This window comes from Podarcis erhardii (assembly GCF_964252035.2).
Source record: "Podarcis erhardii genome assembly, chromosome: 9".
Taxonomy (NCBI): Eukaryota; Metazoa; Chordata; class Lepidosauria; order Squamata; family Lacertidae; genus Podarcis; species Podarcis erhardii.
In genome coordinates, this window is record NC_138512.1 from 13,088,232 (window position 1) to 13,230,292 (window position 142,061).

At 43.3% G+C, this 142,061-nt stretch overlaps 2 protein-coding genes and 2 long non-coding RNA genes across 5 annotated transcripts; 3 read left to right on the forward strand and 1 right to left on the reverse strand.

Annotated features, from left to right (window-relative positions):
* Positions 1 to 2,624: 2,624 nt before the first annotated feature.
* LOC309350538 lies at positions 2,625 to 5,037 on the forward strand. The gene is made up of 2 exons (XR_014160455.1): positions 2,625 to 4,509; positions 4,553 to 5,037. It is a non-coding gene; the product is annotated as an uncharacterized lncRNA (long non-coding RNA).
* Positions 5,038 to 16,938: 11,901 nt separating this feature from the next.
* Positions 16,939 to 69,858, reverse strand: SEL1L3 (SEL1L family member 3). 2 transcript variants are annotated; one of them, XM_081876208.1, is made up of 24 exons: positions 69,657 to 69,858; positions 65,108 to 65,675; positions 62,047 to 62,173; positions 57,233 to 57,354; positions 54,877 to 54,992; positions 53,588 to 53,643; positions 52,820 to 52,952; positions 50,739 to 50,862; positions 49,206 to 49,352; positions 47,881 to 48,092; positions 45,170 to 45,349; positions 43,058 to 43,177; positions 41,250 to 41,390; positions 38,540 to 38,602; positions 34,578 to 34,754; positions 34,198 to 34,325; positions 32,116 to 32,199; positions 28,144 to 28,234; positions 27,957 to 28,041; positions 26,863 to 26,972; positions 25,532 to 25,659; positions 22,870 to 22,972; positions 22,716 to 22,788; positions 16,939 to 17,749 (listed from the first exon to the last, which is right to left on the reverse strand). In XM_081876208.1, exons 1-24 carry the CDS (start codon positions 69,729 to 69,731, stop codon positions 17,583 to 17,585), a joined length of 3,330 nt encoding a protein of 1,109 aa, XP_081732334.1. In that variant the 5' UTR covers positions 69,732 to 69,858; the 3' UTR covers positions 16,939 to 17,582. The 2 variants fall into 2 exon arrangements, with proteins under 2 accessions (XP_081732334.1, XP_081732335.1); XM_081876209.1 differs by lacking the exon at positions 49,206 to 49,352.
* Positions 69,859 to 75,762: 5,904 nt separating this feature from the next.
* On the forward strand, positions 75,763 to 82,151 carry SMIM20 (small integral membrane protein 20). The gene is made up of 3 exons (XM_081876509.1): positions 75,763 to 75,939; positions 80,522 to 80,578; positions 81,574 to 82,151. Exons 1-3 carry the CDS (start codon positions 75,831 to 75,833, stop codon positions 81,609 to 81,611), a joined length of 204 nt encoding a protein of 67 aa, XP_081732635.1. The 5' UTR covers positions 75,763 to 75,830; the 3' UTR covers positions 81,612 to 82,151.
* Positions 76,539 to 78,152, forward strand: LOC309350025. Its single transcript, XR_014160265.1, has 2 exons — positions 76,539 to 77,258; positions 77,996 to 78,152. It is a non-coding gene; the product is annotated as an uncharacterized lncRNA (long non-coding RNA).
* Positions 82,152 to 142,061: the final 59,910 nt, after the last annotated feature.

Sequence of the window (142,061 nt, forward strand, 5' to 3'; positions counted from 1 at the left end):
GCAAGATTAAGTAAAACTGAAGGATTCTTCTCCATTTGTTCTCATGGGAAATATTTTACCTTTTCCTGCTGAGATCATTAGGGACTTAGAAGTGCCCACCTGCAGCCAGACCTTTAAAAAGGTTCAAAAGAAAATCACTCCCGCTTATTAACACATCAGAGATGAAAAAAAAAATGATGTTGAAATATGCTAGCTAAAACTCTTAAGTCAGAACCAGCCAGATTTATACACCTTTAAACTCCACTGTTTCTGCCGGAACGCCTCCCACTGAAATCAGTGCTATTTAAAAGTGCTTAAATTTGTCTACATGTTTTTCTTCACTATAATTTACAATGAAAGTGAGAAATCAAACATGCCTCTCAGTTCTATGCACATTTACTTAGACAGTAACTCCTACCACGTTCAGGAAAGCTTAATCATAAGCAAATTTTCACTGAAGAACAGTATTACATATTTTTTTTTTTTTAAGACGGTATTGTCCTGTGCACAGACTTTCTGACACCCTCACTAGCATTTTTGCTTGCAGTTGTTCTTAAAGAAGTGGGTTTCTATCTTATAGTTCCACTGATATTTGAGGTTGTATATGGCTTTTATATAACTTAAAGCAGTCACCTGTTTTATATAAGAAAAATATTCAGATTTTATACAATGGATTGCACCTGGCACAAAGGACAGAGTCCATCCAACACGAAGCACTTTCAGTCTCATTGTAATTTTAGGCTGCTTTCATATTACCACTTACCTGGAAGTCAGCTTCACTGAGCTCAGTGGAGCTTACTTCTGAGTAGAAATATGCAGAATTGCACTGTTAAGCGTATGCCTTACCCTCCTACTGAATTTGATAGGGCATAATCCCATTGTACCTATATTCTTTTTATGTAATGTTGTTAATTGCTTGTTTTTTCATGGTAAATGTTGTCTTTATGCTTAATCATTACTGGTTTATTTAACGTATCTGTCAGAGAATGTTGACAAACTTATTTTTAAGTGAAACTGTGTTACTCTGCAACAACTCTGGGATAGAGGCAAGAAGCTTATCTGGTTTCTGGAGAACTCAGTCACAGACCATATTATTTGAACCTCACCTACCTCCTTCTCTCTAGCATCATCTACCTTTTGAAGGGGTGTTCATAAAAGCTTATAAAAGACATGTTCTCTAGTCCAATATTGAGTTTTTAGGAGGGGAAATCTGATGCTCTGAGGCTAGGGTACACAGATTTGGATGAGGGTCTCAACTTAAAAACACTGAGAGGAGGCTGGGAGAGTTACACTCACGAAAAGGAGAAGAACATTACTAGTATTGCGTTTTTCTTTATGTTCCAACACAGAGCTCCTTTCTTTGAGAGTTAAATGGGAGTCCTGATCAGTCAATTTCATTCTGGGCTGTTTGTCGAACTTAAGGCCAGTTTGTACAACTGGCAGAATAAAGTGGTGAAGCTTTTCCTGAACTGTAACATTTCATTTTGGATGGATGGTACACCTGGTTCATCGTGAAAGAAAACCCTCTTTGCACACTGAAAAACAGAATAAGGGAAAGAAAGGTACTGTAGAGACCAGCAGAATGTCTCCTATCAAGATCTCTGTAGAAACCCAGTTATTTTGAAATGACATAGATAGAGCGGGGCGATATAGTGATAAATTGTCCAATATGGTGTTCAGATCACGATACTGGTTTCAAACAATTTGAGATCCATTCCAGAGCCAGACATCATGATATATCAGCATATTGCAGTATTTAGCTGCTGATATATCATAATGTTGAAAACCAGATATTGGCCAGCCCTCGACAGACAGTGGTGTAGATGGGTCTAAGGCTAGGAGCAAAAAGAACATGCAGAGGTCAGATCCCTGGAAACCAGTTTTCTTCCCACTTTGTTCACTTCCAGTATTGGTGAGGGGAAGCCATGGAGGAAGGAGGGAAGCTGCCAGAAGCTAAAACTTTGGATGTACCATTTTCTCCTAAATCTACACGATTTCTACAGGGCCAGGTTTAAGCAAACAGATCTGCTACCGCTACAACTTTTTGGGTCCTAAACTGGTACTTTTGTCTATTGCAAACCTTCAACCCTCCAGCCCAGTGGAATCTACACATGTATAAAAAAATGCTGTGAAAATATTTAAAAAACAACAACCACAAACACGTTTTGACAAACACATTGAATTTTGCATAGCTCACTTTCGCCATCTAGTGTCACATTTGAATATTGCACTTTACAACACATCTAAAATGTTTTATTTGAAGCTGCGTAGCTGAGTCCCGGGACGCGGGTGGCGCTGTGGGTAAAACCTCAGCACCTAGGACTTGCCGATCGCATGGTCGGCGGTTCGAATCCCCGCGGTGGGGTGAGCTCCCGTCGTTTGGTCCGAGCACCTGCCAACCTAGCAGTTCGAAAGCACCTCCGGGTGCAAGTAGATAAATAGGGACTGCTTACCAGTGGGAAGGTAAACGGCGTTCCATGTGCTGCGCTGGCTCGCCAGATGCAGCTTGTCACGCTGGCCACGTGACCCGGAAGTGTCTGCGGACAGCGCTGGCTCCCGGCCTATAGAGTGAGATGAGCGCACAACCCTAGAGTCTGGCAAGACTGGCCCTTACGGGCAGGGGTACCTTTACCTTTACCTAGCTGAGTCCCTGCTCTCTGAAGTGATACAATTCTGGAAAGGCTTTTGCACTCGGTTCTACTGTTTTGCACATGAGTTGCATGCTTTAGAGAGAAAAAAACTTCCTCTTCCCTAGGCAGTAATAGGAAAGGCCTGTTGAGTGTTTTGCTGCTGACTCTCACCCCAACCCAGCAAAAGGTGTTCCATGTGGAAGTAGGTTGAAGTGTAGGTGGGTTCCCACGAGGCAAGACAAAGTGATAACAGCAAGAACCTTTATTGAACTAACAGAACTGGACAACAGGGGCAAAACCAACTGCTTATATACATTTCTGAAGGCCTGGGCCACTCCCACTCCCAACGTGATTGGCTGCCTAAACTTCCAAGCTCAAAGTTTAAGGGCCAATGGCAGAGGCCCAAATCCTGAAATGTTCTTCGATTGGATATCATGTATCGAATCTGAACACAGGGGCTCAGAATCCTTAGTCCAGACTCAAGCTCAGGCAAGCCCAGACCACTGAATACATAACATAGGTTTCCATATGTATCGTACGAGCTGGATTGGGACCTGTGTGTGTTACAAATAGATGCAGCTTTTGAGTCCATTTGAAAGGTTACATTTCTGCGGAAAAGCTTCTCAGGAAAGGGAGAGTAAGGAGGCTGAAACCAGCTTTCCCCATTCCCCCATTCCGGCCCAAACCAAAATATTTTAGCTTCGTGGGTGCACAGTCTAGATCTTCTGATCTTGGTGCATTTTGAGCCACCCACCCCACATGAAATTAGAAACAGCAGCTGTATTTTATCCCCTCTGTGACATCTCATGAACCCCACACTGCCATCATCAACACATTGGAGGGGGACGTGTGAAGAGGGGTCCCTTTTTCTCCTAGATTTAGAACACTGGCCATGCAAGAAATTTAATTATCTTGAGTGCTATGTACATTAAGCTGCCCCTGTCTTGCAGTGTGAGTGAAGTAGCCTCTCCTTTGTGTGGAAATCTCAGAGTCCTCTTATGGAAACGTCAACTCCTGTCATACCTTTTAGCTTTTTAGACTCTTATTTATAATTGTTTTTAGTGTATAGTTGTTGTTGTTTTTTCATAAGTTGTGTAAGAAGCACCTCAACTTGAGATGTGACTTTTATATTGAACATTCCAATTTGGCGCACTGTGGTAAGAAATGCTTTTAAAGAAGAGAAATGGCTTTCAAAATGGTATTTTTTTGTGTTTGCACACTTGGTTCACATGCACATGTCATGATAAGCCACGGTTTTCTTCCTGCTTTGCTCCTCTGCAGCCGTAAGCAGGAGACGCAAAGCAGAAAGATGTAATAAGGGATGGGGAGAAATTTGATCTAGTTTTTATAGGCAAACCATTCTCCGAAACAATACCTGAACTGAAACACAGCCAACCTTGCAATTTGGGCTACAGTTCTCCAGCCAAGAAATGTGTTACAAAAATGCATATACTAGGTTAAACTGTGTATTGCCCTGGTATATATTTGTGGAAATAGCTTATAAAACGCATTATATTGGATAAAAGTGCATACTAAGATGCGTATATTGGAAATTTTCAGTAAAATGGAGAATGTTCACAAGGACTTGCTTTTTAAAAATTCACCAGCTGATGAGGAAATGTGGAGAGCTGAACTGAGGAGGAAAATTTAGAAACTGAAGGAAAAAGCAAAACGACAGATTCACCCGCCCCTAAACACAATTATGTTTGCTTTCCCGCTACATCTCAACCCAGGATTGTGATTTGTTGCTCTGTCACAAATGAGAAGATCCAATAACAAACCAGAATTAAGGCTGGCTTCTCAAGGAGAAACAAAACATGATTCTGGATTCTGTTGCAACAGAAAGCCAAGCTTAATTGCCACTTCCTGGTTTGTTTGCTGTGGCGCAATGGGTCCATGTGTCTGGCTGTTAATCACAAAGTTGGTGGTTCAAGATCACCCAGGGATGGCTGTGGGCAGGATTCCTGCATTGCAGGTGGTTGGACTAGATGACCCTTGGGGTCCCTTCCAACTCTTCAATTTTATGATTCAATTATCCTCCTGCTTGCGCAAGGGGAGTAATGAAACATGCACTATAAACCACATTGTCATAAACTCTGGCTTGGCTTATGATGTGTCTGAATGTGGCCAAAAGTGTGGGTGGCAATGCTATTTTAAGTTGTACCGAGATTTGCTGATAAAGCAAAATTAAAACCCTGAAAAGATGAAACTATATCTGCAATGTATTAAAATATTTAACTATTTTTATGGACTGTTCCCTTTTTTTTGCTGTGAATGAAACTTCTCTTTTTGTATTAAGATTTCTTCATAAATTAGGAGGATAGCATGTATGACCAGCAATGGGGAAGATGTGATTTTGTAGTCTGATTTTGTTCTTTAAAGAAAGTACAGGCCATTCAATGAGAAATTAAAGATTTTTAAAACAGTTCCATAATCTACATTTTTATGCTGTCAACAAAAAGCTTTGGCTCATATTGTTTCTCTCTCTCTCTCTCTCTCTCTCTCTCTCTCTCTCTCTGTGTGTGTGTGTGTGTGTGTGTGTGTGTTGGCTGTTGGCTGTTAGTGCTGTTCCTGAATGGAGGAAGCAGGGAATACCTATTTTTTGTACAAACATGCAAACAGAGCATAGCGGAGTTAGCTAGGCTCTCACAGCACCACAAATTAGGGATGTGAGAATGTATCGATTTCCATTCTGACCCGTGTATGTCAAATACAGAGCTGTTTCTGTTCTACTGCAGTTCGGCTTCCAACAAAAACTACATTCTTCATCTCTCTGTCCTCAGAAAATTCTGTGGCAGAATTTTGCATGATTAATTATGTACTTGATTATATTATTACACACAATTCATTCCAATACAAAGAAAACACAGTGCAAATGAATGGGGGTGGTCATCAGTTAAAATATAGTTTGCATATTTTGAGATTCTGACAAGGTCTAGAATTCCCAGACACTTTTTTATATAATTTGGCATTCCTTTATGGCGCATACAGTGGAACTATCATTTTCAAGACTTGCCAAATCTAGAACTATACTTGATGATCAAATAACGTTGATAGTCTTTGCGTGGACAGGCGGAGTCCCCCAAACCCTGGGTAGCCCCCGTGTGGAATAACAACTCAAGACAATGTGCTATGGGATTAAAATTGGCCACAACTTTATTATGTTTCAGATGCGCGTAGACCTTGGCTCAGGCATTGGGCATTTATCCCTCCCAGTCCCCCGCTGGGGATCTGGGGAACACCAGGGTTATCCAATGTGTGGGGGGATGGGTTGGCTCTGGAGAACATATGTTCAAGCAGAGAGAGCCCACCCCTGCTACGCCGCCGCCACAGGGGAGAGCAATGACGACCTCTAGCATACGGCCAACGCCTCCCCTCAAACAACCCCTTTAATGGGGAACCCTGGTATCGCTGCCATGAAGAGAAGGGGGGGCGTGGGTCACCCCTGCACACCCCCCCACCATTTAGGGAAGATAGACTAAAGGATTCCGCCCAAGGCCTGATACCGCCAAAGTTGTGACGTTTTGCTACGGAAAAGGCAAACCTGCCAATGCAGGAGAATTCCTTTCCGGCCCTTCAACAGCAACCTTGACATAGCAGCGCCCACGTACCTGCAGAGAAAAGGTTAACCTGCAAAAGTCGTCTTAACTGAGGGTGGGTAGGGTGGGAGAAGCTCTGGAGCCTACTCATGATTCCCAGGTAAGATCCCCTATTGTGTGGGCAGGTAGTCGCTCCCCCTACCTGGCCTGATCACCTTGGCAACGCCTCCCCAGGCGGGATTGGGCAACTGGCTGAGGTAGGCGGAGACCTCCAGGTATCCCACCTGGGGGAGGCGAAGCCAAGCCTGTGCTAATGGTGCCGCATAGGGTCCAGGGAGCTGCGCGCAACCACACAAAGGGCGCCCCCATTTAATGTGGGGAGCGGTCATTACTTGGACTTTGTTATTTAAACTCATGTTGCAACAACGTATTCTGTGTGCCCATTTTAGAGTTTTGTTTTGCATCTTTTAATTTTCATCTGTTAGAATTGTTCTCTCTGTTTTATGTACATTATGAAATTAAATAATAATAATAATAATAGTAATAGTAATAAACGTTACAAAAAAAATCAAAATAATGCAGCCAATCACCCATAAAACAACAACCATTGGCACTGACAGAATCATATGAAAACTAAAACCCCAAATGCAAGCAAAATGTATTCACCATCAGACTAAGGAGAAACTAAAATTAGAGAAATTAAAAGAATATTGAGATGTTTGCACAAATGTGACAGTTCAATGAAAAATTCTAAGCCAACAGCTGTCTCAACACAAGGGACTATGATTTCCTTTTAAATAAACTGACACATATATCAGGAAAGGAAAGTTGAAACTTCTTTGGCAGAGGCCATTCTTGCAATTAAACGGTTGTAAAAGAACCTGAATTGCACGATAAATTATCTGGAACCTGAAGTGCCCTATAAATTATCTTATTTGCCAACAGCAAGTAAACAAAAGAAGAAGAAGAAGAAGAAGAGTTTGGATTTGATATCCCGCCTTTCACTCCCTTTAAGGAGTCTCAAAGCGGCTAACATTCTCCTTTCCCTTCCTCCCCCACAACAAACACTCTGTGAGGTGAGTGGGGCTGAGAGACTTCAGAGAAGTGCGACTGGCCCAAGGTCACCCAGCAGCTGCATGTGGAGGAGCGGGGAAGCGAACCCGGTTCCCCAGATTAGGAGACTACCGCTCTTAACCACCACACCACACTGGCTGAAGTACTATGAATGCCACTGGGCACTTTACTTGTGAGAGTCGGGCTTCCCTCATTTCGCGTCAAGAACAGGAAGAAACAATTCCATCCTCACCGGATTAGCTTTGCTCTGGGGGAACAGCAAGGTAGCTCAAGCAGCAGAGAGGACAAGAGGCAAGCTCTGGTGTATATACTTAACACATTTTACATTGTGCCAATAATAATAATAATAATAATAATAATAATAATAATAATAATAATAATTTATACCCTGTCCATCTGGCTGGGTTCCCCAGCCACTCTGGGCGGCTTCCAACAAAACACTAAAATACAGTAACCTATTAAACATTAAAGGCTTCCCTAAACAGGACTGCCTTCAGATGTCTTCTAAAAGTTTGGTAGTTATTTTTCTCTTTGACATTTGGTGGGAGGGCGTTCCACAGGGTGGGTGCCACTACCGAGAAGACCCTCTGCCTGATTACCTGTAACTTGGGGCTTCTCACAGTGAGGGAACCTCAGCGCTGGACCTCAGTGTCCAGGCAGAACGATGGAGGTGGAGACGCTCCTTCAGATATACTGGACTGAGGCCACTTAGGGCTTTAAAGGTCAACACCAACACTTTGAATTGTGCTCGGAAACGTACTGGGAGCCAGTGTAGGTCTTTCAAGACTGGTGTTATATGGTCTCGGTGGCTACTCCCAGTCACCAGTCTAGCTGCCGCATCCTGGATTAGTTGTTGTTTCCAGGTCACCTTCAATGGTAGCCCCACGTAGAGCGCATTGCAGTAGGCCAAGCGAGAGATAACCAGAGTATGCATCACTCTGACGAGACAGTCTGCGGGCAGGCAGGGTCTCAGCCTGCGTACCAGATGGAGCTGGTAAACAGCTGCCCTGGACACAGAATTGACCTGTGCCTCTATGGACAGCTGTGAGTCCAGAATGACTCCCAGGCTGCGCACCTGGTCCTTCAGGGGCACAGTTACCCCATTCTGGACCAGGAGTCCTCCACACCCGCCCGCCTCCTGTCCTCCAAAAACAGCACTTCTGTCTTGTCAGGATTCAACCTCAGTCTGTTAGCCGCCATCCATCCTCCAACCGCCTCCAGATACTCACACAGTGGGTACAGATTTTTACCCAGGGCTTACTCCCAAAGCCTTTCTTACAAATGATGAGGATGAGGTTTAGGGTCAGAGTTGTCCTTCTGCTAGATGGGCTACCTTCCCAGTTTGACAAGCCCCATCTGCCCCTCACTTCCCTCTGCAGCATGTGGAGAAACCACCTTCTTGACCATTGTATTCACTATTGGTCTCATCCACTCAATCCACCAGAGCCTGTCTTTGCATGCAGGGAAAGCCCTTCACTCACTGAGGGTTTGAGACCCGCCAGCTACCCTCACCTGGTTTAGTCAGCCAATCAAAGCCATTTTGACAGGGGTGTGGCGGCGGCTGCATGCTGACAGCTTCTTGGAGCCACAGGTGAGAGCCTAGTGCAGGGTGGGGACCAAAGGTGGACAGAAGGAGCACGACATGTCCCCCACCATACACCCAAGCAGGAAAAACAATGTGGCAGATCAAAGAAGGTATGAAAAGAAGCTGGAAAAGCGTGTTCTCATTAAAAGAGAGCACGTGTTGCGGTGGGGGCCAGATAAGACACCCCGCTGTTTGGCATGTTTGGGATGGTTGGCCCTGGAAGGGATTGGTATCCTGAGTTTCTGGGGTAATTTTAATGTTGCCAATTTGGGGGTTGGAACAGAAGTTTTTTAAGCAGTGCACACAGCAATCTGCTTTCTCTTTCGCTGTGGGCACTGGATCACCCGTCCACCCTCCCTTAATTTGGGTCTTGTGCATTGACCTCGCTATGCCTGTCATGGGGTCGCCTGCTTCTGGGGAGGGGCCTGGTAGGAATTTTGTCCATTTGGCTGATTGGCTGGTGCCATTTGGTTTTTGCCTACTGCGTAGCAAATCGTCACAACTTGTAAGGTTGCCGATAAGCATTGGTTAAAATTGGTTGGAGGAGGGGTAAGGATTGGCTGTGCCTGCCCCTCCAATGCTGCTGCTGCATGGGAATTCCGTTAAAGGAATTCAGGGGCTTGCCATGCTTTCGTCCAAATCTCTGGAATCGGGTTTGGGCCCCGTAAGCCCCTGGGAGAATGCGGGGAGAAGCTGAGGGCCTGTGTCACAGCTCCAGTTTCTCCTCAGTATTGTTTCCCCTCACTGACTTTCGCTGGAATCCGGAAGTCAGTTCTGTCCCCAGGCGGGGGGACAGATAGTCCTAACCAATGCCTAAGCAACCACTCACATCCATGTATGTTAATAAAGTTGTGGCCAAAATTATGCCAAAAACCTTAAACAAAAATTCTGTGTGATGTGTGAGTTATTGGGGTAGGGGTGTCTTGGGGACCTCAACACTCAACTGGCAGAGCATTCAACATGGTGTAGGCAAGGCAGAGGAGAATCTTCTGGACCACCTGACTGCAATGTTCCAGGCATCACACTTTAGCCTGGGTATGTTTAGCATGCAGAAGACAGAGAAGACATGAATAAGGTTTCCAAATATGCAGAATTGTTCTCTCTTGCTTCAGAGGGCAGGACTGGAATCAGTGGGTGGACAGTGTGCTTTCACAATCATAGCTTCAATGCTGGAAAGCAAATATTTACTGGAAATAGAACTTTTTCTACATTTATAACACCCGAGAAGCATATTTACACATTTACTCAGACATTTGTTCCATTGTGTCAGTGATCGCAGTTAGGCAATTTTAGTTACCGTATTTTTCGCTCTATAGGACACACCCGACCATAGGATGCACCTTGTTTTAGAGGGGGAGAACAAGAAAAAAAATTCTCCCCCTCTCTGCTCAGCACCCCTTCAGCGAAGCGGCAGGAGAAACGGAGCCCCTTCCATTTCTCCTCCCGCTTGGCTTAAGGGGCGCTGTGCAGCTCTCCCTCTCTGCTGAAGCCAGGAGAGTCTTGCTCTCCCGGCTTCAGCAAAAGGAACCCGAAGCCTCTGGAGCACAGCGGGACGTCCCGCTGCGCTCTTGAGGCTTCAGGCGGCTATCCCTGAAGCCTGGAGAGTGAGAGGGGTCGGTGTGCACCAACCCCTCTTGCTCTCCAGGCTTCAGTGAAAGCAACACAAAGCCTCCAGAGCGCGGAGGGAGCGCTCCCTCTGCACTTTAGAGGCTTCACATTGCTATCACTGAAGCCATGGAGCCTGCATTCACTCCATAGGACGCACACATATTTCCCCTTCATTTTTGGAGGGGAAAAAGTACGTCCTATAGAGCGAAAAATATGGTACGTCATTTAATGCTCTTGCTCCCCCTCCGCTTTTACGATGGTAAACTGCACTACTTCACTTACTTCCAAATGTGCTAAACCAGCCCTGGAGACCCTCCTTCTCATTCTGCTGAGTGTGACCCTGGATTTCTGCCCTCGAGCTCTGCCCTTAGTAGCACCAGTAAATTGCGTTCAACAGGATTCCCCTGCAGCATGACCCACAGTATTCAGTGGGGATTGCTTTTTACGGACTGAAAGTACATGCACCCATTGAACTTCCCCTCACTGTGGGGATTATTCTTGAACTTCTGACTTGGACTTCAACACAGACCACTGTTTGCCCAACATCCTTGATGCTTCTAGCTTAGCAAATAGAGCTGGGAGCAATAGTGTTGCCAGAATACACACCCTGTCTTAATCTTCCTTCCCAGAATGTCTCAAGTGAACTGAAAACTAAGCTTTGGGTCGGATGATGTATTTTTACATAACTGGATGCTGTTGACTTTAGGAGAAGCAATTGAAGAATACTTCGGTCTGCACTTTAAAATGACCGTATGCAAAGTCAAATAGAACACGTAGGACACCAAGTGCTAATCTACTAGGATTTATGTTCACCACACTGCTACGAAGACCAGAAATTCGTTGGAAATGGGGTTCCCCTTAAAAAAAAAATATTACCCACAATGGGTCTGTAAAAGGAAGAACATCAATAAGATACTTGAGAAAATGAGATTGAGCCTAATCAACATGAAATCACCTCTGGGTGGCTCATTCTCAGCTTGAAATAGTACTGAATTCATGTAACAATGTGGGTAAGTGTTATTCCAGGTAATTCCTTTATTAGCGAGTTTTTGTTGAATTTACATTTTTGACACACCTTATTGGAAGCTTGATCCTTTTGACGGGAGAGGGGCTGGGCAAGGCCACCCATGAGAACACGTGAGCATCGGGTGGCAGATCCAGCCTTCTCTGCATGTGACTGGGTTCAGAGAAGACAGTACTGGCAGCATACATGTGGATTAGGGGCAGGCAGAGGTTACAAACTCCCCTCCAGCCAAGACCAAGCCTAACCTCACAAAGTTGTGACGATTGCTAGGAGGTAGGCAAAAACAAAATGGCGGGTGCCCATTTGAAGAAGAAGAGTTTGGATTTGATATCCTGCTTTATCATTACCCTAAGGCGTCTCAAAGCGGCTAACGTTCTCCTTTCCCTTCCTTCCCCACAACAAACACTCTGTGAGGTGAGTGGGGCTGAGAGACTTCAGAGGAGTGTGACTAGCCTAAGGTCAACCAGCAGCTGCATGTGGAGGAGCAGTGAATCGAACCCAGTTCACCAGATTACGAGTCCACCGTTCTTAACCACTACACCACACTGGCAAAAAAATCCTGCCTTGCCTCAAATATGACAGCTGATGTCATCCATAGCAAGGTTGTAGTATGAACTGCAGCAAAATTAAAGGGAGGGACAGTGGGGAATCTGGCGGGGAAAAGGGGCAGAGGAGGGACTGCCAAGCCAGGCTGCAATTTATCTCCCAAGGAGTGGGCCCAGGTGGCGCTGGTTGACCAGCCAGGCCCACCTCCACCCACCCCCCGGGAAAGCCTGCCTGCTCAGGCCAATTGCTGGTAGGCAACCAAACCCCGACACCCTCGCCGGATCACTGCAGGGCCCATGGCGCAGCCGCAACACTACCCATCAGCTATGGTGATAATGTGGCTGACCATTTATGTATTACAGTCATACCTAGGAAGTCGAATGGAATCCGTTTGAGAAGTTCATTCGACATCCAAAACGTTTGTAAACCAAATCACGGCTTCTGATTGGCTGCAGGAAACTCCTGCAGCCAATCAGAAGCCGTGGAAGCCCTGTCGGATGTTCAGGTTCCAAAAGAACATTTGCAAACCGGAACAATCTCTTCCGGGTTTGCGGCGTTCGGGAGCCAAAACGTCTGAGTTCCAGGGCATTCGACAACCAAAGTACGACTGTACTCAGTTTCTCATCAATGGACCCCAAACCGCAGGAGCTTAAGGTATCTACTCTATGATTAGCAGGGTTGTAAACAAGTATTTTGCAATATTACCACCTCTCTTCCAATGTCACTTTCAGTACGTATTTATAGCAATCTATATCTAATAATCAAGTACAATCCACAAAGCAGAACAAGCACGACTGCTGGCACCTCATGGGACAAGAATCATAGCTGTCCAGTCATAGGAGTCTGAATGTTGGAAAGCAAAGATTTCCTGGAAATGAGACATTTTCTGCATTTACAACACCTGGGAAATATGGCTGCGTGCTGTGATCCTAAACATGTTTACTCAGACATTTGTTCCATTGTGTCAGTGATGAAGTTAGGTCATTTTGGACTCTGGACTCTGTCCTTAATGCTCTTGCTTCTCTGAAGGATGTATCACTTCAAAATGTGGAAAGCGAGCCCTGATGTGCTAGGCGTCCCTCCTGCTCATTCTGCAGTTTCTGCCATAAACTCCAGCCGTCATTGGCACGACTGCATTGTGTTCAAGAGGAATTTATCCTGTAAGTCTGCTTAAGGACTGCTCCTAAGTGTGACCTGCTGTATTCAGTGCCTCTTGCCATGTACCCATTGAACTCACGGTGGGGATTATTCTTGAATTTCTGGCTCAAATTTCAACACAGACCACTGTTTACCCAACAATCTTGGTGCTTCTAGCTTAGCAAACAGAGCTAGGGCAATACTGTGGCCAGAACATACAGCAATGTCATATAATCTTCCTTCCCAGAAGGTCTCGTTGAACTGAAAACTAAGCTTGTTCTTTCACATAAAAGTGATTAAATTTCTCTTATCTTCCCCCCTCCCTCCACTTGAAGGTACATATTGATCCCTACCCTGACCCCAGCATAAATTTAAAGGAACATCCTACTCATCTTGCTGTGACCAGGTACGTTGGCCGTTATCTTCCCAAGCTCAGACGAAAACGCAACACTGTGATAGTATTGCTAAATTAAGGCCTGTATGCAAAACGCCAATTAGATGTCAGTTTAATGACTCTGTAGAAAGGAAGCCCTCTTCTTCCTGCCCCTTATCAAATGGGGGATTCGTTTCAAAAACACATTATGGCTGACTTAGAACTTAAATCTAGACCTTAATCTCTTCCGAAATTAGCATTTGGGGGTGGTCACAGGTACGCTACTGAAATTGCATACCCAGAATTTTTTGAGCAGCTAACACAACTGCTTTGACAGAACAGATTAGGTATAACAAGGCAACCCTAATAAATAGTCTTTAAAGAAACATTTCCCTCTGGTTGGAAACAAATTATGCCTGCTCTAGGGTAGTGTACATTTCTGCTGGTTTTGAGGGCACACCAGTGATCTGGGAAGGCATTCAGACATATGAACCCAAACTTTTCTGTGGTTGTCCCTGATACATCCCCAAACTAACCCCTTATTGGTCCCACAGTTATCAAGGGTGCAAAGATTTCTGAGGTGGTGGCAGAAAGGGGCTACCTGACATCTTCAAGGTTGGAGATCTATTTCTCAGAGGAGGAGGTTCAATGTCTCCTATGGCCCCGGGGCACCTTCCAAGAAATATAAGAAGGTGGGAAACTGGTTTAAGTTCCCTTTCTTGAGTGAGCATAGAAAGGTGTTCTTGGGAAAGGTGGAGGTAGAGATCTCAAAAAGACACTTCTCAACAACCTCTGTAGACTTCAGTCCTTGGGATTCCTAGGTAAAGTTGGTCAATTGGTATAAACTATATAAATATATTGTTGTTTAGTCATGTCCGACTCTTTGTGACCCCATGGACCAGAGCAAGCCAGGCACTCCTGTCTTTCACTGCTTCCTGCAGTTTGGTCAAACTCATGTTAGTAGCTTCAAGAACACTGTCCAACCATCTCGTCCTCTGTCGTCCCCTTCTCCTTGTGCCCTCCATCTTTCCCAATATCAGGATCTTTTCCAGGGAGTCTTCTCTTCTCATGAGGTGGCCAAAGTATTGGAGCCTCAGCTTCACTATCTGTCCTTCCAGTGAGCACTCAGGGCTGATTTCCTTCAGAATGAATAGGTTTGATCTTCTTGCAGTCCATGGGACTCTCAAGAGTCTCCTCCAGCACCATAATTCAAAAGCATCAATTCTTTGGCGATCAGCCTTCTTTATGGTCCAGCTCTCACTTCCATACATCACTACTGGGAAAACCATAGCTCTGACTATACGGACCTATGTCGGGAAGGTGATGTCTCTGCTTTTTAAGATGCTGTCTAGGTTTGTCATCACTTTCCTCCCAAGAAACAGGCGTCTTTTAAATTCATGACTTCTGTCACCATCTGCAGTGATCATGGAGCCCAAGAAAGTAAATATAGTTTATACCAATTGACCTGCTTTACCTAGAAATCCATAGTAGATGGATAATAGATATGGAGGTATATCTATTAAAATTTTAAGAATATATAATCATTTCGACGTGGTAAAAGTTTGAGAGAACCAGTATGGAGTTCAAATTGTGAGAATTTCATTTGCTGCCATTAGATTCATTCAGAAATAAGTTGAGCTATTTCCCCCAAAACAGATAAAAGCATCTTATTTCCAAGTCGATTCAATTTGAAATTAAACCCGCTCCATTGAGCCCCGGTCCTCTCCCCATCCTTCTCACTTATTGAACAGGTGCGTCAGGAGTGGCAAGCTATGGCAAGTGGAGCAAGGAAGACTGGTATCTCTCTCCTGCCCTTTCTGGCAGAATTGAGCAGGCCATTGGGGGGGCACACCTCAGTAGCCCGTAAAATGTTGGGGGAAATGCCCAAAGAAGTTGGTGAAGGAAAGGTGGTAACGGAAATATCAGTGCATGCCTGAACCAAACTGTGAGAAGAAATAAATAATGTACCGTGTTTTTCGCTCTATAAGACGCACCAGACCACAAGATGCACCTAGTTTTTGGAGGAGGAAAACAAGAAAAAAAATATTCTGAATCTAAGAAGCCAGAACAACAAGAGGGATCGCTGCAGTGAAAGCAGCGATCCCTCTTGCTGTTCTGGCTTCTGGGATAGCTGTACAGCCTGCATTCTCTCCATAAGACGCACACACATTTCCCCTTACTTTCTGGGAAGGAAAAAGTGAGTCTTATAGAGCAAAAAATACGGTACTTAATTTGTGCATTGCAGAACACCTTTTATTTACAGGGCACTTAAGTTAAAGGTTCGAAATGTTTATCTTAATATCATCTTTTTTATTACTTTAGTCCAATCAATAAACTGCTGGCACGGCATTTTTCATCTCTAATATCTCCAATTTGATATCACCATTGTCGTCACAATGGCGTCAAAACATCTGCTAGCATTTATTATGGCAATTTCTACGACCAATCTCGTTTCCGTTTCACATGTCAGTTTGCCCTTAAAAGACTCAGCAGCCTCACACTTGCATTTTGTATATTTTCAGTGGAAACAATATTTGATAATAATATGCAAGATGCCACGTGGGAGAATAACAGGCGCAATAAAATGGAAGCTTAGTTGGCTGTTTTGATGGTCAGGCCCTAGAGGTTACCATGGTTCACTTGTGGTCATTATCAACTGTTTACTAGTTCATACGTTGCAGGCAAAGGCAACAAGGACAATAATAATAGAATTGCACCTTGCCGACAAAGGTCCGTATAGTCAGAGCTATGGTTTTCCCAGTAGTGATGTATGGAAGTGAGAGCTGGACCATAAAGAAGGCTGATCGCCAAAGAATTGATGCTTTTGAATTATGGTGCTGGAGGAGACTCTTGAGAGTCCCGTGGACTACAAGAAGATCAAACCTATCCATTCTGAAGGAAATCAGCCCTGAGTGCTCACTGGAAGGACAGATTGTGAAGCTGAGGCTCCAATACTTTGGCCACCTCATGAGAAGAGAAGAGTCCCTGGAAAAGACCCTGATGTTGGGAAAGATTGAGGACACAAGGAGAAGGGGACGACAGAGGACGAGATGGTTGGACAGGGTTCTCGAAGCTACCAGCATGAGTTTGACCAAACTGCAGGAAGCAGTGGAAGACAGGAGTGCCTGGCTTGCTCAGGTCCATGGGGTCACGAAGAGTCGGACACGACTAAACGACTAAACAACAAGGAACCCTGAGGAGTCCAACCTTCTGCAGTGCAGGAATATGCAGCCATCCCAAAGGGAGATTGAACCTGCAACCTTGACATTCACAGCACTATGCTCTAATCAAGATTCGTAAACCACTTCACAGCCAGAAGCCACTTAAGCTGTATACAGCAATATTGCGTATTAATGAAACTAATGTGTAGATTTAATTTGTGCGTTAGAAAAGTTTCAACGTGTTGCCCATAAATTATCTTCATAATTGTTAAAACAACGATTTCTGTTCTCATCCTGAAGCAAAGTTCTTAACCTGAGGTAATATTTCTGGGTTAGTGGATTCTGTAACCTGAAGCGTATGTAACCTGAAGTGTATGTAACCTGAGGTACCACTGTATATATTTAAGGTGAACAGAATATTCCTATATACTGTCTTTGAAATGACATTTTGGAGCCTTAGCCCACCAAGGCAAAAATGATTTTGGAGCACACTACGACTGATTAAGACACGTCCTTCTTCCCCAAACCAGGTCTATCAATTCTCCGAACTGAAAATAAAACCCTGATTAATTTTAAAGGAACAGAAAAATCCCTTTCCCAATAATACAATAGGACCGATTATGTTCTAGTTCACACTATTTCTGAATTGGAAAATAAATTACCTCAAGTTCTACAGGGCACTAGATCTGAAGGTCATTCCTCCTTGAATCAAACTGTCCCCTTCCTAACCAAATTTTGGGTGAAACCTTCAAGGCTGCTTCAAGCTCAAGCAAGGAAGTGCTACAACAACAGCATAGCCTACTCCCACGGTGAGAGCACCCGCCAAGTCACAAAAGGGGGGGGGGCATTTTCCAAATTGGCATAGAAAGGGGAGGTTTCTGTCTCCTGAAGACATCAGAATGTCTCTTCTTGAGAAAATGCATGCCTCAGCTGCTGGAGCGGGGATGCTGAGAATTCAAGACATGCTCCTCTGAATTATTTGACGCAGTAGGTTCTCTGTGCTCTGCTGGTCTTGTCTCACTAGTAATTTCCTCCGTGGAAGAGATTTCAGCTGGAGCCTCTTCAGGCAGTCGTGATATCCGGCGATGAACAACTGTTGGGACACACAATATAACACAGCAGATAAAAGTAGTGTTATAGATTACCACACCCACTATCACTCAGGTGATGCAACTATTGGGTTGCGGTGCTCATCTCAGGCTGAGGGAGCTGGCATTTGTCTACAGACAGCTTTCTGGGTTATGTGACCAGCAGGACGAAACCTCTTCTGGAGCAACGGGACACCGTGATGGAAACCAGAGCGCACACAAACACCATTTACCTTCCCGCCACAACGGTACCTGTTTATCTACTTGCACTGGTGTGCTTTTGAAGTGCTAGGTTGGCAGGAGCTGGGACAGAGCAACAGGAGCTCACCCCGTTGCGGGGATTCGAACCACCAACCTTCTGATCGGCAAGCCCAAGGGGCTCGGTGGTTTTGATCACCTCTCCAGTAAGGAGGGCTACCTACACAGCTCCAGATCCTGAAGACACCCTTTTATGAATATGGAACCTGATTCAGCAGGGAGATTTGCACACAGGACCCACATTCCACATGCAGATGGCCTGGAAAAGCCCTAGCATAGCATCCTTTTCTTAAACAGCACCTTGCATAGCAGAACTGTCAAATGTACTTTGCCCTTTTTAACTTCTGGATTCCTATTCAAACATTTCATATGGTGACTCTTCTTTTGATTTAAATTTGATGGTCAATTCGGTTCCCCATATGATTTATCATGCTTACAAGCACTTCTAAACCACTTAATCTTTCAGAAGTCTCTAACCAGTGTTCAAAAATGTCTGTGTGGCATCATCATCATCATTTATTCAATTTCATACCCACCCTTCCCCAAAACATTCAAAGGCAGTTCACAGCCAGTGGAAATGACAATATTAATAGCAGTTCAAAACAAATACCAAATTCTCCAAATTCCCTTCCTTCACTAACATACTTTGTGTTATGTACTGAAGTTCTCACCCTGGGCCAGCAGGGGGATACTGTAGATAGTTATGCAAATAAGGGATCAAAAGTGACGTTCAGTGATTGGATAGTTTTAGAAAATTGTTACAGTTACGTTGTACTGGAGCTCTATATAAGCAGGCTGACTGAGCCCTTCAGTTCAGTTCTGTTCTGGCCTCTGAATAAACAAGAGCTGTTTGAAGAATCGCTGTGTCGTCTGATATATTCACCCACAACTTAACACTTTGCCTCCTTTGCCCATTAGAGTAATGAAAGCTTATACAAATGGCAAAATCTAGCAAATGCTAAGCACAATCCACTGAAAGCTATGGAATGGGAGTTAAGTTGTTACTCCTGTTAAAATAAATGACTAAAGTGCACTTAACATGTAGGATTGTGGTTTAAGCGGTCTGCAAAAATGAGGTATACACTTTCATTGTATCCCAGATTTATTACTGTGGTCAAAACACCTATCGGAACATGGTTACATATTTCAGATCACTCACTTGGTGCCTAAGCATTTTAACTCCAATCTTATTAATTCTTGCTTAGAGCTTTGCACACTCCCTTCTCACCTCTTTCGGGGACTGATGCTTCTTCACCTCTTATTGCAAAATAATTTTCCTTTCTGGACTAATCTGGGATTTGCCATCCCCATCCCTATTGTAAAGGTAAAGGGACCCCTGACCGTTAGGTCCAGTCACGGACGACTCTGGGGTTGCGGTGCTCCTCTTGCTTTACTGGCCAAGGGAGCCAGCGTACATCCCTATTAATAAAGGTAAAGGATCCTTGACCATTAGGTCCAGTCGTGACCGACTCTGGAGCAACGGGAGCTCACCCTGTCGCGGGGATTCGAACCGCCGACCTTCTGATCAGCAAGTCCTAGGCTCTGTGGTTTAACCCACAGCACCACCCGCGTCCCGATACATCCCTATTATAGAAGTCATTAAACTCTGCACAGCAAGGTAAACGTTAAATTGCAGGTGAGGTTCCAAGTTCTTATGCTGAGCATGCGTGTGGACTCGATGTCAATTTATGCTCTCTGCATGACATTTCAATACCATCCTTGAGTAAACCGCATTGATCTGAATCGTAGATAACCTTAAGATTACACTATAAAATAATCAACTCAATCACAATTCCATCAGGTGAGAAACATGAATGTTGTAAAGAAAATTGTCTCTTCCTGCTATCTTGTCTTGTTAATATTCTACCAACAATCCTTTAAAAAAAAATCTAGATGAATGCTTTAGTTGAATACTGACTAGAAACAGGTTTAAACCAGCTTTATTTGGCTTTCTCACGCTCGGAGAGTAACTGAACCACAAGTAAAAAATAAAAAAATAGTAAAGGTTAAATACCGGTTGCAAAAGGGACGTGGGTGGCGCTGTGGGTTAAACCACAGAGCCTAGGACTTGCCGATCAGAAGGTTGGCAGTTCGAATCCCCATGACGGGGTGAGCTCCTGTTGCTCGGTCCCTGCCCCTGCCAACATAGCAGTTTGAAAGCACGTCAAAGTGCAAGTAGATAAATAGGTACCGCTCTGGCGGGAAGGTAAACGGCATTTCCGTGCGCTGCTCTGGTTCGCCAGAAGCGGCTTAGTCATGCTGGCCACATGACCTGGAAGCTGTACGCCGGCTCCCTCGGCCAATAAAGCCAGATGAGCACTGCAACCCCAGAGTCAGCCATGACTGGACCTAATGATCAGGGGTCCCTTTACTGGTTGCAAATAAGACTGCACAAAATCTTTACACCCACCCATACTGGCAACACCAGCCTCCCTTTCCAGGATTTGGGTGAGGGAACAGGAAGTGCTGTATAACGTAACTCCCCCCAAAAGCTAGCTGTGTCATGCTTGTATCAGTGAAAGCAGAAGAAATAATTGTCCTTCTCTCTCACCCCATCCCAATAGATGAAAGAGGGTTGATTTCTTTTATTCTTATAATAATTTTCTTTTATTCTTATATAAGAATAAGAATAAAAGAAAATTATTATAAATTAGTTTGGAGGTGGTATTTAACGACAGTCAGATTAATTCAAATAAACAAGGAATATTTGGTGTGATGGTGGAGGGGATGCCAGGAAACCGGGAATTATGTTCACATGTGGTGGAAGTGTAAAGATGCACAATTTTTCCGGCAAAGGGTGTTTAAGGAGATAACAGAAATCACTGGGTTAAAGCTGACCAAAAGTCCAGAGGTAGCATTATTATCAATTTACGATGGGGTGAAGGGTTCACAGACTATGAAGGACTTGCTCACAAATTTATTGACAGCTGCAAAAATTATGATAGCTAGGAAGTAGAAGGGGCAAGCAGAATACAGAATGGAAGAATGGTATAAAGAGGTGTAGGATATAGCTATTAAGGATAAATTAACATGTGCCTTTAAGGTAATTACGGGGAATATGCAGGAGAAATGATTTTGAGGAGATACGCAGGGCGTTTGTGGAATTTGTACTGTTAAAATGGAAAGGGGTCAAACCATCGCGAGAGGTGTTGACATTTTGGGAGATTGGATAGTTATAATGGAATGGTCTCATTGGTGGGGTGCACATCTTTATTCTTATTTATGTATGATTGTTACTTTGTCAAAGAAGAAGAAGAAGAAGAAGAAAAGAAAACAGAAAGTGGGTTGATTCCCTCACAATGCGGAAACGTAACAGAACTACCCACTCTCAAAGGCCGTTGCTCACTAATCAGCCATGTGGGCAAGTCTTTCAATCAGGAGACACTTTTAGGTCCATAACTCTTGCAGAGACACCACTGGGCAGTCTCTTTTGAAGGGAGAAGTGGTTCTTCACTTTTGAGGAGTAAGGCCAGTTCTTATTCTTACACAGTATATAATTATGGGAAACAAAATGAAACAACAAACCCGGTGCCTCAGCTTAGGAAACACAGATGTAGAACCTCAGCATTGCTCATATTCCTTTAATTACTCCACAAGAAGTTCCACAATGACTTGTCTGGAATTTATATAAGCAATATATTGAAAAAGGGAGGTCTCTAGTTACTGGAAGGGTCACGCGTGGTGCTGTGGGTTAAATCACAGAGCCTAGGACTTGCCAATCAGAAGGTCGTGGTTCGAATCCCCACGACGGTGTGAACTCCCGTTGCTTGGTCCCTGCTCCTGCCAACCTAGCAGTTCGAAAGCACGTCAAAGTGCAAGGAGATAAATAGGTACCGCTCCGACGGGAAGGTAAACGGTGTTTCCATGTGCTGCTCTGGTTTGCCAGAAGCGGCTTATTCCTGCTGGCCACATGACCCAGAAGCTGTACGCCGGCTCCCTCGGCCAGTAAAGAGAGATGAGCACTGCAACCCCAGAGTCGGCCACGACTGGACCTAGTGGTCAGGGGTCCCTTTACCTTTACCTAGTTACTGGCGGTATCGGGCTAGGCTATACAGTCATACCTTGGGTTGAAGTAGCTTCGGGATGAGTATTTTCAGGTTGCGTGCTGCAGCGACCCAGAAGTAATGAAGCGCGTTACTTCCGGGTTTCGCCGCTCATGCATGCACAGATGGTCAAAATGATGTCGCGTGCATGTGCGGAAGTGGCGAATCATTACCTGTGCACATGCAGACACGGGGTTGTGTTCGCTTCTGGATGCGAACGGGGCTCTGGAATGGATTCCGTTCGTATCCAGAGGTACCACTGTACGTGGTCCCTTTTTAAAGAGTTGCTGGTTCACAAAGCGTGAACCAAATGAAATAAATAAATAAATCAAAATGTGGATCAAAATGAAAGAAAAATAAAATATGAATAAAATCAGAACTGTGCAAGGCTACATTTTCATTCCATGTTTTTATTATTTATGCTGGCATCCGATCTCAATTCTTTCCCTTCTGTAGTGAAAAAGTAAACTAGGCTTTTCGACCTGTTTGCCCTCAGTAGTCTTTAAAAATCTAGTTTGATTCCTTTTTCTATCGAGGAAAACAAATGGGACAGAGCAACAGCTTATGTAATCAAACACATGGAATATTCTATTTAAAAAAGCCTTGTACACTTGTGATTTTGTTATTATTCTTTTGTTCTTCAGTTCTATGGCTGCTGCTAGATACTTACCCAACAGAGCCCAGAAACACTGTATGACAAATACAGCCAATGCAGAGACAAACAAGGAGCCCAGGAAGTAAATCTGCAAGGAATTCAGAAGCTTGTATTAGTCAGAGCACAAAATGCCAGGCATTTACTCATAGAACGGTGGAGTTGTACGCACCAGACTAGAATGCAAAGTCGTCTTCCAGAAAACACGCAGGTGGAAATAAAGCAAAGCTAAAGTGCATGGACTGATTGATTCTTGGTTGCTATAGCTCCAACACCTACGGACAATAAGAAAGACATCAATGTCAAATAAAAAATATGCCTAGGACCCTCGTACCTACGGGACCGCCTCTCCTGGTATGTCCCACAGAGGAACTTACGGTCTTCAAACAAAAACATCCTGAAGGTCCCAGGCCTCAGAGAGGTTAGGCTGGCCTCAACTAGAGCCAGGGCTTTTTCGGCTGCGGCTCCGATCTGGTGGAACGCTCTGTCACAAGAGACTAGGGCCCTGCGGGACTTGACATCTTTCTGCAAGACAGAGCTGTTCCACCAGGCCTTTGGCCAGGCCACAGCCTGACTCCCTCCTTTGGCAATCTTCACAGAACTCTAGCCCAATGGTTGCCATCAATTTGATTTGAATTAATTTTATAATGAAATGATTTTAGAATGTTGTATTATTTTATTGTTGTTAGCCGCCCTGATCCTGGCTTCGGCTGGGGAGGGCGGGATATAAATAAAATTTATTATTATTATTATTATTATTATTATTATTATTATTATTATTATTGCTCTCAGCAGCCTGTCGCAAGAGCAGACAAGGACTATGCAGATGAAGGAGTAAAGCCAGGCAGATAGAAGGCTTGAGTCTTAACTGGGGCCATCAGTGATAGGGCAGACTTTCCTTCCACATCAAAGAGTCCCATCATATGGTCTTCCACCACCACCTTATGACATGTTCTCATTTATTAGTTGAGTTACTGTGATTAAAATTATGACCAGCTGTTCAGGTAGCTTGAGGAAATGGCTGCAGCTCTAATGAGAGTTGAGGAACAGTCAAAAGGCAGCTGGTTTCTCAACAGAGCTGAGAGTTCTCAACCATCTAGAACTTAAAGATTGCAATCCTAAAGCTACTTCCGTTGATGTCAAATTCAGCTTCTTGGCACGAAATTTTGAGCAAGCATGCTTCCTAGGCTTGTGGGGAAGTTTTGGATCTTGTGTTGTTTTGGAGAGAGGTCTTCTCAGTCAGTGGTGGCTTCAAAGCCTCCTTCAGGCATTCTCACCTGGGTAATTGCAGTCATGAGGTGGAAGAGAGTGGGACCGTGTCCACGGGCCCCAGACCTGTCATCCATATGTTAGAAGGGAAACTCTGAAGAGCGAAGCCTTTTTCTGTGCATGTAGGTTCTCCTCGTGATTTAGAACATGGCGAAATCCATACTCTGAGTCAAAGACCAGCAGGAGGAAGGAGATATGCACAGAGAAGGTTGTTCCTCTTCAGGCCTTCTCAATGTGGAGGACTCCCTGGTCCTGAATGGGGTAGCTGTGCCCCTGAAGGATCAGGTGCTCAGCCTGGGAGTCATTTTGGACTCACAGCTGTCCATGGAGGCGTAGGTCAATTCTGTGTCCAGGGCAGCTGCCTACCAGCTCCATCTGGTATGAAGGCTGAGACCGCACCTGCCCGCAGACTGTCTTGCCAGAGAGGTGCATGCTCTGGTTACCTCCTGCTTGGTCTACTGCAATGCACTCTACGTGACCCAGAAACTACAACTAATCCAGAATGCGGCAGCTAGACTGGTGACTGGGAGTGGCCGCCGAGACCATATAACAACGGTCCTGAAAGGCTTACATTGACTTCCAGTATGTTTCTGAGCACAATTCAAAGTGCTGGTGCTGACCTTTAAAGCCCTAAATGGCCTCGGCCCAGTATACCTGAAGGAGCGTCTCTACCCTCATTGTTGTGCCCGGACACTGAGGTCCAGCTCTGAGGGCCTTCTGGCAGTTCCCTCACTGCGAGAAGTGAGGTTACAGGGAACCAAGCAGAGGACCTTCTCGGTAGTGGCACCCGCCCTGTGGAATGCCCTCTCAGCAGATGTCTAAGAAATAAACAACTATCTGACTTTTAGAAGACATCTGAAGGCAACCCTGTTTAGGGAAGTTTTTAATGTGTGAAGTTTTGTCGTGTTTTTTATATTCTGTTGGGAACGCCCCAGATTGGCGGGGTTTAAATAATAATAATATTTTGTTGTTGTTGTTGTTATGTGTAGATGTCAAGGAGGAAGGGCCAGCAGACACAGGAGAACACTTGAAGAGGCCTAGCATTCTTTTGGAAGAGTACTGCGGCCCAACAAGCCATCCTGTTTTGCTGTTCTTGGTGGCTTGTGATAACTTTTCCATTCCCCAAGACCAGGGATTCTCAACCTTTCTACCTTCAGGAAAATATTTTCCCCAGGATTTGCTTGCCAGAGGAACTTCAGGTGTTGCAAAGGAGTCCAGGGAACACAATCAGTTCACAATGAGCGCGGGCCCATTCTGAGGGTGCTCAAAGCTTCTCCTGCAACTTGCACGCTGCATGGAGAAAATAGTGGCAGACAGAGAGTTGTCTTTCAGGAAAGGATTTGCCGTTACCATTCTTCTCTTTGAGGAACTCTTGGTATGCTTCTGACAGACCCCAGGGTCCCCTGGAATACATTTCGAAGACCACCATCTTAGGCATTTTAACGTTGTTGCCGATTTTATGGCACCTTGCTATTATTTCTGTTGCTTCACATTTTACACTGTGCTAAATAAAAACCTGCTCTTAACATTTTAAGGACGGCAATGATGGACAAGAACAGTCTCACCTTTCATAAAGCTCCTGGAGCACGTTTGCATTACTGGAGTTGACGGTCCTGTCAATTCCTAAATGATCTAAAATGTGATGAGGGATGGAATAACCTTCTTCCAGGAGAACAGCCAAATTAAAGAACCCCTGCAAGGTGCAAAACGAAGGCATTTCCAGTCAAACAAATAGCACTTCACAGCTCTGTGGCGAAAGGTGTTGGGCGTTTTTGCTTTTAAAGGGGACAAGGAGCCAGAGAAGCTGCTGAAGAATTCACCAAGACAGATAATGCAGCCCTGGAGCAAGAAGCTCCCTTGTCAATTCATAAATTACAACCTGCAAGAAAGCTCAACAGCTTTAGCCTCCCCCACCCCCCAAATTGGGGGCACTGGGTGTTTTTTTTGCACCCCGGCGCTGCATAGTGTGTTCTCCCTCATGGAGAGCACAGGTTGTGGGCGGGGCTGACGAGCCACCTTACTGTTGCTAGGCAAATGGTTTGGCCATCCTTTAAGCAGGGGCGGGCTGTTACTGGGGAAATCTAGATGTTGCCATTTGTTGATTGACAGCCCTATTTGTTAAATACAAGGCTCGCAGTGACGAACTTCCTCTTTTTTGCTGCGTGCTTCGGATCACCCGCCCTCCCTTCCCTAATTTTAGGCTGTTTGCTTGACCTTGCTATGCTGTCATAGGGTCATCTGCTTTGGGGCAGGGGCCCGGTAGGAATTTTGTCCATTTGGCTGATTAGTGTGTGCCACTTGGTTTTTGCCTACTGCGTAGCAAATCGTCACAGCTTGTAAGGTTGCGGTTAGGCATTGGTCTTGGAATTGGTTGGTGGAGGGGTATGGATTTGGCTGTGCCTGCCCCTCCAAAATGCTGCTGCTGCTTCAAGGGTTTTCCGTTAAAGGAACCCAGGGGCTCCCCATGCTTTTGTCCGAAACCCCCTGGCAAGGGGCTAGGGCCACGCGAGCCCCTGGGAGCATTCTGGGGAGAGGTGAGGCATGGTTCCCAGTCCCGTCTCTCTCCCCAGGTGACTTACACTTGCTGACTTCGCGGGGGGTGCGAATGTCAGAGCTGTCCCCATGCGGGGTCAGTTAGTGCTACCAATGCCTGAGCAACCACTCACATTGCTGTAATTTGAATAAAGTTGTGGCCAAAATTATGCCAAAAACCTTAAACAAAAATTAAGTGTCAATTGTGTTTTCTTTGGGGGGGGGGTGTCTTGGGGACCTCGACGCGCAAATGCTAAAGACGGCCCTGAACGTGACAGGGGTTTGTGGGACACTGCAGATCTCAGAAAAGGCCTCAGGTTTTCTGATGATCAGCCCTTTCATTCCCCAACCAGCAAGAACCTACCTGTGCGTCTCCATACAAGGCAGCTTGTGCATACATCTGCACTGAGATATCCAAGTTTCTGGACTGATTCCGATATCCATAGTAGTAGAAATCTCCCACCTTCAGATAAGCTGTGGAAAGAAGCAGCTGCATTAAAGACTGCGCAAGCAATTCTCTCCTTCACAGCTCAGGCTACGACAAATTCCAGTGGTCCTGATCAATGATCTTTTGCAATGATCTTTGATTGATTGCAAACAAGCCAGAAGGTGGTCATTTTGCGCCCAGAGATGGAAAGAAGATAAAGTCCCTACCAGAACAGAATGGCAAATTAAGTTGGTGGATTATGCCAAATTGGCAAAAATGACCCAAGGAATCAGAAATCAGGAAGGCCAGGATTTTAATAAGGAATGGAGCAGATTTGTAATTTATCTTAAAAACCCATTGCAAACAGTTAAAATCATTAGTATGATGGGAATAACGCAGTTTAATTGTGAACTTTGGACACAGGGGAGATGTAAAATATCTGGATTATCATAAAAGATGCAGGAGGAAAAGATTAACAATACAACCCACAAAGGGGATGAGAGAAGTCCAGGAATATTGTTTTTATGTTGTATATTGGGTAAAAGGTAAAGGGACCCCTGACCATTAGGTCCAGTTGTGGCCAACTCTGGGGTTGCGGTGCTCATCTCACTTTATTGGCCTAGGGAGCCGGCGTACAGCTTCCGGGTCATGTGGCCAGCATGACTAAGCTGCTCCTGGTGAACCAGAGCAGCGCACAGAAACGCCGTTTACCTTCCCGCCAGAGTGGTACCTATTTATCTACTTGCACTTTGATGTGCTTTTGAACTGCTAGGTTGGCAGGAGCAGGGACCGAGCAACGGGAGCTCACCCCATCGCGGGGTTTCGAACCACCAACCTTCTGATTGGCAAGTCCTAGGCACTGTGGTTTAACCCACAACACTACCCGCGTCCCTTGTATATTGGATATATGAGTGTAAAACTTTGATCTGAAAACCAAATAAACCAATTATTTTAAAAAAGAAAAAGGAGGTCATTTTGCAACACTCAAAAGCACACGAATGACTTTATCTGTAACAGGTTGTTATACGTACCAAATGAGGGAGCATTTTTCTGAGAAACTGAGAAATTATAATATCTCCAAATGCAGTCAACATTCATGTATCTTTCTGTCATATTCTAGAACACAGGATGTGGGAGAGAAAGAATGACTCAGTATGCTTCCAGGAAAATATTTAAGGATTTAAAACAACAAGAGGGTGTGGAATCACATATACTTACTGGCCTCTCTTCGCAGAGATGTGCCAGGTTTGTCTGTGACACTTCGATTCCAGTCTCTGCAGACAGAAGGTAATAAAGCAGGGCTTCATGCCTAAAACCAAGGGGTGTGAGAAAAAGAAATGCAAGGTGAATACAAGGAAACTTCAGAAATAGTTTGGCACAGTGGTTTTCAAACAGAAGCAGAACACCGATAACTGGGAAACACTGGTCTGCGAGTCCTCCCATTGGAGAACAGCCTTTGCCTGTTCAGACCTTTAAACATCCGCCTTAAATAAATTCAGACGAGACTCAAATTTTTGGTTTGGTTTTTGGCAGAATTTAGGCCACAATTGATTACAGCAAGCGACTGGTTGCATAGGCTCTGGTTCGACTAGCTCCCTGCACCGTTGCAGGTAGCACTGACCCAGGGCACCAGCATAGGTCAGACTAGGGTGAACACCCGGATAAGCAGAAAGCCGGGAACAGGCTATGTCCAACACCCAGATGTCCCCCTGGACTCAGGCATGGGCACAACCCCCTCACAGGGTTGACCAAACCATGGGGTCCCTGGATTCCTTTAACGGAATACCCTTCACATAGGGATGACGAGAGCCTTCTCCCATCCCTATCACCTGAACCAGAGCCTATCCACAACCTTACAAGTTGTGACGATTTGCTACACGACAGGCAATCAGCCAAGTGGGGGAAATTCCTGCCTTGCCCCTGTTCCAATGACAGACGACACACGATGCATAGCAAGGTGAAGCGCACAGCCCCAAATATAGGGAGAGGTTGGTGGGTGTTCCCATGCACGCACCGAAAGAGGAAGCTCTGTGTCACGTGCATAGGTATATATAAGTCCCTTGATCCATTTAGCTTGCGTCCCATTGGCCTGATTGAACCCAGCATCAAGGGACCTACCAATCGGGTGTTGTGGCTATCCAAATGTACCCACCCACAACACAGGGTTTGGTTGCCAGATCTCACCGCAATACGTGCCCTCATTAAGGGAGGACCCAATTTACCAAAGGTGCTATGGGCTTTGAAGACGCTCGAACTCAGGACGAAATGGAGAAAAGTGCTAAGAGGAAGGCACGTTTGGCAAACCCTCACCATGATCAACTCCTGCCTGGAAACCTATGTCCCCACTGTGGAAGGATGTGTGGATCCAGAATTGGCTTCCACAGTCACTTACGGACTCACTGTTAAGACCGTGTTTATGTAAGACAATCTTACTTGGCTATCAGTGATTGCCAAAGAACAGTGGCGTAGCGTGGGTTGTCAGCACCCGGGGCAAGGCAAGTAATTTGCGCCCCTAACCCGTGGATTTGCGCCCCCTAACCCTAACCCTAACCCCCAGATGTTGCGCCCGGTGCAGCCGGCCCCCCCTGCACCCCCCACGCTACGCCACTGCCGAAGAAGAAGAAGAAGAAGAAGAGGAGGAGGAGGAGGAGGAGGAGGAGGAGGAATAGAGACAGATTGTTCAGCAGTGCTGATATTCCTCCTGGAATATGCCACAGCAAAAGAGTCTTTAGTATGTTTTAGGGCACATTTACACAGGGTAACAATAAGGCCCGAGAAGCTCAAGGCAGCCACATTCACTCTTCATTTCCACATCACAACATCCCTGTGAGGTAGGTTAGGCAGAGAGACAGTGACGTGACAGGTTAGAGTACACACCCTAAAACATTCCACAGAATCATCTGCGGAACAAAGGCCTTGCTTGGAAGAGAAGGAAGGGTTCTGAGAAGACAACGGGTTTAAATTAAAGACACAATTAGAGATGACATCGGCATAGTTCAATTCAGCTCATGCAGAAGTAATACAAGGTGAGGAGCTTTTGAAGTGCAACCGTGTTGGGCAGGTGGCAGCAGTTGAACATCTGACCTACCCATGCAAAAAACAAAAAACCAAAAAACCTTCTAAGAAAATCTCTCCTCCCCTCTGAGTGGTGCAGCAGTAAAATGGATAGCAAATTTGCAAAGCTAAGCAGGGTTCAGTATGGTTTCAAACTGGATGGGGAACGCATATTGAGATTCCTGCATTGCTCCTAGATGATACTTAGGGTCTCCTCCAGTTCTCCAGTTCTCTGATTCTATCCTGATATTTCTTTCCATTGAGAAAATTGCAGATTGTGTTCAAAAACAACACCGTACAAACAAACAAGACAACAAAGAAATGAACTGTGCATGAATAAAAGAATCAGAAAGCTCAATTCACTTTTACAGGGATCATAATAAAATAGACTCCAATAAGGGATGTTTTGGATGTAAGATTCACAGGTTGATAAAGTAGCCTCACCACAGAGAGGCATGTGAAGTGCAGTGTGCTAGTTTTATTTACAAAGACTGGCTGAAAAAGCTGAAAGCAGGGAAGAGTTCTACCTTAGTCCGCTTCATGTAAATTTGAGGATTATCCAATTCAGATACTGTACATGAGTCCACTCCTATTATGTCTAGTTAGGCCCTAAGAGTTTCGGGAAAATTTAACATGATGCGAAATGCATCACTTGTAGCTGAATTAATCTTAAGAAAGCAAACTGTAAATAGCTGCTTGTGCTCCCACCCTGACCCCAGCCCATGGTCATGGTTAGGACTATGTCATGAAAACTCTTCCTGCCTGCAGAGATGCTATTAGATCTTGAAAAGAAGATTCCATTGGTGCTTCCCTTCAATCTGAAATAGGTTGTGGCTTTTACACAGAGCTGGGGAAGAAAGGTTGACACTCCGAATCAACAGCTACATCTACTGGTCAAAACTTAAAAGTGAAGGATAAGGATTAGCAGCTGGTTTAAACTTTGGCAATCTGCCTCCTAGCTTTCACATGGATCCTCTGCATGTAGGTTTTCACCAAACTGTACCCAGAAAATGCTCTGGGAGTTCTGCATGTGGATTGAGATACACTAAATTCAGACTATCATTAAAGGACAGAAAGTCATCTGTGATGGTGTTTATTATTATTATATTTGTGATGTAAGGGTGGTGCTGTGGTCTAAACCACTGGGCCTCTTGGGCTTGCTGATCAGTAGGTTGGCAGTTTGAATCCCCACAACGGGGTGAGTTCCCATTGCTCTGTCCCAGCTCCTGCCAACCTAGCAGTTCGAAAGCACGCCAGTGCAAGTAGATAAATAGGTACCGCTGGGGCGGGAAGGTAAACAGAGTTTCCGTGCACTCTGGTTTCCATCATGGTGTTCTGTTGCACCAGAAATGGTTTAGTCGTGCTGGCCACATGACCCAGAAAGCTGTCTGGGGACAAACGCTGGCCTGAAAGCAAGATAAGTGCCGCAACCCCATAATCGCCTTTAACTGGACTTAACCTTCTAGGGGTCCTTTACCTTTATTTGTGCTATAATGGAGAGTTCATTAGGTTTTTCTGCTTTGAGCACTGAATTGTTTTAGGTCATGCTGAGGGCAAAACTAGAGGGAATGGTGGAGATCTGATTTCTTTAAATTTTAGCAAATAGCACTGCCCCCCCCCCCCAAGGGTAGTTGCTCCTGGATTCTAATCAGGGCTGCAGTACAGCCCACCACCACCACCAAACACTGTTTTCCAAATAAAGGTCACTCACGCAGAGTGGCTATTTGCCACATTACAAGAAACTTACATATGTCCTCCCCACCCATGGCTGCTATTTGCCAAAACTTAAGAGACTGAAGATCTAATAATAGGTTACAAATGTCTCATCTAGTTTGTACCTGAGTTTTTCATATCCAGCTAATGATTTGGCCTTTGCACTGAAACGTCTGTTGGGAGCACAGTGTTAGGAAACGGATAAATCAGTCAATTGTTCTAATTTAGCTACTATTAGGTGGCCATTTCACAGCATAGAAGTATAGAATTCCCATTCTGAATTGCATTTATCTTTTGTAGTCATTGTGTTATTTCACTTTCTCAGTTCTCTTGCTAATAATAATAATAATAATAATAATAATAATAATAATAATAATACATGTATATATATAAATACATACAGAAAAGGAGCACCAGACCTACCAAGACAATTCCAGATAAGCGTTGAGAGCTTTTTGAATGACGTGGCCTAAATAGCCATTCTTTTCTGCCACATATTTTGCCCAGCTGAAAATAAGAACAGAAACATTATCATTCGAAGTCTGCAGCCAACTTTGTGGCAGGCAAATGCCTGCACACACCTCAACCCAAATCAGTGAACTCTAGGAGAATCTCCTGCTTCCCAACATGCTGTTTCTCCCGTTGTTCTAGCCCCTTGCTTTCTTGCCCGTCTCAGCAATGGCGGACACCTGGCAGCAGCCCTCACATTGCGAAGAAGTATGAGACTGACCCTCAACTCCATTATGTACCTCCAGGTTAGGATGAGATGGGGACCTTCTTCTTGGGGGAGAAGAGAAAGGAAGGAGGGCGTTTGCTTCACTGCCAATGTAAGACTCAGGACTCCCTCCCGCCACGAAATGTGCAATTTAAGCTTCAGAAATGCAAATCCCCTCAGCCCAAAAAGTGACACAATGAACAGGGTATGAAAAAGAAAGAAGAAAACAAGTATAGGTTTGGAAGGTCAAGGTCACTGAAATCGGGTTCTCCTCCCAGTGACCGACTCTGGAGTTGCGGCGCTCATCTCACTTTATTGGCCAAGGGAGCCAGCATACAGCTTCCGGGTCATGTGGCCAGCATGACTAAGCCGCTTCTGGCGAACCAGAGCAGCGCACGGAAACACCGTTTACTGTCCTGCCAGAGTGGTACCTATTTATCTACTTGCACTTTGACATGCTTTCAAACTGCTAGGTTGGCAGGAGCAGGGACCGAGCAATGGGAGCTCACCCCGTCGCGGGGATTCGAACAGCCGACCTTCTGATCGGCAAGTCCTAGGCTCTGTGATTTAACCCACAGCGCCACCCGCGTCCCAAGGTTTGTGGTTAGGCATTGGTTAATGTGTGTGGAGGGGACGAGGCGTGGCTGTGACTTGTCCCTCCGATGGTTGCTGCGTAGGTATTCCGTTAAAGGAATCCAGGGGTTCGCCATGCATTTGTCTGACCCCTGAAAGGGGGATAGGGCCATGCAAGAGCCCCTGGGAGCACTCTGGGTGTGATCTTAGGGATCTGCACCCATCCCAATCGATCTCCCAGGGTGCTTACCTCGACTGACCTCTGCAACTGGCAGTTGTCAGTTCTGCTCCTGTCCTGGATAGTCTGAGACAGGATCAGATAGTCTGAACCAATGACTAAGCAAACCAATCACAGCCTGTTACAGATAGGTAGCCGTGTTGGTCTGCCATAGTCAAAACAAAATAAAAAAATTCCTTCCAGTAGCACCTTAAAGACCAACTAAGTTAGTTCTAGGTATGAGCTTTCGTGTGCATGCACACTTCTTCAGATACACGAAGGTGTATCTGAAGGTGTATCTGAAGGTGTATCTGAAGAAGTGTGCATGCACACGAAAGCTCATACCTAGAACTAACTAACTTAGTTGGTCTTTAAGGTGCTACTGGAAGGAATTTTTTTATTTTGTTTCAATCACAGCCTGTAATCAATAAAGTTATGGCCAAAGTTACAGATAGGTAGCCGTGTTGGTCTGCCATAGTTAAAACAAAACAAATTCCTTCCAGTAGCACCTTAAAGACCAACTAAGTCAGTTCTTGGTATGAGCTTTCGTGTGCATGCACACTTCTTCAGATACACACTGAAGTACTTCAGATACACACTGAAGTATTGACTGATTTATCCGTTTCCTAACACTGTGCTCCCAACAGACGTTTCAGTGCAAAGGCCAAATCATAAGCTGGATATGAAAAACTCAGGGACAAACTGTATCTGAAGTGTGTATCTGAAGAAGTGTGCATGCACACGAAAGCTCATACCAAGAACTGACTTAGTTGGTCTTTAAGGTGCTACTGGAAGGAATTTGTTTTGTTTTAGTTATGGCCAAAATTATGCCAAACCTCAAACTAAAATTTGAGTCATGTGTGAATTTATTTCTAGGCAGTTTTGGTGATCTTAGCACACAACCATGTTTTTTTGCAGTCACAATGATTCCTGGTTTAAGAAATTTGATTTTTAATTTTTTTTTGTTATTGTTGTCAATGCATTTCTTAGCACTACTTACATTACTGCCTTTTCAGGATCCCTGGGGAAGTTCGCTAAGTTTCCTGTAATATAATATTGTGAACACCGTAATGTGCCTTCCATGTGACCACTTTCTGCCGCTTTCAAGAAATAGTCAGCAGCAACAGTCTGTAAAGTGGGGGGAAAGCAGTAAAAAAATAAAACTTTTGCTTGTTTCATCTTTCTATAATGTCAATAATGTGAGCATAAGGAAAAATGCAAGTTTTTAAAAAAATTGAAATTATTAGCTACCATTTCTGTACTGATTGCCATTTGAAATGGCTACCTCTCTATTAAATTTTTGAGAATCCAAAGAGAAAAATGTTGTTTAATCATCTGCAATATCACCAGAAGGTAAATAAACAAACAATTTACACTCACTTTATTTCTCCCAGTTATTCCTGGATAAGCTCCATCTAAATATAAGACGCCAAGGTTGAAGGATGCATCAGGATTGCCCATAGCTTCAGCTTTTAACCAGTATCGGGCTGCTTTTGCATAGTCTCTTTTGAAGTTATGATAATACCAACCCAGGCCATTCAGTGCTTGAGGCAGTCCCTGCAGGTAGAAAGAGAGCAAAAGGGGAACTCTTAAGAACTTTCAGGCTGTGTTTCAATCCCTGATTTATTTTGTTCGAGGACCCAACACCTTATGGAAAGATATGGGGCTAAGTCCAGGCTGCTCTCAGATAAAATCCCCAGGTACAACTCCCACATTTTGTTGGAAGCTGCCCACAGTGGTTGGGGAAACCCAGCCAGAGGGGAAGGGTATAAATAACAAATTATTATTATTATTATTATTATTATTATTATTATTATTATTATTATTATTATTCCCAGCCAATTGTCAAGCAATCAAATCAAACCTGCAGAACGATGACGTGACACAATCAGAGTGTATCGTTTTAAGGGGCGAAACGTAATTTTTGCAAATTTATTCAGTGACGGGCCTTAAAAAAATACGTTTTGGGGGTGTGAGGAATTTGAATCTGCTATCATTTTTGTGACTGGGCAACATTTAGCTTGGCAAGTCTATGTTTGATGAAAAGGTGCATAAACTGCTTTTGGAAAAACCAAAGAATTTAAATTTTTTTCCTTCTGAAAATGTCAGGTAATGCATCGTCAATATTAATACGTAACGTAACCGCAAGAACTTAGCAATCACTGTTAATGATTTGTGTGCCATTCTGCGCACAATTACTTAACAAGCAAAACTAAATTAACCAAAATATCTTGGGAATTCCCAAGTCATATTATAACCTTTTAGCACCCCTCACGCCCTGCTTCTGTTACAGGTGAGTCACATGAATACTCCCTCATATCAAAACATCCCCCCCCCAACACACACAAAAATTCTAGCTTTCTGTATGTAGGGATACTCTGCTTATTTAACTTATATGCAGAATTCATCATGCGAAAGGCTGGGCTGGATGAATCCCTAGCCGGAATTAAGATTGCCGGAAGAAATATCAACAACCTCAGATATGTGGATGACACAACCTTGATGGCAGAAAGTGAGGAGGAATTAAAGAAACTTTTAATGAGGGTGAAAGAAGAGAGCGCAAAATCTGGTTTGAAGCTCAACATCAAAAAAATTAAGATCATGGCCACTGGTCCCATCACCTCCTGGCAAATAGAAGGGAAAGAAATGGAGGCAGTGAGAGATTTTACTTTCTTGGGCTCCATGATCACTGCAGATGGAGACAGCAGTCACGAAATTAAAAGACGCCTGCTTCTTGGGAGAAAAGCAGTGACAAACCTAGACAGCATCTTAAAAAGCAGAGCCATCACTTTGTCAACAAAGGTCCGTATAGGTAAAGCTATGGTTTTCCCAGTAGTGATGTATGGAAGTGAGAGCTGGACCATCAAGAAGGCTGATCGCCGAAGAATTGATGCTTTTGAATTATGGTGCTGGAGGAGACTCTTGAGAGTTCCATGGACTGCAAGAAGATCAAATTCATCCATTCTTAAGGAAATCAGCCCTGAGTGCTCACTGGAAGGACAGATCCTGAAGCTGAGACTCCAATACTTTGGCCACCTCATGAGAAGAGAAGACTCCCTGGAAAAGACTCTGATATTGGGAAAGATGGAGGGCACAAGGAGAAGGGGACAGAGGACGAGATGGTTGGATAGTGTTCTCGAAGCTACCAGCATGACTGACCAAACTGCGGGAGGCAGTGCAAGTCAGGAGTGCCTGGAGTGCTCTGGTCCATGAGGTCATGAAGAGTTGGACACAACTAAACGACTTAACAACAACAACAGCATGGCATGGCATGAGGAGATTTCACCCCTCCCATTGCAAGAATCTGCTGATTTTCCAGAGAGGAGGAGGCGGATTGTGCTTGCTACTTATTCTGCACCAGCCTCACTTCAAAGGGGGAGACTGAGTGTTATCTCTGTGTAGATAAGGTCGCTGAAGAAAGCAGCTGTAACACTCAGTGCAGTTCAGCATCTCCATTTGTATATAGTTTGTATAGTACAGTAGCTGTTAGTGAATAAAAGAAGATATTCTTCAGCACTGTCGTCCGAGTGATTTATGCTCTGCTATACTCTGCTGTGCACGACTGTCTTCTGGAAGTGAGTTTGGTGCTCACAGCTCTGAGTTGTGAGTCCACAGCACTTAGACCTGTTCCTGAAGAAGAAGGTCTCTGGCAGTGCTACCCCAGATCACCTGGCCCAGTTGGGGCTGAAGTGGTTGAGCCCAGTCGGTGGCACTGGCTCAAAGGCAAAGCTAGCATGGCAAAAAAGGATGCAAGAGCAACTTTTTCTCTCATGTGGCTGTTACTAGCATGGAGGGAGATGCCTGATTAACATATTTTAGGAATCAGGATGATAATAAAGATATGCTTATGGTCAGTCTTGTCTATCTATAAAAGCAGAAAGTTAAACAGCTTTTAAAAAACAAACAAACATAATATAGACATGGACGCATGGGAACGATTGTGGAATATTGATGTATAATTTACAGCATGCTGTAAGAGAGAATTATATGAAAATGATATATTGATGGTATCCAACACCGAGTAAATTGGCAAAAAATTATAAATCTAAATCAAATAACTTGGAAATGTAAAGAGAAAGAAGGTTATTTTTATCATATGTGGTGGTCTTGCAGTAAGGTTAAAGCTTACTGGGAAATGATATATAATGAAATGAAAAGGATGTTTAAAATAACGTTTGTAAAAAACCGAGAAGCTTTTCTTTTGGGAATTATAGGGATAGAACTACCTAAACTGTATAGAAACTTATTTATGTATGCAACTACAGCGGTAAGAATGTTACTGGTACTTGCCCCCAAATGGAAAGAAACAGAAGTCCCAGCAAAGGAAGAACAGATGCAAAAGCTTATGGAATACACAGAAATGGCAAAACTTATCGGCAGAATAAGAAATCAAGATAACAAACTTTTTATAAAAGAATGGAAATGGACTATTGAATTTTTACAGAGAAATTGTAAACAGAGAAGAACATTTGAAGGATCATTGTAATAACCTGCAATTTCATAAGAGTATATATTTAAAGTAGATGAATAAATGAGCAAATTGAGTTAATTTGGATATGCAGAAGATATTAAAAAATAAATTTAAGGAACCGCAGAAAGAGGGGGAAAGAGGTCAAGTTTTGAAATGTCAGAATGACTGTAAGATCAGTGAAATGTATAAACCTGAAATATATAAATTAAAAAATAAACAAATAACAAATAAATAAATAAAATAAAAAACAAACAAACCACAGGATTTGAGGGGACCTAAATGAAACTTAAGGTACATTAGACATTCAAGGATTGCATCTGTACCTGACAGTTTCTGGAGAAGTCGCTGCCTTCAGCTGTGTACACACTTAAGCACATTCAAAGCATATTCGAAGGACATTATTTCTCTCAAAGAAGTCTAGGTACTGTAGTTTGTGTTAAGTTGTGGATGAACATATCAGACGACACAAGGATTCTTCAAACAGCTCTTGTTTATTCACAGGCCAGAACAAAGTAAAAACCTGAGTAAAAACTATCTGAGTAAAAACTATGTACAGTATCCCCCTGCTGACCCAGGGTGAGAACTTCAGTACATAACAGTTTGCCCCTCACAGGGTTACTATTTTCAGCAGCGCTCAACAAGATACAGTACCTAGAATTCCCTGAGAGGAAAAAATGTGCTTTGGATGTGCTTTAACGGTATACAAAGCCTTAGACTCCTGCAGCAAAAACAACAATCTCGTGGGACCTTAAAAATCAGCAGATATATTGCGGCATGTCGCTGAGCTGCAGCAAGGGGACGCTCCATCAGGCAAGAGACAGTGCTGGACAGCGCAAATTCCCCTACAGAAACTGTTTTTTGTAGAAGTTACCTTGGATGCAGCTTTCTTCATCAGATGTAAAGCAAGTGTTCTGTTCTTTTTCACACCTTGGCCCTAAAGCAATGACAAAAATCAGGATTATACAAAGCCTTTCCTATTCCTGCTCGCTGTCACATTAGCTTAAAGGGACAAAAATGCAGGTGTAACTTTCAAATGTGCAGGATTCTCCCATGATTAATTAGTATCCTAGCAAAAAAAAAAGGACTTTCCTCCTCCTCAAAGCACCCATATATCTTTTATGCTCGTGAAACGTCAAAAACCTCGTATCCAATTGACAAATGCAATCTCCTCATCCCACATTGATATTAAGGTGTAAAAGTTAAAGGTTAAAGGTAAAGGACCCTGGATATTAATGTGTTGTTGTTGTTGTTTGGTTGTTTAGTCATGTCCGACTCTTCATGACCCCATGGACCAGAGCACGCCAGGCACTCCTGTCTTCCACTGCCTCCCGCAGTTTGGTCAGACTCATGCTGGTAGCTTCGAGAACACTGTCCAACCATCTCGTCTTCTGTCGTCCCCCTCTCCTTGTGCCCTCCATCTTTCCCAACATCAGGGTCTTTTCCAGGGAGTCTTCTCTTCTCATGAGGTGGCCCAAGTATTGGAGCCTCAGCTTCACGTTCTGTCCTTCCAGTGAGCACTCAGGGCTGATTTCCTTAAGAATGGAGAGGTTTGATCTTCTTGCAGTCCATGGGACTCTCAAGAGTCTACTCCAGCACCATAATTCAAAAGCATCAATATCAGCCTTCTTTATGGTCCAACTCTCACTTCCATACATCACTACTGGGAAAACCATAGCTTTACCTATACGGACCTTTGTTGGCAAGGTGATGTCTCTGCTTTTTAAGATGCTGTCTAGGTTTGTCATTGCTTTTCTCCCAAGAAGCAGGTGTCTTTTAATTTCGTGACTGCTGTCTCCATCTGCAGTGATCATGGAGCCCAAGAAAGTAAAACCTCTCACTGCCTCCATTTCTTCTCCTTCTATTTGCCAGGAGGTGATGGGCCCAGTGGCCATGATCTTCGTACCAATGGGTAATTCCACACAGAGGCACGTTCTGTTAAATGGAAGTCTTGCCCAAAAAGGGAAAGGAAAAATGCACCCAATGCAAGATGCAAAAAAAAAAAAAAGGGGGGGGGTTAAAGCCAGTAATAAAAGGATTGTTTAAATAAATCAGGAAACTGGCTAAGGAAAAAGTCAGGACATTTGATGGCAAAGCAGTGAAAGGCTTGCTAACGGAGACTGCAGAGAAGTTGCAGAATGAGGAGGGAAGACTGGTTCCTGAAATGACCATTTCCAGCATTGCTCTTTTCGCTTCCTCCTCCAGCTCTGTGCAAAAGGTAAAAGGTAAAGGACCCCTGGACGGTTGCGTCCAGTCAAAGGCAACTACAGTGGTACCTCAGGTTAAGTACTTAATTCGTTCCAGAGGTCCGTTCTTAACCTGAAACTGTTCTTAACCTGAAGCACCACTTTAGCTAGTGGGGCCTCCTGCTGCTGCCATGCTGCCGGAGCACGATTTCTGTTCTTATCCTGAAGCAAAGTTCTTAACTTGAAGCACTATTTCTGGGTTAGCGGAGTCTGTAACCTGAAGCGTATGTAACCTGAAGTGTATGTAACCTGAAGCGTCTGTAACCCGAGGTACCACTGTATGGGTTTGCGGCACTCATCTCACTTTCAGGCTGAGGGAGCCGCCGTTTGTCCACAGACAGCTTTCTGGGTCATGTGGCCAGCATGACTAAACTGCTTCTGGTGCAATGGGAAACTGACGGGTGCCAGAGCGCACAGAAATGCCATTTACCTTTCCGCCGCAGTGGTACCTATTTATCTACTTGCACGGGTGTGCTGTCAAACTGCTAGGTTGGCAGGAGCTGGGACAAAGCAACGGGAGCTCACCCTGTTGCGAGGATTCGAACCGCCAACCTTCTGATCAGCAAGCCCAAGAGGCTCAGTGGTTAGACCACAGCGCCACCAGCATCCCAGCTCTATGCACTTTTCAAGGGGATGGGGGCAGACAGCACCACCTTGTGGTAGGAGTGCGAGGGTACTGGGGGAAGGCTACCTGCCCAAATGTGGTATTTATGGGCAGAAAAAATAAATCAAGGGGCTCGGCTGGATTGCTGGGTTGGTGGTTGTTATTTACTGAGTTGAATAGGATTCAGAATGCAGCAGTCTGATTGTTCCTAGAACAATAGGATTCGGAATGCAGCAGTCTGATTGGTCCTAGAACAATAGGATTCAGAATGCAGCAGTCTGATTGGTCCTAGGACAATAGGATTCGGAATGCAGCAGTCTGATTGGTCCTAGAACAATAGGATTCAGAATGCAGCAGTCTGATTGGTCCTAGGACAACAGGACCCAGAATGCAGCAGTCTGATTGGTCCACAGGAGCCACCCAATAGCTCCAGGTGGAAGTGAATCTGCAACCTGATTGGCCTACAGGAGAATCCCGGAATTAGCCAATGACGTGGGGCCCATTGTGTAAATCATGTATATAAAGCAGACATTCTGGGGGAACTTCCATTCCTCCTCACCACTATGAGCTGAATAAAGAGCATGAAATCCACTCTCGACTCCGAGTATATTTCAGTGGTGGAAATCACTCATTTTACACTGGAATGTTTATTTTGATTATGTAAGGTTTGCAAAGAATGCTTCTCTGAAATGCTGTCACGTTCTATAACAAAAGCAGCAGTTTCTCTATTTTACCTTGAATAACACGATGGAATAATCATAGAGAGATACAAGGTCTCCTGTCTCCAAGGCACCCTTTGCATACCACTCGACAGCTGCTTTGGTGTTTTTCCCCACTCCTTGCTGGCCCCAAAAAAGCATCTGTCCCAAACGTTGCTGAAACAAACGGAAAGATGTTCGTAAATCTCAGGTATGTACTGTCAAGATCCATTTCAGACTTTCACGAATCTATGCGAGTTTTTGTAAGTCCAAGGGAGGTGCTTAAAGTAATCTAAAAATTCCCTAGCAGAGAAGAGTGGCAGATCAAGTTGATGGACTATGCTGAAATGGCAAAAATGACTGGGAAAATCAGAAATCAGGAAGATCAAATCTTTAATAAGGAATGGGGGAAATTTATAACTTATCTTGGAGACCATTGTATACAGTTAAAATCGTTAGTGGGACTGCAATAACACTCGTGATGTAACGAGAACTATAGATGTAATGGAAACATCATAATTTGGACTACTATAAAAGATGCAGCAGAAAACATTTTAAAACAGGACCCACGGAGGGGAGGAGCGAAGTCCAGGGATTCATAGGAATCTTGTATTTATGGAAGGTGTTGTGGTATGGGTGTAAATTTTAATATGTAAAACCAAATAAACAGATACATAAAATATAAAATAAAATACCGTATTTTTGCTCCATAAGACGCACTTTTTTCCTCCTAAAAGGTAAGGGGAAATGTCTGTGCGTCTTATGGAGCGAATGCCTGTGGATGGCGGGGGGATCCTGCTGCAGTCGCGAGCAGAGCATCTATGGTTCCCCTTCCTTCCCTCCTCCGTGGCTCACTTTGAAGCAGAAAAAGCGGGAGAGGAGCTGTTTACATGGCTGTAAGCAGCTCCTGTCCGGTTGGCTCCGTTAAAGCACATGGATCCTCAGGATTTTTGCATTGGGTCACCCCAAGTTCACCATCAGATCACATAGCATGTTCATGGCTACAGCCTGCACCAAAAAATCACGCACCCATTGTTGCCTGGGGCCGCAATGGCGCAAAAACATGGTTACAAAGGACGGATCCACATGGATTCTCAGGATTTTTGGATTGGGCTACCCCAAACTCACCATCAAATCACATGTCTGTGGCCACAGCATGAGCCACAAAAATCATACATCCACTGTTTTGTTCAGAATATTTTTTTTCTTGTTTTCATCCTCTAAAAACTAGGTGCGTCTTATGGTCAGGTGTGTCTTATGGAGTGAAAAATATGGTAATCTAAAAAATACAGCTAAGCAGTCAAATGAAGAGAGGAGGAGGAGGAGGAGGAGGAGGAGAAGAAGAAGAAGAAGAGGAGGAGGAGTTTGGATTTGATATCCCGCTTTATCACTACCCGAAGGAGTCTCAAAGCGGCTAACAATCTCCTTTCCCTTCCTCCCCCACAACAAACACTCTGTGAGGTGAGTGGGGCTGAGAGACTTCAAAGAAGTGTGACTAGCCCAAGGTCACCCAGCAGCTGCATGTGGAAGAGCGGGGAAGCGAACCCGGTTCACCAGATTACGAGTTTACCGCTCTTAACCACTACACCACACTGGCTCTGTGGTGGGCTGTTTCGACAGGCTAATCACATTATCTTGCGGTGGTGGGAACTGTGTATATCTGAATCCCCTTCAGTGTGGTTTGGAATACAACGTGGGACCATGCATCCCTGCTAGCTGTTGTGGGTTGAGCACCCGGCTTTGCATGCCACAACCTTGATTTTTAACCAAGTGAGAAGAAGTTTCCCTTCAGTTCAGTTTCTAGAGAAAGGAAGATTGTTCAGGTCTACTAGCAAACACTCCACCTGCGCAGCTGCGTTTCCTCTTGTCGCTTCGTGCTTCAACCACATGAAGATGTCGCCATTTTCTTTCGTTTGAGCTTTCAACAACTCTTCGTCCCGGAGCCTGATGGTTTCTACAAAGGCCTAGGAAAGAAAGAAAACATTAAACAGACAAATGGCGAGAGGGGAAGAGGAGATCTCATTCATAACACTGAAAATGTTAGGTGCTGTCTAAGCGCTCTGCTCCATTCTTGCACTCGGACCTCTTGACAGTTTGCCTTTGAGTCAGTCAGTGCTAAGGAAGGCCAAAGAAAATGGACTACGATTGGCTTTGCCATCTTGATTCAAAATGTTCCCCAACACCCATGTATCCATGTAGACTGCCCTCATCCCCACTAAGGATTCTTCTTGTCAAGTAGGGCAATGATATATTGAGAGGTGGCCAAAGCTATGTCAAAAAAGCAGTGTCATGTCAAAGTGACATTTTGGTTTTTTTAATGATTTTTTATTGGAAATTTTATTTACAACATAACACAACCCCCACCCCCCAACACAGAAATCCACCCCCATCAGACACAAACATAACAAACAACAAGCATAATATACAACAATACAAACAACCAAATAAAAGAGTTCCTTTATCCTGTTTCTGGCATCCTTATTTACTTCTTATAAGCTGTATCCTTTATGAATAATTATTAAGATTTTTCTAATTATAACTTAAATATCCACAAAGCCTCCTGCAGACATTAATCGAAACAAGTCTAGGTATGAATTTTACGGCACTGTTTTGTGAAGTATTCTCTGCATTTCCCCCATGCTTTTTGAAATTCTTGTTTAGTATGATCTCTAACTGCCTCTGTTAATCTAGCCAGTTCAATATACTCTAACAATTTGTCTTGCCATTCCTTTTTTGTTGGCACAATTTCTTTTTTCCAGCAAGGATCCTAATTGCTAAAAACTGGAAAAAAGAAATTGTGCCAACAAAAATGGAATGGCAAGACAAACAAACTGTCAAAGTGACATTTTGGTCTGCCATCTTGATTCAAAATGGCACCCAGTGTCCGAATGGCCACAAAATATCCCACTCCACCTCAGGAACCCTCATGCTAAGTGTGGTGACAAAATATTGAGAGGCAGCTGAACCTATGCAAAAAAATTTTTGGGAAAGTCGCACCAAAGTCACTTTTTGATCTGCCATATTGAATCAAAATGGCATCCACCAAAGAGCAATGTGTTACATGCAGAGAGCACCAAAGTTATTCCCTGACGTCTCCCACCAGAGTGGGGTTTGGAGCTAGTAAGATGGCTGCCCCTCACAAGAGGGTTTTTTTGTCTGCCTCTCCACAAGACTGATTAAAAAATCACAGGCAACAAAGATGAGCACAACTTTTTCCTGAAACTGATTGCAACCAGAGTTAATAACAGTACTGGGCTCAGTGGGGAGATGTTTTGAATTGAGCTCAGGCAGCCCTGTATGTTCAAGCTGAACTTAGTATCAACATCGTCACTTTCTTTTGAGAATTATAGGGAAAGAACTACCTAAACTGTATAGAATTTTATTTATGTATGCTACTACAGCAGCAAGAATACTACTCGCCCCAAAATGGAAAAAAGCAGAAGTCACAGCAAAGGAAGAATGGATACAAAAACTTATGGAATATGCAGAAATGGTAAAACTTACTGGAAGAATAAGAAATCAAGATAACAAACTTTTTATAAAAGAATGGAAATGGCTTGTTGACTATTTACAGATAAATTGCAAACAGATAAAAACATTGGCAGGGTTATTGTAATAACCTGCACTTTCATGAGTGTTTATATTTAAAGTAGATGAATTTGGATATGCAGAAGATATTAAGAAATAAATTTAAGGAACCACAGAAAGAGGGGGAGTAAGTCAAACTTTGAAATGTTAAAATGATTGTAAAATTAATGAAATGTATAAATTGATTGTAAAATTAATGAAATGTATAAATTTGAAAAGTATAAATAAAAAGGCATTGTCACTTCAGATTTCGGTCAGGAGAGTCATTCACTACAGTGATTTGTCAGAAAATTTCCCAGTAATGTACTTGGAAACATTCCATTTTCAGAAAGACGGGGGTCAAATCTCAACTGCACGTTTCTTTGTACCTGGTCTCCTTCGGAAGCATGTTGATCATGTGGCGTCTTTAGGGCGACATCACTATAATAAGCGTATGACAATTCCAGATCTCGTGGGTAACCATTAATGGCTTGGTAATGCTTATATCCAAGGTTCATCAAGGCCAGCCTATCACCACCCTGAGCTGCAACCAAACTGTACAGTAGCCCCTGGTAAAAATTAAAAGATAGGAGCCTAAATTTAATCGTGGCCAATAGAAAAACCCCAGAGAAAGGAGAATATCTACATTGCGAACCATAGATTAAGTTCAGTACAGTGGTACCTCTGGTTGCGAACGGAATCTGTTCCGGAGGCCCGTTCGCAACATGAAAAGAACGCAACCCGCAGTGGCGCATCTGCGCACGTGCGGGTTGCGATTCACCGCTTCTGCACATGATGTCATTTTGCGCTTCTGCGCATGCTCGAGCAGCGAAACCCAGAAGTAACCCTTTCCGGTACTTCCGGGTCGCCACAGGACGTAACATGAAAGAACGTAACATGAAGCGGATGTAACATGAGGTATGACTATAAATAATAGCAAGCGTAGAACGACAACTGTAAGCTCTGAGGGGTTTTTGCAATCCTGGCCATAGCTGTCAACTTTCAGATTTGAAAATAAGGGATCAGCAGCCTCGAAAATAAGGGATCAGCAGCCTCACCTGTCCCGGGGACAGTCTATGGGATATCTAACAATCCGGGATAGCAGCGGGAAAAGGCGCTGGAATAAGGGAATTTCCCTCAAAAAAAGGGAAGGTTGACAGCTATGATCCTGGCCCTGTCATGACTTTGTGCCTCAGATGAAGATGAGGAAGAATAGGTGGGTTGTGAACACCCCCTTCCATTATCAGTATTTTTCAAAACGTTGGACTACAACTCCCATCATTCCTGACCACTGGTCCTACTAGCTAGGGATAAGGGGAGTTGTAGTCCAACAACAGCTGGGGGACCCAAGTTTGAGAAACGTTGCATTAGCGAGAGGGCCGGCTGCCACCCTTGTGGCTGATGACTGCCACGACTGCCACTGTGCCTCCCTCCTTGCCACCCACCCGCTGCCCAACAACGAAGCAGCAGTGACGCAGGCACACCATGCCTTATCCTGAGGAAGGGGTCCTTCTGGGCAAGATGACCCTGCCTTCCTGTGCTGCGAGAGCAGCACATTCTCATTTGAAGTTAGCGTAAAACTTTCCAGCTGACTTCAAAAAGCAACACGCTGCCGTTTGCGCAGGCGGCAGTGGCACAGGCCCTCTCTGGATGATCTCACCTGCGATGCTTTGTTCTGAGGAAGGCTAGGTGTCTCCTCAGAATGAGGCACAGAGTGGCCATGTTGTCACATGGGTGACACTGTGGTCTAAACTACTGAGCCTCTTGGGCTTGCTGATCAGAAGGTCAGCGGTTCAAATCCATGTGCCTGGGTAAGCTCTGTCCCAGCTCCTGCCAACTTAGTAGTTTGAAAGCACACCAGTGCAAGTAGATAAATAGGTACCACTGTGGTGGGAAGGTAAACAGCGTTTCCATGTGCTCTGGTTTCTATCATAGTGTTCTGTTGTACCAGAAGCGGTTTAGTCATGCTGGCCACATGATCCAGAAAGCTGTCTGTGGACAAACGCCGGCTCCCTCAGCCTGACAGTGAGAAGAGCACTGCAACCCCATAGTCACCTTTGACTGGACTCAACTGTCCAGGGGTCCTTTACCTTTTACCTTACCATGCTGCTGAAGCAGGAAAGGAGGAGGAAGTGAGGTGGCAGTGGCAGCGAGGAGCAAGCGGAGATGTGGTCTCAGGTGGCACATTGTCTTGTGCCAGCTCTGCTTACAGTTATGTAAAGTAATAAGGCCAGTAAGGGGCAAATGAAGCAATGGTTTTTCAAGAGAGCTGAAAGGGATATAGCAGAACCTTTGCTTCCCAATGTATAAATAAACGTTCCTTTGTCTCTCTGTCTTCTTTTGACACACACATACACACACAGAGAGAGAGAGAGAGAGAGAGAGAGAGAAAGAAAGGTGTACAGTGGTGCCTCGCAAGACGAAATTAATCCATTCCCTGAGGCTCTTCGTATAGCGGTTTTTTCGTCTTGCGAAGTAAGCCCATTGACAGCTTAGCGGATTAGCGCTATTAGCGGTTTAGCGGCTTTTAGTGGATCAGCTGATAAGCGGCTTAGCGGCTTAGGAAAGGGGGGGGAGGGGAAAAAACCCGCAGGAACACGCAAGACATTTTCGTCTTGCGAAGCAAGCCCATAGGGAAATTCGTTTTGTGAAGCGCCTCCAAAACGGAAGACCCTTTCGTCTAGCGGGTTTTCCGTCTTGCGAGGCGTTCGTCTTGCGGGGCACCACTGTATCAGAACAAGATTGTGAGAACAGTCAGTGTGTTTGTAAGAGAGAGCCGAGAGGGATAGGCTGTTCTCAGTCCTGCCCTATGCTGATTTTGAGTCAAAGAACAGAGACCAAGGTGACTCTTAGTCCTACTCTCTGGAGGAAAAGGGGACCCAGAACACACTGAGAGGTTGTGGTCTTGCGGAGAACATCACAAATAGAAAAAGATGCCAAGCGTTTCAATCAGAGGTGAAAGGTGGAACTGTGGAAACACCACCTTTGACTCTGAAAACCCCCTGTCTCCAGCCTAAAAGTGGGACTTGGGAGATGGGATAGCAACTATTGCTAATTCTCAAGCTGTTCATAGGCAAAAGTGAGCCATCCAAATTCTTACCTGAGCTGGGTCTGCAGGCCTGCCCAGTCCTATTTCAAAGATAACGCCAAGAGCATAGGAGGCTCTGTGATCACCACAGCAGCTGGAATCCATCAGGGACAAGATAGAAGAGTTTATATAATGTAGGCCATCAGCTCTGGAAAGATTTTGAGCCGCCGTCTCAAATAAGCTGCGTCCAATTTCTAAAATGGTGTCCTTTTGGCCTTCAGGTGCTAAAATCATAAGATATAAATGTTCAATTAAACTACTGGCTGTGAAAACAAGCAGGTTCCAATTAGGTAGCTTTAATTTCCCCACACACTTACTATTAAGTAGATTCAGTGCCTAATCCAAAGTTACTATAAGGGGGTGAGGGGATTGCAAGACACACCAATAACGTAACATGTACCTGGATGTACCTGCAATCGCTTTCACAAATTAACAGAGGTTATACATATAGCATCCCAGTCATGTGGCAGTTATCCTTCACTTTCCAGTGTAGTTTCTTAGTGCAAAAGGATGGCCATTTTTCCAGGGGAAGGGGAGTGAATTTGTTGTCCAAAACAAATTTTGTTCTTGCTATTTATTGCAGGGCATTCACTTTCTTCGTGGTGACGGAAACGAAACTGCACTCTCATTCCACAAAGGGCACATACTGTTGTTGTTTAGTCGTTTAGTCGTGAGTGACTCTTCGTGACCCCCTGGACCAGAGCACGCCAGGCACTTCTGTCTTCCACTGCCTCCTGCAGTTTGGTCAGACTCATGTTTGTAGCTTCGAGAGCACTGTCCAACCATCTTGTCCTCTGTTGTCCCCTTCTCCTTGTGCCCACAATCTTTCCCAACATCAGGGTCTTTTCCAGGGAGTCTTCTCTTCTCATGAGATGGCCAAAGTATTGGAGCCTCAGCTTCAGGATCTGTCCTTCCAGTGAGCACTCAGGGCTGATTTCCTTCAGAATGGATACGTTGGATCATCTTGCAGTCCATGGGACACTCAAGAGTCTCCTCCAGCACCATAATTCAAAAGGCACATGCTAGTATCTGCCTTAATGTATCAGAAATCCCCACAAAGTGTGGAAGGAGCCAAAGATCTCTTTGGGTCTGGCATCTGATGTGATTTTCTCCCTGTGCCACTAATATACAACCCTGGGGGCTGGATGCCACAATGGAGAGCGTAAGACCAGAACCTTATTTCTCACACAATTGTTTGTTAAAATGTGGTCCAGGGAGAACCAGCAGTCTCTAAGATCACAGCGAAAATGAAAGAGGAAAAAGCTGAAAAGCCGCTTGTTTCTTGAAAAAGTTAAGTGCTAGTTAAAGGAAAGGAAAGAAGTAAATTCTCCAATTACCTCCTGATAACTGTAGACTTGTCTCTTGCAACCGTTTAAACATGCTGTAGTATTTGTCCAATAGTTCTTGTCTCCAGCTGAAGGCTGCATCCTTGGGGTGTCTTCCATATTTATTGATCATTTCCAGATAGTAGTTTTCATAAAGGCCTGGAGAAAATGAAAGCGAGTCATCTGAAGGCAACCCTGTTTAGGGAAGCTTTTAATGTTTGATGTATTACAGTATTTTAAAAATTTTTTGGAAGCCACCCAGAGTAGCTGGGGAAGCCCAGCCAGATGGATGGGGTATAAATAATAAATCATTATCATTATCATTATCATTATCATTATCATTATCATTATCATTATCATTATCATTATCATTATCATTATCATTATCATTATCATCATCATCCTAGCTGTATCTGTGAAACTTCTCACATACAGGTGTCCACCTTCCCACTTCAGAATTGCTTAATGGCGTCACAAAATCACTTGATTTTGGTTTTAGATTGTGTCCCCCTGGGTCGATTTTAAAGTGCCTGAACCTAAGACTGCTGATACAACTACACCAAAGACACACAGCATGATCCTAAACTGTCAGTTTGCATTTCTTAGTGCAGAAAGGATTAATCTGATGTGTAGAGATCTTTCCTATTCTAATTAGTTAAAGAGGGTTCTGGAAGTTTTTCTGTGTGAAAGAAACAAGCAAAAGGTTCATTGTGTTTGGGTTATACCTTCAGAGAAGCTGAGTACAGCTGGAATAAACTGACTTATCTCTTTTAGTCAAGGGCATGCTGACTATAATAAGAGGCCAGAAGGAGCCTGGGTTTCACTTTTCTCTTTCTATCTCTTTTCCTTCTGGTGTGGTGTTGTGTACATACTATATTAAGGTTTAGACTTATTATGAGTTATTGTAAGTTTAAGTCAAGTCTGCTGCAACTGGATTTCTTATGGACAGTGCCAATCCTGAATGTATTGGATTTGTGACCATGATGCTCATTTGCCTTAAGTAGCAGTAAAGCTCTGCTGGATGAAATACAATTGCCTCTGGTCTATTTTGGGGGGATCCTGTAACGTTTAAATTTTTACTCTACTAACTATACATTGGAATCTGCTCTGGATCAATATTGAGTAGAATTCCATGACATAAACATCTCCCATTGTTAAGCCCTACTGAATTAAATAGAATTTACTACCTACTCAGTGTATTTAGGATTGCAGCCCTAAACTGGTTTACAGATTCTTCCTTCTTTTCGTGAGGGAATCCAAGACCTCTAACAGTGAGCTCTCAGTACCATTAGCAAAATAGGATTCTCGAGATTCAGAAACAATGACAGCAAAAGTTGCACAGAACAGATATAGATTTGAGGCATAAAGATGCTTAATGAGTAAACAAATATCTATTTCAATCAACATGGAGCAGAGAACGAATACCTTTAGTTCCACATATTCAGCCTCAATTGCGTTATCCTCACAGCTTCTTTTAAATTAAACAAACAAACAAATGATAGGAGATCCTGTAACCCTACATGATATTCTGTTCTCTCTACTTGCATTTTTGCTCTTTGTGTTTCAGCACAAATCCATGCCTGGGCGATGTGCTCTGGACAGCGAAACATTTTTGATAGTAAAGGTCAATTCTTTCCAAAATGTCTTCTTTGTAGAAAGGGTTAGAAATCTGTGGGTGAGGGGAAGAGTAGTAATCGTATGCGTTTCCTATAAGACTGTTGCATATATTTTAAGAAACTGCTAAAATGCAGGAACACCATTTTTCATTCCTACTGCAGAACACAGGCAAGTGACCACGGATGTTTGCAGATCGGCGTAATACAGACAAACTGCCTATTTTGAACACTTTATTATAGATCACGAGATTCTCCTTATCCACCTGAAAGGGGTATAAAGTATACTTGATAGACATTTTTAATATAAATGCTAATGGGATGTTATTGACACATATTCATGCAAGCTTCGATAAAACTTCCTGATAAAGTTCTCAAATAATAATAATAATAATAATAATAATAATAATAATAATAATAATTATTATTTATACCCTGCCCTCCCCAGCCAAGGCCGGGCTCATAGAGGAATAAACTATTCCATCCAAGTGGCTAAACTGGTCATCAGACTGTCTGTGTGGATTCTGTCATTTAGTTACATATTTTTCTTATTTCACTTGTGGGGTACCTCAGGGTTCTGTCCTCTCCCCCATGCTTTTCAACATCTACATGCAGCCGCTGGGAGAGATCATCAGGGGGTTTGGGCTGGGTTTCCATCAATATGCGGATGATACCCAGCTCTACCTCTCTTTCAAATCAGAACCAGTGAAGGCAGTGAAAGTCCTGTGTGAGTGTCTGGAGGCGGTTGGAGGATGGATGGCGGCTAACAGATTGAGGTTGAATCCTGACAGGACAAAAGTACTGTTTTTGGAGGACAGGAGGTGGGCAGGTGTGGAGGACTCCCTGGTCCTGAATGGAGTAATTGTGCCCCTGAAGGACCAGGTGTGCAGCCTGGGAATCATTTTGGACTTGCAGCTGTCCATGGAGGCACAGGTCAATTGTGTGTCCAGGGCAGCTGTTTACCAGCTTCATCTGGTACGTAGGCTGAGACCCTATTTGACTGCAGACTGTCTCGCCAGAGTGGTGCATGCTCTAGTTATCTCTTGCTTAGACTACTACAATGCGCTCTATGTGGGGCTACTTTTGAAGGTGACCCGGAAACTACAACTAATCCAGAATGCGGCTGCTAGACTGGTGACTGGGGGTGGCCGCCGAGATCACATAACACCGGTCTTGAAAGATCTACATTGGCTCCCACTACATTTCTGGGCACAGTTCAAAGTGTTGGTGCTGACCTTTAAAGCCCTAAACGGCCTCGGTCCAGTATACCTGAAGGAGCGTCTCCACCCCCATTGTTCCGCCTGGACACTGAGGTCCAGCTCTGAGGCCTTCTGGCGGTTCCCTCACTATGAGAAGCCAAGTTACAGGAAACCAGGCAGAGGGCCTTCTCGGTAGTGGCGCCCGCCCTGTGGAACGCCCTCCCACCAGATGTCAAAGAGAAAAACAACTACCAGACTTTTAGAAGACATCTGAAGGCAGCCCTGTGTAGGGAAGCTTTTAATGGCTGACGGACTATTTTATTTTAATATTTTGTTGGAAGCTGCCCAGAGTGGCTGGGGAAACCCAGCCAGATGGGCAGGGTATAAATAATAAATTGTTGTTGTTGTTGTTGTTGTTGTTGTTGTTGTACTTTTGGTTGCCATATGGTTTAGGCACTAGGTGGCATTGGATTTAATTGGATTTAGATAAGTCAGGTTTTTCCTGTTCTGTGCTTGTTGGAGTGGCGAAGCTTTAGCAAAATTCCCTTCCATTGCAAGGTGTCAAGTCAAGTTTTAAACCTACAGATTTCTAACAGGACAAGGAAAAGGGCACAGCTCTTTGCAGCAGTGGCCTTTGCCTTTAATAGTCCTGCATCGTGGCCACAAAACAACTCTAGGAGGAAGGAACAGCGAATATGAGTTCATAACTGATAGCCCACCCAAGTTACAGTACTGCATTGGAAATGAATGTCAGCGGCAGGCACAGGTAACTCTAGATCCATATTGACATATTTGTTACCTTCTGTTCACTCACCTTTCTGGTCTCTAGGCCATTAAGACGATAGTATTTCACTGGACCAAAGTATCCTTCAATACTTGATGAATAGCCGCTGCCTCCAATAGCCAAGTAACCAGAAGTGTCATCGAAATAGAAATCCTCCCTAAAACTAGAAAAGTCAATGTTTTGAAACATTCTGAAGCAAATAAAACCTCTGATTTCCTGGGCAGGCAGAGGACTCTGTCGTGGAATAGTCTGGAATATATTTTAAACAAGATGGTTTGGAGGCTTACAGTGACACAAGCAGAGTGTTCTCTCTAAAGACCCCTGCATTGTGATGAGAAATCCAGTTTGACATCATTCAACAGAAGCTTTTTTAAAAAAGAAATCTGGAAAGGTGCCCTAATAATAATAATAATAATAATAATAATAATAATAATAATAATAATAATAATAATAATAATTTATTTATACCTCGCCCACCTGGCTGGGTTTCCCCAGCCACTCTGGGCAGCTTTCAACAGAGCATTAAAAACAGAATAAAACTTCAAACATTAAAAACTTCCCTAAACAGGGCTGCCTTCAGATGTCTTCTAAGAGTCAGATAGTTGTTCATTTCCTTGACATCTGATGGGAGGGCGTTCCACAGGGCGGGAAGAATTGATTAACAATAGGACTCACAAAGGAGAGGAGGAGGTTTTGTCTTTATGTTGTATGTTCGATATGTGATTGTAAAATTTTTAAAAAAGAAAGAAAGAAAAGAATACACACTACTTGTTAGAATGGAGGGCAAGTTAGTCTTACATAAAAGTTTGATGCTGATGAATTTTCAGATTCTTTCCAACACTGGTAATTTCTATCTAAAACAAAAATAAATTAAATTTTAGTTTTGAAAACATACATGTGAACCAATGGAAAATAGGTTTATTTCATCACAGCTTGCAAAATGCAACGAAGTCTTGCCAGGGTGGTCAGCTGAACCACAAGAGTTCACTATCTTTATATATGGATGAGGGGCGCGGGTGGCGCTGTGGGTTATACCACAGAGCCTAGGACTTGCCGATCAGAAGGTTGGTGGTTCGAATCCCCGTGACGGGGCGAGCTCCCGTTGCTTGGTCCCAGCTCCTGCCAACCTAGCAGTTCGAAAGCACGTCAAAGTGCAAGTAGATAAATAGGTACCGCTCCAGTGGGAAGGTAAACGGAGTTTCCATGCGCTGCTCTGGTTCGCCAGAAGCGGCTTAGTCATGCTGGCCACATGACCCGGAAGCTGTACGCCGGCTCCCTTGGCCAATAAAGCAAGATGAGCACAACAACTCCAGAGTCGGTCACGAATGGACCTAATGGTCAGGGGTCCCTTTACCTTTTATATATGGATGAACCCACATCTTAACAAACCTAAGGGCTGAAAACATCAGCATAAAGCTGAAGGCAGACCTAATATAAGTTCGGGGTAAGAGCCAAGTCAGTCTTCAGTCACCAAACCAGCTCAGCACAGCAGAAATTTTCCCCACTTGGCTGATTGGCTGGTGCCATTTGGATTTTGCCTGCCGCGTAGCAAATCGTCACAACTTGTATGGCTCTGGTTCAGGTGATAGGGATGGGAGAGCAGTCTCGCCATCCCAATGTGAAGGGTATTCCATTAAAGGAATCCAGGGACTTGATGGTTTGGTCAAGCCATGAGAGAGGGTTGTACCTGTGCCTGAGTCCAGGAGGGCATCTGGGTGGTGAACATAGTCTGTTCCCAGCTTTCCACCTATCCAGGTGTTCACACTAGGCTGACCTATGCTGGTGCCCTGGGTCAGCGCTGCCTGCAAGGGTGCAGGGAGCTAGTCGAACCAAAGCCTGTGCAACCACTCACTCTCTGTAATCCATAAAGTTGTGGCCTAAAGTCTGCCAAAAACCAAAACTAAAATTTGAGTCATGTGTGAATTTATTTAGGGATAAGGTCTCTGGGTCTGAACACGCAAATATGTTGATTGTCCTTACAATTCTGACAAGGCTATTTGAGCATTTCCATTCACAGCTGCTTGCAACCCCTAAACACATTCTCCTCACGCTCAGCTACGCGAGGGCAGCCAAGGCGACATAGATACCTGCCCGCCGGTAATGGAGAGATCAAGTCGAAGCCACTGTTTCAGAGGAAGGCTGAAGGTCGTCTTCACCGCCACATCTCCCCCTTTGAGAAGATGCATCTGGATATGAACGTCACCTGAAAAACAAATCCCAGGGCAAGAACCTTGTCAGTTATGTGAAGGCCACAAATATATTGACTTGATCGATCACGTTTACACCTGCTTTGCTTCCACAATGTCAAAGTCACCGAGTGTTTCCAGAATATTCATTGGGTCTAAAACTGCCTAGGGTCAGTTCACACAAGGTGGTCCCTACATAACTGCCTCAGGAAAGAACAGGGGTTCATACAAAAGATAATTTCAGTGACATGGTACTTTTGCATCGGTTGTACACACGCAACTGGCTGCCATTTTTGAGCGGCTACGGTTGTGTGCTTTGGGGTGGCCGCACAGAGGCCGCTTACAAGAGTGAGCTTCTTCTTTCTATAGCTTTTATTAATTTTTTTTCTAATTTACATTTCAAGATATTCATTTAGACAACCTTATATCAATGACTTCTGTTCTTCCCTTTCCATGGTTCATTTTGCAAACCATACATCCCTGCGTATTTTACATGAACTAAACCATTCGGTAATCCATTATTACACCATCAAATCTTATTTATGCTGTTAAAGTTATCTTAATGCTACCAGCATTTTTAAATGTACACAATTTCCACCCAACTAATCAGTAAACATTTTTCAGTCTTGTGTGCTTTGGGGTGCCCGCACAAAGGCTACCAACAAGAGTGAGTTTCTTCACACAAAGGATGCCTTGGCATGAGCTCAGTGGCAACAACACACACTTCTGTGAAGACTGCGTGGAGAGCACCTCACAGGCAAAATGTCCCAAAGACACTGATTAAGCACCTGATAAAAGTTGCCTAGCTGAGTGTTTCTGCATATCTATATTGCAGTCCTGTATCAGTTTTATACCTCTTTAATGTCATGATTCCCCACCCAGCAAAGAATTTTAGCTTGGTAAAAATTCTATTAAAGATCCGTTGCCATCCTTCACAAAATTAGGCTTCCCAGAGAATAGGGTCCTAGCTTAAGTCTAGAGCAGTGGTTCCCAACATATATATTTTTTGCCATGCTCCACCTAAGCAATCCTGGTGCATGCTCCCCCCCCCCCCCGGTGACATATAATTCCTATTATTCAAAAAGTGAACTCCAATTCATGTGGAGGAAGCCTAGGTAAAGGTAAATGGACCACTGACCATTAGGTCCATTCACGCACGACTCTGGGGTTGTGGCACTCATCTCGCTTTATTGGTCGAGGGAGCCAGCGTACAGCTTCCGGGTCATGTGGCCAGCATGACTGAGTTGCTTCTGGCGAACCAGAGCAGTGCACAGAAACACTGTTTACCTTCCCGCCAGAGCGGTACCTATTTATCTACTTGCACTTTGACGTGCTTTCGAACTGCTAGGGGGGCAGGAGCAGGGACCGAGCAACGGGAGCTCACCCCGTTGCTGGGATTCAAACCGCCGACCTTCTGATCGGCAAGCCCTAGGTTTAACCCACAGCGCCACCCGCATGCCCGGAGGAAGCCTAAAAGGCCATTAACTGTTAATAACTCATTCTCAAATTGCCCCCCTTAAAAGTCAAACAGCCCCCCCTGTGGGGCGTGTGCCCTACGTTGGGAACCATGGGTCTAGAGGCTAGTTGTAGCAAAAGTAGGACACAGGCTCTCCTTTGACAGTGCAGGCTTCCTCTTTGTGTGTTTTGACTAAAGCAGTACAGTGGTACCTCGGGTAAAGTACTTAATTCGTTCGTTAACCTGAAACTGTTCTTAACGTGAAGCACCACTTTAGCTAATGTGGCCTCCCGCTGCCACCGCGTAGCCGGAGCACGATTTCTGTTCTCATCCTGAAGCAAAGTTCTTAACCCGAGGTACTATTTCTGGGTTAGTGGAGTTTGTAACCTGAAGCGTATGTAACCCAGGCTACCACTGGACTTGAATATTCACCCAGCCATTGCCAGTTCAATCTCCCTAGTCTGTATAACGCAAGAGCCTTGTGTTTTCCACTCTCTACATTAGTGTGAGCGCTCGGAGGGGCAGGGGGACCATAGAATCAAATGCCTCTTTTGCACATACTTTCCCCCCGTCCCCATACAATCCTATGGCCCTCTTTGCTCCCTTTTCCATCCATTTGACCACCCTTCTTTGAAGGCTAGGGAGGATTTTGAATAATAATGTGAATTAAATTTACTTGAGAGAAGGCATTACAAATTAAACTTGGTTGTTGCTTTAGGTTTCCTTGAACAAGAGAAAGTGACATATTATTATTATTATTATTATTATTATTTCTGTCTGGAGGCCCCCCCTCCAACTTACCTTCATTCGTTAGAAACACAGCAGGAGTACTGTACATTTCCTCAGAATCAATGAAATACAGTATTCCACACAGTGGTTTTTTGCAGTAACGGAGTAAATAAAGCCACACCGAAAAAGTAAAGCTGTACAAACAAAAAAGTCTGATGAGAAACAGAATATTGGCAACAAAGACAACTTTAACATTATTCAGTTCATTGGTCTTCGGTGTGGAAATAGCATGATTTTATGCTGGCAAGTAAGGGGGGTGGAAGATGAGCCAATTTAGACAATCCCTACTAAAGTAGTATATGTTGCTGTTTAGTCGTTTAGTCGTGTCCGACTCTTTGTGACCCCATGGACCAGAGCACACCAGGCACCCCTGTCTTCCACTGCCTCCCGCAGCTTAGTCAGACTCATGTTTGTCACTTCAAGAACACTGTCCAACTATCTTGTCCTCTGTCGTCCCCTTCTCCTTGTGCCCTCCATCTTTCCCAACGTCAGGGTCTTTTCCAGGGAGTCTTCTCTTCTCATGAGGTGGCCAAAGTATTGGAGCCTCAGCTTCACGTTCTGTCCTTCCAGTGAGCACTCAGGGCTGATTTCCTTCAGAATGGAGAGGTTTGATCTTCTTGCAGTCCATGGGACTCTCAAGAGTCTCCTCCAGCATCATAATTCAAAAGCATCAATTCTTCGGCGATCAGCCTTCTTTATGGTCCAGCTCTCACTTCCATACATCACTACTGGGAAAACCATAGCTTGAACTATACGGACCTTTGTTGGCAAGGTGATGTCTCTGCTTTTTAAGATGCTGTCTAGGTTTATCATTGCTTTTCTCCCAAGAAGCAGACGTCTTTTAAAAGTAGTATATACACATACAGTGGTGCCCCGCAAGACGAACACCTCGCAAGACGGAAAACCCGCTAGACGAAAGGGTTTTCCATTTTGGAGGTGCTTCGCAAAACGACTTTCCCTATGAGCTTGCTTCGCAAGAGGAAAATGTCTTACGAGTTCCTGCGGGTTTTTTCCCCTTTCCCCCCCTTTTTCTAAACTGCTAAGCCGCTTATCAGCTGATCCGCTAAGCTGATAAGCCGCTAAAAGCCGCTAAATCGCTAATAGCGCTAATCCGCTAAGCTGTCAATGGGCTTGCTTTGCAAGATGAAAAAACCGCTATACGAAGAGACTCACGGAACGGATTAATTTCGTCTTGCGAGGCACCACTGTACATATATATATTCAGGCAATCCCATGATTGGGTAAGAGAGGCAGGGAAGTTCTTTGCGCTTATCATTTGAGCAGAGAAGGGTTCAGTTGAGGGAGCCAGGTCTGCACACAAGGGGAAACAGAGCTCAGAGAAGCTGTACATTTCCCAGAGAAGGCTCTCGGTACAAATATAAGGCAGGGAGCAGGAGTTTGTGTGCACTAAATGTTATGTACCGAAGTTCTCACCCTGGGCTAGCAGGGGGATACTGTAGATAGTTATGCAAATGAAGATCGAAAGTGACGTTCAGTGATTGGATAGTTTTAGAAAATTGTTACAGTAACGTGGTACTGGAGCTCTATATAAGCAGGCTGACTGAGCCCTTCAGTTCAGTTCTGTTCTGGCCTCTGAATAAACAAGAGCTGTTTGAAGAATCGCTGTGTCGTCTGATATGTTCACCCACAACTTAACACTAAATCTGTACACTTAGCAGGAAAGCCACAGAAATGATGGCAACCAAAGACAGGTTCAGAGTTTCTGCCCACCGCTCAATACCTGCCATCTTCATAAAGCGTAGAAGTATATAACTGAGAACAGACAAACTTCAGACTAATACCATATTGGCCCGAATATAAGCCGCACCCACAAATAAGCCACACCTTTAAAATTCAAAGGGGGGGGGAGAAAAAACGACAATACCCAAATATAAGCCACTCGCTTAAAAAATCCGCAGTCACTCACACCCGTTCCATTTTACTGTATGTCTGTTTCAGCAGCGATACCGTCAAAGTCAATTTTTGTAAGGTCGCAAATTGAAGCCGCGCTTTAACTTTTCACGGTCAGAATTTGGAAAAAAAGAGTGTGGCTTATATCCGGGCCAATACGGTATTTTAAAGCAGATTTCAACTGCAATTATTTCCCACTTATTCATGTACACTGGTACCTTGGGTTAAGAACTTAATTCGTTCCGGATGTCCGTTCTTAACCTGAAACTGTTCTTAACCTGAAGCACCACTTTAGCTGATGGGGCCTCCCGCTGCTGCTGTGCCGCTGGAGCACAATTTCTGTTCTCATCCTGAAGCAAAGTCCTTAACCCGAGGTACTATTTCTGGGTTAGTGGAGTCTGTAACCTGAAGTGTATGTAACCTGAGGTACCACAGTATACATACTCACATGCATATATACATAGACACACTTTGGTTTTGTTCATTTTCAATTTATAACAGCATTAAAGTAAAAACAAAAACAGTTTAACAAACAGGCTATGGGTTATGCCAAAATACAAAATCTTGACTCATGAAGATTAGAACACTCTTACGGAACCTTTGCTCAATTATGTTTGGGTGGGTCTAAATTTTCCCCGGGAATTTTTAAGGACTTAAAAAAAAATATTATTCCTGCCCCTTAATACCAAACGCCAAACGACTGTTTCTCTCTCCTTTTGTCAGGAGGTGATTGGGGATGGAGGAAATCTCAAACTGGGCAGATTTATCACTGTGGTCCAATGAGGAAGAAGTGTGTTTCAACATCCTTTGCTGCTTAGCGATGCCTTCCTGAGAGGCAATTCCTTTTCAGAGTCCAGCATCGTCATCGGTCCATGAGACTGAGCAAGTTCTGCAAATGTGTCGCAGGGCAAATAAAGGTGCAGCTTGTAGAGAATGCAGGAAGGAAAGAATGTACACAAAAAGCTACAGGCACATTAGTGTAAATATCCGGTACCTTTCAGAATACAGAATTTGATAGCTATGGTAGTTGGTTGTGTTTTTTTAAGTGCTTGCTTAATGTGTTGGACTACCCTCAAAATTTCATACCTGCATCAATAGCAACTGCCAGGGGTGCATTTAACACTGACGATTGGCTATCACTGGCTGTCTTTGCATCCTTTTTGTGAGTTTCCCAGAGATATCTGGCAGACCACTCTTGGAAACAGAATGCTGGGCTGGATGAATCTTTGGTCTGGTCGTCCAGCAAGGCCATTTATTCTTATGAATTACATTTTCGGGCCAATATTTAGCCTCACACTTTCACATGCAGGTGAAAGATTTTGGGTACAATATACAGCTTTCATCATGGGAGAAGTTATGGAAAGAGGGTTTGAAATGTACAGCATGTTGCACATTAGAAGAAGATTATATGAAAATGATGTACCGTTGGTACTTAACTCCCAGTAAGTTAGCAAAAATGTATATCTGTTGGAAATGTAAGGAAAAAGAAGGCACCTTTTATCATATGTGGTGGACATGTAAGGTAACAAAAACATTCTGGGAAATGATACAAAAAAGCCAGAGGCTTTTCTTTTAGGAATTTTAAGTGCTGAAATCTGAAGGGAACAGAAAAGATTGTTTATGTATGTGACCAGGGCTGCGCGGATGATATTAGCCCAGAGATGGAAAGAAGACAAAGTCCCTATGAGAGAAGAATGGCAAATCAAATTTATGGGCTATGCCGAAATGGCAAAAATGACCGGAAGAATCAGAAATCAGGAAGACCAGAACTTTAATAAGGAATGGGGGAAATTCATAACTTATCTTAAAAACCATTGTAAACAGTTAAATTCGTTAGTGGGATTGGAATACCCCTCATAGTGCAATGAGAACTATGGATGTAATGGAGATATAAAAATTTTGGATTATTACAAAAGATGCAGTAGGAAAGGTTTAACACAGGCTTCCTCAACTTCGGCCCTCCAAATGTTTTGAGACTACAATTCCCATCACCCCAACCACTCGTCCTGATACCTAGGGATCATGAGTTGTAGGTCAAAAACATCTGGAGGGCCGAGGCTGATGAAGCCTGGTTTAACAGTAAGGGGAGAAGTCCAGGGGATTCGTGGGATTTGTGTTTTTATATAATATGTTGTGGTGTGAGTGTAAATTTTTATATGGAAAATCAAATAAATAAATTTGAAAAGAAGAAGAAACTTTCACATGATACACACTCAAGTACAGTATTAAAATAGTACTACTGTTGATATGTTTGGCAGTCTGGGGTCCTTTGGAGGAAGATCTGAGGTAAAAATCTAATAAATGATTAAAAGAAATTAAAAGCTTTCTATCAGTTGAATATCTATAACTACACGCCCATGTATCTCACAAGCTCCACCAGGAGGTAGTACAGTGGTGCCTCGCAAGACAAAATTAATCCGTTCCGCGAGTCTCTACGTCTAGCAGTTTTTTCATCTTGCGAAGCAAGCCCATTGACGGCTTAGCGGATTAGCAGATAAGCGGCTTAGCGGCTTAGAAAAAGGGGGGGAAAGGAAAAAAACCCCGCAGGAACTCGCAAGACATTTTCGTCTTGTGGAGCAAGCCCATAGGAAAATCGTTTTGCGAAGCTCCTCCAAAACGGAAAACCCTTTCGTCTAGCGGGTTTTCCATCTTGCGAGGCATTCGTCTTGTGGGGCACCACTGTATCAGGAATGTAACGTACAAAACCTGGAGGGAACTGACTGAAGTTTCCTCAGGGGATGCGAACTGCATAAACAAACCCACAACACCCATATAATTTATGACATTTTCCGCGACAAAATAGGATTCCGACAAACAGAAAGGCAGCCAGAAGAGGGAGACAGCTGGAAGGAAAAGAATGCAAGCTTTAAAAGAGCAAAGGCAGTTATTTTTTAGGACATTTTTAATTTTCTTACTTTGGGTAACCGTTCTGGCGCTTTCTGATTATTTCAAGCTCTCTGTTCTCAAATTTCTGAAACTTCTTCACAATTCCCGTCATCTCTCCACCGGAGGCGTATGGAAAGCTGAGGATCTCAATGACATCTGCAAAATGCAATCATTCTTAATGTGCCAGGAACTGCAAATAGCTAGGAGTTATAGTCCAAAAGATTGGGAGGGCACCAGGTTGGGGAAGCCTATATGCCCTATTGTCATAAACGTAAAGGGACCCCTGACCATTAGGTCCAGTTGTGACCAACTCATCTTGCTTTATTGGCCGAGGCAGCCAGCGTACAGCTTCCGGGTCATATGGCCAGCATGACTAAGCCGCTTCTGGCGAACCAGATCAGCGCACAAAAACCCCATTTACCTTCCCGCCAGAGCGGTACCTATTTATCTACTTGCACTTTGACGTGCTTTCGAACTGCTAGGTTGGCAGGAGCAGGGACCAACTCCTATTCTATGCCAGTGCATAGCTGAACACTTAACTTTGCAACACGGGACAGAGGTTATAATTGAACTGCTTTGTAAATAACGGAGGTTAGGGTGAGACTATCTTAACATCTCCCTAGTTTATAATAAGTTACAGTATTGGAAAAGATTATTTGGCAGATAGTGTGTGAGATTTCTGGCTGCTATTTAAGACTGTGGCAATTGTGTGTGCTGCATACTTTGAGATTCCAAACTGGGACAAAAATGAACAGCAGCTTGCCTTCATCCTATGCATGTTTGCTCAGAATTAAGTTCCACCGAGTTCAGTGTCTCAGATGATTTCCCAAATAATACACCAGTAAAAAAAGGTAAAGGACCCCTGACGTTAAGTCCAGTCGCGAACGACTCTGGGGTTGTGGTGCTCATCTCGCTTTACAGGCCAAGCGAGCCGACGTTTGTCCGCAGACAGTTTATCCGGGTCACGTGGCCAGCATGACTAAGCCGCTTCTGGTGAAACAAGAGCAGCGCACGGAAACACCGTTTACCTTCCTGCCAGAGCGGTACCTACTTATCTACTTCCACTTTGATGTGCTTTCAAACTGCTAGGTGGGCAGGAGCTGGGACCGAACAATGGGAGCTCACCCCGTCGCAGGGATTCGAACTGCTGACCTTCCGATTGGCAATCCTAAGGCTCAGTGATTTACACCACAGTGCCACCCGCATCCCAATACACCAGTAAGGTAAAAGGTAAAGGGACCCCTGACCATTAGGTCCAGTTGTGGCCGACTCTGGGGTTGCGGCGCTCATCTCACTTTATTGGCCAAGGGAGCCGGCATACAGCTTCCGGGTCATGTGGCCAGCAGGACTAAGCCGCTTCTGGCGAACCAGAGCAGCGCACGAAAATGCCTTTTACCTTCCTGCCAGAGCGGTACCTATTTATCTACTTGCATTGGCATGCTTTCGAACTGCTAGATTGGCAGGAGCAGGGACCGAGCAACGGGAGCTTACCCCGTCGTGGGGATTCGAACCGCCAACCTTCTGATCGGCAAGTCCTAGGCTCTGTGGTTTAGACCACAGCGCCACCTGCGCCGCAGTATCTGGACCTTATTAAAATAACTGTTCTGGCAATGAAGTACTGAGGGTGAGGGCAACAATGGCTGGACAGCAATGCCAACTGATTCAGAACATTGCACTGGTGGAATGATGTGGATGGGCCTTTGTACGCCTTCTTTGCTACCTACAAAACAGTATAATTGCACTAAATTGTTGCATGGCACAGCGCTGGGCAGGGGAGAGCCACATCAGATAATCCCACATTGCATTACAATTCTATAATTCTACATTGTTCATAAATCTTTGCTAATGAGATCACGCATGGCAGGCAGTTTAATAGGTTTGGCACCATGACATTATCTACAGGATCTAGGTTCCAACATGAATTTTTGTTCTTGGTAGTGTTTACAAGTAGAGATCCACGAGATATCATTCTGCTGTTTGCACACCAGGGTTTGTTCGCGCTTCCTCTTGTCCTGCCACTTTCTCCCAGGAAAGCCCCCCTGTTTACGGCTGAATCAGAACAAACGTCAATTGGTTTTCCCCAACATTTGTTCCGATCCAGCGGGAAACAGTGGGTTTTCCTGGGGAAAGTGGCGAGACAAGCAAAAAACCTCTTGGAAGCAGAAAAACTCTTGAACCTGTGCTTTCTAGTGTGGAGAAATGACACAGCAGCTTTCATATCCCTCTTACAGAGCCAGGATGAAGTTCCTTTTAATTCTGGATGCAGTTTCAAAACAAGTCAAGATCTGAAACCAAGGTCTGATCCTAGCTTGTTCAAACATACAATCATCTAAATAACCCACAGTTCCTTGAGTCCGGATGTTAACAGAGAAGAGTGGTTTGTTTAAAAATGGAAATGAATGGCCCGTTGACTAATATACAATTTCTATGATATTGCAAGTGGGAGTTTAGTCACATACATGCCCTCGGCTTTAACCATTTCATGTGGGCAGGAGCAATGCCTTCAGAAAACTGAGAAGGAGGAAGATCAGATACAGACATACCTTGGGAGTCAAACAGAATCAATTCCGGAAGTCTGTTTGACTTCCAAAATGTTCAACTTCCAAGGCGCAGCTGCTGATTGGCTGGAGGAAGCTCCTGCAGCCAATCAGAAGCCACAGAAGCCCGGCCGGATGTTCGGCTTCCAAAAGAACATTTGAAAACCGGAACAATCACTTTGGTTTTCAATCATTCGGGAACCAAAACGCTCAGCAACTAAGCTATTCAAAAACCAAGGTAGGACTGTACTCAGTTTGGGCAATCTGTCGTCTTTCAACTCAGAGGCTTTCAAATGTCCCATCCCTCTAAGAAAAGCAGTAATGAAAAGGCTCTTTAAATGCTCAGTTAAGGACCTTTGCGACACCATCAGCCAGTAGACAATTCTACTCCCTAAGCTCTCTCCTCGTACGCTTGAAAAATCCACACGCAAAATGTCAATTGAGTCCAGGCTACAGATTTCAAAGATGCGCCACCAGGTGAGCTGAGCACCTTGCTAGTTGCAAATTCATTCACACAATGTGCTGTTCCTCTGCACATAAGAAAAATACTTACCATTCTCATGGGGACACCAATGCATTATGTTTGCCTGCAGCCTCCAGGTATATTCCAAGCTCCATTTCATACACACTCGGTGTTCTTTGTAGGGACGTTCGAAAGGCGGAACAGATTCCAGGAAAGTGTAGTCCTTTGCAATTGCTTGCAAGTAGCCTTCTTTTCGTTTACCTTGGGGGATCCCTCTTTGTTTGTGAATAATCCATGCATATAGTATCACTGTGTGTACGATGACGGAGCGCCTGATGAAATAGTCATCTCTGAAAACCATGCTGTTTGGAAATTTCAAGTTCACGGTTCTGTTTCTAGTGGTGTGGAGATGCTGGTCATTCTCCCACCTCTCCTTATAGACAGACACACCAGTTCTGAATTCCAGTGACGCTATGGCTTCTATAGTAACAGTGCAAGGTTCGGAGCATAAATAGTCAACGGAGATTTCAGTATCGTTGAGAACTCTTTTGTTCAAAACATTCAGATGAATGAAATCTTCGTAAAATACATCAGGTTTGGGGTGCGGAGTGACAGGTGTTGTCAGCAATGTGTCCTTTCCAAAAGATGGCACACTTTTCTAAGGGGGAAAAAAGATGCCATATATTAACTTATTTAATATTTAAGGGCAACTGATGCAAAAGTGAGCTCTAATTATCTTCATTAAGATGTTCCTCACTTAGAATTTTTGCAGAGTTGTAAACCAAATGGTGGTACCTCTGGTTACGAACGGGATCCATTCCGCAGCCCCGTTCGCACCATGAGCAGAGCGCACCCTGCGTCTGCGTGGGTCGCGATTTGCCGCTTCTGCGCATGCGCGTGACGTCATTTTGAGTGTCTGCGCATGCGTGAGCGGTGAAACCCGGAAGTAACCCTTTCCGCTACTTCCGGGTCGCCGCGGGACGCAACCTGAAAAGATTTGACCTGAAGCAAACGTAACAAGAGGCATGACTGTATTTGTGATAGGCTGTGCATAATATTCAAGACATTGGTGGTAATTTCAACAGAATATGTGAGCGGCTGAATTCATCTGAGATTAAACGAACATGGTTTTAAGTTATTATTCTTCAACCCCACTCCCACTGAACAGACAAGAAAATGTCTATTAACTCTCTTAATTAAGAATATAAGAAAAGTACTGCTGGATTCTGCCCAAGACCCACCTAGTCCTGAGCTGCTGGGAGCCTGAAGGACCCTGCCCTGCTTCTCTCCACCTGACAGGCTCCATAAAGGACTGTTGCCTCTGCTGCTGCTGCTGCTGCTGCTGCTGAGCAGAGCAGAGAGGGCTCTGCTTTTGTTATTGTTTTTTAATTTGCTTTTATTTATTTTTATCTATGTCATTTTAACTTGTGAATAATAATAATAATAATAATAATAATAATAATAATAATAATAATAATTAATACCCCGCCCATCTGGCTGGGCTTCCCCAGCCACTCTGGGCGGCTTCCAAAAAAATATTAAAATACTGTAATACATCAAACATTAAAAGCTTCCCTAAACTGGGCTGCCTTCAGATGTCCTCTAAAAGTCTGGTAGTTGTTGTTCTCTTTGACATCTGGTGGGAGGGCGTTCCACAGGGAGGGCGCCACTATCGAGAAGGCCCTCTGCCTGGTTCCCTTGTAACTTGGCTTCTCGCAGTGAGGAAACTGCCAGAAGGCCCTCGGTGCTGGACCTCATTGTCTGGGTAGAACAATGGGGGTGGAGACGCTCCTTCTGGTATACTGGACCGAGGCCGTTTAGGGCTTTAAAGGTCAGCACCAACACTTTGAATTGTGCTCGGAAACGTACTGATTGATATTAATGCTATATTCTTAGTTTTAGATTTTATGATTTATGTGGAAATTGTTTTCCATTTGGTTGTGTACTTTTTGATGTGTTTTATTTATTGCATATGACTTTTGTTATGTTGGTAGTGATGTAAATCTTGTCATGTTGTAAGCCGCCTTGAGCATTGTTTTAACTATGGAAAGGCGGCATACAAATAAAATGATGATGATGATGATGATGATGATGATGATGATAGCCCACTGCTCTGTTATCACAATGGCCCAAAAGCTCAAAAGTAGGAGTTGATTTGGAAGGGGAAAGGAAGGATTGCATAAAGACTGATGCCAAGAAAAAACACTACAAGAGGGAAACATAAATATTTCTGGTACAGTGGTACCTCGGGTTAAGAACTTAATTCGTTCTGGAGGTCCGTTCTTAACTTGAAACTGTTCTTAACCTGAGGGACCACTTTAGCTAATGGGGCCTCCCACTGCCGCCGCGCGATTTCTGTTCTCATCCTGAAGCAAAGTTCTTAACCCAAGGTACTATTTCTGGGTTAGCGGAGTCTGTAACCTGAAGAGTCTGTAACCCGAGGTTCCACTGTAGTAAGAAGGTGTAAAGGAGAAAGAAATATCTATGGCTGCCAACTTTCACCACTGATGCCCTTCCTTAACAGCAGCCCAGCAGGCAGAAATGTAACAGGTGAAGCTATTCACCATAAGCATCATGTCAAGAAAAATTTCTATCTGTAAAAGGCACAGAAGCAAGTTAGAAGAAGAAAGAAGATAGCAACTGATACCACAGTAATGGTAAGCTGCAAACAGAGAATTATAAGTTATTAGGTAGGATAAGAAATTATGAAAAGAGAAGAGTTGCACTGCTTGAAACTACCTCTTCCCTCATGAATCCTTGTGATGCCAACTCCCTGAATTGCAGGAGGCTGAATTTGGGTTCCCTTCCGACTTTACGATTCTATGACTCATTCTATGATCTTTTCCACTCCGTGCCAGATTATCCCAGAGGAGTAGCTGTGAGCTTGCGGCAGCAACAGAGCAACAGAAGAGACCTGTGGCACCGCAAAGGCTACCGATTTATGGTTGCTCCATAGCTGACAACCCTCTGAGATGGGCTCTTTTATCTCTCAATGAAGGGCAAGCAAGCCAGAGAACGGAAGAGTCAGAAGGGATGCCAAGGGTCATCATCGAGCCCAACGCCCTACAAGGTAGGCATCTCAACATGATATAGAATCCTAGAGCTGTAGAATTTGGGAGTTTTCTTTCGTTCCATAGCTGTGAATCCAGGCAAATTGGGGTTATGGCAAGGAGGTGTGGAATGTGAAATAAGCAAGATTTTTTTTTTTCCAAACCCACACTTATCTTGCTATGTTTCTGTCTCTCTTGTAAAACTTAAGAAGGTTATTAAGAACATTCTGTTCTGCGGGATTGTGGCAGGGGAAATTCCTGCAAGAAATACACACGTGGATTATGGTGCTGGAGGAGACTCCTGAGAGTCCCATGGATTGCAAGAACATCAAACCTATCCATTCTGAAGGAAATCAGCCCTGAGTGCTCACTGGAAGGACAGAACATGAAGCTGAGGCTCCAATACTTTGGCCACCTCATGAGAAGAAAAGACTCCCTGGAAAAGACCCTGATGTTGGGAAAGATGGAGGGCACAAGGAGAAGGGGATGACAGAGGACGAGATGGCTGGACAGGGTTCTCGAAGCTACCAGCATGAGTTTGACCAAACTGCGGGTGGCAGTGGAAGACAGGAGTGCCTGGCGTGCTCTGGTCCATGGGGGCAAGAAGAGTCGGACATGACTAAACAACAACAACAACTATATTGCTGTGCTATGGCTTTGGGGGGAAAATGTACAATGAAATCTTGGTTTCAAAAAGGAGGGGAAGAAGAAGAAGAAGAAATATGCACAACTTGCAGACTTAACATAGAGAATAAGAGAACAAGAAGAACTTACACTTAGAGAAGATTGGAAAGCGCTTATTGAATATATGGGGAATAATTGTGTACAGCTGAAACCGCTGGCAGCATTAAGATGAATTCAACAGTGTAAATAAGTTTTGATGGGTGCAATAATGGAATACTAAATGGTATAGTTTTTGTAAAACATGTAGGGATGTCTGATATGCAGTGCTTTTCTTTCTTTAAAAAATGTTTAGGGGTACTCTCATTTTCCTACTCATATTGAAATACAGTGGTACCTCGGGTTAAGTACTTAATTCATTCTGGAGGTCCGTTCTTTACCTGAAACTGTTCTTAACCTGAAGCACCACTTTAGCTAATCGGGCCTCCCGCTGCCGCCACACTGCTGGAGCACAATTTCTGTTCTCATCCTGAAGCAAAGTTCTTAACCTGAAGCACTATTTCTGGGTTAGCGGAGTCTGTAACCTGAAGCATCTGTAACCTGAAGCGTATGTAACCTGAGGTACCACTGTTCTGCCCCTCAATGAGGCCAAACTTAGATTCACAAAATGTTTAGGGGTATGCGTCCCCCCCCCCAAAAAAAAGGCACTGATATGTAAAATGAACCATGGAAAGAGAAGAAAGGAAGTCATGGACATCTTAAGGATGTAAAATGAGTATTTTAGTTTGTAAAACAGAACATGTAATAAAAATTATATAGAAGGAGAAGGAGAAGGAGAAGGAGAAGAAGTGAAGTGAAGTGGGCGCCAGGCACCCAAACCGAAGGCACAACAACTTTGCCCCCCTCTCCCCCAGGCGAGCACCCACCTGCCCACCCCACGTGGCAGGAGACCCGAGGAGCCAACTCACCAGGAGCAGCCAGAGGAGGTAGAGGCATCCGGCAGCTGCCCGGAGGCGCACGGTGCGCCCCACGGCGCTCTCCATGGCTGCGCCCGCTTCTCCTCCGTCTCTTCCTCGGGGGTGACTGGGCCGAGCCGGGAAACCCTGTCCCGGAGCGCGATGGGTGTGTGGCAGTGTTTGCGACACGGATCCGGCTTCCTGGCGGACGATGCCTCCGGCTTGGAGGAGGAAGCAGGAGGAGCCAGCCGGGCGCGGCAGGTGCGCCCTGGGCTCGGCGCGCCACGGCGGCGAAAAGAAAACCCCGATGGTGCGTCTGAGCGCGTGCAGAGGATTTTTTTCCCCGGCGGCTGCAACCAGCTGTCAAGGGGCGACCGAGAATCGTTGCTAACTGGGCAGGGGACCCGAGGGTCATCTAGTCCAACCCCGCGCAACGCAGGACTCTCAACCAGATCGGACATGGCAGGTGGCTTGGAGCAAACTCTTTCGGGCTGAGGTCCCTTCGCGCACCCCCCATAAAATATTCCAGGGGGCTGCCCCCCCCCCCGAGTGCCATTCAAACAGTGTGTCTTGTGATCGATTATGGGGGGCGGGACTTACCTGCCCCCCCCCCCATATTTTAATTCAAATTGGCACCCCTGGTAGGTGGCCACCACCTCTCCTTCCATTGTACTAATGGGTTGGGTCCCTCCTCCCAAACAAAGAACTCCCTGAGACATTAAAGCACCCCTGTGACAAATCGATAAAGGTTTTTCTGTGCCTCCTGTATTACTGTCGCGAATTAAAGTCTGTCCAGTCCTGGAATTGCAGAGGGTTGGAGTAGATAACCCCTGAAGTCCCTTCTAAAGCAAAGGGTGTTGGTACGCCGATGGCAGCCCTTTTCTTTATTCACCTAAGCAAAGACACGCACGGAGACATTTAATAGAAAGCTGAGCATCCTTAAGACCCACTGGGCTGCCTCTCCCCCAGTGAGTGTGCAAAGGATGGTGCGCGGAAGGTTAAAGATGCCTCTGCCAGCCATTCGGAGATTTTAAGTTTTTGAGAGGTCCAGATGAAGATGCTGAACCCCGAAGAGCTACAAAGGAGGGTTGTGGCTTTTCAGCGCTAAAACAGCATGCTTTGGGGTGCAGTAAAGCCCCAGATCTGGCACCTTCACCGGCAAGAATGTTAAAGGTAAAGGGACCCCTGACCATTAGGTCCAGTCGTGACCGGCTCTGGGGTTGCAGCGCTCATCTCGCTTTATTGGTCGAGGGAGCCGGCACACAGCTTCCGGGTCATGCGGCCAGCATGACTAAGCATGGTTCTGGCGAACCAGAGCAGCGCACGGAAACGGCATTTACCTTCCCGCCGGAGCGGTACCTATTTATCTACTTGCACTTTGACGTGCTTTCAAACTGCTAGGTTGACAGGAGCAGGACTTGCCGATCAGAAGGTCGGTGGTTCGAATTCCCGTGACGGGGTGAGCTCCCGTTGCTCGGTCCCAGCTCCTTCCAACTTAGCAGCTCGAAAGCACGTCAAAGTGCAAGTAGATAAATAGATACCGCTCCAGCGGGAAGGTAAACGGCATTTCCGTGCGCTGCTCTGGTTCACCGGAAGCGGCTTAGTCATGCTGGCCACATGACCCGGAAGCTGTACGCCGGCTCCCTTGGCCAATAAAGCGAGATGAGCGGCGCAACCCCAGAGTCGGTCACGATTGGACCTAATGGTCCCTTTACCTTTACCTAGACACAATGCAAGAGATTTGTAAAGAGGAGGAAAGAAAATTTGCAGCAGAACTTCAGGGAGGTGTTTGTAACCTTTCCCTGCAATGTTTTTCCTGTTTAAATCATCACACACAGAGATAGAAACCATATGAGCAACTACTGTATATGTTTCCCCCTGCAAGGCAAATAGCATTTAATTAAGGGAAACACTGCAGAGGGGTTAAAGCCCCCCATGGGCTCCTTAGTGAACCCTCTGTTGTGGTTTTTTCTTTTTAATTAAAAGCAGGAGATCTTGCTCACATCAAGCACTACAACAAGTCTGATTTAGCTGCAAGTGTGTAAAGAATAATGTGCCATATTTGGTAGTATTTTCTGGATTTTCCTCTGTTTAGATTTGTCATCAAAATGAAGACGAGAGTCAAGCTAAAGTAGAAAATGCTTTTTTAAAAAAAAAAAAAAAAAAAAAAGAATCGCTCCCTTTCATGTGATGGGAAGTAGTAAAAGAGAAAAGATTTTCCCCTTGAAAAGATTTTATCCAGCCTCAGCTGACTTTATGAGAGGCTTGAACCGGTTGAGCAGGAAACGAAACCATATTCCACCGCAGGAGCGATCTTCTCATATTCTTGGCCCCATGCCCTTCAAGCAGCCTCCCCCCATGCTGCAAAAACAACCAATGTTGCAATTGTACACCCTAAAATGTGCATTGCCATTGCCATTTAATATAGTAAAATTGAAAATGGGGGAGATAGCATAGAACAGTGACTTGTCAAAGTGTGTTCTGACATACGCTAGGGTTCTGAAATATACTCGGAGTCAAGAGTGGATTTCATGCTCTTTATTCAGCTCATAGTGTTGAGGAGGAATGGAAGTTCCCCCAGAATGTCTGCTTTATATACATTATTTACACAATGGGCTCCACGTGATTGGCTAATTCCGGGATTCTCCTGTAGGCCAATCAGGTTGTGGATTCACTTCCACCTGGAGCTGGATTGGGTGGCTCCTGTGGACCAATCAGACTGCTGCATTCTGGATCCCATTGTTCTAGGACCAATTAGGCTGCTGCATTCTGAATCCTATTGTTCTAGGACTAATCAGGCTGCTGCATTCTGAATCCTATTGTTCTAGGACCAATCAGATTGCTGCATTCTGAATCCTATTGTTCTAGGACCAATCAGACTGCTGCATTTTGGATCTTATTCAACTCAGTACATAACACCTTCCTCAGAAGCTTATAGGTTGTGATGATTCCCCAATGAAGAATACAAATAATGGCAGGCAGCGTTCACTGTAAGACAGATTGCCTATCCATTTTCTCCTGCCATATGTGTGCTGGTGGCTGTATTCAGTAATGAGGGAAGGCAGAAGGCAGATCAGGAAAACCTCAGATGTCCAAACTGTTTAGCAATAGCAAGTCCTAGTGTTGTGCGTCTTTCTGCCTCGGCACTCTCCTTCACCTGTAAAATATTGCCGATATAATGTTGTTATCCAAATTTATGGTGCAGCCACATTGGGAACTGTGTACATTTTTGCGTCATCTCACCTCAAAAAGCATAACGCAGAGTGGAAAAAGGTTCAGAAAAGGGCAACCCAAATAAATGATCAAGGAGGTGGAGAGGCTCTCCTATGGGGAAAATTTGCAGCGTTTGGGACTTCTTAGTTAAAAGGTGAGCAAGAGGTGCCATGATAGTTTATGAAATTATGCATAGCATGGAGAAAGTAGATGGAGGAGCCTTTTTCTTAGGGCACTTGCAATTACCGATTTTGTGGTTTTATATCTTGATTTTGTTCTGTGAATCACCTTGAGACCCTCGGGTATAGGGCGATACAGTGGTACCTCGGGTTACATACGCTTCAGGTTACAAACTTGGCTAACCCAGAAATATTACCTTGGGTTAAGAACTTTGCTGCAGGATGAGAACAGAAATCATGCTCTAGCGGTGCGGCAGGAGCGGGAGGCCCCATTAGCTAAAGTGGTGCTTCAGGTTAAGAACAGTTTCAGGTTAAGTATGGACCTCCGGAATGAATTAAGTACTTAACCCGAGGTACTACTGTATATAAATTCAATAAATAATAACAATAACACCACATCTGTTCCCCTCACCCCCTGCCCTCCAGCAGGGCAAGATCTGCTCTGAAAACGAATCCTGCAGTGTTATGTACTGAGGTGAAAAGGATCCAAAATGCAGCAGTCTGATTGGTCCTAGAACAATAGGATTCAGAATGCAGCAGTCTGATTGGTTCACAGGAGCCACCCAATCCAGCTCCAGGTGGAAGTGAATCCGCAACCTGATTGGCCTACAGGAGAATCCCGGAATTAGCCAATCACGTGGGGCCCATTGTGTAAATAATGTATATAAAGCAGACATTCTGGGGGAACTTCCATTCCTCCTCAACACTATGAGTTGAATAAAGGTAAAGGTAAAGGGACCCCTGACCATTAGGTCCAGTCCTGACTGACTCTGGGGTTGCGGCGCTCATCTCGCTTTATTGGCCGAGGGAGCCGGCGTACAGCTTCCGGGTCATGTGGCCAGCATGACTAAGCCACTTCTGCCGAATCAGAGCAGCACACAGAAATGCCATTTACCTTCCTGCCGGAGCGGTACCTATTTATCTACTTGCACTTTGACGTGCTTTCAAACTGCTAGGTTCGCAGGAATAGGGACCAAGCAACGGGAGCCCACCCCATCGCGGGGATTCGAACCACCATCCTTCTGATCGGCAAGTCCTAGGCTCTATGGTTTAACCCACAGCGCCACCCGCGTCCCATGAGCTGAATAAGGAGCATGAAATCCACTCTTGACTGAGTATATTTCACACAGAAACAAAACCTGGGGAACAACAGCCTGCAATCTACTGGTCCTTCCTTTCCCCATTTTCTTGGCTCAGGGAGTGCTCCCCCCCCCCAAAAAAGCAAATAAACATGTGCTTGCTGTTTCAGAAATGGTTTTCAGATGAAGACAGTGCCATTAGTTTTAGCAAGTTAGTGAAGGGCTTCTCCTGCATGGATTTATTTATCAAGGTGCTGGGAAAACTGAGTGAACATTCTGATTTGTTTGGACAGAGGAGCCTGCAGGATCAAGCCAGGGCCATTCAACGCGGGACAGGAGTTTCCCCTCCGAGGGGAGCAGCAAGCATTTTATTTGCTCAGGGCGGAGAGCTGCTCCAACCTGTTGCTGTCTCTTTCTACGAAAGGCTGAAAGAGGGAGCAGAGTCAGCACAAGGGACACTTATGCACCGATTGTGGGGAGCCTGGCTGGGTGCGCCCTTCAGAAATGTGCGCCCAGGGCAAATTTTGTTGTCGTTTTGTCGTTTAGTCGTGTCCGACTCTTTGTGACCCCCTGGACCAGAGCACGCCAGGCACTCCTGTCTTCCACTGCCTCCCGCAGTTTGGTCAAACTCATGCTGGTAGCTTCGAGAACACTGTCCAACCATCTCGTCCTCTGTCATCCCCTTCTCCTTGTGCCCTCCATCTTTCCCAACATCAGCGTCTATTCCAGGGATTCTTCTCTTCTCATGAGGTGGCCAAAGTATTGGAGCCTCAGCTTCAGGATATGTCCTTCCAGTGAGCACTCAGGGCTGATTTCCTTCAGAATGGATGAATTTGATCTTCTTGCAGTCCATGGGACTCTCAAGAGTCTCCTCCAGCACCATAATTCAAAAGCATCAATTCTTCGGCGATCAGCCTTCTTTATGGTCCAGCTCTCACTTCCATACATCACTACTGGGAAAACCATAGCTTTTACTATACGGATCTTTGTTGGCAAGGTGATCTCTCTGCTTTTTAAGATGCTTTCTAGGTTTGTCATTGCTTTTCTTTGAAGAAGTAGGCGTCTTTTAATTTCGTGGCTGCTGTCACCATCTGCAGTGATCATGGAGCCCAAGAAAGTAAAATCTCTCACTGCCTTCATTTCTTCCCCTTCTATTTGCCAGGAGGTGATGGGCCCAGTGGCCATGATCTTCATTTTTCTGATGTTGAGCTTCAGACCATATTTTGCGCTCTCCTATTTCACCCTCATTAAAAGGTTCTTTAATTCCTCCTCACTTTCTGCCATCAAGGTTGTGTCATCTGCATATCTGAGGTTGTTGATATTTCTTCCGGCAATCTTAATTCCGGCTAGGGATTCATCCAGGGCAAATTTACTAAGATGCATTTGGGAAGATGCCACGATTTTTTTTATTTCCTCCTCTGGAAATCTCCCAAGAGTCGCATCCCCAAAAAGAAGAGAATTTCCAAGGTCCCCTGTGATCAGCATCGTTGCACGAGAGACCTGCAAGCTAAGGCAACTTTAGGCGGCAAGTCTGCACGTCGTTTCGCGGACTTGGGCTGTTTCCGTCCTCCGCCGCCAGGGGGCGGTCAAGGGAACTCGTTGCTCCTCTGTTCCGAGTGAGTCCGCTCTTCGCTCTTCCTCGCCCGGAAGCGGAAGGAGTTTCCTCCGAGGGCGGGAGGGGAGAGAGGCCGTGCTGGGCTCCGCGGCGTCTCCTCATGGCTCGCGTGCCGCGCACGCTGCTGATCTTCGGCGGCTTCGTGGCCGTGCTGGGGGCGGCCTTCTACCCCATCTACTTTCGGCCCCTGATGCACCTCGAGGAGTACAGTAAGTCGAGCGGGGAGCGCGTTCTGCGCACGCGCGGCCTTCTGCCGCTTGACCGCAGCCCCGCCCCTGTTCGAATCTCAAAGGAAGGAAGGAATGGCAAGCGGCCGCTGGCTGCGCGCGCAGCTTTTCCTCAGCGCGGCCTTTTTCTGCCTACCCCTCCCGCTCTCCGCTTTACCTGACGCGGGAGCGGAGCTGCACGTGTGAACCCGACATCGAGGGTCTTGTCACGGACCCGGGTGCAAGATGACGAGCCGCTTTGGGCGATATGAAGGGAACTTCAGAACTCCCTGCCTCTTGAGAAATCAGGCAGGCGCCTTTGCTGTTTTTTGGTTTTTTTAAAAAAGGCGCCTGCTGACAAAAATTCTTACTATTAGAAAAGCCTATCCAGGTGCTCAGAAAGCTGAGGGGATGTTTGATCCTTAAAAAAACAAAAAACGTATTTCTCCCTTGTAGGTTTTTTTAATTAGGGGTGTATATTCCCCCCCAGTAAATAACAACAACAACAACAATAATAAAGTAGGGTTGTAGATTTCCCCCTCAAAATAATAATAATAATAATAAGAAGAAGAAGAAGAAGAAGAAGAAGTAGGGTTGTAGATTTCCCCCATCAATATATAATAATAATAATAAAGTATGGTTGCAAGAACAACAACAACAATTGCTATTATTATTATTTCAGTGAATCTACTGCGCCTACGATTGAGTCAAACACAGCTCTCTGACTTTGTTACCTTTTTGTTTCAATCAATGGAAAACATTATTATTTCTATTATTTCAATGGAAACACACCCACACCCTGGGTGTTGTAGAGGATAGAACATTCCACACAGGGATTTGTGATTTTTTGGGGGTGGGGTATTTGGCTACCCTGAGTTACAGTGTAAATTGGCTTCTTTGGGGGAGGCAAGTGAAATGGTCCCCAAAACAGCCTATAAGGCTTTTTCTGCCTTAAAAAAAAAAAAAAAGCCTTATGCTTCTGAACACAGTGAATGGGCGTTTCTAGTTTGTACTATAATTGCTTGATTGTAAAAAAACAAAAGCCCCAAACAAACAAAAAACCAGTATCCTAGATGAATTATGTCATAAATCTACTTCTGAGTAAATTGTATAATGAAAAGAGCATCTCCCTGTATAGGACGTTGATGGTTCAAGTGTCATGTTCGCCATCACCTATGATACAACTTCAAATCTCAATTTAGTGGACGGAAGAAGCTTTGCCTTTGAGGAAAAAGGAAAGCTCTCTCCAGGGTGCTGATACCCTAAGGTTCATTTACATATAAAACTTGTCACTTTAACTGTGCAGTCGTTAAAAAATGAATGTGCATGCATCTCTAATAATAAAAATAGTAATAATAAATTTTTATTTATACCCCACCCTCCCCAGCCAAGACCGGGCTCAGGGCGGCTAAAAACCAATACAGTGGTGCCTCGCAAGGCGAACACCTCGCAAGACGGAAAACCCACTAGACGAAAGGGTTTTCCGTTTTGGAGGCGCTTCGCTAAACAAATTTCTCTATGGGGTTGCTTCGCAAGACGAAAAAATCTTGCGAGTTCCCGTGGTTTTTTTCCGCTCCCCCCCCCTTTCCTGAGCCACTAAGCCGCTTATCAGCTGTTCCGCTGATAAGCCACTTAACAGCTGATCGCTAAAAGCCGCTAGACCACTAATAGCGCTAATCCGCTAAGCTGTCAATGGGCTTGCTTCGCAAGACGAAAAAACCACTAGACGAAGAGAATCGCGGAACAGATTCTTTTCGTCTTGCGAGGCACCACTGTAATAAAAACAAGTTGATTAAAATACAATTTAAAAGATTAAGATACAATATTAAAATAATTAGGAAGCAATCTTATCATAGGAGAAGAAAGGAAAAAGAAAAAGAGGGAGGGAATTAAACTGATTCTGAGCCAAAGGCCAGGTGGAACAACTCTGTCTTACAGGCCCTGCGGAAAGAGATCAGATCCTGCAGGGCCCTGGTCTCATGAGGCAGAGCGTTCCACCAGGCCGGAGCCAGTGTTGAGAAGGCCCTGGCTCTGGTTGAGGCTAATCTAACTTCCTTAGGAAAGAGAATCTCTAGAGAGAATCGTGGTCACCCCCTTTCCAACACGTGCAAATGCAGTGCAATGCATGCACATTCCTTGTGCATGAAAGTGGGCGTGTTCCTCCCAATAATTGATGGGGATGTGGGAGCAATCCAAATTAATGTTCAAACATATTTTTTTTTTTAAATCCTTCCAGTAGCACCTTAGAGACCAACTGAGTTTGTTATTGGTATGAGCTTTTGTGTGCATGCACACTTCTTCAGATAGCTTCTTCAATTTTTTTAAAATGTTTTTTGGACTACGGCAGACCAACACGGCTACTTACCTGTAACTCAAATTAATGTTGCTATTCCTTTTGAAGGAGGGGGACACTTGTCTCCCTGGCTGGCATGCAGGCACATTGCACACAGTACAGTGGTACCTCGGGTTATATATGCTTCAGTTTACAGATGTTTCAGGATACAGACTCCGCTAACCCAGAAATAGTACCTCAGGTTAAGAACTTTGCTGCAGGATGAGAACAGAAATCATGCTCTGGCAGCGGGAGGCCCCATTAGCTAAAGTGGTGCTTCAGGTTAAGAACAGTTTCAGGTTAAGAACGGACCTCCGGAACGAATTAAGTACTTAACCCGAGGTACCACTGTATTTCCTTGGGGTGATGTTCTACTAGGACCGTTTTGGTTTGTGCAGCTGGGACTGTTGTGTTCAGGACCTGATTCTCATATATGAAATACACAAACAGGAGCAGAAGCATTTATGACTGGTACCCATACTCGTCATACCATGCTCTCTATATATGCGTGGGGAGAAGGTACAGCGGTACCTCGGGTTAAGTACTTAATTCGTTCTGGATGTCTGTTCTTAAGCTGAAGCACAACTTTAGCTAATGGGGACTCCTGCTGCTGCCGGAACACAATTTCTGTTCTCATCCTGAAGCACTATTTCTGGGTTAGCGGAGTCTGTAACCTGAAGCGTATGCAACCTGAAGCATATGTAACCCGAGGTACCACTGTATTTCAATCCTTCGACATCACAAACCAAATCATAGCTGTCAACTCTTCCCTTTTCTTGTGAGGAATCCTATTTGGAATAAGGGAATTTCCCTTTTAAAAAAGGGAAACATTGACAGCTATGAACCGAATATGCTTTGTGAGTTTCTGTTCTCTAATTCTAATCCATGATGATTAAAATGTGAAGTTCAGCTCTGGAAGTAATTTTATTAAAAATAAAATGGGCAAATTGCACAGGCAGTGCTTTCTATTATAAAACCAGCAGAGGGAGCATTGACTAATTGCAGTCTGATTCCAGAGCCTCAGTATACTTACACAGTAGAAATGAATGGTACATATAATACCGTCCTGACTATCTCTTCCTTGCTCCCTAAAGAAAGAAGGCATACATTGGAAAGATGGTGAGAAGGAATAATAAGTACAGTAATACGAGGTTGTATTTCTGACAGTGGTTCAAAACCTTTAGCATTGTATCTGACACAAGAATGTTACACTTCCTACTGTGAATATTCCTTTCTGTTACAAACAGAGTCAGATGATTAATTGTTGAAGATAAGCAAAGCAGTAATAGTACACAGTTCAGGCTCTTCGGCCCATTTTTTCCTTTTACTTTGTTATCTGATTTTAATATATTTTCCCAGCATTTTCATTTACTATGGTGCTAATGTTTCCTGCCCACAAATCCAGTATTTGTTGGTGCTTAAGCCAGTAATTCTCAAGCTGTGTGCTGCAATAAATACCTCAAGTCAGGGGTCAGCAACCTTTTTCAGCCGCCGTGGGCCGGTCCACCATCCCTCAGACCATGTGGTGGGCCAGACTATATTTTGAAAAAAATATGAACAAATTCCTATGCCCCACAGATAACCCAGAGATGCATTTTACATAAAAGCACACATTCTACTCATGTAAAAACACCAGGCAGGCCCCACAAATAACCCAGAGATGCATTTTAAATAAAAGGACACATTCTACTCAGGTAAAAAAACGCTGATTCCCGGACCATCCACGGGGTAGATTGAGAAGGCGATTGGGCCGCATCCGGCCCCCGGGCCTTAGGTTGCCAACCCCTGCCTTAAGTAATGAAAGATACCCTTGGGAGCAAAATACCTACTTATAAAGGAGGCTGCATCCTTGAACAACTTACTACTCTGCCCGTATCTCTTTCTCACCAGCTTCAGTGGTTTAAAGTTATTCTACTGTGTCTGCCTGTGCGATAGGATCATTCCGTTACCCTGAACATAGAGCAGAATTACATGCCTTCAGAGGAGGCACATCTAAAGCTTGTGGGGAGTCTAGACAATAGACCAGGCTCCCCGCCGTAGATAGTTGCCCTTCATCTTGTGCTGGATGAGGAAGAAGAGGATGGAAGAGCCGGGTGAGGGGCAGTTTTGAGTCAGAAAAGTGCCTCTTATATTATTTTAGAGATCGCGATTAGGGTAGATGGGTGTTTTGAGCAGGCTGGTTTCCATCATTTTCTTCCCACACTAAGGGATAAATGTACTATCTTACCTACTGTAATGTTTTGTGTTTACCAGAAAAGGAGCAAGCAATAAATCGAGCTGGTGTTATACAAGAAGATGTTCAGCCTACAGGTATAACTCTAAACGCTTAGTTGAGCTGTGTTTATGTAAATTATGTATATCTTAATACTGTATTCCAATTCCAAAGAAGTTGACATGCAAAGGAGCTAATTTAGGAATTCATCCAAATGACCTTTAGTACGTTTCTAAAACGATTACTTAGACAAGTACAAGGTGAGCCTGTTTCATACAAAAAAAGATGCAACTGGATATGAATGCTTCAGTACAAAGTATGAATGCTGTGATTCAAATAAAAGGGCATCTGTATGTGTTTTTCACTCTGTTCCACCTTTCGACTACAAGCAGAGGTTATTGTACAAAGATTGGACTATAGCTTTTAAGTATTTTGGTGAGAAGCAGAGTTATCGATATACACAGATCCCCTTCATACCAGGTCCAGAACATTGTATTCTGTACTAATATAGTCATATGCTTGTGCAAGAAATTCTGTAAGAAATTACCTTTGATCTCAAAAGAACTATTGAAAATACTGTTCTATCTTTCTTTCATATAATTCTGGTAATAGTCACTTTATCTATTTGAATGAGTAATATTCCAACTGGTGTTCTCAATTGCAACAACTCAGTAAAAAATATCCCTTTCTCGAGCAAGATGATCAAAATGTTCAGATTATTCAGAGGAGGCAAATTATTGTGACTCATTTCAGTCTGCATTCATGCCTAGTTTTGGCACAGAAAAAGTTTTGTTTGCCCTGATGGATGGCTTGCATTAGGAGAAACATGGGGTGTGTAACCCTGTTGATTCTCCTTGAGCTCTCAGTGACTTGATAACATCTGTATGCTGTCCTATGCATGTGGGACCAAGAAGATCACATTCCATATTTCAGAATCTCTTCAGACATGGTCCTTGTCCAGTTGTTCAAAATATGTAATGTACTCACATGTATAACTTCATTCAGAGAAGCTAGGTTGTAGAGAATACATACGTTTATTGACATTACAACAGCCTTCTAAAATGCTTTTTTATCTCTCCTGTTTTATCCAAAGGATTAAAAGTATGGTCTGATCCATTTGGAAGAAAGTAAGGACTTCTTTGGGTAGGATCTCACCAATGAATGTATTTTCCCTTATTCCATCAGTGATGCTTCTGGTTCTTTGAGTCAACCAAGATCATGCAGAAAAAGAACTCCACATGTGGAATTGTTTTATAATATCACTTTAAATAAAGAGCAGTAGCAGCTGTTGGCTCTCAAGAGATAAAGCCCACTTTTTCCCCAGTGATGTCGTAGGAAACGCTGCACTGAATGTTTTCTATTAAGCAAATGGAATTACTGCCTTTTTCTTCATTGGAGGAATGAAGGAGAATTGCTTTGGTGAATGTACTGTAAACATTACCAGAGTAGATTATGGAACTAATGAGGTGTGTGAGAGTTTTAAATTATGTACATTGATTGTAACATTTGGATTGAACTAAACTGTAGTACTGTAGTTCAGTTTTCATGGATTTTGTTGTTGTTAAGAGAAAAACTCAATTTCAGATAACTTATTAATGTGTAATCTCGCTGTTCAAAAGTAAAGATTTGGATTCATTGACTTATTTCTGTATATAAATCTCTTGAATGACTTTACATAGCTTTTTGTCTTTTCCTGGAACTTCTGTAAGTAGTTCTTTTCATAGAAAACCTGGCAATGCTTTAATTTTTTTCTACTAACCTGGTTTCAGTTTGAAACTGCGGGAATGGCCAACTACTGTCTTCTCAAAGGTCACTCTAGTGTCCAAACAGTGGTCCATATGTCATAAATATATGTGCTGCACAAGCTGACATCCAAATGGGTCAGTTGGCACCTTGTAATAATATGGCCTTGTCCCTATAAACTGACAAATGAGTAACCAGTTACATACAAAATTCAAATGAGATGCAGTATTGTTGGCAACTGAGTCTAGAGAGAATGGAGTGCCCCTCCAACAGTGAAGTCAAACTGCTCTGTTAGCAGCATTGAAGTGACCTCCCTGGGTCGCAAGCCTGAGTAGTGTGCATGGAGGTCCTGGGCGGCCTGGACAACAAGACGTCCCTCTCAGCCTCACTGGTGTGGTCCAAAGGAAAGCAGAGCAATACACTTGGCACAGCTTGGCTGCAGGAGTTGCCAGAAGGAGGCTTACAAGGTGCCATACAACCATCTTGGAGACTCCACTCTGGATTTGTATAGGGTTTACTCCTGAAGCTTCTCTTGAAGATATCCCACAAGCAGCAAATGTTTAAGATCAGAATTCTCCTTCTCCTAGATGAGCGACTTTCCCGGTTTGACAAGCTCCATCTGCCCCTTACTTCCGTCTACAGCACGTGCAGAAACCACCTTATTGACCATTGGACCCACTATTGGTCTTGTCCGCTCAATCTGCCGGAGCCTGTCTTCGCATGCAGGGGGAGTCCCTAACACACTGAGGGTGCCACCCTCTCCTGGTTTAGCCAGCCAGTCAAAGCTATTTCCAAGGGTGTGGCCACTGTCTCATGCTGACAGCGTCTAGGAGCCACAGGTTGAGAGTCAAGTTCAGGATAGGGACCAAAAGTGGACAAACTACCCTGGAAGGAGCATGATGTGTCCCCCACCCAGAGGTACTACACCCCCCTACACCCTGGTGCAGTATTAAAAGTGTGAGAGCTATATTTGTTATTGCTTGACAACATTTCCCAAACCTTTACTAAATATTTAGTTGGGCTATTATGGACAAATTGCTTTGAAGGCTAGGTACATTTTACTAGTAGACCATTCCTAGATGATAATAAGAGCTGCCTTATACAGTCTTTTCTCCCCTACCTAGGGATGCTGGCAATTGAACCTTGGACCTGTGCCTGTGTTCTAGGAATTCTGAGGTCTAAATATAGAATAAATGTTGATAATTGCACAAGGTAAACACACATACATAAGTATATAAACCACATGTCTAAAATAGTACAGGGGAGCAATCCAAAAGCCATCTTTGCTCTCCTAAAAACTCTCAATATTTCCTCTGCCTCCTTAATCTCCCTTACCTGAGAACAGGTAGGCAGATAGCAGTCAGGAACTTCCTGAAGGGATTCCTCTCCTAAATCTATGAACCTTCATTGTCATTGTTTGCCCAGATGCTCTGCATTGAGGGATGTCTGACAGGCATCCTGATTGTCTTATCAAACGTTAATATTCTGTGTAAACTGTTTGGAACTATGTAAAACTTGCTAAATCCTCAGGAGTATCACACCTCAGCCTGCCTGAGCCACAGCAACCCCACCTTACATGTGGTGTAATTTCTGACTGTAGAGGGGATGTCCTTCTTCACGCCAGAATGCAAACCCTTAAAAGAGATGTTTCTTCTTGGTTCTGGATCTCTCTTGCCTCCTTGATAGGAGTGGAGGGAACTCTGTTGCAACACAAAAATAAAGATCTGCCTTGCTTTCACTGCATCCTGCCTCCATCCATTCATGGGCTTAGGGGACTCAGTCCCTTGGGGAGCTGGGCAGCAAAAGCCAACCACTCCTCTTTTTTCTATATTACATGGAAAGCAGATGCTTTGTTACTGACCTAGGACACCTCCAGATTCCTGCCATTAAGGATGTAAATCCAAGTAAAATTAAAATCCAGTAATAAAAACACATAGGCAGTACTGGAACATAACTTGTCTGAACACGCCAGGTGGAACAGCTCCTAGGGTCATCTTTCTCGCTTTCAAATGTACATTGTCCAGTTAACTGTCTTTTAACCATTGTGCTGCTGGGAAAGACTTCTTTCCATTTATACGTCTGTGCTTATGGATGTGAAGCTTTCTGCAGCTGATTACCAGTGCCTGTCAATGACTTCGATACGGAATCTCTAGAAAACAGCCACAGATAAAGTATATACGTTGCCAGCTAGTACCAACTCTTCATAAAGGTTTTATGAAAAAGCAAGTAATACTTGGAATGAAAGTGAAAGCAAATGTCATTCTAAATACATTTGTCACCCCCTTTGATCCTAACAGAAGAAAATTCAGAGGTGTCAGACGCAAAAGCTGATGGAAAAGGTTCTTTTGTTCATAATGCTTCTAACTGGTGTTATAGATATTTGAAGGCGTATTTGGCCCTGTAGCAGGAAACCCCCCCCCCATCATTTAGTTTGTACAAACTTCACACACACTCACACACTACATACACTACGCTTCTGTTATATATTCATAGAAAATCAACCATGCCTCGGATTTGCACTGTTCTACTTTTATTTTACTCCATGAAGGAAGGACTACAAAATGGGGAAGGTTTGATACAGGGCACCATAATCCCTTCACCATCCCAGCACATCCACAGGAGCCCTGCCCAGTTGCTATGCCAACCCTGATGGTCCTAGACAGAGGACAATCAAGATCACAAAGAACTTGCATATGGGAATGGATTCAGCATGGACTGGAACAAAGGACAATGATCAGATCTTCCCTCAGGGGGCAGGAAACTGCGACTACCTTTTGTCTTCAGAAAATGACTCATGGGGAGGAGGAGAAGGGAACCAGCCAGGTGACAGGACACTCAGGTTACCACCACAACTCCTCCCTCAACCCCTCCTTTCTGTAATGTATGCATGATGTTTCTGGGGGTGGGCTTGACCTAGAGGATGGGAATTTCAAAAGTTTTTATAAGGTCTTGCACACCATTTTTCTGTGTCTTTCCTCTCACCTGCAAGTGAGGGGAGCACCCTGTTGCAACAGTCAATAAAGGCCAAGCCTACAGGCTGCTGATTTGCTCCAATTTACTCTGGTTGGTGTCTTTACTTTTTGTCCAAGGGAGCCCTCGGATTTTTCCGGTAACAGCCCATTCTCAGCGTGTTCATTATTCAACTGCAGCAACAACAACAGGTTTTTGTTATGCGAGTGAGTCATCCACAGAAGAGTGCTTCTATGCTATGCAGCAAGGATGCAGTGATGTACTTTTGTAACCTTCCACAAGTAAATTTCCAGAAAAAGACATTTCTTTAGCCATGAGCGCAAAACTTTGCATAAGAATACATGTAACAACTGCTGGTGTTCAGGCTCTGAGTCTGATACACAGCAGTGCATCAGAGGGGTAAGATAAGCATGTTTGGCCCAAGATGTGTTCAGGTTAACAGGCTGAAAGCTGAAAATATATCACTTGCTTAGCTTGTATTTGTTTTTGTCCCAGAACCACTTGTGGGAGCTTTCTTGCAGTGTGCTTTAGCAATGATTAACTGCCATTTTTCCCAGAACTGTGTACAGTCAGTCTGACATCAATTATACGGCTTCATCGGCAAACGTAAACCAAAAGCAGCTGTATTTGGCCTCAGCTGAGTTCAATAACATGTTTTGCTAAAGCAAGGTCACACTTTATTTGAGAAATTGGTGTTTCTAAGCTTTTTAGGAACTACTGCGGACTTCGGTGCCGTTGATGCAATGGGTTGAGCTAGCAGGAAGAAATGGAGCTGTATCATCAAATCAAATCTTTATGGTTGAAGTCAATGATCAGCATTAAAGAAGCATGATAAGAGGCACATAAAACACATCCAAGTGTGAAGAACAATAAAAAACGATAAAGTAAAGAGAAGTAGCATAGAGTTAAATAAATAGGGCATCAACATTTTAAAAGATCTAATCATGCAGAAGGTCTGAGGTCAGTTCCTGGAGAATTTGGCTTGGTGTAGCACAGAAATTAAGGGACGCGGGTGGTGCTATGGGTTAAACCAAAGAGCCTAGGACTTGCCGATCAGAAGGTCGGCGGTTCGAATCCCCGCGACGGGGTGAGCTCCTGTTTCTTGGTCCCTGCTCCTGCCAACCTAGCAGTTCAAAAAAACGTCAAAGTGCAAGTAGATAAATAGGTACCGCTCCGGCGGGAAGGTAAACTGTTGCCGTGCGCTGCTCTGGTTCACCAGAAGCGGCTTAGTCATGCTGGCCACATGACCCGGAAGCTGTACGCCGGCTCCCTCGTCCAATAAAGCGAGATGAGCGCCGCAACCCCAGAGTCGGTCACGACTGGACCTAATGGTCAGGAGGCCCCTTTACCTTAGCACACTGAGAGTGATAGATGCATCTTGTTTGGAAAGGAGTAGAAGGCCATAGAATGCTGCTGATCATCCTGGCAGATTTAATAAGAGCTGCTTGATAAAGATTTCAGGCAAATCTTGATATAAAGAGCAGTGCAGGAGGATATGGGTCACTGAACTCTCCAGAATTGCAGGGGCACCTGTGTTCACAATAGGGCTTTTAAAAACTTATCTTCCCTCTGGAATAGGACAGAAGTTGTACCATGACAGTCATTGGTAGAAGATCTGAGCTCCAAATTCAGACGTTTGACTAGCTGGCTTGGTCTGCCAAGCCTTCCTTTGCCTTGCTGTATAGAGTTCAAAATACCTTGGCTTGGTTGTGGGTGAGAGTAGTCTGTGATACGGTATAGCCAAATGGTTCTTCGTGTATTCAAGATTGAATTCAAATATCGCCTGACAAACTGAATTTGAGCCCAAGAGCCACTCACCACATTACATCAAAGATTTCCCCTACAGCCAATCACAAATTTTCTAACACACCTTTGCATGCCAAAAGCGTGCAGCAAACATGCCCCAAGACACTGCCCACGTTTGTGTTCTATGAGCATTTTCAGAAAGCTGGATACCTGTCCAATATTGTGAAAAGTCAATATTTCTGGCCATCTGAAATGGAAATGTAGGACTCTATTTTTGCTGTAAAGTTGCCCAAAGATATTTGAATTAAAAAGTTCTTATTGAATGTTGTTCTTTCTTTGTCCACTAGATAGAGCCCTCAAACCCCTTCTCATTATTTAGGACTCGAGCAAGAGTGAGTTTCTTAGAGTTTCTATGTACAAATCTGTGGATTTGGGGCAGCCAAATGACAAACTGCAAGGACAGCTGATTGGGCTGCTCTGAAGAGCTTGACAAGAAATGAAGAAGGTATGTGTAGAGAGATACCCAAAGTACAAACATTTCACAAAAGTAAGAATAGCACCCATGCATTCCTACGAAGCTTCCAACTGAATGCATGCAGGCACAACCCTTCAGTACAAAAACCACAGATTAAGATCAGGGGGGGGGGATGATTACATCATAACTGCATAATAAAACCTTTGTCAAATACCTCTCTTGTAATGTGGCATCGTGAATAACTAACTGAGAAGCTAGTCAAGACACTTTAAAAGATGAATGTACTTTTGAGTTTCCTAGAATCGATGATCAAATTTCCCCTGACGATTATCAAATGACAAATATCGCGTGTTAATTTCTACAGTTATTGTGGGCAAGATGTAGGTTTGCTGTAAAATGTCTGCCAACGGCATAGCTGTCAACCTTCCCATTTTTTGCGGGAAATTCCCTTATTCCAGCGCCATTTCCTGCTGCTTCCTGCTGCTATCCTGGATTGTTAGATATCCCATAGACTGTCCCCGGGACAGGTGAGGCTGCTGATCCCTTATTTTCGAGGCTCCCCGGGACAGGTGGGACTGCTGATCCTTTATTTTCAAATCTGAAAGTTGACAGCTATGGCCAACGGATCAGCTATAGTGACTTAGGTAAAGGTAAAGGGACCCCTGACCATTAGGTCCAGTCGTGCCCGATTCTGGGGTTGCGGTGCTCATCTCGCTTTATTAGCCAAGGGAGCCGGCGTACAGCTTCCGGGTCATGTGGCCAGCATGACTAAGCCGCTTCTGGCGAACCAGAGCAGCGCACAGAAACACTGTTTACCTTCCCGCCAGAGCGGTACCTATTTATCTACTTGCACTTTGACGTGCTTTCAAACTGCTAGGTTGGCAGGAGCAGGGACCGAGCAACGGGAGCTCACCCCGTCGCGGGAATTCAAACCGCCAACCTTCTGATCGGCAAGCCCTAGGCTCTGTGGTTTAACCCACAGCGCCACCTGCGTCCCTTATAGTGACTTAGAGCATTTGCTAGTACTGATGCTACTAGGTAACAGCCCAAACTTAAAACATGCTAGCTTGGAATCAAGTGATCTGAAATTCAGCATAAGTGCATCATTCCCTCCTTCAAGACTTGTCTGGGTTTCCCCCTTCTGTCTAGCAGAACTAAAACTCTCTGCCCACTTGCAAATGCATAGGTGTGCGCTTTTAACTTCCTGCCTACATTTTCTCCCCACCCACTGCAAACAACAAATGCAATTCTAGGAGGACAATTGGTTTCACACTGTTCACCGCACCAAGGTGACATCTTTCCTGCCTTGTGTGTCACTATTCAGCCTGGCCACGCAAACAAGTCGCTGCCCTTTATCTTCCTAGACTCTCTCAAAATGATACTACTATGTTGTGTCTGTGTGGGAAACAATTGCGCAAAGAAGATGTGTCCTTGTGTATGAGTTGACATGTGTAATAAAATGAGTCAGATTTTTCTTTTTTGAGGCCAATGGCCATTGCAACAGAAATCACAAAATGCAAACATGGTAATTTAAGACAGAGTAAGTTAAAAACCTATCAATTTTCCAAACTGTAAATTATCAGAATTCAAAGTTCCCTAAATTATTTAGATTAAAACAATTCCCCTGGCAATTGACATTGTTTTGGATTTTTAAAAATCAACTTTCCTGTTGCTAATGCATAGAAAGCTATCCTGTAGGTAACAAACTTGTCTTCATCAAACCGCAACTGTCTAATTTTGAAATCGTCTGACCTAGAAAATTCTGAAATTAACAGAGGAAGTTGTCCCTATGTGAACTATGGAAAGGGCAATGTAGAATATGGTATGTTGCAGGACCCCCCCCCCCCAAATCATTCAGTTTGTACAAACTCCACACGCGACATATGCGATGCTTCTGTTATAAATTCATAGAAAATCACCCGTACATCAGATCTGTACAGAACTGGGATAGAGCCATACCTTTCAAATCATCGGTGATGGATATGCACTCAAAGGGAGCACAAGACCATAAGGCAAGTTGGCAGGGCAACCAAAAAGATCGCTGGTTGGGGAAGCACCAGAAGAGTGGACAGTCTTAGGTGACTCACCACCTTTTCTCCTGACTGGTCTATCCAACCCACATTTCCCTCTGTCATTACTGAAATAGGTGTGCTTTGCATTTTTCTTCCCTCTTGATGACTTCACTGCCGAAATAGAGCGGACCAGACAAATGCATAATCCCTTTTTCTCTCTCCTTTGTATATTAATTCCATGCTTTCTTTTCCTGTGGATAATTTTGTGTTTTGGAGTAGGGGTGGGGGGATTCACTAAAATATCTTTTAACAAATACAGTGGTACCTCGGGTTAAGTACTTAATTCGTTCTGGAGGTCTGTTCTTAACCTGAAACTGTTCTTAACCTGAAGCACCACTTTAGCTAATGGGGCCTCCTGCTGCCGCTGCGCCGCCGGAGCACGATTTCTGTTCTCATCCCGAAGCAAAGTTCTTAACCCAAGGTACTATTTCTGGGTTAGCGGAGTCTGTAACCTGAAGCGTATGTAACCTGAAGCATTTGTAACCCAAGGTACCACTGTACAGCAGATAAAAACATATAAAAACAGTTGCCTCTTACTACAAAGTGAAGAGATAGGGATTGACATGGGCTTATCGGTGAAATGCCCCCAAACCTAGGTGCTAAAGCAGGCATCCCCAACCTGCAGCCCTCCAGATGTTTTGGCCTACAACTCCCATGATCTCTAGCTAACAGGACCAGTGGTCAGGGATGATGGGAATTGTAGTCCAAAACATCTGAAGGGCCGAAGGTTGGGGATGCCTGTTATGTACTGAAGTTCTCACCCTGGGCCAGCAGGGGGATACTGTAGATAGTTCAGGTCCACATATGCAAATAAGGGATCGAAAGTGACGTTCAGTGATTGGATAGTTACAGAAAGTTGTTACAGTTATGTTGTACTGGAGCTCTATATAAGCAGGCTGGCTGAACCCTTCAGTTCAGTTCTGGCCTGTGAATAAACAAGAGCTGTTTGAAGAATCGCAGTCTCATCTGATACGTTCACCCACAACTTAACACTGCCTGTGCTAAAGCATCTAAAAAAAAAACAGTAAAGTGCTAAGGCAGTAAAATGTTAAACTAATAAAAATGCTAAAATGGCTGAGTGCAGATTGCAACCCAGTACAGACTTGTGGGCTTACGATGATAGCGCAAAGTGTAGCAGCACCTTATGACAAGAAACGCAAGAACCTTTCTGCCACTTCTTCTCCTTTCTCACACAGAAAGCAAAAACCACACCCAGCCAAAAAAAACAAAACCAAAAAAAGCAAACATAAAAGTTTCCCGTTCTTGTTTTCAAATCACACAGGCTGCTGCCTTAAGGCTGCCCTTGCTAGAATTCCTCGCCAAGGCCTCTAAATAATTTCCTAGCCCCACAAGTTAGAAAGCTAAAGCAGGTGAGTTTGTATAATACAGTCTTCTTGTTGTTTAGTCGTGTCTGACTCTTTGTGACCCCATGGACCAGAGCATGCAAGGCACTCCTGTCTTCCACTGCCTCTCGCAGTTTGGTCAAACTCATATTAGTCGCTTCAAAACACTGTCCAACCATCTCGTCCTCTGTCATCTCCTTCTCCTTGTGCCCTCCATCCTTCCCAACATCAGGGTCTTTTCCAGGGAGTCTTCTCATGAGGTGGCCAAAGTATTGGAGCCTCAGCTTCACAATCTGTCCTTCCAGTGAGCACTCAGGGCTGATTTCCTTCAGAAAGGAGAGGTTTGATCTTCTTGCAGTCCATGGGATTCTCAAGAGTCTCCTCCAGCACCATAATTCAAAAGCATCGATTCTTCAGTGATCAGCTTTCTTTATGGTCCAGCTCTCACTTCCATACATCACTACTGGGAAAACCATAGCTTTTACTATACAGACCTTTGTTGGCAAGGTGATGTCTCTCCTTTTAAAGATGCTGTCTAGGTTTGTCATCGCTTTTCTCCCAAGAAGCAGGAGTCTTTTAATTTTGTGACTGCTGTCACCATCTGCAGTGATCATGGAGCCCAAGAAAGTAAAATCTCTCACTGCCTCCATTTCTTCCCCTTCTATTTACCAGGAGGTGATGGTATAATACACAGAAGTGCATACATGGGGTGGTAATAGGAGTTCACTTAAGAATAATGTGAGCATGTTTTCTGTTTTCAAAAATTCAGATTGGTGTGGAATTGGTACAGATTGGATTTATGAAAGACCAAATGTGAAAGTGATAGTGTCTGCTCTCTATCCTTCCTATAAATCAAGAATAAGATTATTCCTTATACATGGCAATGACTGTGAGAGATGGTTGAGATCGTTGGCAATTAGGTTCCAGTTTGGTTTTTCCCCCCTCTTTAATGATAATACCACTAAACTAACGAAAAGAGAACAGCGGCCAAACTGGAGTGCTGGATCTGTTTCCGTGTGCAATCGGGTTTATTTGTTTAGGTCTTATTTTATTTGCTTTCCAATGATTCAGAGAGGAGTACCGTGGTCCTTTCCAAGTCAACTTGCACATTCTGTATATTTTGGGCCTCTGGCTTAGCCAAATACAGAAAGACTTGGCTGCTCAGTTGTATTTTCCTATCCGGGGCTTTTGCAAACTTTCAAAAGGAACGGAAGGAATGTCTTTTCCAAGCCAATTTATTTTTCTAAGCAACTTCTCTCCATTGTTGTAAAACTGCACAGGAATTTGAAAAACCCTTCATTGCACAATCATGAAAAATTGCTGCCTTTAATCATTCTACTATATTTAAGTTCTTTTACAAAAAGGTTTCTTTTTGTAAAATGCAGCCATGTTTCTTTTCCTAACCTATTCTGACACAAATGTAGGGCAATAGATCTAGCTAACATGAGTTTTCATTAGCCCTTCTAAAATCAAAGGAGCATATTAGTCATCACTAACTGAAATTCCTAGGGCTTTCTGTTCGACTTAAATTGCAATACTATACATGCTTATTTTGGGGTTGTTGTTGTGGAGGGCGGATTTCTTGTCCTGTGTTAAAATGCCTTCTGTTTTGACCGTCAAACCTTTCAGGGGAGCATTTGCAATCGTTTGGCACCATTTTTGAGTGAATTGGAGAACGTCAGATTTTTGCTGAAATTGTGACCCCGGGGCTTAGGGTTTTTTTTCAAAAAAATCTTTTTCCGCCGGTTAAGTTGTTGAGGGCTGATTTCTTGTCCTGTGATAAAAGCCTTCTGTTTTCACTGCCAAAACTTTCAGGGGAGCATTTGCAAGCGTTTGGCAGCATTTTTGAGTGAATTGGCAAAAGTCAGATTTTTGCTGAAATTGTGACCCCGGGGCTTAGGGATTTTTTCAAAAAAATCTTTTTCCACCGGTTAAATTGTTGAGGGCTGATTTCTTGTCCTGTGATAAAAAGCCTTCTGTTTCGACTACCAAAACTTTCAGGGGAGCATTTGCAAGCGTTTGGCAGCATTTTTGAGTTAATTGGCAAAAGTCAGATTTTTGCTGAAATTGTGACCCCGGGGCTTAGGGATTTTTTCAAAAAAATCTTTTTCCGCCGGTTAAGTTGTCGAGGGCTGATTTCTTGTCCTGTGATAAAAAGCCTTCTGTTTCGACTACCAAAACTTTCAGGGGAGCATTTGCAAGCGTTTCGCAGCATTTTTGAGTGAATTGGCAAAAGTCAGATTTTTGCTGAAATTGTGACCCCGGGGCTTAGGGATTTTTTCAAAAAAATCTTTTTCCGCCGGTTAAGTTGTTGAGGGCTGATTTCTTGTCCTGTGATAAAAAGCCTTCTGTTTCGTCTACCAAAACTTTCAGGGGAGCATTTGCAAGCGTTTGGCAGCATTTTTGAGTGAATTGGCAAAAGTCAGATTTTTGCTGAAATTGTGACCCCGGGCCTTAGGGATTTTTTCAAAACAATCTTTTTCCGCGGGTTAAGTTGTCGAGGGCTGATTTCTTGTCCTGTGATAAAATGCCTTCTGTTTCGACTGCCAAACCTTTCAGGGGAGCATTTGCAAGCGTTTCGCAGCATTTTTGAGTGAATTGGCAAAAGTCAGATTTTTGCTGAAATTGTGACCCCGGGGCTTAGGGATTTTTTCAAAAAAATCTTTTTCCGCCGGTTAAGTTGTCGAGGGCTGATTTCTTGTCCTGTGATAAAAAGCCTTCTGTTTCGACTACCAAGCCTTTCAGCGGAGCATTTGCAAGCGTTTCGCAGCATTTTTGAGTGAATTGGCAAAAGTCAGATTTTTGCTGAAATTGTGACCCCGGGCCTTAGGGATTTTTTCAAAAAAATCTTTTTCCGCGGGTTAAGTTGTCGAGGGCTGATTTCTTGTCCTGTGATAAAATGCCTTCTGTTTCGACTGCCAAACCTTTCAGGGGAGCATTTGCAAGCGTTTCGCAGCATTTTTGAGTGAATTGGCAAAAGTCAGATTTTTGCTGAAATTGTGACCCCGGGGCTTAGGGATTTTTTCAAAACAATCTTTTTCCGCCGGTTAAGTTGTCGAGGGCTGATTTCTTGTCCTGTGATAAAAAGCCTTCTGTTTCGACTACCAAGCCTTTCAGCGGAGCATTTGCAAGCGTTTGGCAGCATTTTTGAGTGAATTGGCAAAAGTCAGATTTTTGCTGAAATTGTGACCCCGGGGCTTAGGGATTTTTTCAAAAAAATCTTTTTCCACCGGTTAAATTGTTGAGGGCTGATTTCTTGTCCTGTGATAAAAAGACTTCTGTTTCGACTACCAAAACTTTCAGGTGGAGCATTTGCAAGCGTTTGGCAGCATTTTTGAGTTAATTGGCAAAAGTCAGATTTTTGCTGAAATTGTGACCCCGGGGCTTAGGGATTTTTTCAAAAAAATCTTTTTCCGCCGGTTAAGTTGTCGAGGGCTGATTTCTTGTCCTGTGATAAAAAGCCTTCTGTTTCGACTACCAAAACTTTCAGGGGAGCATTTGCAAGCGTTTCGCAGCATTTTTGAGTGAATTGGCAAAAGTCAGATTTTTGCTGAAATTGTGACCCCGGGGCTTAGGGATTTTTTCAAAAAAATCTTTTTCCGCCGGTTAAGTTGTTGAGGGCTGATTTCTTGTCCTGTAATAAAAAGCCTTCTGTTTCGTCTACCAAAACTTTCAGGGGAGCATTTGCAAGCGTTTGGCAGCATTTTTGAGTGAATTGGCAAAAGTCAGATTTTTGCTGAAATTGTGACCCCGGGGCTTAGGGATTTTTTCAAAACAATCTTTTTCCGCGGGTTAAGTTGTCGAGGGCTGATTTCTTGTCCTGTGATAAAATGCCTTCTGTTTCGACTGCCAAACCTTTCAGGGGAGCATTTGCAAGCGTTTCGCAGCATTTTTGAGTGAATTGGCAAAAGTCAGATTTTTGCTGAAATTGTGACCCCGGGGCTTAGGGATTTTTTCAAAAAAATCTTTTTCCGCCGGTTAAGTTGTCGAGGGCTGATTTCTTGTCCTGTGATAAAAAGCCTTCTGTTTCGACTACCAAGCCTTTCAGCGGAGCATTTGCAAGCGTTTCGCAGCATTTTTGAGTGAATTGGCAAAAGTCAGATTTTTGCTGAAATTGTGACCCCGGGCCTTAGGGATTTTTTCAAAAAAATCTTTTTCCGCGGGTTAAGTTGTCGAGGGCTGATTTCTTGTCCTGTGATAAAATGCCTTCTGTTTCGACTGCCAAACCTTTCAGGGGAGCATTTGCAAGCGTTTCGCAGCATTTTTGAGTGAATTGGCAAAAGTCAGATTTTTGCTGAAATTGTGACCCCGGGGCTTAGGGATTTTTTCAAAAAAATCTTTTTCCGCCGGTTAAGTTGTTGAGGGCTGATTTCTTGTCCTGTGATAAAAAGCCTTCTGTTTCGTCTACCAAAACTTTCAGGGGAGCATTTGCAAGCGTTTGGCAGCATTTTTGAGTGAATTGGCAAAAGTCAGATTTTTGCTGAAATTGTGACCCCGGGCCTTAGGGATTTTTTCAAAACAATCTTTTTCCGCGGGTTAAGTTGTCGAGGGCTGATTTCTTGTCCTGTGATAAAATGCCTTCTGTTTCGACTGCCAAACCTTTCAGGGGAGCATTTGCAAGCGTTTCGCAGCATTTTTGAGTGAATTGGCAAAAGTCAGATTTTTGCTGAAATTGTGACCCCGGGGCTTAGGGATTTTTTCAAAAAAATCTTTTTCCGCCGGTTAAGTTGTCGAGGGCTGATTTCTTGTCCTGTGATAAAAAGCCTTCTGTTTCGACTACCAAGCCTTTCAGCGGAGCATTTGCAAGCGTTTCGCAGCATTTTTGAGTGAATTGGCAAAAGTCAGATTTTTGCTGAAATTGTGACCCCGGGCCTTAGGGATTTTTTCAAAAAAATCTTTTTCCGCGGGTTAAGTTGTCGAGGGCTGATTTCTTGTCCTGTGATAAAATGCCTTCTGTTTCGACTGCCAAACCTTTCAGGGGAGCATTTGCAAGCGTTTCGCAGCATTTTTGAGTGAATTGGCAAAAGTCAGATTTTTGCTGAAATTGTGACCCCGGGGCTTAGGGATTTTTTCAAAACAATCTTTTTCCGCCGGTTAAGTTGTCGAGGGCTGATTTCTTGTCCTGTGATAAAAAGCCTTCTGTTTCGACTACCAAGCCTTTCAGCGGAGCATTTGCAAGCGTTTGGCAGCATTTTTGAGTGAATTGGCAAAAGTCAGATTTTTGCTGAAATTGTGACCCCGGGGCTTAGGGATTTTTTCAAAAAAATCTTTTTCCACCGGTTAAATTGTTGAGGGCTGATTTCTTGTCCTGTGATAAAAAGACTTCTGTTTCGACTACCAAAACTTTCAGGGGAGCATTTGCAAGCGTTTGGCAGCATTTTTGAGTTAATTGGCAAAAGTCAGATTTTTGCTGAAATTGTGACCCCGGGGCTTAGGGATTTTTTCAAAAAAATCTTTTTCCGCCGGTTAAGTTGTCGAGGGCTGATTTCTTGTCCTGTGATAAAAAGCCTTCTGTTTCGACTACCAAAACTTTCAGGGGAGCATTTGCAAGCGTTTCGCAGCATTTTTGAGTGAATTGGCAAAAGTCAGATTTTTGCTGAAATTGTGACCCCGGGGCTTAGGGATTTTTTCAAAAAAATCTTTTTCCGCCGGTTAAGTTGTTGAGGGCTGATTTCTTGTCCTGTAATAAAAAGCCTTCTGTTTCGTCTACCAAAACTTTCAGGGGAGCATTTGCAAGCGTTTGGCAGCATTTTTGAGTGAATTGGCAAAAGTCAGATTTTTGCTGAAATTGTGACCCCGGGCCTTAGGGATTTTTTCAAAACAATCTTTTTCCGCGGGTTAAGTTGTCGAGGGCTGATTTCTTGTCCTGTGATAAAATGCCTTCTGTTTCGACTGCCAAACCTTTCAGGGGAGCATTTGCAAGCGTTCTCAGCATTTTTGAGTGAATTGGCAAAAGTCAGATTTTTGCTGAAATTGTGACCCCGGGGCTTAGGGATTTTTTCAAAAAAATCTTTTTCCGCCGGTTAAGTTGTCGAGGGCTGATTTCTTGTCCTGTGATAAAAAGCCTTCTGTTTCGACTACCAAGCCTTTCAGCGGAGCATTTGCAAGCGTTTCGCAGCATTTTTGAGTGAATTGGCAAAAGTCAGATTTTTGCTGAAATTGTGACCCCGGGCCTTAGGGATTTTTTCAAAAAAATCTTTTTCCGCGGGTTAAGTTGTCGAGGGCTGATTTCTTGTCCTGTGATAAAATGCCTTCTGTTTCGACTGCCAAACCTTTCAGGGGAGCATTTGCAAGCGTTTCGCAGCATTTTTGAGTGAATTGGCAAAAGTCAGATTTTTGCTGAAATTGTGACCCCGGGGCTTAGGGATTTTTTCAAAACAATCTTTTTCCGCCCGTTAAGTTGTCGAGGGCTGATTTCTTGTCCTGTGATAAAAAGCCTTCTGTTTCGACTACCAAGCCTTTCAGCGGAGCATTTGCAAGAGTTTGGCAGCATTTTTGAGTGAATTGGCAAAAGTCAGATTTTTGCTGAAATTGTGACCCCGGGGCTTAGGGATTTTTTCAAAAAAATCTTTTTCCACCGGTTAAGTTGTCGAGGGCTGATTTCTTGTCCTGTGATAAAATGCCTTCTATTTCGACTGCCAAACCTTTCAGGGGAGCATTTGCAAGCGTTTGGCAGCATTTTTGAGTGAATTGGCAAAAGTCAGATTTTTGCTGAAATTGTGACCCCGGGGCTTAGGGATTTTTTCAAAAAAATCTTTTTCCGCCGGTTAAGTTGTGGAGGGCTGATTTCTTGTCCTGTGATAAAAAGCCTTCTGTTTCGAATACCAAAACTTTCAGGGGAGCATTTGCAAGCGTTTCGCAGCATTTTTGAGTGAATTGGCAAAAGTCAGATTTTTGCTGAAATTGTGACCCCGGGGCTTAGGGATTTTTTCAAAACAATCTTTTTCCGCCGGTTAAGTTGTCGAGGGCTGATTTCTTGTCCTGTGATAAAATGCCTTCTGTTTCGACTACCAAGCCTTTCAGCGGAGCATTTGCAAGCGTTTGGCAGCATTTTTGAGTGAATTGGCAAAAGTCAGATTTTTGCTGAAATTGTGACCCCGGGCCTTAGGGATTTTTTCAAAACAATCTTTTTCCGCGGGTTAAGTTGTCGAGGGCTGATTTCTTGTCCTGTGATAAAAAGCCTTCTGTTTCGTCTACCAAACCTTTCAGGGAAGCATTTGCAAGCGTTTGGCAGCATTTTTGAGTAAATTTGCAAAAGTCAGATTTTTGCTGAAATTGTGACCCCGGGGCTTAGGGATTTTTTCAAAAAAAGTGTTTTTCCGCCGGTTAAGTTGTCGAGGGCTGATTTCTTGTCCTGTGATAAAAAGCCTTCTGTTTCGACTACCAAGCCTTTCAGCGGAGCATTTGCAAGCGTTTGGCAGCATTTTTGAGTGAATTGGCAAAAGTCAGATTTTTGCTGAAATTGTGACCCCGGGGCTTAGGGATTTTTTCAAAAAAATCTTTTTCCGCCGGTTAAGTTGTCGAGGGCTGATTTCTTGTCCTGTGATAAAATGCCTTCTATTTCGACTGCCAAACCTTTCAGGGGAGCATTTGCAAGCGTTTGGCAGCATTTTTGAGTGAATTGGCAAAAGTCAGATTTTTGCTGAAATTGTGACCCTGGGGCTTAGGGATTTTTTCAAAAAAATCTTTTTCCGCCGGTTAAGTTGTGGAGGGCTGATTTCTTGTCCTGTGATAAAAAGCCTTCTGTTTCGAATACCAAAACTTTCAGGGGAGCATTTGCAAGCGTTTCGCAGCATTTTTGAGTGAATTGGCAAAAGTCAGATTTTTGCTGAAATTGTGACCCCGGGGCTTAGGGATTTTTTCAAAAAAATCTTTTTCCGCCGGTTAAGTTGTCGAGGGCTGATTTCTTGTCCTGTGATAAAAAGCCTTCTGTTTCGACTACCAAGCCTTTCAGGGGAGCATTTGCAAGCGTTTGGCACCATTTTTGAGTGAATTGCCAAAAGTCAGATTTTTGCTGAAATTGTGACCCCGGGGCTTAGGGATTTTTTCAAAAAAATCTTTTTCCGCCGCTTAAGTTGTTGAGGGCTGATTTCTTCTCCTGTGATAAAAAGCCTTCTGTTTCGACTGCCAAAATTTCAGGGGATCATTTGCAACCGTTTGGCAGTATTTTTGAGAGAATTGGCAAAAGTCAGATTTTTGCTGAAATTGTCACCCCGGGGCTTAGGGATTTTTTCAAAAAAATCTTTTTTCGCCGGTTAAGTTGTCGAGGGCTGAATTCTTGTCCTGTGATAAAAAGCCTTCTGTTTCGTCTACCAAACCTTTCAGGGGAGCATTTGCAAGCGTTTGGCAGCATTTTTGAGTAAATTTGCAAAAGTCAGATTTTTGCTGAAATTGTGACCCCGGGGCTTAGGGATTTTTTCAAAAAAATCTTTTTCCGCCGCTTAAGTTGTTGAGGGCTGATTTCTTATCCTGTGATAAAAAGCCTTCTGTTTCGTCTACCAAAACTTTCTGTGGAGCATTTGCAAGTGTTTGGCAGCATTTTTGAGTGAATTGGCAAAAGTCAGATTTTTGCTGAAATTGTGACCCCGGGCCTTAGGGATTTTTTCAAAACAATCTTTTTCCGCCGGTTAAGTTGTCGAGGGCTGATTTCTTGTCCTGTGATAAAATGCCTTCTGTTTCGACTGCCAAACCTTTTTGGGGAGTATTTGCAACCGTTTGGCAGCATTTTTGAGTGAATTGGCAAAAGTCAGATTTTTGCTGAAATTGTGACCCCGGGGCTTAGGGATTTTTTCAAAACAATCTTTTTCCGCCGGTTAAGTTGTCGAGGGCTGATTTCTTGTCCTGTGATAAAATGCCTTCTCTTTCGACTGCCAAACCTTTCAGGGGAGCATTTGCAAGCGTTTGGCAGCATTATTGAGTAAATTTGCAAAAGTCAGATTTTTGCTGAAATTGTGACCCCGGGGCTTAGGGATTTTTTCAAAACAATCTTTTTCCGCCGGTTAAGTTGTTGAGGGCTGATTTCTTGTCCTGTGATAAAAAGCCTTCTGTTTCGTCTACCAAAACTTTCAGGGGAGCATTTGCAAGCGTTTCGCAGCATTTTTGAGTTAATTGGCAAAAGTCAGATTTTTGCTGAAATTGTGACCCCGGGGCTTAGGGATTCTTTCAAAACAATCTTTTTCCGCCGGTTAAGTTGTCGAGGGCTGATTTCTTGTCCTGTGATAAAAAGCCTTCTGTTTCGTCTACGAAACCTTTCAGGGGAGCATTTGCAAGCGTTTGGCACCATTTTTGAGTGAATTGCCAAAAGTCAGATTTTTGCTGAAATTGTGACCCCGGGGCTTAGGGATTTTTTCAAAAAAATCTTTTTCCGCCGCTTAAGTTGTTGAGGGCTGATTTCTTCTCCTGTGATAAAAAGCCTTCTGTTTCGACTGCCAAAATTTCAGGGGATCATTTGCAACCGTTTGGCAGCATTTTTGAGAGAATTGGCAAAAGTCAGATTTTTGCTGAAATTGTGACCCCGGGGCTTAGGGATTTTTTCAAAAAAATCTTTTTCCGCCGGTTAAGTTGTCGAGGGCTGATTTCTTGTCCTGTGATAAAAAGCCTTCTGTTTCGACTACCAAGCCTTTCAGCGGAGCATTTGCAAGCGTTTGGCACCATTTTTGAGTGAATTGCCAAAAGTCAGATTTTTGCTGAAATTGTGACCCCGGGGCTTAGGGATTTTTTCAAAAAAATCTTTTTCCGCCGGTTAAGTTGTTGAGGGCTGATTTCTTCTCCTGTGATAAAAAGCCTTCTGTTTCGACTGCCAAAATTTCAGGGGATCATTTGCAACCGTTTGGCAGCATTTTTGAGTGAATTGGCAAAAGTCAGATTTTTGCTGAAATTGTGACCCCGGGGCTTAGGGATTTTTTCAAAAAAATCTTTTTCCGCCGGTTAAGTTGTCGAGGGCTGATTTCTTGTCCTGTGATAAAAAGCCTTCTGTTTCGACTACCAAGCCTTTCAGCGGAGCATTTGCAAGCGTTTGGCACCATTTTTGAGTGAATTGGCAAAAGTCAGATTTTTGCTGAAATTGTGACCCCGGGCCTTAGGGATTTTTTCAAAAAAATCTTTTTCCGCCGCTTAAGTTGTTGAGGGCTGATTTCTTGTCCTGTGATAAAAAGCCTTCTGTTTCGTCTGCCAAAATTTCAGGCGATCATTTGCAACCGTTTGGCAGCATTTTTGAGTGAATTGGCAAAAGTCAGACTTTTGCTGAAATTGTGACCCCGGGCCTTAGGGATTTTTTCAAAACAATCTTTTTCCGCCGGTTAAGTTGTCGAGGGCTGATTTCTTGTCCTGTGATAAAATGCCTTCTGTTTCGACTGCCAAACCTTTCAGGGGAGCATTTGCAAGCGTTTGGCAGCATTATTGAGTAAATTGGCAAAAGTCAGATTTTTGCTGAAATTGTGACCCCGGGGCTTAGGGATTCTTTCAAAAAAATCTTTTTCCGCCGGTTAAGTTGTCGAGGGCTGATTTCTTGTCCTGTGATAAAAAGCCTTCTGTTTCGTCTACCAAAACTTTCAGGGGAGCATTTGCAAGCGTTTCGCAGCATTTTTGAGTGAATTGGCAAAAGTCAGATTTTTGCTGAAATTGTGACCCCGGGCCTTAGGGATTTTTTCAAAACAATCTTTTTTCGCCGGTTAAGTTGTCGAGGGCTGATTTCTTGTCCTGTGATAAAAAGCCTTCTGTTTCGTCTACCAAACCTTTCAGGGGAGCATTTGCAAGCGTTTGGCACCATTTTTGAGTAAATTTACAAAGTCAGATTTTTGCTGAAATTGTGACCCCGGGGCTTAGGGATTCTTTCAAAAAAATCTTTTTCCGCCGGTTAAGTTGTTGAGGGCTGATTTCTTATCCTGTGATAAAAAGCCTTCTGTTTCGTCTACCAAAACTTTCTGTGGAGCATTTGCAAGTGTTTGGCACCATTTTTGAGTGAATTGGCAAAAGTCAGATTTTTGCTGAAATTGTGACCCCGGGGCTTAGGGATTTTTTCAAAAAAATCTTTTTCCGCCGGTTAAGTTGTCGAGGGCTGATTTCTTGTCCTGTGATAAAAAGCCTTCTGTTTCGACTACCAAGCCTTTCAGCGGAGCATTTGCAAGCGTTTGGCACCATTTTTGAGTGAATTGGCAAAAGTCAGATTTTTGCTGAAATTGTGACCCCGGGCCTTAGGGATTTTTTCAAAAAAATCTTTTTCCGCCGCTTAAGTTGTTGAGGGCTGATTTCTTGTCCTGTGATAAAAAGCCTTCTGTTTCGTCTGCCAAAATTTCAGGCGATCATTTGCAACCGTTTGGCAGCATTTTTGAGTGAATTGGCAAAAGTCAGACTTTTGCTGAAATTGTGACCCCGGGCCTTAGGGATTTTTTCAAAACAATCTTTTTCCGCCGGTTAAGTTGTCGAGGGCTGATTTCTTGTCCTGTGATAAAATGCCTTCTGTTTCGACTGCCAAACCTTTCAGGGGAGCATTTGCAAGCGTTTGGCAGCATTATTGAGTAAATTGGCAAAAGTCAGATTTTTGCTGAAATTGTGACCCCGGGGCTTAGGGATTCTTTCAAAAAAATCTTTTTCCGCCGGTTAAGTTGTCGAGGGCTGATTTCTTGTCCTGTGATAAAAAGCCTTCTGTTTCGTCTACCAAAACTTTCAGGGGAGCATTTGCAAGCGTTTCGCAGCATTTTTGAGTGAATTGGCAAAAGTCAGATTTTTGCTGAAATTGTGACCCCGGGCCTTAGGGATTTTTTCAAAACAATCTTTTTTCGCCGGTTAAGTTGTCGAGGGCTGATTTCTTGTCCTGTGATAAAAAGCCTTCTGTTTCGTCTACCAAACCTTTCAGGGGAGCATTTGCAAGCGTTTGGCACCATTTTTGAGTGAATTGGCAAAAGTCAGATTTTTGCTGAAATTGTGACCCCGGGCCTTAGGGATTTTTTCAAAACAATCTTTTTCCGCCGGTTAAGTTGTCGAGGGCTGATTTCTTGTCCTGTGATAAAATGCCTTCTGTTTCGACTGCCAAACCTTTCAGGGGAGCATTTGCAAGCGTTTGGCACCATTTTTGAGTGAATTGGCAAAAGTCAGATTTTTGCTGAAATTGTGACCCCGGGGCTTAGGGATTTTTTCAAAAAAATCTTTTTCCGCCGCTTAAGTTGTTGAGGGCTGATTTCTTATCCTGTGATAAAAAGCCTTCTGTTTCGTCTACCAAAACTTTCTGTGGAGCATTTGCAAGTGTTTGGCAGCATTTTTGAGTGAATTGGCAAAAGTCAGATTTTTGCTGAAATTGTGACCCCGGGGCTTAGGGATTTTTTCAAAACAATCTTTTTCCGCCGCTTAAGTTGTTGAGGGCTGATTTCTTCTCCTGTGATAAAAAGCCTTCTGTTTCGACTGCCAAAATTTCCGGGGATCATTTGCAACCGTTTGGCAGCATTTTTGAGAGAATTGGCAAAAGTAAGATTTTTGCTGAAATTGTGACCCCGGGCCTTAGGGATTTTTTTTTAAAAAAATCTTTTTCCGCCGGTTAAGTTGTCGAGGGCTGATTTCTTGTCCTGTGATAAAAAGCCTTCTGTTTCTTCTACCAAACCTTTCAGGGGAGCATTTGCAAGCGTTTGGCACCATTTTTGAGTGAATTGGCAAAAGTCAGATTTTTGCTGAAATTGTGACCCCGGGGCTTAGGGATTTTTTCAAAAAAATCTTTTTCCGCCGCTTAAGTTGTTGAGGGCTGATTTCTTATCCTGTGATAAAAAGCCTTCTGTTTCGTCTACCAAAACTTTCTGTGGAGCATTTGCAAGTGTTTGGCAGCATTTTTGAGTGAATTGGCAAAAGTCAGATTTTTGCTGAAATTGTGACCCCGGGCCTTAGGGATTTTTTCAAAACAATCTTTTTCCGCCGGTTAAGTTGTCGAGGGCTGATTTCTTGTCCTGTGATAAAATGCCTTCTCTTTCGACTGCCAAACCTTTCAGGGGAGCATTTGCAAGCGTTTGGCAGCATTATTGAGTAAATTTGCAAAAGTCAGATTTTTGCTGAAATTGTGACCCCGGGGCTTAGGGATTTTTTCAAAAAAATCTTTTTCCGCCGGTTAAGTTGTTGAGGGCAGATTTCTTGTCCTGTGATAAAAAGCCTTCTGTTTCGTCTACCAAAACTTTCAGGGGAGCATTTGCAAGCGTTTGGCAGCATTTTTGAGTGAATTGGCAAAAGTCAGATTTTTGCTGAAATTGTGACCCCGGGCCTTAGGGATTTTTTCAAAACAATCTTTTTCCGCCGGTTAAGTTGTCGAGGGCTGATGTCTTGTCCTGTGATAAAAAGCCTTCTGTTTCTTCTACCAAACCTTTCAGGGGAGCATTTGCAAGCGTTTGGCACCATTTTTGAGTGAATTGCCAAAAGTCAGATTTTTGCTGAAATTGTGACCCCGGGGCTTAGGGATTTTTTCAAAAAAATCTTTTTCCGCCGGTTAAGTTGTTGAGGGCTGATTTCTTGTCCTGTGATAAAAAGCCTTCTGTTTCGTCTACCAAAACTTTCAGGGGAGCATTTGCAAGCGTTTGGCAGCATTTTTGAGTGAATTGGCAAAAGTCAGATTTTTGCTGAAATTGTGACCCCGGGCCTTAGGGATTTTTTCAAAAAAAGTGTTTTTCCGCCGGTTAAGTTGTCGAGGGCTGATGTCTTGTCCTGTGATAAAAAGCCTTCTGTTTCTTCTACCAAACCTTTCAGGGGAGCATTTGCAAGCGTTTGGCACCATTTTTGAGTGAATTGCCAAAAGTCAGATTTTTGCTGAAATTGTGACCCCGGGGCTTAGGGATTTTTTCAAAAAAATCTTTTTCCGCCGCTTAAGTTGTTGAGGGCTGATTTCTTCTCCTGTGATAAAAAGCCTTCTGTTTCGTCTACCAAACCTTTCAGGGGAGCATTTGCAAGCGTTTGGCAGCATTTTTGAGTAAATTGGCAAAAGTCAGATTTTTGCTGAAATTGTGACCCTGGGGCTTAGGGATTTTTTCAAAAAAATCTTTTTCCGCCGGTTAAGTTGTGGAGGGCTGATTTCTTGTCCTGTGATAAAAAGCCTTCTGTTTCGAATACCAAAACTTTCAGGGGAGCATTTGCAAGCGTTTCGCAGCATTTTTGAGTGAATTGGCAAAGGTCAGATTTTTGCTGAAATTGTGACCCTGGGGCTTAGGGATTTTTTCAAAAAAATCTTTTTCCGCCGGTTAAGTTGTCGAGGGCTGATTTCTTGTCCTGTGATAAAAAGCCTTCTGTTTCGACTACCAAGCCTTTCAGGGGAGCATTTGCAAGCGTTTGGCACCATTTTTGAGTGAATTGCCAAAAGTCAGATTTTTGCTGAAATTGTGACCCCGGGGCTTAGGGATTTTTTCAAAAAAATCTTTTTCCGCCGCTTAAGTTGTTGAGGGCTGATTTCTTCTCCTGTGATAAAAAGCCTTCTGTTTCGACTGCCAAAATTTCAGGGGATCATTTGCAACCGTTTGGCAGTATTTTTGAGAGAATTGGCAAAAGTCAGATTTTTGCTGAAATTGTGACCCCGGGGCTTAGGGATTTTTTCAAAAAAATCTTTTTTCGCCGGTTAAGTTGTCGAGGGCTGAATTCTTGTCCTGTGATAAAAAGCCTTCTGTTTCGTCTACCAAACCTTTCAGGGGAGCATTTGCAAGCGTTTGGCAGCATTTTTGAGTAAATTTGCAAAAGTCAGATTTTTGCTGAAATTGTGACCCCGGGGCTTAGGGATTTTTTCAAAAAAATCTTTTTCCGCCGCTTAAGTTGTTGAGGGCTGATTTCTTGTCCTGTGATAAAAAGCCTTCTGTTTCTTCTACCAAACCTTTCAGGGGAGCATTTGCAAGCGTTTGGCACCATTTTTGAGTGAATTGCCAAAAGTCAGATTTTTGCTGAAATTGTGACCCCGGGGCTTAGGGATTTTTTCAAAAAAATCTTTTTCCGCCGCTTAAGTTGTTGAGGGCTGATTTCTTCTCCTGTGATAAAAAGCCTTCTGTTTCGCCTGCCAAAATTTCACGGGATCATTTGCAACCGTTTGGCAGCATTTTTGAGAGAATTGGCAAAAGTCAGATTTTTGCTGAAATTGTGACCCCGGGGCTTAGGGATTTTTTCAAAAAAATCTTTTTCCGCCGGTTAAGTTGTCGAGGGCTGATTTCTTGTCCTGTGATAAAAAGCCTTCTGTTTCGACTACCAAGCCTTTCAGCGGAGCATTTGCAAGCGTTTGGCACCATTTTTGAGTGAATTGCCAAAAGTCAGATTTTTGCTGAAATTGTGACCCCGGGGCTTAGGGATTTTTTCAAAAAAATCTTTTTCCGCCGCTTAAGTTGTTGAGGGCTGATTTCTTATCCTGTGATAAAATGCCTTCTGTTTCGTCTACCAAAACTTTCTGTGGAGCATTTGCAAGTGTTTGGCACCATTTTTGAGTGAATTGCCAAAAGTCAGATTTTTGCTGAAATTGTGACCCCGGGGCTTAGGGATTTTTTCAAAAAAATCTTTTTCCGCCGCTTAAGTTGTTGAGGGCTGATTTCTTGTCCTGTGATAAAAAGCCTTCTGTTTCGACTGCCAAAATTTCAAGGGATCATTTGCAACCGTTTGGCAGCATTTTTGAGTGAATTGGCAAAAGTCAGATTTTTGCTGAAATTGTGACCCCGGGGCTTAGGGATTTTTTCAAAAAAATCTTTTTTCGCCGGTTAGGTTGTCGAGGGCTGATTTCTTGTCCTGTGATAAAAAGCCTTCTGTTTTGTCTACCAAACGTTTAAGGGGAGCATTTGCAAGCGTTTGGCAGCATTTTTGAGTAAATTTGCAAAAGTCAGATTTTTGCTGAAATTGTGACCCCGGGGCTTAGGGATTTTTTCAAAAAAATCTTTTTTCGCCGGTTAAGTTGTCGAGGGCTGATTTCTTATCCTGTGATAAAAAGCCTTCTGTTTCGTCTACCAAAACTTTCTGTGGAGCATTTGCAAGTGTTTGGCACCATTTTTGAGTGAATTGGCAAAAGTCAGATTTTTGCTGAAATTGTGACCCCGGGCCTTAGGGATTTTTTCAAAACAATCTTTTTCCGCCGGTTAAGTTGTCGAGGGCTGATTTCTTGTCCTGTGATAAAATACCTTCTGTTTCGACTGCCAAACCTTTCAGGGGAGCATTTGCAAGCGTTTGGCAGCATTATTGAGTAAATTTGCAAAAGTCAGATTTTTGCTGAAATTGTGACCCCCGGGGCTTAGGGATTTTTTCAAAAAAATCTTTTTCCGCCGGTTAAGTTGTTGAGGGCTGATTTCTTGTCCTGTGATAAAAAGCCTTCTGTTTCGTCTACCAAGACTTTCAGGGGAGCATTTGCAAGCGTTTGGCAGCATTTTTGAGTGAATTGCCAAAAGTCAGATTTTTGCTGAAATTGTGACCCCGGGGCTTAGGGATTTTTTCAAAAAAATCTTTTTCCGCCGGTTAAGTTGTTGAGGGCTGATTTCTTCTCCTGTGATAAAAAGCCTTCTGTTTCGACTGCCAAAAGTTCAGGGGATCATTTGCAACCGTTTGGCAGCATTTTTGAGTGAATTGGCAAAAGTCAGATTTTTGCTGAAATTGTGACCCCGGGGCTTAGGGATTTTTTCAAAACAATCTTTTTCCGCCGGTTAAGTTGTCGAGGGCTGATTTCTTGTCCTGTGATAAAAAGCCTTCTGTTTCGTCTACCAAACCTTTCAGGGGAGCATTTGCAAGCGTTTGGCAGCATTTTTGAGTAAATTTGCAAAAGTCAGATTTTTCCTGAAATTGTGACCCCGGGGCTTAGGGATTTTTTCAAAAAAATCTTTTTCTGCCGGTTAAGTTGTTGAGGGCTGATTTCTTATCCTGTGATAAAAAGCCTTCTGTTTTGACTGCCAAAACTTTCAGGGGAGCATTTGCAAGTGTTTGGCAGCATTTTTGAGTGAATTGGCAAAAGTCAGATTTTTGCTGAAATTGTGACCCCGGGCCTTAGGGATTTTTTCAAAACAATCTTTTTCCGCCGGTTAAGTTGTCGAGGGCTGATTTCTTGTCCTGTGATAAAATACCTTCTGTTTCGACTGCCAAACCTTTCAGGGGAGCATTTGCAAGCGTTTGGCAGCATTATTGAGTAAATTTGCAAAAGTCAGATTTTTGCTGAAATTGTGACCCCCGGGGCTTAGGGATTTTTTCAAAAAAATCTTTTTCCGCCGGTTAAGTTGTTGAGGGCTGATTTCTTGTCCTGTGATAAAAAGCCTTCTGTTTCGTCTACCAAGACTTTCAGGGGAGCATTTGCAAGCGTTTGGCAGCATTTTTGAGTGAATTGCCAAAAGTCAGATTTTTGCTGAAATTGTGACCCCGGGGCTTAGGGATTTTTTCAAAAAAATCTTTTTCCGCCGGTTAAGTTGTTGAGGGCTGATTTCTTCTCCTGTGATAAAAAGCCTTCTGTTTCGACTGCCAAAATTTCACGGGATCATTTGCAACCGTTTGGCAGCATTTTTGAGAGAATTGGCAAAAGTCAGATTTTTGCTGAAATTGTGACCCCGGGGCTTAGGGATTTTTTCAAAAAAATCTTTTTCCGCCGGTTAAGTTGTCGAGGGCTGATTTCTTGTCCTGTGATAAAAAGCCTTCTGTTTCGACTACCAAGCCTTTCAGCGGAGCATTTGCAAGTGTTTGGCACCATTTTTGAGTGAATTGCCAAAAGTCAGATTTTTGCTGAAATTGTGACCCCGGGGCTTAGGGATTTTTTCAAAAAAATCTTTTTCCGCCGCTTAAGTTGTTGAGGGCTGATTTCTTGTCCTGTGATAAAAAGCCTTCTGTTTCGACTGCCAAAAGTTCAGGGGATCATTTGCAACCGTTTGGCAGCATTTTTGAGTGAATTGGCAAAAGTCAGATTTTTGCTGAAATTGTGACCCCGGGGCTTAGGGATTTTTTCAAAACAATCTTTTTCCGCCGGTTAAGTTGTCGAGGGCTGATTTCTTGTCCTGTGATAAAAAGCCTTCTGTTTCGTCTACCAAACCTTTCAGGGGAGCATTTGCAAGCGTTTGGCAGCATTTTTGAGTAAATTTGCAAAAGTCAGATTTTTCCTGAAATTGTGACCCCGGGGCTTAGGGATTTTTTCAAAAAAATCTTTTTCTGCCGGTTAAGTTGTTGAGGGCTGATTTCTTATCCTGTGATAAAAAGCCTTCTGTTTTGACTGCCAAAACTTTCAGGGGAGCATTTGCAAGTGTTTGGCAGCATTTTTGAGTGAATTGGCAAAAGTCAGATTTTTGCTGAAATTGTGACCCCGGGCCTTAGGGATTTTTTCAAAACAATCTTTTTCCGCCGGTTAAGTTGTCGAGGGCTGATTTCTTGTCCTGTGATAAAATGCCTTCTGTTTCGACTGCCAAACCTTTCAGGGGAGCATTTGCAAGCGTTTGGCAGCATTATTGAGTGAATTGGCAAAAGTCAGATTTTTGCTGAAATTGTGACCCCGGGGCTTAGGGATTCTTTCAAAAAAATCTTTTTCCGCCGGTTAAGTTGTTGAGGGCTGATTTCTTGTCCTGTGATAAAAAGCCTTCTGTTTCGTCTACCAAAACTTTCAGGGGAGCATTTGCAAGCGTTTCGCAGCATTTTTGAGTGAATTGGCAAAAGTCAGATTTTTGCTGAAATTGTGACCCCGGGCCTTAGGGATTTTTTCAAAAAAATCTTTTTCCGCCGCTTAAGTTGTTGAGGGCTGATTTCTTCTCCTGTGATAAAAAGCCTTCTGTTTCGACTGCCAAAATTTCAGGGGAACATTTGCAACCGTTTGGCAGCATTTTTGAGAGAATTGGCAAAAGTCAGATTTTTGCTGAAATTGTGACCCCGGGGCTTAGGGATTTTTTCAAAAAAATCTTTTTTCGCCGGTTAAGTTGTCGAGGGCTGAATTCTTGTCCTGTGATAAAAAGCCTTCTGTTTCGTCTACCAAACCTTTCAGGGGAGCATTTGCAAGCGTTTGGCAGCATTTTTGAGTAAATTTGAAAAAGTCAGATTTTTGCTGAAATTGTGACCCCGGGGCTTAGGGATTTTTTCAAAAAAATCTTTTTCCGCCGGTTAAGTTGTCGAGGGCTGATTTCTTGTCCTGTGATAAAATGCCTTCTGTTTCGACTGCCAAACCTTTCAGGGGAGCATTTGCAAGCGTTTGGCAGCATTATTGAGTAAATTTCCAAAAGTCAGATTTTTGCTGAAATTGTGACCCCGGGGCTAAGGGATTTTTTCAAAAAAATCTTTTTCCGCCGGTTAAGTTGTCGAGGGCTGATTTCTTGTCCTGTGATAAAAAGCCTTCTGTTTCTTCTACCAAACCTTTCAGGGGAGCATTTGCAAGCGTTTGGCAGCATTTTTGAGTGAATTGGCAAAAGTCAGATTTTTGCTGAAATTGTGACCCCGGGGCTTAGGGATTTTTTCAAAAAAATCTTTTTCCGCCGCTTAAGTTGTTGAGGGCTGATTTCTTGTCCTGTGATAAAAAGCCTTCTGTTTCGACTGCCAAAACTTTCAGGGGATCATTTGCAACCGTTTGGCAGCATTTTTGAGTGAATTGGCAAAAGTCAGATTTTTGCTGAAATTGTGACCCCGGGGCTTAGGGATTTTTTCAAAAAAATCTTTTTCCGCCGGTTAAGTTGTTGAGGGCTGATTTCTTGTCCTGTGATAAAAAGCCTTCTGTTTCTTCTACCAAACCTTTCAGGGGAGCATTTGCAAGTGTTTGGCAGCATTTTTGAGTGAATTGGCAAAAGTCAGATATTTGCTGAAATTGTGACCCCGGGCCTTAGGGATTTTTTCAAAACAATCTTTTTCCGCCGGTTAAGTTGTCGAGGGCTGATTTCTTGTCCTGTGATAAAATGCCTTCTCTTTCGACTGCCAAACCTTTCAGGGGAGCATTTGCAAGCGTTTGGCAGCATTATTGAGTTAATTGGCAAAAGTCAGATTTTTGCTGAAATTGTGACCCCGGGGCTTAGGGATTCTTTCAAAAAAATCTTTTTCCGCCGGTTAAGTTGTTGAGGGCTGATTTCTTGTCCTGTGATAAAAAGCCTTCTGTTTCGTCTACCAAAACTTTCAGGGGAGCATTTGCAAGCGTTTCGCAGCATTTTTGAGTGAATTGGCAAAAGTCAGATTTTTGCTGAAATTGTGACCCCGGGCCTTAGGGATTTTTTCAAAACAATCTTTTTCCGCCGGTTAAGTTGTCGAGGGCTGATTTCTTGTCCTGTGATAAAAAGCCTTCTGTTTCGTCTACCAAACCTTTCAGGGGAGCATTTGCAAGCGTTTGGCACCATTTTTGAGTGAATTGCCAAAAGTCAGATTTTTGCTGAAATTGTGACCCCGGGGCTTAGGGATTTTTTCAAAAAAATCTTTTTCCGCCGGTTAAGTTGTTGAGGGCTGATTTCTTGTCCTGTGATAAAAAGCCTTCTGTTTCGACTGCCAAAACTTTCAGGGGATCATTTGCAACCGTTTGGCAGCATTTTTGAGTGAATTGGCAAAAGTCAGATTTTTGCTGAAATTGTGACCCCGGGGCTTAGGGATTTTTTCAAAAAAATCTTTTTCCGCTGGTTAAGTTGTCGAGGGCTGATTTCTTGTCCTGTGATAAAAAGCCTTCTGTTTCGACTACCAAGCCTTTCAGCGGAGCATTTGCAAGCGTTTGGCACCATTTTTGAGTGAATTGGCAAAAGTCAGATTTTTGCTGAAATTGTGACCCCGGGCCTTAGGGATTTTTTCAAAAAAATCTTTTTCCGCCGGTTAAGTTGTTGAGGGCTGATTTCTTATCCTGTGATAAAATGCCTTCTGTTTCGTCTACCAAAACTTTCTGTGGAGCATTTGCAAGTGTTTGGCACCATTTTTGAGTGAATTACCAAAAGTCAGATTTTTGCTGAAATTGTGACCCCGGGGCTTAGGGATTTTTTCAAAAAAATCTTTTTCCGCCGCTTAAGTTGTTGAGGGCTGATTTCTTGTCCTGTGATAAAAAGCCTTCTGTTTCGACTGCCAAAATTTCAGGGGATCATTTGCAACCGTTTGGCAGCATTTTTGAGTGAATTGGCAAAAGTCAGATTTTTGCTGAAATTGTGACCCCGGGGCTTAGGGATTTTTTCAAAAAAATCTTTTTTCGCCGGTTAAGTTGTCGAGGGCTGATTTCTTGTCCTGTGATAAAAAGCCTTCTGTTTCGTCTACCAAACCTTTCAGGGGAGCATTTGCAAGCGTTTGGCAGCATTTTTGAGTAAATTTGCAAAAGTCAGATTTTTGCTGAAATTGTGACCCCGGGGCTTAGGGATTTTTTCAAAAAAATCTTTTTCTGCCGGTTAAGTTGTTGAGGGCTGATTTCTTATCCTGTGATAAAAAGCCTTCTGTTTCGTCTACCAAAACTTTCTGTGGAGCATTTGCAAGTGTTTGGCAGCATTTTTGAGTGAATTGGCAAAAGTCAGATTTTTGCTGAAATTGTGACCCCGGGCCTTAGGGATTTTTTCAAAACAATCTTTTTCCGCCGGTTAAGTTGTCGAGGGCTGATTTCTTGTCCTGTGATAAAAAGCCTTCTGTTTCGACTACCAAGCCTTTCAGCGGAGCATTTGCAAGCGTTTGGCACCATTTTTGAGTGAATTGGCAAAAGTCAGATTTTTGCTGAAATTGTGACCCCGGGCCTTAGGAATTTTTTCAAAAAAATCTTTTTCCGCCGGTTAAGTTGTTGAGGGCTGATTTCTTATCCTGTGATAAAATGCCTTCTGTTTCGTCTACCAAAACTTTCTGTGAAGTATTTGCAAGTGTTTGGCACCATTTTTGAGTGAATTGCCAAAAGTCAGATTTTTGCTGAAATTGTGACCCCGGGGCTTAGGGATTTTTTCAAAAAAATCTTTTTCCGCCGGTTAAGTTGTCGAGGGCTGATTTCTTGTCCTGTGATAAAAAGCCTTCTGTTTCGACTACCAAGCCTTTCAGCGGAGCATTTGCAAGCGTTTGGCACCATTTTTGAGTGAATTGGCAAAAGTCAGATTTTTGCTGAAATTGTGACCCCGGGCCTTAGGGATTTTTTCAAAAAAATCTTTTTCCGCCGGTTAAGTTGTTGAGGGCTGATTTCTTATCCTGTGATAAAATGCCTTCTGTTTCGTCTACCAAAACTTTCTGTGGAGCATTTGCAAGTGTTTGGCACCATTTTTGAGTGAATTACCAAAAGTCAGATTTTTGCTGAAATTGTGACCCCGGGGCTTAGGGATTTTTTCAAAAAAATCTTTTTCCGCCGCTTAAGTTGTTGAGGGCTGATTTCTTGTCCTGTGATAAAAAGCCTTCTGTTTCGACTGCCAAAATTTCAGGGGATCATTTGCAACCGTTTGGCAGCATTTTTGAGTGAATTGGCAAAAGTCAGATTTTTGCTGAAATTGTGACCCCGGGGCTTAGGGATTTTTTCAAAAAAATCTTTTTCTGCCGGTTAAGTTGTTGAGGGCTGATTTCTTATCCTGTGATAAAAAGCCTTCTGTTTCGTCTACCAAAACTTTCTGTGGAGCATTTGCAAGTGTTTGGCAGCATTTTTGAGTGAATTGGCAAAAGTCAGATTTTTGCTGAAATTGTGACCCCGGGCCTTAGGGATTTTTTCAAAACAATCTTTTTCCGCCGGTTAAGTTGTCGAGGGCTGATTTCTTGTCCTGTGATAAAATGCCTTCTGTTTCGACTGCCAAACCTTTCAGGGGAGCATTTGCAAGCGTTTGGCAGCATTATTGAGTAAATTTGCAAAAGTCAGATTTTTGCTGAAATTGTGACCCCGGGGCTTAGGGATTTTTTCAAAAAAATCTTTTTCCGCCGGTTAAGTTGTTGAGGGCTGATTTCTTGTCCTGTGATAAAAAGCCTTCTGTTTCTTCTACCAAACCTTTCAGGGGAGCATTTGCAAGTGTTTGGCAGCATTTTTGAGTGAATTGGCAAAAGTCAGATTTTTGCTGAAATTGTGACCCCGGGCCTTAGGGATTTTTTCAAAACAATCTTTTTCCGCCGGTTAAGTTGTCGAGGGCTGATTTCTTGTCCTGTGATAAAATGCCTTCTCTTTCGACTGCCAAACCTTTCAGGGGAGCATTTGCAAGCGTTTGGCAGCATTATTGAGTAAATTTGCAAAAGTCAGATTTTTGCTGAAATTGTTACCCCGGGGCTTAGGGATTTTTTCAAAAAAATCTTTTTCCGCCGGTTAAGTTGTTGAGGGCTGATTTCTTGTCCTGTGATAAAAAGCCTTCTGTTTCGTCTACCAAAACTTTCAGGGGAGCATTTGCAAGCGTTTGGCAGCATTTTTGAGTGAATTGGCAAAAGTCAGATTTTTGCTGAAATTGTGACCCCGAGGCTTAGGGATTTTTTCAAAACAATCTTTTTCCGCCGGTTAAGTTGTTGAGGGCTGATTTCTTGTCCTGTGATAAAAAGCCTTCTGTTTCGTCTACCAAAACTTTCAGGGGAGCATTTGCAAGCGTTTCGCAGCATTTTTGAGTTAATTGGCAAAAGTCAGATTTTTGCTGAAATTGTGACCCCGGGGCTTAGGGATTCTTTCAAAAAAATCTTTTTCCGCCAGTTAAGTTGTTGAGGGCTGATTTCTTGTCCTGTGATAAAAAGCCTTCTGTTTCGTCTACCAAAACTTTCAGGGGAGCATTTGCAAGCGTTTCGCAGCATTTTTGAGTGAATTGGCAAAAGTCAGATTTTTGCTGAAATTGTGACCCCGGGCCTTAGGGATTTTTTCAAAACAATCTTTTTCCGCCGGTTAAGTTGTCGAGGGCTGATTTCTTGTCCTGTGATAAAAAGCCTTCTGTTTCGTCTACCAAACCTTTCAGGGGAGCATTTGCAAGCGTTTGGCACCATTTTTGAGTGAATTGCCAAAAGTCAGATTTTTGCTGAAATTGTGACCCCGGGCCTTAGGGATTTTTTCAAAAAAATCTTTTTCTGCCGGTTAAGTTGTTGAGGGCTGATTTCTTGTCCTGTGATAAAAAGCCTTCTGTTTCGACTGCCAAAATTTCAGGGGATCATATGCCACCGTTTGGCAGCATTTTTGAGTGAATTGGCAAAAGTCAGATTTTTGCTGAAATTGTGACCCCGGGGCTTAGGGATTTTTTCAAAAAAATCTTTTTCCGCCGGTTAAGTTGTCGAGGGCTGATTTCTTGTCCTGTGATAAAAAGCCTTCTGTTTCGACTGCCAAAATTTCAGGGGAGCATTTGCAAGCGTTTGGCACCATTTTTGAGTGAATTGGCAAAAGTCAGATTTTTGCTGAAATTGTGACCCCGGGCCTTAGGGATTTTTTCAAAAAAATCTTTTTCTGCCGGTTAAGTTGTTGAGGGCTGATTTCTTATCCTGTGATAAAAAGCCTTCTGTTTCGTCTACCAAAACTTTCTGTGGAGCATTTGCAAGTGTTTGGCAGCATTTTTGAGTGAATTGGCAAAAGTCAGATTTTTGCTGAAATTGTGACCCCGGGGCTTAGGGATTCTTTCAAAAAAATCTTTTTCCGCCGGTTAAGTTGTTGAGGGCTGATTTCTTGTCCTGTGATAAAATGCCTTCTGTTTCGACTACCAAGCCTTTCTGTGGAGCATTTGCAAGTGTTTGGCAGCATTTTTGAGTGAATTGGCAAAAGTCAGATTTTTGCTGAAATTGTGACCCCGGGCCTTAGGGATTTTTTCAAAACAATCTTTTTCCGCCGGTTAAGTTGTCGAGGGCTGATTTCTTGTCCTGTGATAAAAAGCCTTCTGTTTCGTCTACCAAAACTTTCTGTGGAGCATTTGCAAGTGTTTGGCAGCATTTTTGAGTGAATTGGCAAAAGTCAGATTTTTGCTGAAATTGTGACCCCGGGCCTTAGGGATTTTTTCAAAACAATCTTTTTCCGCCGGTTAAGTTGTTGAGGGCTGATTTCTTGTCCTGTGATAAAATGCCTTCTCTTTTGACTGCCAAACCTTTCAGGGGAGCATTTGCAAGCGTTTGGCACCATTTTTGAGTGAATTGGCAAAAGTCAGATTTTTGCTGAAATTGTGACCCCGGGCCTTAGGAATTTTTTCAAAAAAATCTTTTTCCGCCGGTTAAGTTGTTGAGGGCTGATTTCTTATCCTGTGATAAAATGCCTTCTGTTTCGTCTACCAAAACTTTCTATGAAGTATTTGCAAGTGTTTGGCACCATTTTTGAGTGAATTGCCAAAAGTCAGATTTTTGCTGAAATTGTGACCCCGGGGCTTAGGGATTCTTTCAAAAAAATCTTTTTCCGCCGGTTAAGTTGTTGAGGGCTGATTTCTTGTCCTGTGATAAAAAGCCTTCTGTTTCGTCTACCAAAACTTTCAGGGGAGCATTTGCAAGCGTTTCGCAGCATTTTTGAGTGAATTGGCAAAAGTCAGATTTTTGCTGAAATTGTGACCCCGGGCCTTAGGGATTTTTTCAAAACAATCTTTTTCCGCCGGTTAAGTTGTCGAGGGCTGATTTCTTGTCCTGTGATAAAAAGCCTTCTGTTTCGTCTACCAAACCTTTCAGGGGAGCATTTGCAAGCGTTTGGCACCATTTTTGCGTGAATTGCCAAAAGTCAGATTTTTGCTGAAATTGTGACCCCGGGGCTTAGGGATTTTTTCAAAAAAATCTTTTTCCGCCGGTTAAGTTGTTGAGGGCTGATTTCTTGTCCTGTGATAAAAAGCCTTCTGTTTCGACTGCCAAAATTTCAGGGGATCATATGCCACCGTTTGGCAGCATTTTTGAGTGAATTGGCAAAAGTCAGATTTTTGCTGAAATTGTGACCCCGGGGCTTAGGGATTTTTTCAAAAAAATCTTTTTCCGCCGGTTAAGTTGTCGAGGGCTGATTTCTTGTCCTGTGATAAAAAGCCTTCTGTTTCGACTACCAAGCCTTTCAGCGGAGCATTTGCAAGTGTTTGGCAGCATTTTTGAGTGAATTGGCAAAAGTCAGATTTTTGCTGAAATTGTGACCCCGGGCCTTAGGGATTTTTTCAAAAAAATCTTTTTCCGCCGGTTAAGTTGTCGAGGGCTGATTTCTTGTCCTGTGATAAAATGCCTTCTGTTTCGACTACCAAGCCTTTCTGTGGAGCATTTGCAAGTGTTTGGCAGCATTTTTGAGTGAATTGGCAAAAGTCAGATTTTTGCTGAAATTGTGACCCCGGGCCTTAGGGATTTTTTCAAAAAAATCTTTTTCCGCCGGTTAAGTTGTTGAGGGCTGATTTCTTATCCTGTGATAAAAAGCCTTCTGTTTCGTCTACCAAAACTTTCTGTGGAGCATTTGCAAGTGTTTGGCAGCATTTTTGAGTGAATTGGCAAAAGTCAGATTTTTGCTGAAATTGTGACCCCGGGGCTTAGGGATTTTTTCAAAACAATCTTTTTCCGCCGGTTAAGTTGTCGAGGGCTGATTTCTTGTCCTGTGATAAAATGCCTTCTGTTTCGACTGCCAAACCTTTCAGGGGAGCATTTGCAAGCGTTTGGCAGCATTATTGAGTAAATTTGCAAAAGTCAGATTTTTGCTGAAATTGTGACCCCGGGGCTTAGGGATTTTTTCAAAAAAATCTTTTTCCGCCGGTTAAGTTGTTGAGGGCTGATTTCTTGTCCTGTGATAAAAAGCCTTCTGTTTCGTCTACCAAAACTTTCAGGGGAGCATTTGCAAGCGTTTGGCAGCATTATTGAGTAAATTGGCAAAAGTCAGATTTTTGCTGAAATTGTGACCCCGGGGCTTAGGGATTTTTTCAAAAAAATCTTTTTCCGCCGGTTAAGTTGTTGAGGGCTGATTTCTTGTCCTGTGATAAAAAGCCTTCTGTTTCGTCTACCAAAACTTTCAGGGGAGCATTTGCAAGCGTTTGGCAGCATTTTTGAGTTAATTGGCAAAAGTCAGATTTTTGCTGAAATTGTGACCCCGGGGCTTAGGGATTCTTTCAAAAAAATCTTTTTCCGCCGGTTAAGTTGTTGAGGGCTGATTTCTTGTCCTGTGATAAAAAGCCTTCTGTTTCGTCTACCAAAACTTTCAGGGGATCATTTGCAACCGTTTGGCAGCATTTTTAAGGAATTGGCAAAAGTCAGATTTTTGCTGAAATTGTGACCCCGGGCCTTAGGGATTTTTTCAAAACAATCTTTTTCCGCCGGTTAAGTTGTCGAGGGCTGATTTCTTGTCCTGTGATAAAAAGCCTTCTGTTTCGTCTACCAAACCTTTCAGGGGAGCATTTGCAAGCGTTTGGCACCATTTTTGCGTGAATTGCCAAAAGTCAGATTTTTGCTGAAATTGTGACCCCGGGGCTTAGGGATTTTTTCAAAAAAATCTTTTTCCGCCGGTTAAGTTGTTGAGGGCTGATTTCTTGTCCTGTGATAAAAAGCCTTCTGTTTCGACTACCAAGCCTTTCAGCGGAGCATTTGCAAGTGTTTGGCAGCATTTTTGAGTGAATTGGCAAAAGTCAGATTTTTGCTGAAATTGTGACCCCGGGCCTTAGGGATTTTTTCAAAAAAATCTTTTTCCGCCGGTTAAGTTGTCGAGGGCTGATTTCTTGTCCTGTGATAAAATGCCTTCTGTTTCGACTACCAAGCCTTTCTGTGGAGCATTTGCAAGTGTTTGGCAGCATTTTTGAGTGAATTGGCAAAAGTCAGATTTTTGCTGAAATTGTGACCCCGGGCCTTAGGGATTTTTTCAAAAAAATCTTTTTCCGCCGGTTAAGTTGTTGAGGGCTGATTTCTTATCCTGTGATAAAAAGCCTTCTGTTTCGTCTACCAAAACTTTCTGTGGAGCATTTGCAAGTGTTTGGCAGCATTTTTGAGTGAATTGGCAAAAGTCAGATTTTTGCTGAAATTGTGACCCCGGGCCTTAGGGATTTTTTCAAAACAATCTTTTTCCGCCGGTTAAGTTGTTGAGGGCTGATTTCTTGTCCTGTGATAAAAAGCCTTCTGTTTCGACTGCCAAAATTTCAGGGGATCATATGCCACCGTTTGGCAGCATTTTTGAGTGAATTGGCAAAAGTCAGATTTTTGCTGAAATTGTGACCCCGGGGCTTAGGGATTTTTTCAAAAAAATCTTTTTCCGCCGGTTAAGTTGTCGAGGGCTGATTTCTTGTCCTGTGATAAAAAGCCTTCTGTTTCGACTACCAAGCCTTTCAGCGGAGCATTTGCAAGTGTTTGGCAGCATTTTTGAGTGAATTGGCAAAAGTCAGATTTTTGCTGAAATTGTGACCCCGGGCCTTAGGGATTTTTTCAAAAAAATCTTTTTCCGCCGGTTAAGTTGTCGAGGGCTGATTTCTTGTCCTGTGATAAAATGCCTTCTGTTTCGACTACCAAGCCTTTCTGTGGAGCATTTGCAAGTGTTTGGCAGCATTTTTGAGTGAATTGGCAAAAGTCAGATTTTTGCTGAAATTGTGACCCCGGGCCTTAGGGATTTTTTCAAAAAAATCTTTTTCCGCCGGTTAAGTTGTTGAGGGCTGATTTCTTATCCTGTGATAAAAAGCCTTCTGTTTCGTCTACCAAAACTTTCTGTGGAGCATTTGCAAGTGTTTGGCAGCATTTTTGAGTGAATTGGCAAAAGTCAGATTTTTGCTGAAATTGTGACCCCGGGGCTTAGGGATTTTTTCAAAACAATCTTTTTCCGCCGGTTAAGTTGTCGAGGGCTGATTTCTTGTCCTGTGATAAAATGCCTTCTGTTTCGACTGCCAAACCTTTCTGTGGAGCATTTGCAAGCGTTTGGCAGCATTATTGAGTAAATTTGCAAAAGTCAGATTTTTGCTGAAATTGTGACCCCGGGGCTTAGGGATTTTTTCAAAAAAATCTTTTTCCGCCGGTTAAGTTGTTGAGGGCTGATTTCTTGTCCTGTGATAAAAAGCCTTCTGTTTCGTCTACCAAAACTTTCAGGGGAGCATTTGCAAGCGTTTGGCAGCATTATTGAGTAAATTGGCAAAAGTCAGATTTTTGCTGAAATTGTGACCCCGGGGCTTAGGGATTTTTTCAAAAAAATCTTTTTCCGCCGGTTAAGTTGTTGAGGGCTGATTTCTTGTCCTGTGATAAAAAGCCTTCTGTTTCGTCTACCAAAACTTTCAGGGGAGCATTTGCAAGCGTTTGGCAGCATTTTTGAGTTAATTGGCAAAAGTCAGATTTTTGCTGAAATTGTGACCCCGGGGCTTAGGGATTCTTTCAAAAAAATCTTTTTCCGCCGGTTAAGTTGTTGAGGGCTGATTTCTTGTCCTGTGATAAAAAGCCTTCTGTTTCGTCTACCAAAACTTTCAGGGGATCATTTGCAACCGTTTGGCAGCATTTTTAAGGAATTGGCAAAAGTCAGATTTTTGCTGAAATTGTGACCCCGGGCCTTAGGGATTTTTTCAAAACAATCTTTTTCCGCCGGTTAAGTTGTCGAGGGCTGATTTCTTGTCCTGTGATAAAAAGCCTTCTGTTTCGTCTACCAAACCTTTCAGGGGAGCATTTGCAAGCGTTTGGCACCATTTTTGCGTGAATTGCCAAAAGTCAGATTTTTGCTGAAATTGTGACCCCGGGGCTTAGGGATTTTTTCAAAAAAATCTTTTTCCGCCGGTTAAGTTGTTGAGGGCTGATTTCTTGTCCTGTGATAAAAAGCCTTCTGTTTCGACTACCAAGCCTTTCAGCGGAGCATTTGCAAGTGTTTGGCAGCATTTTTGAGTGAATTGCCAAAAGTCAGATTTTTGCTGAAATTGTGACCCCGGGCCTTAGGGATTTTTTCAAAAAAATCTTTTTCCGCCGGTTAAGTTGTCGAGGGCTGATTTCTTGTCCTGTGATAAAATGCCTTCTGTTTCGACTACCAAGCCTTTCTGTGGAGCATTTGCAAGTGTTTGGCAGCATTTTTGAGTGAATTGGCAAAAGTCAGATTTTTGCTGAAATTGTGACCCCGGGCCTTAGGGATTTTTTCAAAAAAATCTTTTTCCGCCGGTTAAGTTGTTGAGGGCTGATTTCTTATCCTGTGATAAAAAGCCTTCTGTTTCGTCTACCAAAACTTTCTGTGTAGCATTTGCAAGTGTTTGGCAGCATTTTTGAGTGAATTGGCAAAAGTCAGATTTTTGCTGAAATTGTGACCCCGGGCCTTAGGGATTTTTTCAAAACAATCTTTTTCCGCCGGTTAAGTTGTCGAGGGCTGATTTCTTGTCCTGTGATAAAATGCCTTCTGTTTCGACTGCCAAACCTTTCAGGGGAGCATTTGCAAGCGTTTGGCAGCATTATTGAGTAAATTTGCAAAAGTCAGATTTTTGCTGAAATTGTGACCCCGGGGCTTAGGGATTTTTTCAAAAAAATCTTTTTCCGCCGGTTAAGTTGTTGAGGGCTGATTTCTTGTCCTGTGATAAAAAGCCTTCTGTTTCGTCTACCAAAACTTTCAGGGGAGCATTTGCAAGCGTTTGGCAGCATTATTGAGTAAATTGGCAAAAGTCAGATTTTTGCTGAAATTGTGACCCCGGGGCTTAGGGATTTTTTCAAAAAAATCTTTTTCCGCCGGTTAAGTTGTTGAGGGCTGATTTCTTGTCCTGTGATAAAAAGCCTTCTGTTTCGTCTACCAAACCTTTCAGGGGAGCATTTGCAAGCGTTTCGCAGCATTTTTGAGTTAATTGGCAAAAGTCAGATTTTTGCTGAAATTGTGACCCCGGGGCTTAGGGATTCTTTCAAAAAAATCTTTTTCCGCCGGTTAAGTTGTTGAGGGCTGATTTCTTGTCCTGTGATAAAAAGCCTTCTGTTTCGTCTACCAAAACTTTCAGGGGAGCATTTGCAAGCGTTTCGCAGCATTTTTGAGTGAATTGGCAAAAGTCAGATTTTTGCTGAAATTGTGACCCCGGGCCTTAGGGATTTTTTCAAAACAATCTTTTTCCGCCGGTTAAGTTGTCGAGGGCTGATTTCTTGTCCTGTGATAAAAAGCCTTCTGTTTCTTCTACCAAACCTTTCAGGGGAGCATTTGCAAGTGTTTGGCAGCATTTTTGAGTGAATTGGCAAAAGTCAGATTTTTGCTGAAATTGTGACCCCGGGCCTTAGGGATTTTTTCAAAAAAATCTTTTTCCGCCGGTTAAGTTGTTGAGGGCTGATTTCTTATCCTGTGATAAAAAGCCTTCTGTTTCGTCTACCAAAACTTTCTGTGGAGCATTTGCAAGTGTTTGGCAGCATTTTTGAGTGAATTGGCAAAAGTCAGATTTTTGCTGAAATTGTGACCCCCGGGCCTTAGGGATTTTTTCAAAACAATCTTTTTCCGCCGGTTAAGTTGTTGAGGGCTGATTTCTTGTCCTGTGATAAAAAGCCTTCTGTTTCGTCTACCAAAACTTTCAGGGGAGCATTTGCAAGCGTTTGGCAGCATTTTTGAGTTAATTGGCAAAAGTCAGATTTTTGCTGAAATTGTGACCCCGGGGCTTAGGGATTCTTTCAAAAAAATCTTTTTCCGCCGGTTAAGTTGTTGAGGGCTGATTTCTTGTCCTGTGATAAAAAGCCTTCTGTTTCGTCTACCAAAACTTTCAGGGGAGCATTTGCAAGCGTTTCGCAGCATTTTTGAGTGAATTGGCAAAAGTCAGATTTTTGCTGAAATTGTCGGGCCTTAGGGATTTTTTCAAAACAATCTTTTTCCGCCGGTTAAGTTGTCGAGGGCTGATTTCTTGTCCTGTGATAAAAAGCCTTCTGTTTCTTCTACCAAACCTTTCAGGGGAGCATTTGCAAGTGTTTGGCAGCATTTTTGAGTGAATTGGCAAAAGTCAGATTTTTGCTGAAATTGTGACCCCGGGCCTTAGGGATTTTTTCAAAACAATCTTTTTCCGCCGGTTAAGTTGTCGAGGGCTGATTTCTTGTCCTGTGATAAAATGCCTTCTCTTTCGACTGCCAAACCTTTCAGGGGAGCATTTGCAAGCGTTTGGCAGCATTATTGAGTAAATTTGCAAAAGTCAGATTTTTGCTGAAATTGTGACCCCGGGGCTTAGGGATTTTTTCAAAAAAATCTTTTTCCGCCGGTTAAGTTGTTGAGGGCTGATTTCTTGTCCTGTGATAAAAAGCCTTCTGTTTCGTCTACCAAAACTTTCAGGGGAGCATTTGCAAGCGTTTGGCAGCATTTTTGAGTTAATTGGCAAAAGTCAGATTTTTGCTGAAATTGTGACCCCGGGGCTTAGGGATTCTTTCAAAAAAATCTTTTTCCGCCGGTTAAGTTGTTGAGGGCTGATTTCTCGTCCTGTGATAAAAAGGCTTCTGTTTCGTCTACCAAAACTTTCAGGGGAGCATTTGCAAGCGTTTGGCAGCATTTTTGAGTGAATTGGCAAAAGTCAGAATTTTGCTGAAATTGTGACCCCGGGGCTTAGGGATTTTTTCAAAAAAATCTTTTTCCGCCGGTTAAGTTGTTGAGGGCTGATTTCTTGTCCTGTGATAAAAAGCCTTCTGTTTCGTCTACCAAAACTTTCAGGGGAGCATTTGCAAGCGTTTGGCAGCATTTTTGAGTTAATTGGCAAAAGTCAGATTTTTGCTGAAATTGTGACCCCGGGGCTTAGGGATTCTTTCAAAAAAATCTTTTTCCGCCGGTTAAGTTGTTGAGGGCTGATTTCTTGTCCTGTGATAAAAAGCCTTCTGTTTCGTCTACCAAAACTTTCAGGGGAGCATTTGCAAGCGTTTCGCAGCATTTTTGAGTGAATTGGCAAAAGTCAGATTTTTGCTGAAATTGTGACCCCGGGCCTTAGGGATTTTTTCAAAACAATCTTTTTCCGCCGGTTAAGTTGTCGAGGGCTGATTTCTTGTCCTGTGATAAAAAGCCTTCTGTTTCTTCTACCAAACCTTTCAGGGGAGCATTTGCCAGTGTTTGGCAGCATTTTTGAGTGAATTGGCAAAAGTCAGATTTTTGCTGAAATTGTGACCCCGGGCCTTAGGGATTTTTTCAAAACAATCTTTTTCCGCCGGTTAAGTTGTTGAGGGCTGATTTCTTGTCCTGTGATAAAATGCCTTCTCTTTTGACTGCCAAACCTTTCAGGGGAGCATTTGCAAGCGTTTGGCACCATTTTTGAGTGAATTGGCAAAAGTCAGATTTTTGCTGAAATTGTGACCCCGGGCCTTAGGAATTTTTTCAAAAAAATCTTTTTCCGCCGGTTAAGTTGTTGAGGGCTGATTTCTTATCCTGTGATAAAATGCCTTCTGTTTCGTCTACCAAAACTTTCTATGAAGTATTTGCAAGTGTTTGGCACCATTTTTGAGTGAATTGCCAAAAGTCAGATTTTTGCTGAAATTGTGACCCCGGGGCTTAGGGATTCTTTCAAAAAAATCTTTTTCCGCCGGTTAAGTTGTTGAGGGCTGATTTCTTGTCCTGTGATAAAAAGCCTTCTGTTTCGTCTACCAAAACTTTCAGGGGAGCATTTGCAAGCGTTTCGCAGCATTTTTGAGTGAATTGGCAAAAGTCAGATTTTTGCTGAAATTGTGACCCCGGGCCTTAGGGATTTTTTCAAAACAATCTTTTTCCGCCGGTTAAGTTGTCGAGGGCTGATTTCTTGTCCTGTGATAAAAAGCCTTCTGTTTCGTCTACCAAACCTTTCAGGGGAGCATTTGCAAGCGTTTGGCACCATTTTTGAGTGAATTGCCAAAAGTCAGATTTTTGCTGAAATTGTGACCCCGGGGCTTAGGGATATTTTCAAAAAAATCTTTTTCCGCCGGTTAAGTTGTTGAGGGCTGATTTCTTGTCCTGTGATAAAAAGCCTTCTGTTTCGACTGCCAAAATTTCAGGGGATCATATGCCACCGTTTGGCAGCATTTTTGAGTGAATTGGCAAAAGTCAGATTTTTGCTGAAATTGTGACCCCGGGGCTTAGGGATTTTTTCAAAAAAATCTTTTTTCGCCGGTTAAGTTGTCAAGGGCTGATTTCTTGTCCTGTGATAAAAAGCCTTCTGTTTCGTCTACCAAACCTTTCAGGGGAGCATTTGCAAGCGTTTGGCAGCATTTTTGAGTAAATTTGCAAAAGTCAGATTTTTGCTGAAATTGTGACCCCGGGGCTTAGGGATTTTTTCAAAAAAATCTTTTTCTGCCGGTTAAGTTGTTGAGGGCTGATTTCTTATCCTGTGATAAAAAGCCTTCTGTTTCGTCTACCAAAACTTTCTGTGGAGCATTTGCAAGTGTTTGGCAGCATTTTTGAGTGAATTGGCAAAAGTCAGATTTTTGCTGAAATTGTGACCCCGGGCCATAGGGATTTTTTCAAAAAAATCTTTTTCCGCCGCTTAAGTTGTCGAGGGCTGATTTCTTGTCCTGTGATAAAATGCCTTCTGTTTCGACTACCAAGCCGTTCTGTGGAGCATTTGCAAGTGTTTGGCAGCATTTTTGAGTGAATTGGCAAAAGTCAGATTTTTGCTGAAATTGTGACCCCGGGCCTTAGGGATTTTTTCAAAAAAATCTTTTTCCGCCGGTTAAGTTGTTGAGGGCTGATTTCTTATCCTGTGATAAAAAGCCTTCTGTTTCGTCTACCAAAACTTTCTGTGGAGCATTTGCAAGTGTTTGGCAGCATTTTTGAGTGAATTGGCAAAAGTCAGATTTTTGCTGAAATTGTGACCCCGGGCCTTAGGGATTTTTTCAAAAAAATCTTTTTCCGCCGCTTAAGTTGTCGAGGGCTGATTTCTTGTCCTGTGATAAAATGCCTTCTGTTTTGACTGCCAAACCTTTCAGGGGAGCATTTGCAAGCGTTTGGCAGCATTATTGAGTAAATTTGCAAAAGTCAGATTTTTGCTGAAATTGTGACCCCGGGGCTTAGGGATTTTTTCAAAAAAAACTTTTTCCGCCGGTTAAGTTGTTGAGGGCTGATTTCTTGTCCTGTGATAAAAAGCCTTCTGTTTCGTCTACCAAAACTTTCAGGGGAGCATTTGCAAGCGTTTGGCAGCATTTTTGAGTTAATTGGCAAAAGTCAGATTTTTGCTGAAATTGTGACCCCGGGGCTTAGGGATTCTTTAAAAAAAATATTTTTCCGCCGGTTAAGTTGTTGAGGGCTGATTTCTTGTCCTGTGATAAAAAGCCTTCTGTTTCGTCTACCAAAACTTTCAGGGGAGCATTTGCAAGCGTTTCGCAGCATTTTTGAGTGAATTGGCAAAAGTCAGATTTTTGCTGAAATTGTGACCCCGGGCCTTAGGGATTTTTTCAAAACAATCTTTTTCCGCCGGTTAAGTTGTCGAGGGCTGATTTCTTGTCCTGTGATAAAATGCCTTCTCTTTCGACTGCCAAACCTTTCAGGGGAGCATTTGCAAGCGTTTGGCAGCATTATTGAGTAAATTTGCAAAAGTCAGATTTTTGCTGAAATTGTGACCCCGCGGCTTAGGGATTTTTTCAAAAAAATCTTTTTCCGCCGGTTAAGTTGTTGAGGGCTGATTTCTTGTCCTGTGATAAAAAGCCTTCTGTTTCGTCTACCAAAACTTTCAGGGGAGCATTTGCAAGCGTTTGGCAGCATTTTTGAGTAAATTGGCAAAAGTCAGATTTTTGCTGAAATTGTGACCCCGGGCCTTAGGGATTTTTTCAAAAAAATCTTTTTCCGCCGGTTAAGTTGTTGAGGGCTGATTTCTTATCCTGTGATAAAATGCCTTCTGTTTCGTCTACCAAAACTTTCTGTGAAGTATTTGCAAGTGTTTGGCAGCATTTTTGAGTGAAATGGCAAAAGTCAGATTTTTGCTGAAATTGTGACCCCGGGGCTTAGGGATTTTTTCAAAAAAATCTTTTTCCGCCGCTTAAGTTGTCGAGGGCTGATTTCTTGTCCTGTGATAAAAAGCCTTCTGTTTCGACTGCCAAAATTTCAGGGGATCATATGCCACCGTTTGGCAGCATTTTTGAGTGAATTGGCAAAAGTCAGATTTTTGCTGAAATTGTGACCCCGGGGCTTAGGGATTTTTTCAAAACAATCTTTTTCCGCCGGTTAAGTTGTCGAGGGCTGATTTCTTGTCCTGTGATAAAAAGCCTTCTGTTTCGACTACCAAGCCTTTCAGCGGAGCATTTGCAAGCGTTTGGCACCATTTTTGAGTGAATTGGCAAAAGTCAGATTTTTGCTGAAATTGTGACCCCGGGCCTTAGGGATTTTTTCAAAAAAATCTTTTTCCGCCGGTTAAGTTGTTGAGGGCTGATTTCTTATCCTGTGATAAAATGCCTTCTGTTTCGTCTACCAAAACTTTCTGTGGAGCATTTGCAAGTGTTTGGCACCATTTTTGAGTGAATTACCAAAAGTCAGATTTTTGCTGAAATTGTGACCCCGGGGCTTAGGGATTTTTTCAAAAAAATCTTTTTCCGCCGCTTAAGTTGTTGAGGGCTGATTTCTTGTCCTGTGATAAAAAGCCTTCTGTTTCGACTGCCAAAGTTTCAGGGGATCATTTGCAACCGTTTGGCAGCATTTTTGAGTGAATTGGCAAAAGTCAGATTTTTGCTGAAATTGTGACCCCGGGGCTTAGGGATTTTTTCAAAAAAATCTTTTTTCGCCGGTTAAGTTGTCGAGGGCTGATTTCTTGTCCTGTGATAAAAAGCCTTCTGTTTTGTCTACCAAACCTTTCAGGGGAGCATTTGCAAGCGTTTGGCAGCATTTTTGAGTAAATTTGCAAAAGTCAGATTTTTGCTGAAATTGTGACCCCGGGGCTTAGGGATTTTTTCAAAAAAATCTTTTTCTGCCGGTTAAGTTGTTGAGGGCTGATTTCTTATCCTGTGATAAAAAGCCTTCTGTTTCGTCTACCAAAACTTTCTGTGGAGCATTTGCAAGTGTTTGGCAGCATTTTTGAGTGAATTGGCAAAAGTCAGATTTTTGCTGAAATTGTGACCCCGGGCCTTAGGGATTTTTTCAAAACAATCTTTTTCCACCGGTTAAGTTGTTGAGGGCTGATTTCTTGTCCTGTGATAAAATGCCTTCTGTTTCGACTACCAAGCCTTTCTGTGGAGCATTTGCAAGTGTTTGGCAGCATTTTTGAGTGAATTGGCAAAAGTCAGATTTTTGCTGAAATTGTGACCCCGGGCCTTAGGGATTTTTTCAAAAAAATCTTTTTCCGCCGGTTAAGTTGTTGAGGGCTGATTTCTTGTCCTGTGATAAAAAGCCTTCTGTTTCGTCTACCAAAACTTTCAGGGGAGCATTTGCAAGCGTTTGGCAGCATTTTTGAGTTAATTGGCAAAAGTCAGATTTTTGCTGAAATTGTGACCCCGGGGCTTAGGGATTCTTTCAAAAAAATCTTTTTCCGCCGGTTAAGTTGTTGAGGGCTGATTTCTTGTCCTGTGATAAAAAGCCTTCTGTTTCGTCTACCAAAACTTTCAGGGGAGCATTTGCAAGCGTTTCGCAGCATTTTTGAGTGAATTGGCAAAAGTCAGATTTTTGCTGAAATTGTGACCCCGGGCCTTAGGGATTTTTTCAAAACAATCTTTTTCCGCCGGTTAAGTTGTCGAGGGCTGATTTCTTGTCCTGTGATAAAAAGCCTTCTGTTTCGTCTACCAAACCTTTCAGGGGAGAATTTGCAAGCGTTTGGCAGCATTTTTGAGTTAATTGGCAAAAGTCAGATTTTTGCTGAAATTGTGACCCCGGGGCTTAGGGATTCTTTCAAAAAAATCTTTTTCCGCCGGTTAAGTTGTTGAGGGCTGATTTCTTGTCCTGTGATAAAAAGCCTTCTGTTTCGTCTACCAAAACTTTCAGGGGAGCATTTGCAAGCGTTTCGCAGCATTTTTGAGTGAATTGGCAAAAGTCAGATTTTTGCTGAAATTGTGACCCCGGGCCTTAGGGATTTTTTCAAAACAATCTTTTTCCGCCGGTTAAGTTGTCGAGGGCTGATTTCTTGTCCTGTGATAAAAAGCCTTCTGTTTCGTCTACCAAACCTTTCAGGGGAGCATTTGCAAGTGTTTGGCACCATTTTTGAGTGAATTACCAAAAGTCAGATTTTTGCTGAAATTGTGACCCCGGGGCTTCGGGATTTTTTCAAAAAAATCTTTTTCCGCCGCTTAAGTTGTTGAGGGCTGATTTCTTGTCCTGTGATAAAAAGCCTTCTGTTTCGACTGCCAAAGTTTCAGGGGATCATTTGCAACCGTTTGGCAGCATTTTTGAGTGAATTGGCAAAAGTCAGATTTTTGCTGAAATTGTGACCCCGGGGCTTAGGGATTTTTTCAAAAAAATCTTTTTTCGCCGGTTAAGTTGTCGAGGGCTGATTTCTTGTCCTGTGATAAAAAGCCTTCTGTTTTGTCTACCAAACCTTTCAGGGGAGCATTTGCAAGCGTTTGGCAGCATTTTTGAGTAAATTTGCAAAAGTCAGATTTTTGCTGAAATTGTGACCCCGGGGCTTAGGGATTTTTTCAAAAAAATCTTTTTCTGCCGGTTAAGTTGTTGAGGGCTGATTTCTTATCCTGTGATAAAAAGCCTTCTGTTTCGTCTACCAAAACTTTCTGTGGAGCATTTGCAAGTGTTTGGCAGCATTTTTGAGTGAATTGGCAAAAGTCAGATTTTTGCTGAAATTGTGACCCCGGGCCTTAGGGATTTTTTCAAAACAATCTTTTTCCACCGGTTAAGTTGTTGAGGGCTGATTTCTTGTCCTGTGATAAAATGCCTTCTGTTTCGACTACCAAGCCTTTCTGTGGAGCATTTGCAAGTGTTTGGCAGCATTTTTGAGTGAATTGGCAAAAGTCAGATTTTTGCTGAAATTGTGACCCCGGGCCTTAGGGATTTTTTCAAAAAAATCTTTTTCCGCCGGTTAAGTTGTTGAGGGCTGATTTCTTGTCCTGTGATAAAAAGCCTTCTGTTTCGTCTACCAAAACTTTCAGGGGAGCATTTGCAAGCGTTTGGCAGCATTTTTGAGTTAATTGGCAAAAGTCAGATTTTTGCTGAAATTGTGACCCCGGGGCTTAGGGATTCTTTCAAAAAAATCTTTTTCCGCCGGTTAAGTTGTTGAGGGCTGATTTCTTGTCCTGTGATAAAAAGCCTTCTGTTTCGTCTACCAAAACTTTCAGGGGAGCATTTGCAAGCGTTTCGCAGCATTTTTGAGTGAATTGGCAAAAGTCAGATTTTTGCTGAAATTGTGACCCCGGGCCTTAGGGATTTTTTCAAAACAATCTTTTTCCGCCGGTTAAGTTGTCGAGGGCTGATTTCTTGTCCTGTGATAAAAAGCCTTCTGTTTCGTCTACCAAACCTTTCAGGGGAGAATTTGCAAGCGTTTGGCAGCATTTTTGAGTTAATTGGCAAAAGTCAGATTTTTGCTGAAATTGTGACCCCGGGGCTTAGGGATTCTTTCAAAAAAATCTTTTTCCGCCGGTTAAGTTGTTGAGGGCTGATTTCTTGTCCTGTGATAAAAAGCCTTCTGTTTCGTCTACCAAAACTTTCAGGGGAGCATTTGCAAGCGTTTCGCAGCATTTTTGAGTGAATTGGCAAAAGTCAGATTTTTGCTGAAATTGTGACCCCGGGCCTTAGGGATTTTTTCAAAACAATCTTTTTCCGCCGGTTAAGTTGTCGAGGGCTGATTTCTTGTCCTGTGATAAAAAGCCTTCTGTTTCGTCTACCAAACCTTTCAGGGGAGCATTTGCAAGCGTATGGCACCATTTTTGAGTGAATTGCCAAAAGTCAGATTTTTGCTGAAATTGTGACCCCGGGGCTTAGGGATTTTTTCAAAAAAATCTTTTTCCGCCGCTTAAGTTGTTGAGGGCTGTTTTCTTGTCCTGTGATAAAAAGCCTTCTGTTTCGACTGCCAAAATTTCAGGGGATCATATGCCACCGTTTGGCAGCATTTTTGAGTGAATTGGCAAAAGTCAGATTTTTGCTGAAATTGTGACCCCGGGGCTTAGGGATTTTTTCAAAAAAATCTTTTTCCGCCGGTTAAGTTGTCGAGGGCTGATTTCTTGTCCTCTGATAAAAAGCCTTCTGTTTCGACTACCAAGCCTTTCAGCGGAGCATTTGCAAGCGTTTGGCACCATTTTTGAGTGAATTGGCAAAAGTCAGATTTTTGCTGAAATTGTGACCCCGGGCCTTAGGGATTTTTTCAAAAAAATCTTTTTCCGCCGGTTAAGTTGTTGAGGGCTGATTTCTTATCCTGTGATAAAATGCCTTCTGTTTCGTCTACCAAAACTTTCTGTGGAGCATTTGCAAGTGTTTGGCAGCATTTTTGAGTGAATTGGCAAAAGTCAGATTTTTGCTGAAATTGTGACCCCGGGCCTTAGGGATTTTTTCAAAACAATCTTTTTCCACCGGTTAAGTTGTTGAGGGCTGATTTCTTGTCCTGTGATAAAATGCCTTCTGTTTCGACTACCAAGCCTTTCTGTGGAGCATTTGCAAGTGTTTGGCAGCATTTTTGAGTGAATTGGCAAAAGTCAGATTTTTGCTGAAATTGTGACCCCGGGGCTTAGGGATTTTTTCAAAACAATCTTTTTCCGCCGGTTAAGTTGTCGAGGGCTGATTTCTTGTCCTGTGATAAAAAGCCTTCTGTTTCGACTACCAAGCCTTTCAGCGGAGCATTTGCAAGCGTTTGGCACCATTTTTGAGTGAATTGGCAAAAGTCAGATTTTTGCTGAAATTGTGACCCCGGGCCTTAGGAATTTTTTCAAAAAAATCTTTTTTCGCCGGTTAAGTTGTCGAGGGCTGATTTCTTGTCCTGTGATAAAAAGCCTTCTGTTTTGTCTACCAAACCTTTCAGGGGAGCATTTGCAAGCGTTTGGCAGCATTTTTGAGTAAATTTGCAAAAGTCAGATTTTTGCTGAAATTGTGACCCCGGGGCTTAGGGATTTTTTCAAAAAAATCTTTTTCTGCCGGTTAAGTTGTTGAGGGCTGATTTCTTATCCTGTGATAAAAAGCCTTCTGTTTCGTCTACCAAAACTTTCTGTGGAGCATTTGCAAGTGTTTGGCAGCATTTTTGAGTGAATTGGCAAAAGTCAGATTTTTGCTGAAATTGTGACCCCGGGCCTTAGGGATTTTTTCAAAACAATCTTTTTCCACCGGTTAAGTTGTTGAGGGCTGATTTCTTGTCCTGTGATAAAATGCCTTCTGTTTCGACTACCAAGCCTTTCTGTGGAGCATTTGCAAGTGTTTGGCAGCATTTTTGAGTGAATTGGCAAAAGTCAGATTTTTGCTGAAATTGTGACCCCGGGCCTTAGGGATTTTTTCAAAAAAATCTTTTTCCGCCGGTTAAGTTGTTGAGGGCTGATTTCTTGTCCTGTGATAAAAAGCCTTCTGTTTCGTCTACCAAAACTTTCAGGGGAGCATTTGCAAGCGTTTGGCAGCATTTTTGAGTTAATTGGCAAAAGTCAGATTTTTGCTGAAATTGTGACCCCGGGGCTTAGGGATTCTTTCAAAAAAATCTTTTTCCGCCGGTTAAGTTGTTGAGGGCTGATTTCTTGTCCTGTGATAAAAAGCCTTCTGTTTCGTCTACCAAAACTTTCAGGGGAGCATTTGCAAGCGTTTCGCAGCATTTTTGAGTGAATTGGCAAAAGTCAGATTTTTGCTGAAATTGTGACCCCGGGCCTTAGGGATTTTTTCAAAACAATCTTTTTCCGCCGGTTAAGTTGTCGAGGGCTGATTTCTTGTCCTGTGATAAAAAGCCTTCTGTTTCGTCTACCAAACCTTTCAGGGGAGAATTTGCAAGCGTTTGGCAGCATTTTTGAGTTAATTGGCAAAAGTCAGATTTTTGCTGAAATTGTGACCCCGGGGCTTAGGGATTCTTTCAAAAAAATCTTTTTCCGCCGGTTAAGTTGTTGAGGGCTGATTTCTTGTCCTGTGATAAAAAGCCTTCTGTTTCGTCTACCAAAACTTTCAGGGGAGCATTTGCAAGCGTTTCGCAGCATTTTTGAGTGAATTGGCAAAAGTCAGATTTTTGCTGAAATTGTGACCCCGGGCCTTAGGGATTTTTTCAAAACAATCTTTTTCCGCCGGTTAAGTTGTCGAGGGCTGATTTCTTGTCCTGTGATAAAAAGCCTTCTGTTTCGTCTACCAAACCTTTCAGGGGAGCATTTGCAAGCGTATGGCACCATTTTTGAGTGAATTGCCAAAAGTCAGATTTTTGCTGAAATTGTGACCCCGGGGCTTAGGGATTTTTTCAAAAAAATCTTTTTCCGCCGCTTAAGTTGTTGAGGGCTGTTTTCTTGTCCTGTGATAAAAAGCCTTCTGTTTCGACTGCCAAAATTTCAGGGGATCATATGCCACCGTTTGGCAGCATTTTTGAGTGAATTGGCAAAAGTCAGATTTTTGCTGAAATTGTGACCCCGGGGCTTAGGGATTTTTTCAAAAAAATCTTTTTCCGCCGGTTAAGTTGTCGAGGGCTGATTTCTTGTCCTCTGATAAAAAGCCTTCTGTTTCGACTACCAAGCCTTTCAGCGGAGCATTTGCAAGCGTTTGGCACCATTTTTGAGTGAATTGGCAAAAGTCAGATTTTTGCTGAAATTGTGACCCCGGGCCTTAGGGATTTTTTCAAAAAAATCTTTTTCCGCCGGTTAAGTTGTTGAGGGCTGATTTCTTATCCTGTGATAAAATGCCTTCTGTTTCGTCTACCAAAACTTTCTGTGGAGCATTTGCAAGTGTTTGGCAGCATTTTTGAGTGAATTGGCAAAAGTCAGATTTTTGCTGAAATTGTGACCCCGGGCCTTAGGGATTTTTTCAAAACAATCTTTTTCCACCGGTTAAGTTGTTGAGGGCTGATTTCTTGTCCTGTGATAAAATGCCTTCTGTTTCGACTACCAAGCCTTTCTGTGGAGCATTTGCAAGTGTTTGGCAGCATTTTTGAGTGAATTGGCAAAAGTCAGATTTTTGCTGAAATTGTGACCCCGGGGCTTAGGGATTTTTTCAAAACAATCTTTTTCCGCCGGTTAAGTTGTCGAGGGCTGATTTCTTGTCCTGTGATAAAAAGCCTTCTGTTTCGACTACCAAGCCTTTCAGCGGAGCATTTGCAAGCGTTTGGCACCATTTTTGAGTGAATTGGCAAAAGTCAGATTTTTGCTGAAATTGTGACCCCGGGCCTTAGGAATTTTTTCAAAAAAATCTTTTTCCGCCGGTTAAGTTGTTGAGGGCTGATTTCTTGTCCTGTGATAAAAAGCCTTCTGTTTCGACTGCCAAAATTTCAGGGGATCATATGCCACCGTTTGGCAGCATTTTTGAGTGAATTGGCAAAAGTCAGATTTTTGCTGAAATTGTGACCCCGGGGCTTAGGGATTTTTTCAAAAAAATCTTTTTTCGCCGGTTAAGTTGTCAAGGGCTGATTTCTTGTCCTGTGATAAAAAGCCTTCTGTTTCGTCTACCAAACCTTTCAGGGGAGCATTTGCAAGCGTTTGGCAGCATTTTTGAGTAAATTTGCAAAAGTCAGATTTTTGCTGAAATTGTGACCCCGGGGCTTAGGGATTTTTTCAAAAAAATCTTTTTCTGCCGGTTAAGTTGTTGAGGGCTGATTTCTTATCCTGTGATAAAAAGCCTTCTGTTTCGTCTACCAAAACTTTCTGTGGAGCATTTGCAAGTGTTTGGCAGCATTTTTGAGTGAATTGGCAAAAGTCAGATTTTTGCTGAAATTGTGACCCCGGGCCATAGGGATTTTTTCAAAAAAATCTTTTTCCGCCGCTTAAGTTGTCGAGGGCTGATTTCTTGTCCTGTGATAAAATGCCTTCTGTTTCGACTACCAAGCCGTTCTGTGGAGCATTTGCAAGTGTTTGGCAGCATTTTTGAGTGAATTGGCAAAAGTCAGATTTTTGCTGAAATTGTGACCCCGGGCCTTAGGGATTTTTTCAAAAAAATCTTTTTCCGCCGGTTAAGTTGTTGAGGGCTGATTTCTTATCCTGTGATAAAAAGCCTTCTGTTTCGTCTACCAAAACTTTCTGTGGAGCATTTGCAAGTGTTTGGCAGCATTTTTGAGTGAATTGGCAAAAGTCAGATTTTTGCTGAAATTGTGACCCCGGGCCTTAGGGATTTTTTCAAAAAAATCTTTTTCCGCCGCTTAAGTTGTCGAGGGCTGATTTCTTGTCCTGTGATAAAATGCCTTCTGTTTTGACTGCCAAACCTTTCAGGGGAGCATTTGCAAGCGTTTGGCAGCATTATTGAGTAAATTTGCAAAAGTCAGATTTTTGCTGAAATTGTGACCCCGGGGCTTAGGGATTTTTTCAAAAAAATCTTTTTCTGCCGGTTAAGTTGTTGAGGGCTGATTTCTTATCCTGTGATAAAAAGCCTTCTGTTTCGTCTACCAAAACTTTCTGTGGAGCATTTGCAAGTGTTTGGCAGCATTTTTGAGTGAATTGGCAAAAGTCAGATTTTTGCTGAAATTGTGACCCCGGGCCTTAGGGATTTTTTCAAAACAATCTTTTTCCACCGGTTAAGTTGTTGAGGGCTGATTTCTTGTCCTGTGATAAAATGCCTTCTGTTTCGACTACCAAGCCTTTCTGTGGAGCATTTGCAAGTGTTTGGCAGCATTTTTGAGTGAATTGGCAAAAGTCAGATTTTTGCTGAAATTGTGACCCCGGGCCTTAGGGATTTTTTCAAAACAATCTTTTTCCGCCGGTTAAGTTGTCGAGGGCTGATTTCTTGTCCTGTGATAAAAAGCCTTCTGTTTCGACTACCAAGCCTTTCAGCGGAGCATTTGCAAGCGTTTGGCACCATTTTTGAGTGAATTGGCAAAAGTCAGATTTTTGCTGAAATTGTGACCCCGGGCCTTAGGAATTTTTTCAAAAAAATCTTTTTCCGCCGGTTAAGTTGTTGAGGGCTGATTTCTTATCCTGTGATAAAATGCCTTCTGTTTCGTCTACCAAAACTTTCTTTGAAGTATTTGCAAGTGTTTGGCACCATTTTTGAGTGAATTGCCAAAAATCAGATTTTTGCTGAAATTGTGACCCCGGGGCTTAGGGATTTTTTCAAAAAAATCTTTTTCCGCCGCTTAAGTTGTCGAGGGCTGATTTCTTGTCCTGTGATAAAAAGCCTTCTGTTTCGACTGCCAAAATTTCAGGGGATCATATGCCACCGTTTGGCAGCATTTTTGAGTGAATTGGCAAAAGTCAGATTTTTGCTGAAATTGTGACCCCGGGGCTTAGGGATTTTTTCAAAACAATCTTTTTCCGCCGGTTAAGTTGTCGAGGGCTGATTTCTTGTCCTGTGATAAAAAGCCTTCTGTTTCGACTACCAATCCTTTCAGCGGAGCATTTGCAAGCGTTTGGCACCATTTTTGAGTGAATTGGCAAAAGTCAGATTTTTGCTGAAATTGTGACCCCGGGGCTTAGGGATTTTTTCAAAAAAATCTTTTTCCGCCGGTTAAGTTGTTGAGGGCTGATTTCTTATCCTGTGATAAAATGCCTTCTGTTTCGTCTACCAAAACTTTCTGTGGAGCATTTGCAAGTGTTTGGCACCATTTTTGAGTGAATTACCAAAAGTCAGATTTTTGCTGAAATTGTGACCCCGGGGCTTAGGGATTTTTTCAAAAAAATCTTTTTCCGCCGCTTAAGTTGTTGAGGGCTGATTTCTTGTCCTGTGATAAAAAGCCTTCTGTTTCGACTGCCAAAATTTCAGGGGATCATTTGCAACCGTTTGGCAGCATTTTTGAGTGAATTGGCAAAAGTCAGATTTTTGCTGAAATTGTGACCCCGGGGCTTAGGGATTTTTTCAAAAAAATCTTTTTCTGCCGGTTAAGTTGTTGAGGGCTGATTTCTTATCCTGTGATAAAAAGCCTTCTGTTTCGTCTACCAAAACTTTCTGTGGAGCATTTGCAAGTGTTTGGCAGCATTTTTGAGTGAATTGGCAAAAGTCAGATTTTTGCTGAAATTGTGACCCCGGGCCTTAGGGATTTTTTCAAAACATTCTTTTTCCGCCGGTTAAGTTGTCGAGGGCTGATTTCTTGTCCTGTGATAAAATGCCTTCTGTTTCGACTGCCAAACCTTTCAGGGGAGCATTTGCAAGCGTTTGGCAGCATTATTGAGTAAATTTGCAAAAGTCAGATTTTTGCTGAAATTGTGACCCCGGGGCTTAGGGATTTTTTCAAAAAAATCTTTTTCCGCCGGTTAAGTTGTTGAGGGCTGATTTCTTGTCCTGTGATAAAAAGCCTTCTGTTTCGTCTACCAAAACTTTCAGGGGAGCATTTGCAAGCGTTTGGCAGCATTTTTGAGTTAATTGGCAAAAGTCAGATTTTTGCTGAAATTGTGACCCCGGGGCTTAGGGATTCTTTCAAAAAAATCTTTTTCCGCTGGTTAAGTTGTTGAGGGCTGATTTCTTGTCCTGTGATAAAAAGCCTTCTGTTTCGTCTACCAAAACTTTCAGGGGAGCATTTGCAAGCGTTTGGCAGCATTTTTGAGTTAATTGGCAAAAGTCAGATTTTTGCTGAAATTGTGACCCCGGGGCTTAGGGATTCTTTCAAAAAAATATTTTTCCGCCGGTTAAGTTGTTGAGGGCTGATTTCTCGTCCTGTGATAAAAAGCCTTCTGTTTCGTCTACCAAAACTTTCAGGGGAGCATTTGCAAGCGTTTCGCAGCATTTTTGAGTGAATTGGCAAAAGTCAGATTTTTGCTGAAATTGTGACCCCGGGCCTTAGGGATTTTTTCAAAACAATCTTTTTCCGCCGGTTAAGTTGTCGAGGGCTGATTTCTTGTCCTGTGATAAAAAGCCTTCTGTTTCTTCTACCAAACCTTTCAGGGGAGCATTTGCAAGTGTTTGGCAGCATTTTTGAGTGAATTGGCAAAAGTCAGATTTTTGCTGAAATTGTGACCCCGGGCCTTAGGGATTTTTTCAAAACAATCTTTTTCCGCCGGTTAAGTTGTCGAGGGCTGATTTCTTGTCCTGTGATAAAATGCCTTCTCTTTCGACTGCCAAACCTTTCAGGGGAGCATTTGCAAGCGTTTGGCAGCATTATTGAGTAAATTTGCAAAAGTCAGATTTTTGCTGAAATTGTGACCCCGGGGCTTAGGGATTTTTTCAAAAAAATCTTTTTCCGCCGGTTAAGTTGTTGAGGGCTGATTTCTTGTCCTGTGATAAAAAGCCTTCTGTTTCGTCTACCAAAACTTTCAGGGGAGCATTTGCAAGCGTTTCGCAGCATTTTTGAGTGAATTGGCAAAAGTCAGATTTTTGCTGAAATTGTGACCCCGGGGCTTAGGGATTTTTTCAAAAAAATCTTTTTCCGCCGGTTAAGTTGTTGAGGGCTGATTTCTTGTCCTGTGATAAAAAGCCTTCTGTTTCGTCTACCAAAACTTTCAGGGGAGCATTTGCAAGCGTTTGGCAGCATTTTTGAGTTAATTGGCAAAAGTCAGATTTTTGCTGAAATTGTGACCCCGGGGCTTAGGGATTCTTTCAAAAAAATCTTTTTCCGCCGGTTAAGTTGTTGAGGGCTGATTTCTTGTCCTGTGATAAAAAGCCTTCTGTTTCGTCTACCAAAACTTTCAGGGGAGCATTTGCAAGCGTTTCGCAGCATTTTTGAGTGAATTGGCAAAAGTCAGATTTTTGCTGAAATTGTGACCCCGGGCCTTAGGGATTTTTTCAAAACAATCTTTTTCCGCCGGTTAAGTTGTCGAGGGCTGATTTCTTGTCCTGTGATAAAAAGCCTTCTGTTTCGTCTACCAAACCTTTCAGGGGAGCATTTGCAAGCGTTTGGCACCATTTTTGAGTGAATTGCCAAAAGTCAGATTTTTGCTGAAATTGTGACCCCGGGGCTTAGGGATTTTTTCAAAAAAATCTTTTTCCGCCGGTTAAGTTGTCGAGGGCTGATTTCTTGTCCTGTGATAAAAAGCCTTCTGTTTCGTCTACCAAAACTTTCTGTGGAGCATTTGCAAGTGTTTGGCACCATTTTTGAGTGAATTACCAAAAGTCAGATTTTTGCTGAAATTGTGACCCCGGGCCTTAGGGATTTTTTCAAAACAATCTTTTTCCGCCGGTTAAGTTGTTGAGGGCTGATTTCTTGTCCTGTGATAAAATGCCTTCTGTTTTGACTACCAAGCCTTTCTGTGGAGCATTTGCAAGTGTTTGGCAGCATTTTTGAGTGAATTGGCAAAAGTCAGATTTTTGCTGAAATTGTGACCCCGGGCCTTAGGGATTTTTTCAAAACAATCTTTTTCCGCCGGTTAAGTTGTCGAGGGCTGATTTCTTGTCCTGTGATAAAAAGCCTTCTGTTTCGACTACCAAGCCTTTCAGCGGAGCATTTGCAAGCGTTTGGCACCATTTTTGAGTGAATTGGCAAAAGTCAGATTTTTGCTGAAATTGTGACCCCGGGCCTTAGGGATTTTTTCAAAAAAATCTTTTTCCGCCGGTTAAGTTGTTGAGGGGTGATTTCTTATCCTGTGATAAAATGCCTTCTGTTTCGTCTACCAAAACTTTCTGTGAAGTATTTGCAAGTGTTTGGCACCATTTTTGAGTGAATTGCCAAAAGTCAGATTTTTGCTGAAATTGTGACCCCGGGGCTTAGGGATTTTTTCAAAAAAATCTTTTTCCGCCGCTTAAGTTGTCGAGGGCTGATTTCTTGTCCTGTGATAAAAAGCCTTCTGTTTCGACTGCCAAAATTTCAGGGGATCATATGCCACCGTTTGGCAGCATTTTTGAGTGAATTGGCAAAAGTCAGATTTTTGCTGAAATTGTGACCCCGGGGCTTAGGGATTTTTTCAAAAAAATCTTTTTCCGCCGCTTAAGTTGTCGAGGGCTGATTTCTTGTCCTGTGATAAAAAGCCTTCTGTTTCGACTACCAAGCCTTTCAGCGGAGCATTTGCAAGCGTTTGGCACCATTTTTGAGTGAATTGGCAAAAGTCAGATTTTTGCTGAAATTGTGACCCCGGGGCTTAGGGATTTTTTCAAAAAAATCTTTTTCTGCCGGTTAAGTTGTTGAGGGCTGATTTCTTATCCTGTGATAAAAAGCCTTCTGTTTCGTCTACCAAAACTTTCTGTGGAGCATTTGCAAGTGTTTGGCAGCATTTTTGAGTGAATTGGCAAAAGTCAGATTTTTGCTGAAATTGTGACCCCGGGCCTTAGGGATTTTTTCAAAACAATCTTTTTCCGCCGGTTAAGTTGTTGAGGGCTGATTTCTTGTCCTGTGATAAAAAGCCTTCTGTTTCGTCTACCAAAACTTTCAGGGGATCATTTGCAAGCGTTTGGCAGCATTTTTGAGTGAATTGGCAAAAGTCAGATTTTTGCTGAAATTGTGACCCCGGGGCTTAGGGATTCTTTCAAAAAAATCTTTTTCCGCCGGTTAAGTTGTTGAGGGCTGATTTCTTGTCCTGTGATAAAAAGCCTTCTGTTTCGTCTACCAAAACTTTCAGGGGAGCATTTGCAAGCGTTTGGCAGCATTTTTGAGTTAATTGGCAAAAGTCAGATTTTTGCTGAAATTGTGACCCCGGGGCTTAGGGATTCTTTCAAAAAAATCTTTTTCCGCCGGTTAAGTTGTTGAGGGCTGATTTCTCGTCCTGTGATAAAAAGCCTTCTGTTTCGTCTACCAAAACTTTCAGGGGAGCATTTGCAAGCGTTTCGCAGCATTTTTGAGTGAATTGGCAAAAGTCAGATTTTTGCTGAAATTGTGACCCCGGGCCTTAGGGATTTTTTCAAAACAATCTTTTTCCGCCGGTTAAGTTGTCGAGGGCTGATTTCTTGTCCTGTGATAAAAAGCCTTCTGTTTCGTCTACCAAACCTTTCAGGGGAGCATTTGCAAGCGTTTGGCACCATTTTTGAGTGAATTGCCAAAAGTCAGATTTTTGCTGAAATTGTGACCCCGGGGCTTAGGGATTTTTTCAAAAAAATCTTTTTCCGCCGGTTAAGTTGTCGAGGGCTGATTTCTTGTCCTGTGATAAAAAGCCTTCTGTTTCGTCTACCAAAACTTTCTGTGGAGCATTTGCAAGTGTTTGGCACCATTTTTGAGTGAATTACCAAAAGTCAGATTTTTGCTGAAATTGTGACCCCGGGCCTTAGGGATTTTTTCAAAACAATCTTTTTCCGCCGGTTAAGTTGTTGAGGGCTGATTTCTTGTCCTGTGATAAAATGCCTTCTGTTTTGACTACCAAGCCTTTCTGTGGAGCATTTGCAAGTGTTTGGCAGCATTTTTGAGTGAATTGGCAAAAGTCAGATTTTTGCTGAAATTGTGACCCCGGGCCTTAGGGATTTTTTCAAAACAATCTTTTTCCGCCGGTTAAGTTGTCGAGGGCTGATTTCTTGTCCTGTGATAAAAAGCCTTCTGTTTCGACTACCAAGCCTTTCAGCGGAGCATTTGCAAGCGTTTGGCACCATTTTTGAGTGAATTGGCAAAAGTCAGATTTTTGCTGAAATTGTGACCCCGGGCCTTAGGGATTTTTTCAAAAAAATCTTTTTCCGCCGGTTAAGCTGTTGAGGGGTGATTTCTTATCCTGTGATAAAATGCCTTCTGTTTCGTCTACCAAAACTTTCTGTGAAGTATTTGCAAGTGTTTGGCACCATTTTTGAGTGAATTGCCAAAAGTCAGATTTTTGCTGAAATTGTGACCCCGGGGCTTAGGGATTTTTTCAAAAAAATCTTTTTCCGCCGCTTAAGTTGTCGAGGGCTGATTTCTTGTCCTGTGATAAAAAGCCTTCTGTTTCGACTGCCAAAATTTCAGGGGATCATATGCCACCATTTGGCAGCATTTTTGAGTGAATTGGCAAAAGTCAGATTTTTGCTGAAATTGTGACCCCGGGGCTTAGGGATTTTTTCAAAAAAATCTTTTTCCGCCGCTTAAGTTGTCGAGGGCTGATTTCTTGTCCTGTGATAAAAAGCCTTCTGTTTCGACTACCAAGCCTTTCAGCGGAGCATTTGCAAGCGTTTGGCACCATTTTTGAGTGAATTGGCAAAAGTCAGATTTTTGCTGAAATTGTGACCCCGGGCCTTAGGGATTTTTTCAAAAAAATCTTTTTCCGCCGGTTAAGTTGTTGAGGGCTGATTTCTTATCCTGTGATAAAATGCCTTCTGTTTCGTCTACCAAAACTTTCTGTGGAGCATTTGCAAGTGTTTGGCACCATTTTTGAGTGAATTACCAAAAGTCAGATTTTTGCTGAAATTGTGACCCCGGGGCTTAGGGATTTTTTCAAAAAAATCTTTTTCCGCCGCTTAAGTTGTTGAGGGCTGATTTCTTGTCCTGTGATAAAAAGCCTTCTGTTTCGACTGCCAAAATTTCAGGGGATCATTTGCAACCGTTTGGCAGCATTTTTGAGTGAATTGGCAAAAGTCAGATTTTTGCTGAAATTGTGACCCCGGGCCTTAGGGATTTTTTCAAAAAAATCTTTTTCTGCCGGTTAAGTTGTTGAGGGCTGATTTCTTATCCTGTGATAAAAAGCCTTCTGTTTCGTCTACCAAAACTTTCTGTGGAGCATTTGCAAGTGTTTGGCAGCATTTTTGAGTGAATTGGCAAAAGTCAGATTTTTGCTGAAATTGTGACCCCGGGCCTTAGGGATTTTTTCAAAACAATCTTTTTCCGCCGGTTAAGTTGTTGAGGGCTGATTTCTTGTCCTGTGATAAAAAGCC

What these genes read in the sequence shown, in the direction of transcription:
- SEL1L3 (XM_081876208.1), bottom strand. Translation starts at nt 69,731, where the DNA reads ATGGAGAGCGCCGTGGGGCGCACCGTGCGCCTCCGGGCAGCTGCCGGA. An exon ending in TGTGTTTCTAACGAATGAAG is followed by an intron (nt 54,993 to 57,232) that starts GTAAGTTGGAGG and finishes TTTGTTTTTCAG; the next exon opens with GTGACGTTCATATCCAGATG. An exon ending in GAAAAATGCTCCCTCATTTG is followed by an intron (nt 26,973 to 27,956) that starts GTACGTATAACA and finishes TTCTTTCCACAG; the next exon opens with CTTATCTGAAGGTGGGAGAT.
- SMIM20 (XM_081876509.1), top strand. Translation starts at nt 75,831, where the DNA reads ATGGCTCGCGTGCCGCGCACGCTGCTGATCTTCGGCGGCTTCGTGGCC. An exon ending in GATGCACCTCGAGGAGTACA is followed by an intron (nt 75,940 to 80,521) that starts GTAAGTCGAGCG and finishes TGTGTTTACCAG; the next exon opens with AAAAGGAGCAAGCAATAAAT. An exon ending in AGAAGATGTTCAGCCTACAG is followed by an intron (nt 80,579 to 81,573) that starts GTATAACTCTAA and finishes TTTTATCCAAAG; the next exon opens with GATTAAAAGTATGGTCTGAT.